Source organism: Sus scrofa, chromosome 12, assembly GCF_054392235.1.
Source record: "Sus scrofa isolate SSC_HxYL_T2T_F1_AM1 chromosome 12, Sscrofa_HxYL_maternal_Yorkshire_Landrace_v2.0, whole genome shotgun sequence".
NCBI classification, from domain to species: domain Eukaryota; kingdom Metazoa; phylum Chordata; class Mammalia; order Artiodactyla; family Suidae; genus Sus; species Sus scrofa.
Window position 1 is genome coordinate 11,956,863 of NC_139394.1, and position 116,831 is coordinate 12,073,693.

General features: G+C 45.6%; 1 protein-coding gene and 3 long non-coding RNA genes across 16 annotated transcripts; 3 read left to right on the plus strand and 1 right to left on the minus strand.

The window, feature by feature from the left end:
- Positions 1 to 11,424: 11,424 nt before the first annotated feature.
- Positions 11,425 to 68,700, minus strand: GNA13 (G protein subunit alpha 13). 7 transcript variants are annotated; one of them, XR_014820909.1, is made up of 5 exons: positions 68,389 to 68,700; positions 65,394 to 65,620; positions 36,529 to 36,579; positions 23,992 to 24,117; positions 11,425 to 12,806 (listed from the first exon to the last, which is right to left on the minus strand). XR_014820909.1 is itself a non-coding variant. In XM_084983891.1 (4 exons), exons 1-4 carry the CDS (start codon positions 68,669 to 68,671, stop codon positions 24,064 to 24,066), a joined length of 615 nt encoding a protein of 204 aa, XP_084840017.1. In that variant the 5' UTR covers positions 68,672 to 68,700; the 3' UTR covers positions 22,651 to 24,063. The 7 variants fall into 7 exon arrangements, 4 of the variants coding, with proteins under 4 accessions (XP_084840017.1, XP_003358046.1, XP_084840018.1 ...); XR_014820908.1 differs by lacking the exon at positions 11,425 to 12,806 and adding an exon at positions 19,932 to 20,827 and having other exon boundaries at positions 22,866 to 24,117; XR_014820907.1 differs by lacking the exon at positions 11,425 to 12,806 and adding an exon at positions 22,651 to 22,913.
- Positions 68,701 to 81,295: 12,595 nt separating this feature from the next.
- On the plus strand, positions 81,296 to 84,089 carry LOC146398044 (uncharacterized). Of its 2 annotated transcripts, none has more exons than XR_014820400.1 (2): positions 81,296 to 81,940; positions 83,807 to 84,089. It is a non-coding gene; the product is annotated as an uncharacterized LOC146398044 (long non-coding RNA). The 2 variants fall into 2 exon arrangements; XR_014820401.1 differs by having other exon boundaries at positions 81,717 to 81,940; positions 83,426 to 84,089.
- Positions 84,090 to 98,385: 14,296 nt separating this feature from the next.
- LOC102165781 (uncharacterized) lies at positions 98,386 to 107,430 on the plus strand. 3 transcript variants are annotated; one of them, XR_014820911.1, is made up of 4 exons: positions 98,386 to 98,641; positions 99,353 to 99,618; positions 105,146 to 105,211; positions 106,900 to 107,430. It is a non-coding gene; the product is annotated as an uncharacterized LOC102165781 (long non-coding RNA). The 3 variants fall into 3 exon arrangements; XR_002337056.2 differs by lacking the exon at positions 105,146 to 105,211 and having other exon boundaries at positions 99,353 to 99,602; XR_014820912.1 differs by lacking the exons at positions 98,386 to 98,641; positions 105,146 to 105,211.
- A 2,538-nt stretch (positions 107,431 to 109,968) lies between these two features.
- LOC146398045 (uncharacterized) lies at positions 109,969 to 114,833 on the plus strand. 4 transcript variants are annotated; one of them, XR_014820916.1, is made up of 3 exons: positions 109,969 to 110,127; positions 111,259 to 111,347; positions 114,699 to 114,833. It is a non-coding gene; the product is annotated as an uncharacterized LOC146398045 (long non-coding RNA). The 4 variants fall into 4 exon arrangements; XR_014820914.1 differs by lacking the exon at positions 114,699 to 114,833 and adding an exon at positions 112,538 to 112,668; XR_014820913.1 differs by lacking the exon at positions 114,699 to 114,833 and adding an exon at positions 112,532 to 112,661.
- The last annotated feature ends 1,998 nt before the right edge of the window (positions 114,834 to 116,831 follow it).

The window sequence follows — 116,831 nt, forward strand, 5'->3', positions numbered from 1 at the left end:
CATAGTCTCAAAGTAACAATTTTTTTTTAGAAAAGCTTGTACCTTGTGGTTTTTTAAGCTTTTTTTTTTTTAAGAATAAAAAGATATTTTCTATTACAAAGGTGGTTTGGAAAAAAAGGCTAGATGAGCAAGTAAGGGCTGACAATGTAAATTTAGGATAAAATTGACTTTTTTTCCTGTTAACTAGTATGTCGTTCCAGAATAAACCAAAGGATATCTACATTTCTAAGAGAACTACAATCTCTCATTTTTAGAAATGAGTGCATATGCCAATCATCCAAGTTGTCCAAAAAGAAAATCTGGTGACAAAGTCAGACGGCTACAGAACAGGGGAAAGAAATACAAAATATCTGGCAGGTGGTGGATTTTTAAATGACTCTTACAAATCAACAGGAGGGAGACCAACACCATGACAGAAGCATAAGCAAAGAACATAAGCAGATAATTCGAATGATGCCTTAACGTAGAAGGGTTCAATTTTCCCAATACCTACAATAAAACCACTCCTTTTATTTTTACCTATCAAATGACCAAAGAGTTTACTGTTGACTCTTGAACAGTAGGGGTTTGAACCGTGAGGGTCCAGGTATACAGATTTGTTTCACTAAATACATACTGCAGTCCTCCACAGTTCTTGTTGGTTGAATCCGTGGATGTGAAAACTGGGGATATTAAGGGTTGACGGTAAAGTTACGCACAGATTTTCAAATGTGCGAGGGGTTGGCCCTCCACACTGTTCAAGGGTGACCCTTGAGCGTGAACACTCCATGCCGTTCAAGGGTCAACTGTATTTTTTTTTCCATGGTCACGCCCGTATGGAAGTTCCCGGGCCAGGGATTGAATCCTAGCCACAGCTTTGATCCTTTAACCTACTGCACTGGGCAAGGGATTGAAACCACACCTGCACAGCAATCCGAGGCACTGTAGTCAACTTCTTAACCCACTATGCCACAGAGGGAACTCCAAGGGCCAACTGTATTTTGAAATAATTCCAAGCTTATGGAAAAGTGGCAAGAATAATATAAAGAAACCTATATAATCTTCACCCAGCTTCCTCGATTAACATTTTACCTCAATGACTTTCACTGTCTCTCTCTCCCTTGTGTCTCTCTTCTCCTGCCTCTGTCTGTCTCTCTCTCTACATTATGTATGTATGTATGTATGTATTTATATGTATATATGTTTTTTCTCCCCTCAACCATTTGAAAGTTGCAGACATGATGTCACCAAATACTTCAGTGTTTGGTGACATACTAAATCCAAATAAACCTTCATAAATAACCACAGGACAAGTAAAACATATCAGTATAGAAGTTCCCTGGTGGCATAGTGGTTGAGGATCCAGCATTGTCACTGTTATGGCTTGGGTTCAATTCCTGACCTAGGAACTTCTGTGTGCCTCAGGTGAAAAGACAAAACAAAACAAAACAAAATAAAGCAATCAGTATGGACTCATGTTTGTTTGTTTGGATTTTTTTGGCACCAGGAAGTTCCCAGGTCAGGGATCAAACGTGAGCCACAGCAGCAACAACCAGAACCTTAACCCTCTGAGCTACCAGGGAACTCCTGGACTCATGTTTGTTTCTTTCTCTCTCTCTCTCTCCCTTTTTTTTTTTTTTGCCTGAGGTTTATAATCATTTCCTTCTTTTCTTCTTTTTCTTTTTTGGCCACACTTGCAGCATATGGAAGCTCTCAGGTCAGGGGTCAAATCAGAACTACGGCTACAGATGCCAGATCCAAGCGGTGTCTGCAACCTACACCAGAGTTCAGGGCAATGCCGGATCCTTAACCCACTGAGCAAGCCCAGGGATCAAACCCGCGTCCTCATGGATACTAGTTGGGTTTGTTTCCACTGTGCCACAACAGGAACTCCTTGATTTATATTTTTACAGTATAAAAGATTATTTTGCCTAGTTTCATATGACCTCCTGATTCTTCATTAAAAAACTTTTTAAGATGTGCCCTGGCCAGAGCCCCTTTCCCCCAATTGTTTTGTTGCTCATTCATTGGGCCTTTCAATTTTGAGATGCTTATCCTTCTATTCTGAGAGATTTTCTTGAATCGTTTCTTTGTAATTTCCTTCCCTCCACTTTTGCTGTGTGTGGGGATTTCAAGATGGATCCTCTAATTTTCCTATCTTTTATTTCATATTTTTCTTTTTGTACTAGTTTCTGAAGTTTTCATCAGCTATCTTTCATTTTGAATATTTGTTTTCAGACATTCTGTTTTTCAGTAGCCCAAAGCCCTTCCTTGTTCTGATTGTTTATTTTGTACCTTTTCTCACTTCATGGGTGAAATGTCTTCTTTTATCGCTCTATAGATATTAACTACACTGCTTAGAAGTTTTGTTCTGTCGTTTCCTGTACTTGGGTCTTTTGCTTTCATGTTAGAACTTTCCACAAACATCTGGCGATCCTTGGCTATCTGTTAAGATTTTATCATAAGGCGCAAAAAGCTGGCTGACGGTTCTCTGTACATCAAAGTGGCTTATTCGCTGAGGTTTCACAGACGTGATATGGCAGAAAACCAGCTGATTCACTGAGGGGAGATCCCCCAATGTCTAAACCTATGACAGTCCTGGTTTTTCCAAAGAAGGATCATTTCCTAACTGACTGCCAGTGTTCTGGAAGCAGGATGCAGTAAGCGAGAGAGGCCCTCTGTGAGAGTCCTGATAATGAGAGAACCATTAATGTGCAGATTCTGAATCCTTAATCCCTTTGTTTTTGCTCCTACATTTCACTGCCCACAACAAGCAACCCATTTTAACACGAGACTACTTGGGTTCAGAAGGTTTCAGTCATTTACCTGTTAGTATGAATTCATACCTGGTCAGTTTGCTTTTCCTCTAACTTTTGTCTGATAGCAACCACTCTGAGGACATGGAAGTCTGATTACCCAGGAGGTAGGGGAAGGTGGATACTTTGAGGTCACAGGGTCCCTCAGGAGGAGAGCAGCCCAGAATAGAGAAGGCAGACTGGGGATGATGCTGTGATCCAGGGGATTAGGGCACTGGGACCTGGATGCCCAAGGGAGGTGGGAAGATGGGAAACAAAGGTAACGTAGGTTTAAACTGTGTTCAGAGCCAGGGCTCTATGGGGGGAGCAGGGGCTGGCTTGTTTTCTCCCTCCTGCACTGCACGCAAACTGCCCTCAAAGACCCGGAGCCCAGGTACAGCCAAGGTTGAACAATGCAAGTGAAAGACAATTTCTAGGAGAAGCCCATCCTGCATCCTCAACACCCACCTTACAAATGATCTTTTGGATGCTGTCCTACTTGCAAACTGAAGCGTGATTTGCCTCTAATGGCAAATGGCTATCGCAGGCAGGGCCAAGGGAGAGAGGCCATTAGCAGAAATGAAAAGCGTGAAATCTTTCGGTCCATGAGGTTAGAAGGGGATTTTTCTATCTTTTATTATTTATGATTTGTGACTTCAGCTACTCTTTCCCTGAACAAACAAAATGTTACAGTTCTAGTTCAACTTACAGGAGCGAAGTGATGCTTATCATCAATCATGATGCAAATTGCAAAGCAGTCGTCACCAAGGCCTTGAGTGCTGCTGTGGCCTCTTTTTCTAGTTCTTTGATGTCTTGCCAGGAGAGTTATCTTCTGTGCCTCCAACAGTTTCCAAAAGCTACCACAATCACATGAGTGTGTGTGTACACATGTGTATGTATATCTGTCTTGCAAATGAATGTAGTAAAATCAGTGAAATGAGCAAAAGCAGACTTGGTTTTTATTGAAGAAATGTCACTCCATGATCAACTCTACTTGAATAAAAAAATAATTTTTTTAAAAAAAAGAATGTCATGCCCTGAAAAGTAGGAATTGGGGTCCCTGCAATCTGCTTGAGTGAGAGCTAAGGAAGTGAGCAGGACGGGAGGAGGAAAGGCTGGGTGGAGTGACCTCTCTGACCTCTGAAGGGAGCCTTGATCCCTCGCCCCTCCCCCAACTGCCCCAGCCTCTGCTGACAGCGCCGTGGTACAGTCTGCGCACTGTAGCTGCGTCTGAAATTTACAGTTTTTCTTTCACGTTCCCCTTTTTCAGTCTCCAAGAAAGCATGGGTAGGGCGGGGGGTGGGGAGGGAGATGAATGAGACACAAATGAAAGAGGAAGTGTCTCAGCCCTAAGGAAACCTAAAGCAGCCCACTCCATCACTGACCTGGATGGAAATACTGAGGACATCCTCTGTGTCCTTTTAGACTTTCTGGGGGAGGGGACAGCTGCTGCCCAGAAGCAGCCAGCTTCCCTCTGGCCAGGTCATCGCAGTCGCCTGCCTGGAGGCGGAAGGAACCCCCACTCCCTGGCAGGGGTGGGGGCGGGGGCGGGAGGGCCATACCCAAGATGGGGGTGGCCTCTTTGCACTCCAGGCTTCCTACTCACAAACCCGAGTCCACCTTGCTCCTGACCTGGAGATACCCAGGCTGTGCTCAGAGCAGGTGTCATCTGAGGGGGCCACCCTGGGACCATGAGCCCAAGTCAGACAGCAGCACCCCCCAACCCCAACACACACACCTGTCCAGGTGGCAGGTGCTAACTTAGGGGAAGGGAGGGGCAGATAGCTTTCTGAGGGAGAGGACTGATGTGAGGACAGGTGACAGAGGGCAAGGGTGGTGTGGAGAAAACGGGAAAGGGGGCATCACCAGAGGGGACATTTGCCTGCTTAGAAAGCACACATTTCTTTCTTTTTTTTTTTTTTTTTTTTGTCTTTTTGCCACTTCTAGGGCCGCTTCTGCAGCATGTGGAGATTCCAAGGCTAGGGGTCGAATCGGAGCTGAAGCCACCAGCCTACGCCACAGCCACAGCAACGAGGGATCCGAGCCTCGTCTGCGACCCACACCACAGCTCACAGCAACGCCGGATCCTTAACGCACTGAGCAAGGTCAGGGATTGAACCCACAGCCTCATGGTTCCTAGTCGGATTTGTTAACCACTGAGCCACGACGGGAACTCCAGAAAACACACATTCCTTACGTGATGTAAGAATACGTTTCTACTGGAGTCCATGTAATGAAAGCCTGTAGTGAGACATGCTCATTAGTATTATTTTGGTCATGCCTGTGGCATGTGGAAATTTTCAGACCAAGAATCAAACATGAGCCACAGCAATGACAACACTGATCCTTAACCCAGTAGGCCATCAGGGAACTCTGTGAGACATGCTTATGATAGAAACTTTCAAGAGGACAAGAGAGTAGACAAAGAAACAAAACTGCTCCTGGTCCAGCCCAGAAATGACCTGTGTATGTAATATGTAGAGTTTTCGTGGTGTGCATTTTTTAACATAATTATAATCATACTGGACCTCCTAACTTGTAGATACTGACTTTTCAACCTTTCTTTGTTTCTTTCTTTCTTTCTTTCCTTCTTTCTTTCTGTCTGTCTTTCTCTCTCTCTCTTTCTTCCTTCCTTTCTTTCTGTTTTTCTTTCTTTCTGTCTTTCTGTCTTGTCTTTTTAGGGCTGCACCCGTAGCATATGGAAGTTCCCAGGCTAGGGGTCAAATGGGAGCTGTAGCTGCCGGCCTGCACCACAGCCACAGCAACGCAGGGATCCGGGCAGAGATCTACACTTACACCACAACTCATGGCAACACCTTAACCCACGGAGTGAGGCCAGGGACCAAATCTGCATCCTTGTGGTTCCTCATCAGATTTGTTTCTGCTGAGCTGCAATGGGAAGGCCTCACCATTTCTTTCTTTCTTTCTTTCTTTTTTTTTTTTTTGTCTTTTCTAGGGCTGCTTCCTGTGGCATACGGAGGTTCCCAGGCTAGCGGTCTCATCGGAGCTGTAGCTGCTGGCCTACACCACAGCCACAGCAACACAGGATCCGAGCTGCGTCTGCAGCCTACACCACAGCTCTCGGCAACACCGGATCCTTAACCCACCGAGCAAGGCCAGGGGTCGAACCATGGTTCCTAGTCGGATTTATTAACCACTGAGCCACGATGGGAACTCCCTCACCATTTCTTTTGTTTGTTTGTGTTTTTTTGTTTGTTTGTTTGTTCGTTTTTGCCATTTCTTGGGCCGCTTCTGTGGCATATGGAGGTTCCCAGGCTAGGGGTCCAATCGGAGCTGTAGACACCGGCCTACGCCAGAGCCACAGCAATGTGGGATCCGAGCTGTGTCTGCCACCTACACCACAACTCACAGCAATGCCGGATCCTTAACCCACTGAGCAAGGCCAGGGACCGAACCCGCAACCTCACGGTTCCTAGTCGGATTCATTAACCACTGAGCCACGATGGGAACTCCCTCTTTCTTAATCCAAAAAGTGTTCTCGACCTCTGAGAATGTTTGTCACCGAAATCATCTGGAAACCCTGAAAATGAAGTTCATCCTTAGCACTTCCATCGAGCAAATAAAGTAATAGCCTCTCAGTCAAATATCATGTGTGCATTTAAAAGACGGATCTCATGCTACTAATTTACATGGAAAGATGTTGCCAAGACATACCTGAATTTTTTTAAAGGTTGATATATGTATATCTCTCTCATATACATAAAACTTGAGACCATCCATATAACCACGTGGGTGTGGGTGTGTGTAAAGATGTTTGTCAAAATGTTAGTAATTGTTCCCTCCAGGAGGCGGACTGTTGGTGCTATTTACTTTATATATATCTTTTTGTACCATTTACATTTTTTTTGGCAAGGAATATTTACTAGTTTTTTTTTTTAACTATTCATTGTGAGAAAAATTTTTCTGTAAATCTATGCTTACTGATAGCAAATATATCCATTATAAAGTGACTGATAATGAGAGATATCAAACCTATACAAAAATATGATACTATTTTGATACCTCACATTTCTATATACAAATTGGCATATGTTATATCTATCTATCTATCTATATATATATATATAATTTGTAAACAGGAAAAATATACATTTTTCTGCAAATTTTACCCAATTTGTAACTAGAAAAATATGTACAATTAAATATAAAATTTACACATTCGTTTTACACATGTGTATAAAAACAAGTTTATTTATATATAATGATTTTTTTTTTCATTATAGCTGGTTTACTAAAAACAAGTTTAAAAACGTGTCATTGGAGTCCTGTCATGGCTCAGCAGCTTAAGAACCCAACAAGTATCCATGATGAGCATGCAGGTTCGATCCCTGGCCTTGCTCAGTGGGTTAAGGATCCGGCATTGCCCTGAGCTGTGGTGTAGGTTGCAGGCGGACTGCTCGGATCCAGCATTGCTGTGGCTGTGGTGTATGCCAGGAGCTGCAGCTCCGACTCAACCCCTAGCCTGGGAACCTCCATATTCCTCGGGTGCAGCCCTAAAAAGAAAAACAAAAACTTGCTATCATGCCCTTTTTTTAAAAAAATAACGACACTGTTATATTTTAAACAATAATGATATTTCCATTCTGGGGGGGGGAGGGAGGGAAGAAGCAATATTTGAGGCTGAGTCTTGGAGGAGCGGGACTGGCCAGTGCAGGACAGCCTGGATGGAAGGAACAGCGTGTCTCTAGGTCACAAAGTCCCAATAAAGCGGGGCATGTTTGTGAGCCTATCATCCCTGGCATCCGACACCACGGAGCCCGCCCTCCGTCTGAAATTTCCTCCTGGCTTTTCTGGGTCACTGTCCTCCCTGGGCTGGTGTGGCTCTGGTCAGCCAAGCGGGCACTGGGGGCGCTGGTGGAAGTAGGTACAGGGTGGCGGCCTTGGTGGTGTTGGGTGCAGACTCCGCAGGGATCATGAGGATTAAACCAACCTCATTCACGATATTCTGGAAGCTCGGGCCTGGGCACCTCGGGAGGAAGAATCTGGAATCCATGTCTGTGGACTTGGGTTCAGGTTGAGGTAAAGTGTCTCATCTGAGATGGGCTCCCCATCCCATGACCCATCTCAGACGAGAGACTTTACTCCCCTCTCTGAGCCTCAGTGTCATGGTCCAGAAAATGGGACAAGAAGAACCTCTAACCCTGCAGGGTGGCTGAGAAGATGAACTAAGACTCAGAAAAAGCCCCTTACAACACACTGTTTCGTATCCAAAGAATCTGACTCCAGTCAAAACAGCATGACCGAACCCCAAAGGCAAACAAGCAAAGCCTCGACTCTTTTTTTTTTTTTTTTTTTGCTAAACTCCCGTGCTCACGACAAGTACTTGTGATATAGCCTCGTGGTCGGATGGTCGGTCACAAGTTCTAATTATGGAAACACTCTCTGACAAAACAGCCTGTTGGTGTGAGTCATGGAGGGTAGATTAGGTCTCAGGGCTGAGAACTCTCCTGAGCCCGGTTTGCAGACAAGTACATTCTAGGGAAAAGAAAGCAGTGATTTATAATCATTTTCATTCAGGAAGATGCCTTGCAGGCCTGGCAGTCACAGGCTTCTGAAACAGCAGGTGGTAAACAGAGCTTTTCCAGGGCCTCCTTCCTATAACTTTCCAGCTCTCTTGCATTTGTTCTTATTGTGTCTCTCCTCCTACATACACACCTCTGTTGATTCAGGATCCTGGCCTGGTGACCTGGGGGTGAAATATTTTAAATGGCAACTCAAATAAGTCCAGGCCATCATAACACACATAATGGGAGAGGAGTCTATTTAATGGGGTGGCTTCAAGAGGGATTAGGCCCTTAGTGACGGGCCCGGGGGTGAGAGGACGTGATGACATTACTTTCTTTCAGGGGCAAATATTTCTCCCTCCCAAATATTTGAATTTCCTATCTGGAGTCTTCTTGAGCCTGTGTTCTGAACTGGCAAAAGCTGTTGGATAACACTGAAAGCTCTCCTCTGTATAATTCTGTGACACAGCTGTTAGGCACACAGATGTGGAAAGCCACCCCCAAAACCTAGCTGGATTTCTCTCTCTCTCTCTCTCTTTTTTTTTTTTTTTTGGTCTTTGTAGGGCCGCACCTGTGGCACATGGAAGGTTCCAGGCTAGGGGTCAAATTGGAGCTGCAGCTGCCAGCTTACACCACAGCCACAGCAATGCCAAATCCGAGCCATGTCTGCGACCCACACCACAGCTCACGGCAATGCCGGATCCTTAACCCACTGAGTGAGGCCAAGGATCGAACCTGCATCCTCATGGATACTAGTCGGATTCCTAACCCACTGAACCACAGTGGGAACACACGAATTATTTAATTTATTTATTTATTCATTTATTTATTTTTATTTATTTTTTTCCTTCATCTGCACCCATGGTAGGCAGAAGTTCCTGGGCCATGGATCGAACCTAAGCCACAGCAGTGACAGTGCCGGATCCTTAACCCTGCTGAGCCACCAGGAACTCCTGAATTTTTTAAAAGTTTCAAAAATTGAGCTTATTTATACAAAAACATGGGTGTACATGTGTTTGAAGAAGATGTTTCCCAAACAGAAGCGGACTTGCAGATACAGAGAACAAACGAGCGGTTATGGGGGCGGGGGGGAAGCCCTGTAGGGATAGGGGGGTAGGAGGTACAAACCTTTGGGTGTAAGAAAGGTTACAAGGATGCATTGTGCCACACGGGGAATATTGCCAATATTTGGTAATCACTGTGAAAGGAGCATAAGCTTTGAAAAGTGTATAAACATTTTAAAACATTTTTTTGTAAAGAAAATATTTGCCAAAAGGTTAATAATGATTAATCCTCATGGGAAGAAACCTCAGGGTTGAGTCCCCGCAGCTGTGCCACTTACTGGGGTGTGTGCCCTAGGACCCGGGGTGGCGAAACCTCCCTTTATCTTTGTCGGTGGAGCGGGGCTGGAGAGCGGGCTTGAGGGTTATTATGTAAGAGATCGGAAGCACTCCATAAAGGCTGCTGATTACGACTCTGCTGCCCTTGGGGCAGTGGGTTCTGCCACTTGCCATAGGACAGACCCAGAAAGGCAGAGCAGTGGTCGAAGGAAAACACCACTGACTGACATTGGGTGTCGTGTGGGGGTGACCCAGCACGTGGAGTATGGATCAGAGTGAAGGTCACAGAACGGTGTAGAAAAGAACAAAACAAAACCGTTCAGTGGCCACCCTCAGAGGGCAGCCTTCATTAGCTCCTAGATCAGCGTGTTCACGCCCTGGAGACACGTAGAGCCAAATCCTAACATTTCTTCTTGAACCCCGGGGAACTGGCTGGATGAGGACCCCAGGCGGCCCCTGCGCCTCAGTGACACGAGGGATCAGAGCTGCCCCAGACCTGGAAGGTGATGCTCCAGGACAAGGTTGGAGAGGGCGACTAAAGCTGGTTCCACTGGTGACCACCTCCCTCCCTGAGCGGCACATTCCTAGAATTGAAGTGATTTGTCAGTGTGCTTTTCATATATTTTTACCAGCTACAATTACGTCTTGCTGAAAGGACCTACTCTGACTTCTTCTTTTGTGTGTGTGTGTGTGTGTGTGTGTGTGTGTGTGTGTGTGTGTGTGTGTGTGTGTGTGTCTTTTTAGGACTGAAACCGTGGCACATGGAAGATCCCAGGCTAGGGGTCAAATCGGAGCTGTAGACACAGGCCTACACCAGAGCCACAGCAATGCGGGATCCAAGGGGCATCTGCGACCTACACCACAGCTCACGGCAGCCCCGGACTGCTAACCCACTGAGCAAGGCCAGGGATCAAACACTCATCCTCATGGATATTAGTCTGGTTCCTTACCACTGAGCCACGACGGGAACTCCTATTCTGACTTAAGGTGATTTGACTTTGTTCCAATCCACAGGGACTAGTTTTATACTTAAACTCTCCAGGTAGGGCTACCAGGGATGACACAGGGTTCCCAGTGACATTAGCATTTCAGATAAATAGTGAATCATTTTGTGTGTAGGAGTATGTCCCAAATATTATATGGGACATGCTTAGGCTAAAAGATTATTTTTTGTTTATCTGAAATTCTAATGAACTGGGCATCCTGTTTTTTTATTTGCTGAGCCTGGCAACACTATTGCCAAGGGAAATCTTATTTCTCTATTTCCAAATTCTTGGACAGGCTGGTGACCTTGTGGATGCTTATATGATGTACACACTGTTGTGAGAAGGTAAGGATGGTAATTATTTATTTACTTATTTTTTTAGGGCCACACCCATGGCATATAGAAGTCCCCAGGCTAGGGGTCAAATTGGAGCTACAGCTGACAGCCTATGCCATGGCCACAGCAACACGGGATCCAAGCCGTGTCTGTGACCTACACCACAGCTCATGGCACCACCAGATCCTTAACCCACTGAGCGAGGGGCCAGGAATCGAACCCAAATCCTCAGTGATACTAGTCGGGTTCTTAACCCGCTGAGCCGCAACGGGAATTCGCATCACTTATTTAAAAATTTTTTTGATCTAGATATATACACATATTCTTTTTCTCATATTACCTTCCATCACGTCCTATCACAAGTGATTGGATATTGTTCCCTGTGCTGTACAGCAGGACCCTGTTGCTTATCCATTCTAAGCACAGATGAACCTATCTATGAAACAGAAACAGACTCACAGACGTAGAGAACAGACGAATGGCTGTAGACTTGTAATTCTTTTTGCATAAGACATATTTCCACATAAACAGCAAATATCTCCCTGTATGGGACTCGGTGCTGGGTGGCTCTGGGAGAGTTAGTGGTTGGTTAAATCACAATCCCTGTCCTCAGGGAGCTTACAGTGTAGGCTATGGCACAACTAACCTCAAAAACAAACAAACAGGAGTTCCCGTCGTGGCTCAATGGTTAACCAATCCGACTAGGAACCATGAGGGTGCAGGTTTGATCCCTGTTCTCGCTCAGTGGGTTAAGGATCTGGCGTTGCCGTGAGCTGCGGTGTAGATCGAAGACGTGGCTTGGATCCTGCGTTGCTGTGGCTCTGGTGTAGGCCGGTGTCTACAGTTCTGATTCAACCCCTAGCCTGGGAACCTCCATATGCTGAGGGAGCAGCCCAAGAAAGTGGCAAAACAAACAAACAAACAAAAAACAGAGCAGGCAGCAGGAGCCCCTGGGAGCTCTCCAAGGATCCCAGGTTCAGGGGAGGGGATCAGATTTGCTTGGAGGAGCTGGATGAAGACAACTTCCCTGTAGGGGCGGCATTTGGACATGTGTTAAAAAATATCAGTAGGGGAGTTTCCGTTGTGGCTCAATGGAAACGAATCCTACTAGTAACCATGAGGTGGTGGGTTCAATCCCTGGCCTCGCTCAGTAGGTTAAGGATCTGGCATTGCCATGAGCTGTGGTGTAGGTCACAGACACGGCTTGGATCCCGCTTTGCTGTGGCCATGGCATAGGCTGGCAGCTGTAGCTCCGATTCAACCCCTAGCCTGGGAACCTCCATATGCCGCGGGTGTGGCCCTTAAAAGCCAAAAAAAAAAAAAAAAAAAACAAACCAAAATCAGCAGGTGGAAGGAGTGACTCAAGCGTATGTAAAGTAGAGGGGGGAGAAAATGAAGCACATGTGCCGCTTCCTTGGGGCAGAACATCAATGACATCAAGAAGCAAAAAAGGCGAAGTACGGCCGGAAAAAGGAGGTTAGTTTCAATAAATATGCAAACGAAAAAACAAACCAAGAAAAGAACCCAGAGTCACCGAAACGTTTTGTGCGTCTAACTTTTCAGCCACTGAAATGTTCCCAGATGTTCTTCGGGGGAGGAGGTGGGGGCTTCTTTCGTCCTCCACGGAGACGGTTTCATTTCATCGAGAGTCAGTTTCATTCAGCCACAGCTGCTGTCACCAGTTAACACATTCTTGGGGTCAAGCGAGAGCTACTCAGGTAGCTTCATGCGACATCTGGGCCAAGGTGGCCGTGGAGGACAAGGTGGGTATTGCTTGCTCGACAGGTTAGGTACCGTCCAGAGAAGTGGGCCAGGACACGAATTTCAGCAAAGTGTATTTATTTTCCTGTTTTCCAGTTTAAAAGAGAGAGAGAGAGAGAACCCTGGGCTCTCAAACTTAATTGGCTCACTTATTATGCAGCAAGTGAATGAGTTAAAAACTCAGAGGAGACTCAGTTTTCTCATCTGTAAAATAAGAGTGTGGCTCAAATCACTATATTCCCTCCAACTGACACAAAGGGGAAGCTCTTTTTTTTTTTCTTTTTAGGGCCTCACCTACCAGGGGTTGAATCGAGCATCAGCTGCTGCCTGCGCTCCATCCTGTGGGCAATGCTGGATCCTTAACCCACTGAGTGAGGCCAGGGATCAAACCCACATCCTCATGGACGCTATGTCAGGTTCTTAACCTGCTGAGCCACAAAAGGAACTCCCCAAAGGGAAGCTCTTGGTTTCACAGGGGTTGGAGGTATAAAGGGCCTGCTCAGAGGGCCCCAAGGCACTTGTGCTTCCTTTTGTCCTTTCTTGACAAGACCAGTGTAGATTAAGTAACTCCCTGGGCAGCCCGTTCGAAGGGTGCTGAGGGGTAGAACCAGTGCTCCATCAGCTGAAGAATTAGACTCCACTTTGGAAAGATAAGGCATACACAGTGCCTGTTGCAGTGAATATCTCAGGCCTGCAATGAACCATACCTCCTGGCGGTATTCAAGCTTTCCTGGTAGGCAAAGTATTCTGACAGCATGTGCAAGTTCCCTGGCCAGGGACTGAACCCACATCTCAGCAGTGACCTGAGCAGCCACAGGGACAATGCCAGATCCTTAACACCCTGTGCCACAAGCAAACTCCAAGGTATTCATCCTTGAATCTGGACCTCTTATACAATAGAAGGGGACAGAGGTGACCCTGCACCAGCTCTAGGCCTACGCCTGGAGGAAGCTTGATGGATCCTGCCTTGGCTCCTTTGGGAGAGCCGAGCTACCATGCAGTGTCTACTATGTGCCCTGTTAGAGGCCACGTGGAAGGGCCATGTGAAGAGGGAGAGGCCCTCATTTTTCATGAAGAAAAATGAGGAACTGGGCCAGACGCGTGCCCCTGTTCCAAGCCACCCTCAGACTTCTGAGTCATCTGAAAGGGGGACAGAGGCAGCATCTCGGATGTTCCACCCAGACAGAGACCAGCCAGCTCTGCGCCTTGTTTAAATTCCCGACCCACAGGCTTGTGAGCAAATAGCATTGTGGCTATTCTCAGCCATGAAGTTTTGGGTCCGGCGCTGGGTGATGAAACCCCACAGTCACAGGAAAGGTAAACATCACCCCCCCACACAGCTACGCCTGGTCAGGTTTCTCAGGGTCAAAGAAAAGGACACGCACAGTTTAGACCATTGGCGGGAACACTTCCTACTGGGGGCCAAACGGGAATTCCCCGAGGACCTCAGGTTTGCGCACTTGGGGTTGGAATGGGGGACAGGTGCCAGGGGCGTTTCTCAGCTCTCACTCAGAGCACCCCGGGCTGAGGGGTTCAGCCAGCCACACCCGTGCTTTCCCAGAGAGGTAATCACACTGCAATCTGCCTTCAGGAGAGGATTTGGGGCCACCAAGGAAGGGGTTCCCCCCACCCTCCAAGTAGTAGAAAAACCAAAAGCAACAGAAGGAGTGGAGGGGGATGGAGACGGGAACCCCCTCTTTCACAGGTAGCCCCCAGGGGCTCCTTCAGTCAACCCAGGACAGGAAGCAGGCTGGAGGGCAGACTGAAGGGTACCCATCAGGGAGGGGCCTACATTCAGGGTGTGGACTGGAGGCCAGGGCACGCTTCCGGATGGGGGCAGGCCCGGAGCTCTGAAGGCAGTGCTCCCTCATTAGGTCAGGAAGGAGAAGGGTGTTCTGCACACAAGGGACGGCCCCCCAATGGTGCAGAAGCAAGAGTGCAGGTGTCCCGCCATGGAGGTGCACTACCTGGGGCAGTGGAGGGGTTGGGGCAGGAGGGCAGATGAGAATCACAAATGCCAGTCAAAGGCAGCATAGGGACCAGAGTGTGATCAAAGGCTGGGCCTGGGTCTGGTCCATCCCTGACTCCCCCACCTCCCTCCTCCAGCAGCTATAGCACAAAATAGATGCTCAGTAAATGTTTGCTGGAATGGATATGTGTATGTGGAAGACGGAATCACTTTGTTGCACAGCAGAAAGGATCGCAACATTGTAAGTCAACTACACATCCATAAAACTTTTAAAAATGAAGGAAAAAAATGTTTGCTGAATGGAATGATTTCACTTCTAGGTCAAGGGAAGATGCTGAAGTTATTTCCGCAGATGTGACTGTGGGGGAAGCAGTGAGATGGATGCTGGGGGCACTGGGCCAAGGGGAGACTGGACAGAGCGGGCCTGTCAGGCTTCTGCAGGCTCCTCTCGAGGAGGGCTGGGCCAAGGAGAGGCAGCGGAGCTGGAGCTGAAGGATGGGGGTTGTCCTCAGGAAGCATTTTTCCAGGATGGGCAGCCGTGGTAGGAGTGGGTCTCTGGGGCCACAGGCTCGAGTCCGGCCTGGCCATCGTATTGCCATGCCGTGTGGGCTCCAGCTCCGTCTCTGCGAATCAGAGGCATTAAGGAAGACCTTTCCCTTCTGCTCGGGGCCTTCATGTTTCTGAGATCTGGTGACTAATATAGAGTGTGGACAGGGTGGTGTCAGGAAGGGAAGGAGCTGGGAGGATCAAAGATAGTTCTGAGGAGGGTTATGGAGAAAATGATGCAGCTGGTGGCAGAAATAGGAAGTCAGAGGGGAGAGCTGGGCGGGGTGGGAAAGGAGACGCGTTTGCTGTTAGGGAAGTTTGCAGGGGATGGGGGCACAGCTCTGGAGCAAACAGGCAGTGGCGGCAAAGAATCACAGCCAACTAGGACACCCCCAAAGATAGCCAGGTCCTAATTCCCCCCAGCTGTGACTGTTGCCTTATATGGTGAAAAGGTCTTTGCAGATGTGATTAAGAAAAGGTCTTGAGGAGTTCCCGTCGTGGCGCAGTGGTTAACGAATCCGACTAGGAACCATGAGGTTGCGGGTTCGGTCCCTGCCCTTGCTCAGTAGGTTAATGATCCGGCGTTGCCGTGAGCTGTGGTGTAGGTTGCAGACGTGGCTCGGATCCCGCGTTGCTGTGGTTCTGGCGTAGGCCAGCGGCTACAGCTCCGATTCGACCCCTAGCCTGGGAACCTCCATATGCCGCGGGAGTGGCCCAAGAAATAGCAAAAAGACAAAAAAAAAAAAGAAAAGGTCTTGAGATGGAGAGATTATCCTGGATTATGAGGGGTGGGGTGGGGGAGGCTAAATACCCCCCCATGTACCCTTTTTTTTTTTTTTTTTTTTTTTGGATATGCTCAGGCTGGAGCTCGAACCTGTGCCACAGCAGTGACATGGCCAGGTCCTTAACCTGCTGAGCCACAAGGGAACTCCCGCACATGTATCCTTGTAAGAGGCAGGTGGAAGGAGATTTGACACCCAGAGGAGAAGGCAATGTGAAGACAGGGCAGAGAGATTTGAAGTTGCCAGCTTTGAAGATTGATGTGGCCACAAGCCAAGGCATGCTGGCAGCGCCCCCAGAAGCTGGAAGAGGCAAAGGAGAGGTTCTTGCCTGCAGCTTCCGGAGGGAGTGTGGCCTAGAGATAGCGTTTTCAGACATCTGGCCTCCGGAAATCTGAAAGGGCAGATTTCTACTCTTTCAAGCCACTGAGACTTTGTGGTAATTTGCTACAGCAGCCACAGGAAACGAATACACTGGCCACCCCTCCATTACGGACTCCTGGAGTTCCCATTGTGGCTCAGTGGGTTAAGAACCCAACATAGTGCCCTTGAGGATTTGGGTTTGATCCCTGGCCTTGCTCAATGGGTTGAGAATCCAGCATTGCTGCAAGCTGCAGCGTAGGTCACAGATGTGGCTCAGAGCCCACGTTTCTTGGCTGTGGTGTAGGCTGGCAGCTGCAGGTCCGATTCAACCCCTGGCCTGGGTATGTTGCAGGTGCAGACGTTAAAAAGAAAAGAAAAAAAAAAAGGGACTCAACTCACTGCCAGGCCCCCCGCCTGGGCCCCAGGTTAAGTGCTTTGCATATGTGGTCTCTGAAGAGCACGTGAGGCAGGAGCTGTTAGTACCTCCACATCTCAAAAGAGGAGAAAGAGGCTTAGAGGTCAAACAGGTCCTGGTAACAGAATTAGAGCCTTGGTCTTTCACTGCCCTGTCATAAAGCCACTGCGTACAACTGCTGCAATTCGAGCATGCGGTTCCGTAATGGGCCCTTTTGAGCGTTTATCTCTGGCGACCCGCTATGTCACAGGGGAATAAACTGGAACCCAAAGAGGTGGCGGCTTCTTCACGGTCTTGAAGCTGGTCCCCTGAGGTTAGAGCCAGAATCAGAAGCCACTTCCGAGTGTTCCCACCCAGCACACCAGAGTATATTTTAGGAGAGAATTAAGCACCTTAAATTGAAAAGAAATATAGGCTTGGTTACATGACCCTTGGTGTTTAAGGCAGTCCCAATACACTCTGCAGAAACAAAATATGAAGGCAAAGGCACACACTTTCCCCATGAGTTCTGGGCCTGTGAGCTGGGACCCACCAGAAGGTGCAGGGGAAGGAGACTGGGCAGCTCTGAGATGACTGATTGGATGGGGGATCAGGTCAGCTGACAAAACAGGCCCATCCATTGGCTGACCAGTGCAGGTGTCCTCCAATCGGATGAGCTACCGGGTTAATCAGATTAGCTCCTTGGAGTGAAATGGAGAATGTGGAGAGGATGGGTAAGGGAGAGAAAGAGGCAGAGACACAGAGAGACAGATAGACAGACACAGACAGAGCAACCTGACCCCTAGAGCTACCTCGCATCCTAGAAGAGGCTTGCATACACTCCCCAACCCGAAGGAAGTCTCAGTGACTCTCCATTCTTCTGGATGGATCTGAGCCTCCTTGTAGCTCACAGGGCGCAAAACAGAGGCAAACTTACCCAATGAGCAGTATTGGCCCTAAGTTTTGTTTTTCATCTTTGCATTCAGATGTCTACATCTTTAATTCCTTTTTGAGGTGATATTCTTTTTTTTAAATGTATTTTGCTGAAGCATTTTATTTACAATGTGTTAATTTCTGCTGTACAGCAAAGTGATTCATATGTATTCATTTTCCTATTCTTTTCCATTATGGTTTATCATAGGCTATTAAATATAGGTCTGTGTGCTATACAGCAGGGCCGTGTTTATCTGTCCTATACAATCATTTGCCTCTGCTAATCCCAAACTTCCAGTTCAGCCTTCCACCACCCCCTCGGAGCTGATAGTCTTAGAAATGCCTTCCTGGGAATTCACTGTCCGTGGCTCAGCGGAAAGGAATCTGACTAGTATCCATCCATGAGGATGCCGCAGTTTGATCCCCAGCCTTGTTGAGTGGGTTGGGGATCCGGTGTTGTGGTGAGCTGTGGTGTAGGCTGGAGATGTGGTTCCAATCTGGTGTGGCGGTGGCTGTGGCTGTGATGTACAGTGGCTACAGCTCCGATTTGACTCCGAGTCTGGGAACCTCCATAGGCTGGGGGTGCAACACTAAAAAGACCAAAAAAAAAAAAAAAGAAATGCCTTCCTGAATTAATTTTGCTGCCCATCACCCTAACGAATCCACCTGGGCAGGTTGAATTTGCAAGGGAGTCCTCTTTATTGAGACAGGTCCCAGGAGGGCCCCTAATAGAATCAGCTTCAGGCAGAGACTATAACTTGTTCCTCTTTTTCACACTCTAAGGGCCAAAATGAGATGGGGCAACCTGGGACTCCATTTTTCTCCTCTATCAACCTTGCCTGAATTTAAAATGTTTGAGAAACGAATGGGAAACCCTTCACCCATTGAGGAATGTTTAATATCTGCCTGAACACAATGCTAACTTGAAAAAAATGCTTCTTTGGTGCTTTCCCAGAGTAAAAATAGGGTAGAACTGACCTGTTGGTCTTTGGTCATCGATTTAACATGGATTTCTAGCTGTGGACTCAGCCGATCACAAGAAGGGGTGAGTGTGCTGTGCTTACAGATCCCAATTCATATAAGGCTGAATGTCCTCAAGGGCACCCCACCTACCCAACAGCCAATGTCAACGCGACTCCTCCCTTGGGGACCTTTAGCTCAAGTATCACCTTTGGGTGACAAAAGTCAAGTGGTATTATAGACTGAGAATTTCACACCTGGGTTTCTGGTCTCCCTGGAGGGAAATTGTCAAGATGAAAAACCAAAGCAGTAGCAAGCAGGGGGAGAAGGAAGAAGGAAGGCAACGGGAGTGAAAAGAATCACATCAAATAGACAAAATCAAAACAATTAAAAAAATAGTAATAGCACCTCTCCGTTCCTACCACGGGCCTGGCACTGTAGCCATTTCTGCCTTGGAGATTTAGTAACAACCGTTCTGCATCGATGTGCTAGTTGAGGGAATCAGTGCCCAGAAAGGGCAAGACATCTGCGGAAAGTCACACAGCTTAGGAAGCAGAGGAGCCTGGATTGGAATCCTAGTTGATCTTCCTTCAAAGCCCACGTTCTTCCTTATCAATCATAGAAGCATCCTAGAGTCATTCCTTAAAGAAACTTACAAAACAGAAGGAAAAAGCAGTCCAAGAATTCCCTGGAAAAGTCATACTTTAGAGTTGAAAGCTTGGGTGAAAGAAAGAAAAAAGTAACAGGCGTAATATGCTGGAAGCCACAGTTTGAACCTCTTGTATTATTGAGAAAAGAGGCCATTAAAGTAATGGCTCGCACAAAGCTGGCCACAGAGTGTAGCCCCTGGGGCCGCCTGCTAATGAGGCCACGTGAGGACTGTGGCGGAGATGAAAGGACCTTGATGTCATGGGTTTGGTGTAACTCAGCCCCGCATGCTTCCTGGTACGGACCCCACTCAAGTCCAGGCTTTGAAGCGGTTTTTACACTCACAACACCACCCCCACAAGACTGTGATCTCTTGATTTTTTTCTAACTTCTGCTATGAAACATTTTCAAACATATGCAATCTTTTTTTCAAAAGAACAGCACGACGAACAATTCTCATCTTGCCATTTGCTTTGTTTCTCTCTGTCCCTATCTTTCTCAGAGAGGGTTCTTGCTGCTACTCCCCCTGTAAGTTCTTCCATCATGCCTCAGTGCCTTTGCACATACTGTGCCTTCCACCTCGAATGTCCTATGTCATGCTCATCTTTTACCTCAGCCTTTTTGTTTTTTGTTTTGGTTTGGGTTTTTTTTTTTTTTTTTTTTTTCAGCCTTCTATATTTTGTTGCCTCTAAGGGGCAGTGAGCTTCTGGGGTGGGAAGGAGATGGGGGCTGGTTCTCCTCTTTACTTTCAGTGACTTCAGAAGGCTGCCCCATTAAAGGTGTTTTGCTTTCTCTTTTCTATGCTGTTTCTCCATCTATCCTTTCTTCCTGCTCTTCTCTCTGCTACTTGCAGAAGTTCCTGGACCTGGGAACGAACCCTTGCCATAGCAGTAACAATGCCAGATTCTTAACCCACTGAGCCAACCAGGGAACTCCTAGACATATTTAAGGCATCTTTGAAGGCCCAGCCCCAATGCCTTCTCTTACACAAAAGTGTCCCCAATTTCATCCAGATGGAGGTAACTGCCTTTCTCTGAAGGCCCCATAACATTTTATCTAGTCCTCTTGAGTGGTAATTCTTACTGTACATTTTGGTTTAATTGTTTATGCACCTATATTTTCTCTCCCCTCTAGACTGTGAGCATCTCAAAATCTGTTCCATAAGTGGGTCATTTTCTTGTCACCAGAAGAGTTTATCACATAGGTGACATTGGTGACATTTAAGAAATTCAGTTCAATTCTACAGATTTTTTTTTTTTTTTGAGCACTTATACATATCAAGCAAACTACTAGACTCTGGGCATATAGAGGTGAATGAGACAGACATAGTAATCTCTGCCTTCCTGGAGTTTACCGTCTATTCTAGAAGTCAGACCAGAAAGCAAGCAATTACAACAGAATGATGGGGATGAAAGGAGAAATAGATGAACTGTTTGTTTTGTTTTCTTTTCTTTTCAGGGCCACAGCTACAGCATATGGAAGCTCCCAGGCTAGGGGTCGAATTGGAGCTGCAGCTGCCAGCCTATACCACAGCTCACCACAGCGTCGGATCCTTAACCCATTGAGTGAGGCCCTGGATCGAACCTGCCTCCTCATGGATACTAGTTCAGTTCTTAACCCACTGAGCCACAGGGAAGCTCCATAGGTGAACCATTTTAGAGCAAATACAGGGACTGCTTTTTGCTTTTGTTTATTGATGTGTTGTATCAACATAAAAGTAACAGATGCTCTTTGTAGAAGATTTAGAAAATGAAAAAGCATGAGGAAGACATAATATCTTGTGATTACCATCCCTCCAAAAAAAAAAAAAAAAGGTTAACATTTTGGTGTCTATTTTCAGTCTTTTTTTGCAAACTGAGTGGAGTGATTGAAGGTTTAAATTCTTTTGCCAAAAACAGCTTTACCGTGCACCTAATTCACATACTATAAAATTCACCACGGTAAAGGCACCACTCAGCATCTTTTAGTGGATGCACAGTTACGCCACCATCCCTACGATCCAATTTAAGATCAAGATCATCACCCCTCAAAGAAGCCCACATTCATTAGCAATCACTCCTCATCTCCCGCTACCAACCAGCCCAGGCCACTACTAACACGTTCTGTGTCCATAGCTTTGCCCATTCCGGTGTCTCATATAACATGATTGCAAAGATAAAGCCTTTTACACCGACGTCTTTAAGTAGACGTTGGGGTGGTTTTCACTTTTCCTCTATTATAAATAATGCTGCTATGACCATTCATGCGCAAATTTCTGTGTGGATGTGTTTTCACTTCCCTTGGGTAGATATGTAGGGGTGGAATTGCTGGGTCAAATAGTAACTCTATGTTTAACATTTGGAGGAACTGACTGTTTCCCAAAGGTCAAAAGTCTCACCAGCAATGCACGAGGCTTCTAGATTTTCCACCTTCTCACCAACACTTGTTACTGTCTTTTTGTAAAATTCTGGCTATCCTAGTAGGTGTGATGTGGTGGTTCTCATGGTGGTTTTGACTTGCAGCTCCCTGATGGCTAATGATGTTGAGCATCTTTTCATGTGCTTATTGAGGCTGACATTCTACTTTGGACATTGCTACAAAGATCGTGGTTCCTTGAGTTGTGGGCTAAAGACTGTATTAAGTCACCAGTGAATAAAATAAAAGCCAAGTGTGCTTTCTGGGCTCCACAAACAGAGCGTTTAGAGCTGGTTTTTGTAAACAGTCCTGAGGATCCTTGGACAAACCCTATGCGTCTGGACACACAAAACTAACAGCAACAAAAGAGCCTCCTCCACCCCCAAATCTAGAAGCTGAAGAGTAATTAAACTACAATGCAGGAATAAAATCATTTTGTGATTTTCTTGACTAACTGGGTAAAAAATTAGTACCAGACTTTGAGATATTGTCCCCAAAGTGAGAATGTTTCATGCAAAACCAGTGACCCATGGCATGTGGGTTCCATCTTAAAGTTTTCTGCTCTGTTCTACGGAGCCTCAGAGAAGGTGTAGTTCAACACTTAGGAAAATCGCAAAGATCTTTGAGATGTTGGATTTATGAGAACATTGGAGGATGTTTAAGCCAAACACCTTGGCTCAGAAGGAAACTGCTTTGCAGAAATCTGAAATCGTAGTGGGCATCAGCACTGCTGCTATTGTAAGAACAGTTCAACCACTAGTTTGCACAAGAAGTTGAAGTAGAAAGATATAGGCAGGCACTACATGAAATATGCAACTATTTAAAACAGTTATTACTGGGACTTAAGCCAATGACATATTTGTGAACCATACATACGGAAAACTGACTAGACAGAAATATTGAAATTATTTACAATGGTTGTGACAGAGTAGTAACATTGGGGTTTTTTTTTTTTTTTAATCAAAAGTTTTTGGTGTAGGAGTTTCCGCTGTGGCTCAGTGGTAAAGAGGCCCAACTAGCACCCCTGAGGACATGGGTTCGATCCCTGGTCTTGCTCGGTGGGTTAAGGATCCGCCTTGCCATAAGCTGTGGTGGAGGTGGCAGAATCAGTTAGGATCCCGAGTTGCTGTGGCTGTGGTGTAGGCTGGCAGCTGTAGCTCCATTAGACCCCTAGCCTAGGAACCTCCCTGTTCCTTGGGTGTGGCCCTAAAAAGCAAAGAAGAAAAAAAAAAAAGGTTTTGGTGTATATGGAGAACATTTATATCAAAAAAGGTGTCACACAGAAGATATCCAGGAGCTGTTGCATTCTTATCCCTGCACCGGTCACTGGGGACTTGAAGGAAAAGAGGCAGAAAATCAAGCTGGATTTAAACCAATCTTAACGATGACTGTTACAGACTGAATATTTACGTCCCTTCCAAGCTCACAGGTTGAAGCCCTAATCCAGACAGGATGGTACCTGGAGGTGGGACCTTTGGGAGGGAATTAGATGATGAGGGCAGAGCACTCCGGAATGGACACCGGCTCAGTGCCCTTGGAAGAGGTCCGTGACGTGAGGCCTCAGGGAGAAGCTGGCAGCTGCCAAACCAGAGGAGGGCTCCCCTTGGAACCCAACCAGGCTCCAACCCTGATCTCCAACATCTAGTCTTCCGAACTGCAGCAAATACACATCTCTGTTTGTAAGCCACTCAGTCTACGGTACTTTTTATCGCAGGCCAAACTAAGATAATGACCACAAAACCAATGAATCTGACCTTCCCACATCTGAAAGCTCCAAGTGGGTCTGTGAGGCTCTCAGATCCTAACTTTCCACACCTCAGGAAGACTAATGCCACGCTCTTGTGTATCTACACCTGTTACAAGGATACTCCTCTCGAGGAAGAGAGAACAGGAGAAAAACAACAAAACACAAGGGGGTCAATTTTCCAAAAACCGATTGAGTTACCCTTAGTGTCCTCAAAGACACGTACTTACAACACAATTTTCCCCATTAAAACTCCCCTTTCTTCACTTTTGGGGGGGGAGGGAATGGAGGGGAGGTGGGCTGTGCCAGCAGCACACAGAAGTACCTGAGACAGGGATCAAACCTGTGCCACAACAGTGACAAGGCCAGATCCTTAACCCCTTCCACTGAGCCTTCATGGAACTCCACTTTTGGGGAAAATTTGAAGACCTAACTGTAGGAATTTTGTATTATAGACTATTATACTATACTATCTTCCGCTACTGTAATCACGAAGTAAATAGCGGAGAGATCCCAACAGAGGGACAAGCTATAAAATACCTGACCAGCAGTCCTCCTCTTCCAAACTGCCAAGGTCATCCAAAACAAGGCAAGTCTGGGAAACGGTGATAGTCAAGAGAAGCCACGACAGGGTAAATCAACGTAAAAAGGTATCCCGGACGGCCTCTGCAACAGAAAGGTGTGATGGGGAGACACTGAGGAAATCTGAAGAAAGGCCAGGCTTTGGTTAAGCATAAAGTATCATTAATTATGACAAATGCACCACACTAATACAAAACGTGAACTGGGGCCACTGTTAACAAGGATGTGGAGCATAGGGAAACGAGGACCTCTTGCAATTTTTCTGTAAATCATAACGTTTACTGAAACAAACCATGAATGGCATCCCGTTAGTTTGTGTTTAAAATACCGTTTCAATGACAAAAGACAACAGCATTACTCCTGCAGGTGGACAAACCAGGGGCCTCAAAACACCTTAGTGCAATGTCAGAAATTTTAAGAGGAGCAGAGAGAAAAGTGGTCCCCTTGCCCACATCAAAACATACTAAGTGTCTGGGAACTTTCTCGGAGGAAGTTCACATCTCCATCTTCAGTAAGGAAACATTTATAGACTAGTATGAAGGCAAAGTATCACTGGAGACCTGCCAAGAGATTGCTTTGCTTTCCGCCACTGGGTGAAACTGTTGCTTCCAAACTTGCAAGTATCTGCTTTACACGTGACACTTATTAGAGTTAGTTGAAATAACATCATAGTTATATGGAATAGTTTATAAATGTTTATTAAACATCAGTAATTTTTACAGAGCAAATATTAATAGCAAGCGGCAAAATGTTTGCAAAATATGTACAAAAGTAAAAAAGCCGTAATGACTAGCCACTCATTTTATAAAATCAAAGCAACACTGTCAGACCTCCTTTAGAAATAATTTATTGCCAACCCTGAACTAAAGCACTGAGAGCAAAAAAAAAAAAATTTACAACAATATCAGATAATGCTCAGTTCCTGGAAAGTTATAAAAAGATATATGTATAAAAAAATCCTAAACCGCAAATACAGTCAGAGCTAATACAAATCATGTTTTGTTAGGTACAGTGTCTAGGAGGTTGTTACAAAATACACTTTTTGATAAGGCTTCTGTGGTGAAGGAGCTCTCACCAGGGGAGCAGTGTAGGAAAGCCACTCAAACATTTTGCGATCCTGCTTTCGAATTAGAGGTAAATAAAGAGCAAACGGTATAGTTGGTTGCACCGTTACATACACGTTCTAAGAATTACCCCCTACTCGCCCCCTTTTTTCTCCTAGAATCATCAAATAGGCATGACTGAGGACAAATGCAGCACTTACTATGGCAAGAAATATCATAAACAAGCTTTCCAAAGACAGACCCCTATCAGATACCATGTAAGCATCATGACATTCACTGACTGCAAGTGTGTGCAGTGGGCCTCGCCTATTTCATCACTATCAACAGCAGATTTGGACAGATGACAAAATCTCTTTATCGACCCAGAACCTACTGCCCTATCATTAACACTTTTTGTTCATATAAGCTCTGGCATTTGAAGTCAGATGGTTAGGCTTAGATGCCACAAGAGTGAACACAGTTATTTAAATGCTAACTATACATTCAAGTACAGACGTAAAAATGCTAGTGGTACAAACACTGTTCTTCAAATTCACCTAACAGCCTAAGGCTAAGAGCAACGTGATGGTACTTGAAAAAGCCATGAAGTTCAACTTGTTTCAAATGTTCAGGTTTAGACTTACACTTTCACCTTGGGTATAAATCTGTTAAGCCCTAACCTTGTACCGTAACACAATGGGCAGGTACTGCGTCTTTGGAACCTGGAGACACAGACACCTGCTCACATACAGTCCCTCTCCCCTTCTCATGTTCACTACACGGAAAAGCCAACCTGTATCCTCTTCTCTTAATTAAAGACCAAAAAAAAAAAAAAAAAAGCAAAAAGCACTACTTTTAGTCCAGCAGCACAAACACAAGGACAGATCACCTGTGACAAATATCACTTAATGTGTTGAAATGATGGGAAAGAGAGAAAAAGTCAGATTTCCACTTGAAAAAGACACGGAAAAGTTCTGTTCTTGATGCCTCAATTAAAACTCAAAAGAAATGAAAAGGTAACAGAGTGACTTTCTCTAGGTTTATTAGGGGACTTTATTACAAATGTTTCAGCTTTACAGGCATGATTTCATGGATTCAAACAAGAAATTAAGAGTTAACACTGATATTTAACCTTCTCATTACATATACAGAAATAACAGTGCTACAAATTGCAATGGAGAGACTCTTGTTTCAGATGGCCTGGTTTGGGGTTTTTGTCTAAATGTATCATTATATAATGAAAGCACCAATTTGAGGGTTTCTCAAATAAGGGATCTGAGTTTCAGAACATAACTTGGTAACTTCTTCTCTTCATATAAGTAAGGCATCACCGGATATGTGTACTAATGCTGAAGACACATTTTTACCAAAAGCACAAATACAAATATTGTATACACTGGAAGTCAGGATTTACTCATTCCCGCTTACAAAAAATTATGAGTCAATTCAAATCAACACTTCTAATCACTTCTGGTATTAAGGTGATCTTACTTCCTTCTGCTTTATACCAACCACTGCCAACAACTGAACAAGGATTCCTCTGACCAACCTAACCTCACTTGAGGGACTAACCAGAGGATCTTCACCAAGTAAACTACATGCCGATGCAGCTTCAGATAAAACCAAACCAAACCCAGTCTTTTTCACTCCACGATGCTTTCTTTGGTTGCTGTTGTGCTCTATCAAGTGCCCTTTCCAGACAATAAAACTGAAATGAAGATTTCCATTTAATACAATATTTGGCAGCAAGCAATGATGTGGGTTATTAAAAATAATATTTAAGTGCCAGAGGCATGCCTTAAATTATCTGGATCTTCAGAAAACATCTGACAAAACCTTTTCCCTATTAAAAAAAAATCAAGGCAAAAATCTGTGGTGTTCTTTGATTTTGTAAGGCAACTCTGTATAAATTTCCTCAAGGCCAATGAAGACACTTGTGTGACATCTCTTAAGAAGTAAACAAGACATTCAGACTTAGGAAGAGAATATAGTAAGAGAATTAGGCACATTTCGTTCCAAATCATAACCATGAAGACACAGAAAATAAACCCACCAAAGATCTTTAAATTCAAATTATATTTTTAGAGACTGGGGGGAAGTGGCATAGGGAAAATGGTGAGCACCCTTTCAATTTTGTTCACTAAATAACATCTCCCCCTTCATATAGCGCTATTTCGAAAAGATCTGATTTTCATGATATGGGCACAGGACTCCTGCCAACATTTAAAAATACAGAATATAAAAAAATGTGGACTAAAGCCTTCAGATTAAATCTTACAGTTCCACTGAGTGTCTAAACAAGCCTGCCATTAAATGCAAGTAATTTACTGCCTTAAAATACTGTCTAGATTTTCTTTTAAAAGAAAGCTGACTCTGAGGCGTCACATACGTCAGGAAAGGAAATCTCAAATGCCCCAGACAATATCATACCTCTTTGGTACTTCAACATTTCTTTGTGGTAGTCAAAACAGTGATTTCTGCTTCAAGGCAACATTTACGGTTTGAATCACAGATCTTAATGTAACTTAATTAAGGCTATCTTTCCTGCTATTCATACAGGGACGTGACTTTAGCCTTCACTGGAATTAAATGTTTGGGCCTTTTAATAAATTCATTTGCTAGATACAGACAGACGCTCCACCGAAAGTCTCAATGTCCCTGTGCCCTTATTCAGATACTCGTTAGCAGTGAAATGGCGACCTCTGAATTTGAACGACGGATTGTTTTTGGTCAGATGATGCAGGAGATGCAGAACTATTCAAATGCCCACGCGTTACAACTCCACTGCGAACGCTTGCGTTACGATGTGGGCCTCCACGCTGGTAGCCCAGGTGCTACCAAGACATGAAGACACTGGCAGTTACAGATGCAATGAGGGAAGAATTTCAAATGCGAGAAGTCAGGTATGTAAGGAACAATCCCTGGTTCGTTCACTGCAAAGCCCTTTTCTCACTGAGATAGTGAGACAGATCAAGAGCTACTGTCTTGCCAAGGCTGGGTGGATCCATAATGTTGACCAATCTTTCAAGACTCTCTAGCTACTAACAAAATACCTGAGAACACAGTCAGCTACACAGGGAAGTGACCGACATCAGTCTTAAACACAAGTTTCAAGCAAAGGAGAAAAGCCATCAGATTCTCCAGACCGTCACCAGCCTCGCACTCAAGTTTCTCCAACCCCGTCCTGACACCACACATCACCTGCAGGCAGCACTCTGAGCACCGCCAAGAGCCGTTCTGAGGAGCTCACTTGGAAAGCATCTGTCATCGCAAAGCTACTCTGTGGGTACATTCTGACTTGGTGAGTGATGGCGGAGGTCAAATGCAATTGGGATGAATGAAAAAAATTGCTATTTATTCTTAGAGGAATCCTTGAGACATTCAAAATGTACCTCAGCAAAGCTGGGATTTCATAAAAAGAATGTTGCAAACATGTACATACTCTTTTACAAACATACCAAGAATGAATGGGAGTCTCAAATAATGCCTTCCTGAATAGTTTGACAGGAAAATACTGCCGCTGGCAAGCTCCACACAAACAAAAAAATCTAATAAATGCCCCCATCTAGGAACAGACAGGAGAGCAAAAGATCAGTGTTTGTGACGGTGCAGCAGTGATTCCCACACGGCATTCTGGGGGAAGGGTGTACTGATTTAGAAAGTTCTGTCATCAAGTTGCCTGCACGTTTTAGTTGCTGCGATGGCCAGAAAGTCTCACATACGGCACATTTATTACATGATATTTAAATGGGAAATGGGAAAATTATATTCCACTCATGACTTTTAATCAAAACACTGATGGTCTGTGCCTGCCTTCTACTCCCCTGTGCCATCTGAGAACTTTCATGAGCATCAGACCAGAGATCCTTATGTAAACTTTAAAACACTTAAGAATACTACCTCAGAAACCAGAGAAACTGAAAAACAAAACAACTGCTGTGTAGAGAAGCAATCAGAAAAACATGAAGGGTAAACCTACAGAATGCCGTTCCTTAGATCAAACTGTTTTCCAATGGCCTTTCCGAAACAGGGCATCATAAAGCTGGGCTCAAGTGTGGCTGCTATGGGTAGGGCAGATAAAGAGATATCTCGCTTGTTTTAGGGCTGAATATGCTTAACCTCATACCTACGAATAGCTAAGGTCATCTACACTTGGCACTACAGGAGAATTCCGTTTGAAAAGTGGAAGAGTTTAAAGCCTGAAATATACCGAGTCTTAGGACTGGCAGGAAGTCACAACTCCACTCCAATGGGAGCCAGAGTCAAAGAGATCAAAGCTGAACTTCAGCAGATATTGGCAACGTGTCACTCAGCAGCTCTCAGCTACAAACCAAACTCTGCAGAAGGAGGACTAAGATTTCCAAGAAGTTAAACAGAGAATCAAGATTGTTCTAATTCCTGTTGTAAACCGCTATGTTGAAAAACAAAACAAACAGAAAACAATCAAAAGGACAAAGAGATATTAAAACAGCAAGTCTTTTGTACATCACTGGAGCATGAGCTGCTTGAGGTTGTCATGAAGAATGGTATCCTTCACGTCGCGGAAAACAAGGCGGATGTTCTCCGTGTTGATGGCGGTGGTGAAGTGGTGGTACAAGGGCTTCTGCTGCTGGTCCCGGCGTTTGTTCCGGAAACATTCCACCAGGAATTTTTGGACGTCTCTTAAGCAGTGGGGATCCCCTTCAAATTCTAAGAAGTAGTCTTTGATGCTCACAATTCGCACTTTCTCCTCAAGCAAATCTGTCTTGTTTAAGAAGAGAATTATGGAGACATTGCTGAAAACCCGGTTATTGACGATGGTTTCAAAAATGTTCAGAGACTCGGTAAGGCGATTGGTCAGTCGATCTTCCATAAGCACCTGGTCAAATTCACTTGAGGAAACAAGGAAAAGTATTGACGTCACACTGTCGAAGCATTCAAACCAACGTTTTCTTTCGGATCGCTGACCACCTACATCAACCATTTTGAAAGGAACATTTTTAATTTCAAAGTCATACTCATGAATGCCTTTGGTGGGTCTTCTGGCAAGCAGAATGTCTTGTTGTGATGGAATGTAATCCTGGAAGAGAATACAATGACTTTATACTCAGTAGTCCAGAAGTAATGAGAATTTTTAATGTACTGCATTAAATGAGACATTTCAATTCAATGAGAATTAGAATTAGAATTAGAATTTTTAATGTATCTGGTCTAGTGAATGGATATGCAAACAAAATGATCTCTTTAATGACAATCTCTTAGATAACATTAAAGCGTCGATACTATTATTATTCTCATTATAAAATGTCAAGATACCGTGAACATGCTGCTGGTTTTGCACAAACTGGTTCAAAATTCACTGCAAATGAGAAGTGCCTCCTAGTTTTCTCAGCAGCCCCCACAGCACACTTCCCTATGCCGTGTTAACGGGTTCTCTCCCCTAAGGTTAGCCTCTTTCCAGAGTGTAGACGAAGCTCTTTCACCAGGAGAGCTTGACATGCTCACCACCAAGACCATTTTTTTTTTAAATCAAGGCAAAATGTTAAATGATGCCAATTGTTATTCACAACGTTGTATTTTTATCTATTTCCAAATAGTATGATTTTGAAATTTCATTACAGTGTGAAGACTTATCTCCCTAAAACAGAACAACTGAATAAAAGAATAAAAAAGAGCAGGCAGTTCGCAGTTATCTATAATCCAGCGACTTCGAAAGTAACAGCAGGGCTCTAATGAGACTTGGTGTTTCCATGTTTCCTTCTGGCTTCTGTTCACATACTTATTATTTACTTTATTTATAATCAGCACAGCCACATAATCTTCAGCCTGTGCCAATTTTTTGCTTAACATTTTATCATGAATTGCTTCACGTGCTGATACAGCTGTATTATTTTTAAAAAGAGTAAGGCACATCAAATGGATTAATGTGCTATAATTTACACAGATGTCCCCTACTCATTGCCCTTTAGGTTTTTCCAATGTTTTGCTTTATTAAAAGTTTCATGCGGAGTTCCCATCGTGGCGCAGTGGTTAACGAATCCGACTAGGAACCATGAGGTTGCGGGTTCGGTCCGACTAGGAACCATGAGGTTGCGGGTTCGGTCCCTGCCCTTGCTCAGTGGGTGAACGATCCGGCGTTGCCGTGAGCTGTGGTGTAGGTTGCAGACGCGGCTCGGATCCCGCGTTGCTGTGGCTCTGGCGTAGGCTGGTGGCTACAGCTCTGATTAGACCCCTAGCCTGGGAACCTCCATATGCCGCGGGAGCAGCCCAAGAAATAGCAAAAAGACAAAAAAAAAAAAAAAAAAAAGTTTCATGCGCTCCTCCCCCATCCCCGCCCCCGGACTCTCCCGAAAGGAAAGAACCAGGAGGAAGATTACGAAGTCAAAGCTGAAGAACGTTTTGATGGCCCTGGACACTTAAAGCCCAACTGCCTGCCAGAAAGGGAGTAACCAGGGCACAGTGCACAAGTGCGCCGGCTGCCTCAGGGACGTGCCAGTTTCAGGTTTTCAAAATTGTTCTTATTTCATAAAAGTAAAAAGTTCTTTATTACTGCCCTAATTAGGAGCTAACAGTCTAGTTAGGAAGCTAAAGGCTCATTCATCTGAAGCACAAAACATAGGAAATGTAATCAAGCGCATTATAAAGGGTCTGGAAGAGTCATGGTGATTAGGACTGAATTGGGAGCCGGCTCTCCACGTCCCACCTATGTTACCCTGGACAAGTCATTCAGCCTCTTTGTCTCAATTTTCTCGCTTGTAAAATACAGACAAGGGCATCCCGCAGGGGTGCTATGAGAACTGAGTGAGGTGCTTGAAGTGCTTAAGAGGCGGGCTGGGTTTGGCACACAGTCCGTGTGTCAGCAGTCTAGCTGATCCTCTGATCCTGCTGCATCTGCTGCCACCACTGTTGCCACAGCTGCAAAGAGGGAAACCCAGGCAGCCACGGCCAGGTACCCTTCCATCCAAGTCTCCTGTCTCACGTGCTCACCATTTTTTCACACTGCACGATCCATTTACAGGCACAGCCTTTCCCATAAGAAAACTTCATCACCGGCTCCAAAGTCCAACCCGGGCGTTTGCCTGGCCCACCCCTCCCTGCTCGGCCATCAAGCCTCCTCACTCAGGTCCCACTTCCTGCCCCCTTGTTGAATCTCAGGCTTTCCCTCACTGCTTTATTTTCACTCTTTCATTTCTGATGATATCTCAGCGTGGATACCACCTGTCACTGCTTCTCTACCTTGAAATTCTTGCACCTTTTGGATCCACTTCTAGGCCACTCCCAGACCAAGCGTACAGCCTTGTGACCTCAGAACTTTCTGTGGGGTTCCTTGCTGCATCAGACCCACACTTCACTGACCCGGCTTTCACGACCCTCCTTATTCCTTGTTTTCTGGAATCGGCAGACTCTGTTTCACATGGCTCAGGCTTCCCACAGCACGGAGAGCTGCACAGAGCCTCCCATCCTGATACCATTACACGTCCAGTCACACACAACACACAACGGTGCAACAAGCAATGAACACATCCAGACCCAAGCGAATGCTGTTTTTATAAGTTAGAGCCAAGAACTTCATGGATTCTTTGTCAGACAGATGTGCCTCCTAAAATGAAACACAGCCAGCTGTGCACACCTTGCAGAGCCGCGCCTCCCTGCTCCTAAATGCCAGCTGTCCTCAGGCAGCAGCTTCAGGCTCACATCCTCTGCGGGCTACCTCCAACTGCCCGCCAAGACTCTCCATCCTATGACCGAGCACTGTCTGCACGATCGGGATCGTCTGACTGTCCTCTGTTTCAGGTACACTAGTTTTGTCTGTTTCAGGTACACTAGTTTTGTCTGTTTCAGGTACACTAGTTTTGTCTATGGCTGGAATGAGTTCCTTCCATTTGGAGATGAAAGAATAAAACACTGAACAGTGAGTGTCTACTACACACAAGGCACTGATGTGAACACCCTTTTGGGTGCTATGCACCCCAACTCTATGTTGAAGCTCTGCCTTCGATGTGACTGTATTTGGGGACAGGGCTTTGTGGAGGTAACCAAGGTTAAATGAAGTCCTATGGGTGGTGTCCTTATCAGATAGTTTTGGGGGCCTTCAAAGAAGAGTAGAACACCTCTCCCCCTCTTTTTCCATGTGTATGTGCAGAAGCCATGTGAAGACACAGCAAGAAAGCCACCGTCTACAAGACAGCAAGAGTCCTCACCAGAAACTGACTATGACGGCAACCTCATCTTGGACTAGAAGCCTCAAAAACTGCAAGTAAGTGACTGTCACTTAAGCCACCCAGTCTATGGTATTCTGTTATGGCAGCCCGAGCAGACTTAAGACATGGGGTTTAGTCATGTCCTCTCCCCCTACCCTACAAGGCCAGTTCTCTTACTATGCCCAAGATATGAATAAAGAAACTAAGGTTTTGTACAACCACTATGGAGAACAGCATGGAGATACCTTGGAAAACTATACACAGAACTACCACATGACCCAGCCATCCCACTCTTGGGCATATATCCGGACAAAACTTTTCTTGAAAAAGACACATGCACCCGCATGTTCACTGCAGTACTATTCACAATCGCCAAGAATGGAAACAACCCAAATGTCCATCGACAGATGACTGGATTAGGAAGATGTGGTATATATACACAATGGAATACGACTCAGCCATCAAAATGAACCAAATAATGCCATTTGCAGCAACATGGATAGAACTAGAGACTCTCATACTGAGTGAAGTAAGTCAGAGAGAGAAAGACAAATACCATATGATATCGCTTATATCTGAAATCTAATATATGGCACAAATGAACCTTTCCACAGAAAAGAAAATCATGGACATGGAGAACAGACTTGTGGGTAACAAGGGGGAGAGGGAAGGAGTGGGATGGACTGGGAGTCTGGGGTTAACAGATGCAAACTACTGCCTCTGGAATGGATACGCAATGAGACCCTGCTGTATACCACTGGGAACTGTATCTAGTCACTTACGATGGAGCCTGATGGAGGATAATGCGAGAAAAAGCATGTACATATGTATGTGCGTGTGACGGGGTCACCTTGCTGTACAGCAGAAAACTGTAAACGAGCTATAATGGAAAAAATAAAAATCATTACAAAATAAAACTTTTTAAAAAAGAAACTAAGGTTTAGAGAGGCCTAAGGTCACAGGGCCAGCTTCTAATGGAACTGGGATTGAACCCTCATGGTCTGGGTGCAGAGCCCATGTCCTTGACTCCTGTGGTTCCATCTCTCAAGGGTCACGGGACGTGGTACACAGCAGGGATTCAGTGGTCCTAGTACTTAGAGATGGAAAAGCAAATGCAATGCTGTGACCTGACATGCACAGAATGGGTGGCCAATGTGCTGCACACTCAGATTTATTTTCCTCTCCTTGACAACTACCCACTGATGACAGCACTTTTTTTCCCCCAGATGTGGCTGCAAAATTGTTCTTTTTTCTGGTCTTTTTAGGGCCGCACCTGTTGGCATACGGAAGTTCCCCCACTAGGAGTCGAATCAGAGCAGTAGCTGCCAGCCTACGCCACAGCCACAGCAACGCCAGATCTAAGCTGTGTCTGTGATCTACACCACAGCTCATGGCAATGCCGGATCCTTAACCCACTGGGCGAGGCCAGGGATCAAACTCACGTCCTCATGGATGCTAGTCAGGTTTGTCAGCACTGAGCCACACCGGGAACTCTGAAAAATTGTTCTTGACATAAGACTCTAAGCAGCTAGTATCAAACTGACTGGAGTTGTCTCAGTGTCATTCACTCAAAAGCTACTTTATGCGCCAGGCAACTATCACTAGGCATCAAGAACTCACCTCTTCATATATAAATGAATAAACCAACTGTAATAAGAGTGATCAAGTGTGAAGAAAGCAAGAGCTGATAGTGAAAACAAGAGGAGGGGACATACTTTGATGGTGTGCTCAAGGAAGGCCTGTCTGAAAAGGCAAATTGAGAACAGGTCAAGTCAGCACTATTTGCATCTGAAAACATGAAATATCTCTTAACAAATTAGTTTACCTACTAAAGCCTCTCTCCATTTGGCATATATGTACATATATATATATATATACACATATATGCCAAACATATATATGTGTATATGTGTTTGGCATATATGTATTTTACAATCTGACTAGATGGAAAAGTGACAATGAAATAGGTCTTAATACAAAGTTTCACTGATGTGGATCGAGGGAATAAAAACAGACATACACGGAGTTCCTAACTTCTGGAACACCTGTGTCTAGGAAACAGGCAGGAGAAACACATACGGGCTTAAGCGAAAACAGATGCAATTTAGCAAAATATAAAAAAAAAAAACCACAGGAAAATGCAAAACTTATCCATCTAGAGCAAAAAGAAGGTACTTTTTCACATGCCCCAGATATCAGTAGCTACTTTCCTACTTGCAATAGGCTTCGTTTTGTGTTTTCCTTCAGTTTTATTTTTAAAGTTAAAACTCTCAAGGAACGGAGTTCCCGTCGTGGTGCAGTGGTTAATGAATCATGGTTAGGAACCATGAGGTTGCGGGTTCGATCCCTGCCCTTGCTCAGTGGGTTAAGGATCCGGCGTTGCCGTGAGCTGTGGTGTAGGTTGCAGACGCGGCTCGGATCCCACGTTGCTGTGGCTCTGGCATAGGCTGGCAGCTACAGCTCCGATTAGACCCCTAGCCTGGGAAACTCCATATGCCACGGGAGCAGCCCAAGAAATAGCAAAAAGACAAAACAAACAAACAAACAAAAAAAACTCTCAAGGATCCCATAGGCCTAAATTTGGCTGAAGAAGAGGCATACGACAGACACACCTAAATTTAGCAGGTGACCAATGACTCTAAGACAACGGCTTTCAAACTTTTTCCAAGCAGCACAAAACTTTCTCCCAATGACGTCTCTGCATGAGTCCAGTACTGCCAACAGACAGTAGAGCTGTCCTCCTGCAGTGGCCCGGGCAGCGGGCACCAGCCACAGTGCCAGCTGAGAGCTGCTGCCTGAGGGATACACTGCAGGACAATCAAACTCCTTTCCAGGCTGACTCCTCCTACATCACGGAGCCCCCTCAGCAGCCGTGAGGACCTAGCCTCGCCCGCCTACACTGGAACTCAACACACAGGGGTCCAAAATAGGCAAATACCGTTTGCTGAAGAGTTTTGAAATCAATCAACCCACTGTGCTCTGTTTCCGCTTACAAAAAAAAGGCAAAAGAAGCCAAAGAAGGTGTGCCATCTACTAGTTAATGCGCCATCTCATTGTCAAACATAAACTTCTTTCTGTAAACAGTTTTACTTTCGTGAAACAGTGGACAGGGCAGGCCAGAGATGAGGACAGTAAAGAGATGAAAAATGAATCAGGCAGTCAGAATACTGCCACTAGGGAAAAGGAAACAATGCGTATTTTTTCTAAATTTCCCAGTCCTGACCACTGCTTTCAAATGCCAATAAACATAAACACTCAGTTTAAAAACTTACTGGTTCTCCAAGTTTATCCAAGTTATCCAGGAAATATTTTACGGATTCACCCTAAAAACAAGAAGAAAAAATAGTTATTAGGGCTCAGAAATGGAAGACTTTGTTACAACAGTTTATAGGAAACTGTCTGGCTGTACACTTAATCCAAACATACTTTGTTTAGTCACCAATTTCAGACTGAACAGCTAACCCCACTAAAAACGTGTAACATCTCTGCCTCTGCCAAAGTGCTACAGCCTGGTTAGTTTCAAAAAGTCTTTCCATAAGCAATGACTTTACACAAGTGACCATCCATTAGGACAGGATTACATGCATGCCTTTTAATAACTATTTATGTTAATGTATTTAAAGGAAGGAACATGTAATTAAAGGAAGATGTAACTAAAAGGTGAAAACTGCTTTTGAGATAAACGTACAATCAGGTGGGGCTTTTTTGGTCTACTTTTTCTATCTTAAGTTTATACCAATGGCAGTTATCTTCAGAGACAAGGAGAAAACCAGAGGAGAGGTGAGCACACTGAATAAAATCTCCCAGTAACAGGTAATCTGGTCAATCTGCATCTTCCGAGTCATTTCTGTTAGACCTCAGGCAATTCTGAGCATCCACACTGTATGAGAAGACACCCCTAAAAGGAAATACTTGAACAAAGGACAGACAGGTAAAGAGGGGAACCATCTGAGAAAGAGGGCTCTGAGTCTCGGCGTCTCCCGACGCTCTCTCCTGGTGGGCGTTTTCACTTTCCTGCTGGATTTCTACAACGCGGGCACTTCTTGCCCAAAGCTGAGTTCCTGCTGGCAGTGTTCTTTTACGTGTAAGAGAATCGTGTGAACATCTGGCTTGAATGGAGGTTCTGATGGGGGTTGGGGGTGGATGTAGTTTCTGAGATTCAGGTGATTTCTGGGACCACATTTTAAGTCATGAGGTCAGAAGGCAGTTCGCAAATTTTTAGTCTCTGGATCCCTTTAGACACCTTAAGGTTCTTCAGGATCCCAAAGAGACTTCAAGTGAGTTTTATCTATCCATATCTGCCTTAAGTAAAACTTAAGTAAAGCAGTTAAACTGAGACATCTTAACAAATATTATATTTATTAATTCATTAAAAAAAAATCAAGACAGCAAGACACTCTTTTCTTCTGCTTCTGCATCTGGACTGAGCTCCTACAGGTTGTTTTAGGTGCAGCATATGAAGAAAACCTGGCCTTACACAGAAAAGCTCACTGGAAAAAGAAGTACTTTAATAACCTTTTCAGGTAACTGTAGATATTTTCATTTCTATCCCGGAATTTTGACAAATGGTAATTTCTTAAGAGTGACTTCCCTGTGGGATGGAAAGCCTACCAACGAACTTTTTGCTCTGTTACAGACACTAAAATTCACTAGTCTATTCCGTAATTTGAATGGGTCTTTTACCAACCCACAATTCTGTAACATCAAGCACTGGTCATGTGGAACACAGCAGGCAACTAAGTTATACAGATCTTCCAAATGTTATTAGCATGTTTCACCACGTAATATTAAGAAAATCATATTCATTAATATTATACTGATCTCATCAGAAGCCTTAAGCTTGGGAAGTTGACAAGCTCACTGTGTGGGGAGCAGATACAAGTTTTCCTAAATTTTGATTTTTCACTTGAAAGCTCAAATTTTGGCAACAAATACTGTTATCTCCTTAAAGTGACAGGCTAACGTCATTCATTTTCTAAAAAACCACCTGTCAAATGCCCAAGTCTGAATAAGCTGGTTGGTTTTTTTCAAGTAAAAATGGTGTTCCATGAAAAATATAGTTAGTTCAGTTCACAACACAACCAGCTGCAAAAAATGCTTTCCCTTGAGACAATGGTCCCGCTTCAGTAGGCTACAGGAGTGTTTTCAGTGTGCCTCCCACTCCATCACAGAGAATATTAGAGAGATGTTTAAACTGAGATTTAAAACAACTCTTGCTCCTTAATTAAGGACAATCATAAGTGAAACTGGGGTTTGCGTGCGTGCGCATGTTAAACTGCAAAGGCAGAGCAGTGAAGAATAATACAACTAGTAGTTTGTTTGGGACCAATATCCCAATCTGTGCTGAAGCACTGGCAGGTCCAGCCACTGCTGCCCTGTGCTATCAGAGCAAGTGTCAACATGATGAAGGGAATTAACATTTGGTAGCACGATAAAGTGTTGAACATGAGACTTCTTTTACAGGGTTCCTGGGATCTCCAGTGGTCCAAGACCACATTTTGAGAAGTACTTCCTGAGAGTGTATCACAGCAAGTACATACACAGATGTGTGCGCTTGACGGGGGCAGTGGGGGCGTGTCTGGCTGTGATCTGCTTATGATTGTGAGCAGTGGTAGATGATTTTGCTTTTTTCTGGACCTGGAATATTGGTACAGTACTTAGAGAATCTAAAGATGATTTTTAAGAGAAGGGAAAAGAAAAAGCTTAAAAAACTTCATTCTGGGTTAATGAAGAGATTATACAGTCAAGCCTGTATGAATAGTTTAAATTACATCATCAATTTTAATGAAAAACATAATATTTTTGCTTTTTGATAGCACAAAGAGGCCAATGGGAATCTGGGCTTAAACTTTTCAGTAAAATCAGTATTTACCTACAGAATTGCTTGTACAACCCAAATGAAGTTACATATTTAAAGTATTTAAAAAGCAAAATTCAAATGAGTATTTCCAATTCTGTTACACTGAAGTATATACATTAGCATCTCTCGGACAAACATGATAAAAGGTAGAAAGACTAGCAAAACTGTCAGCCTTTTAGTAATGCTCATTACTGAATACTTACATAATGTTAAACACCTTAAGTAAAATTAAAAACATTTCAAAGTTATTTTTTGACTTGGTAATGTCATGCTGCATTTATTGACTTTTCTCGATTTTAGAAATACACTGCAGAAATCTTGAAAATTAGAAAAAGGAACAAAGGAGAGAGGCAATAATTATTAATTCCACCACTCAGAGATAACACATAACATTTCAGGCTATTTCCTTCAAATCACTTTTGCGTATTTTAGACAAGTCTGCATCCTGATTTTTCACATTTGTAACTTTAAGTAAATTTAATGGTCGAAATAATCCCTAGTATTTATATGCTAAAAAGTTAAATAAGGAGCTCCTTTGTGGCTCAGCTGTAACAAACCTGACTAGTATCCATAAGGATGTGGGCTCCACACCTGGCCCCGCTCAGTGGGTTAAGGATCCAGCATTGCCATGAACTATGGTGTAGGTCGCAGACATGGCCCGGATCTGGCGTTGTTCTGGCTGTGGTGTAGACCTGCAGCTGCAGCTCCAATTTGACCCCTAGCCTGGGAACATCCACATGCCATGGGTGTGGCCCTAAAAAGACCAAAAAAAAAAAAAAAAAAGTTAAATAAAACCACCAATCTAATGTTGGATATTTGAGTTACTTCTCCCCTTTAATTTTTAATATTTAAACAATAATGTTACGTAAATAGTTTTAGTATAGCTTTATGGCTCTTGAATTAGTGATCTCAGAAGAATTACTAAGGCAGAGTGATCATATATATATATATACATTTTTTTTTTTTTTTTGATCCACACCTGTGGAAGTTCTTGGGCCAGGACTGAACCCATGCCACAGCAGTGACAACACCAAATCCTTAGCCCACTGCTCCACCAGGGAACTTCGGATCCAATATTTCTGAGATGCTTACACTCTCTGCCACAAGGTTCTGATTCTCTCCTACCCAACAGTTAAACTACTGAGTACATTAACAGTAAAACTATGATGAAGATAAGCTAAGCCAAGATCATACAAGAGAGTTTTACAGATGCTTCTATAATAAGCTGAACTGCAAACTTTCTGAGGCCCCAGAATGTATGTGCTGGGGCCTCAGTGCTGACTGATGCTTACTGACTGATGCTTATCATCTTAGGGACCTCAGAGCAAAGGGGAAATGACATGTTCCATATCCATATCAACAATAAAGGTTCAACTACCCCAAAATTTATTTCAATTAATATTGCTGTTTATCTTAGCTAATGGTCAAATAAATGAAGGTTAAAGTAATCCTAAGATGAACATACTAGCTAAAGCAGCAAGCCCCCTCCCCCTTAAAAAAAAATAAATGTTCACATCCAGCCCATCATTTCTGAGGGTATCAGGAAATTGGTATACTCATTCTAGCGACCTTGCAAATTCACAGCAACTTTTTTAGAAAGTTATGTGCAGTATACTTTATAAAGCTTTTAATGAACTTTTGCACATTCTAAGGAATTTATTCACCATAAGCAAAATGATATTTTACTTAGTACTGCTATGACAGTAAAATTTGGAAATTCATTTTTCCACTTATTTCGGGAATGAGTTAATAAATTTTAGCACACTAACATAACATTGTGAGTCATCAGATAACTATTTTTATATAATTGCTACATATGAAATATTTGTATCATTAAGTGCTAAATTAAAGTAGCAGATCACAAAGCTAAGGACCACAACAACCCTTTTTTGGTAAACTTGGCCCCAACACTTTTGGCAGCAAAACCTGAATGGATGTGAGGCTCTTTCTATTTCTCCTACTTGTGAAACTAGTCAAATGTTTTGTTGCAAAAAACTATGGCTATTGCATAATAAACAGTACATGCATTATTTATCATAATCCAAAAAAATTTCCTAATTCCATTAACAAATGTGGACTTCAGGATTTATAATAAGAATAGGTTTGCATTACATATGCTTTGATTTTAGCTATTTAAAATTTGGACAAGGTAACTCTGCACTTCTATGAGTAACTATATTTCAAAAAAAAAAAAAAAAGGAAAAAAATCCTTCCTCTTTATTCTTATTTTGGTATTACAGATATAAAAAATTTTACAAGTTCTTTTCACTGAAGCTTCCTGATTTAACTTCATTCCCTAAGAGAGGATCTTAGATCTTTTGGGTTCAAATTACTACATTTCTTTGTTTATTAGGAATTCAGAATCACACCAAAATAAAAAAATAATATCATAGAAATATGCATGTGCTGCTATTATTAAGTTTCAATTTCTACTGAAGAAAGTTTCATGAGTATAATTTACAAGGTCCTCTGTGCACTTGAAACTGTATAAAATCTAAATAAAACTACTGATTCATTTTTACACAGCTGAGTGTGTGGATTATCTCTAAATTTTAAGTCCTAAATAAGGTGCCCTACCACCAACCAACCATACTTTCTCCCCTAACACTCGGCCAGTATCTATTCAAGGACTTAAACACTTGAAAAAGACATTTTGGTTTAAAATAACTCCCGAGTCAAAATAAACAAACAAACAAAAAGACCCATGGTGGAAGTCCCTTGGTGGCCTAGTGGTTAAGGATTCAGAATTGTCACTGCTGTGGCTTGTGTTCGATCCTTGGCCTGGGAACTTCCACATGCCAAGTACTCACCCCTGCCCCAAAACAAAACAAAACAAAACAAAAACGATGTTGTTAACTCATCATTTTTTATCATAGGTGATACCACTGATCTTTCTATTAGTGAGAAAACTGAATGTGGGAGATATAAGAATAATCTTAAAAATCTTCCAATGCATGTGGCTATAAACTGAAGCCTCTTATTGTTAAAAGATCAAGCTCCCCCAAATAAACCTATTCTGAAACAAAACAATTTTAAGCACACACACACAAACATACACGTGCATATGTGAACACACATCTGTTACAAAAGGATGAATACTTTTCTGAATTAGGTAAAATTTAGGAGAAATTTCTTACAGTAGCTTTAAAGACCTGGAAAACAAAGCAAAACAAGAGAAAAGGCTTTTTACAGTCTAACAACAACAACAAAATTCCAAATTGAAAAAAACAAAATGTGTCTTATTTGCAACTGAACCATGAAGGACACAGAAAATGAATACTGCTATCTCTGTTCTCAGTAACCAAGAGCTTCTGACACGGCCTTTTGTTTGAGCTTTAGTGCCTTTATGCAAATCCGATACCTAGCTCAGTAACTGGCACCTGGCAGCCTCCTCTCGGCCTCTCCAAGCGTGGGGTGAAGCGTGATTTACTAGGGGAAGACTCCCTCACACACTTTTCTCTAACCGTTTCAGAAGGGATCCAAAGCCTCCCAGTTGTCTGATCTTCACGTGAAGGTGAATTATAGTCCTTTTGCTGGAACTACGGGATCTGGCAAGTCTCTAAACTTCTCCAGGCCTCAATTTAACTGTCAGTAAAAGAGGAAGTTCCGTGGTTCAATGGATAATCACCAAAGTTCTGCCCTAAGCAACAATTTCAGTTTGTACAACTGATTTAAACTTAACTTCTCCTTTCCTTATATCTACATGCCTATTAATCTTAAATTCACTTTTGTTGTGACTCATTATTCAAGTTATGTTGCTTAGTCTCCTGCCTAATACAAAAGTAAATAATTTCATGTATCGGACAAGAAATATCATGGGTTTAAGACTCACTCTTTGTTGGTTATGACTTGAAGCTCCATTATAACTTTCCTCAGTATGTTTTATGCTACTGAAGGGAATAAAATTTCAAAGAAAAGCTATTTCACACTTAGGACTTTAAAAATTTAAGATGTCTTACGTTATCCCTTAGTTCTTTCTTCTTTGTTTGAAATACTGAGACCACCCTCTAGGTAATGTATTGTAGTAAGCCTGAATGGTACAAAGCAGCACGGCACTCTGAAAATCTTGCAGTATTTCTTTAGCCTTTGGCTATCTGGGTTTGCCAAAAAAATGGCAGAGCAGCCAGCGGATCTAGGTTCTAGTTCTAGTCACAAGATTTGCTCTGCTATCAACAAAGCCAGGGAACCTGGTGAATTTAACTCAAGAATAAAATAAAATGATAGATGAAATGAATTAGCTCCAGTGTTCCTTTGAATTCAAAAATGCTATTAGCTCTATGAACCATATTTTGTGTCAGCTTCACTAAGCTGTGTCTCAACTAGGAATGGCCTCAATGTTGTCCCCATTTACAAGAGTCTTGTGTTATAGAGATTCTTTGCTTGCAGAGACAAAATGGGTGGGGGCCCTGAGTTTGAAGTTAGTAGAAAAACTGAGAACACAAATTAGAAAGTAACTTCTATTAAGCAAATGTGTGGTTACAGGGAGACCTGGCAGTTTATTTGCCCAGTTACCAAACAACTGGCAGATTTATTCAACATTCTCTTCTGAATGGCTAAAGTATATACAGAACAGAATTTAGGATGTACTAGTTTAAAAGGATGTGGCATTTAAGCTAGATGGCCAAAAGACACACTAGAAGAAATCACCTGCTTTTTTAGAAGAACATACCCAAACACTGGCAGCTTTATAGCAACAGGAAGGGGACAACTCTACTTACTCAACAGAGGTACAATCGAGTAGAGGTGTTAGCCTCAAAGTCTTATCTAAATTTTTAAAGTCTGTAGTGATAAGGATCAAATACAGATGTTTAAAAAGCAGGGCATACACATTCTAGAAAGCAACTTGGCAATATGTAACAGGAGCTTTAAAAATGATCCACCTCACAGAACTACAGGAGAAGCACAGGCAAGTACCACAGCGGTAGTGCATCACATCGTGGCCGAAGGAAAGGTTAGGTGAGAGCCGCTGGATTCTTTCTTTTACGTATTTTACACACTTGAGACCAAGCGTCGGCCAAAGGTGACCAGCAGGCCAAACACAGCCCTCTGCCCATCTTGTGTGGCCCATGAAGCTGCACTGGAGCAGAGCTGTGCTCATCTGTTTATGTGCCTTCTGTCTATGGCTGCCTCCCGGCCACAGCAGCCAGGAGAGCAGGCATCACGGTGCATGTGGCGCTCTCTTCTCTTTGCAACCACAAACTGCCCAGACACAGTTAAAACTTGAAAATGTTTCAAGTGTCATCAGTACTGCAATACCATGCCTTTTTTTTTTTTTTAATTACTAGTGCCCATCCACCAAAACAAGAAGCAAAAAAGAGAACTTTTATGTGTTGCGCTTTCAAGGCACAGCAGAATGTGGATGATTCTGACATCAAACGAGGTGGCAAAGCACTGTGTTTATCATGCAATGACCCTACAGCTGTACTAAAAGTATATGTGTACATCAACACCACCAGACTAAGCACTCTGCAAAATAATCCCAGCTTACAGAAAAGCAAGTCAGAAAAGTTACACAATTTTAAATAGAATAGTTCATCACAGAATTTCTTCACAAAAGGAAAAAATGAAAACGAGACTGCAACTGCTAGCCAACAAGTTTCCAAGAGCTTCTTATTTGTTAGCCAAGCAAGGACTACCAGGGACTGCTCAGTAGTTGTTTACTTAAGGGATCAATGCCAAGTGTGCAGAGACTAAAGAATTAGCCTGTATGAACAGTTTGTGTGGAAGAACTACAGATGAGAACATTTTCAAAGAAGCTGAGAAAACACTCTATTAGTACAACTTGAATTGGAATATGCTAATGTGAATTACAACTGATGGTGGTAAAAATATGTGAGGAACAGAAAAGGGACACATTTACAAAGATTGTGAAAACGATCACACTATGTATTACTCACCAGTAGCAACTGCAGGAAATATATGAATCCACAGTGTGTTACTGAACCAGTACTGTTCAGGGTGAATTTAATTCACTCTCATGGGCTTGAGCATCATCGGTTCCATGAATTTTTGTCAGAAACAGAACTGAACAGGCTGTCTTGTCCTATTACACAGCTTGATGGCTTAACAGAGATATATTCTTACTGAGATTTTTTTAAACTAATGGATGAAACTGAATTTTTTCCAAACAAGAACCACCTTCAACTACTAACACAGAACACTGAAGGGCATTTCAAAATCAGTTGTAGGGAAGACTTCATTACATTTCTTAATAAATTCAACCCCAAACAAGGCAAAACAGTTTTTTTGCAAACCTTACACCATGGTAAAATCATTTTGACAACGAGAATTATCTGAATCATAAGCAATGTTCAGCTGCTTTATACACTTTCTTTGCTGTCCGAAGTTGAAACAGTGGGCCTCCATTTTCACTCAAAATTTGCGGCAGCTATCTACTTCTAAAATCAAACTAGTGCTCAGCAACATCTTTCAGACCATCATGCAAGTGCAAAAAAAAAAGGTCCATACTTAAATCCATTTAACTGTGCAATCAGGAGCTTCCACCTAACCTTCGATTGGAAATGGTATACCTGCAATGCAAATAAATGACATGCCAAGAGGCAAACGTCTACAAGAATCTAATGGAATTCTACAAATGTCTTCCAAGCAATGTCTACGTTCAATTAAAATCACATGCTCATTTGGCATATGCAAAGTGTGTGAAAAATCTCACCAAAAACTATCATTAACGGGTGAATATTTGCAACTGATTTTGCTAACAGGGAACATTAAAACTTTGAACCCCACTTAAGCAAAACGTTACCCCCTTCTAAATTCTTCCCCTTAATAAACCTAAATTCCCCTTAGTAAACCTAAATTCTTCCCCTTAGTAAACCTGTGTACTACAATACACTGTATACAATTTTATTATTACATTTTGAATTTCATCAATTAAAAAAAACTATGGAAATTTGAATATTCTTTTGTTGCATAAATACCTAGGAAACGCCCTTGACTTTTGTCTCTTGGCATAAGAAGTCTGAAATATCACACTACCGAGCCCTCTGCAGAAACAATTTTCTGACTCCTGTTCTAGATCAATGGTTCTTAACCTTGGCAGTGCACCTTACATGCGTGTTAAAAATAAGGATTCCCAGACCCAGCACGAATCTACTAAATCAAAATTTTAACAAGATCCAAGAGAAGTAATTCTAATGTAGCCAGCCCCAGCATCAGTTCAGCTCCTTCTAAATTAGATTTCCTATTAATTTTACCTTTGGATATTGACTACACCAAGTCAGCTAGAATTTCTTTTTTAAAGCCTTGTAAAAATGCCAGGAATATTAAGAAACTAGGTTAGAAACTTATTTAGTTTTATCTTATTACAAAAGTAGATTTCAAGTAACATTTACTTGAGTTCAACTAGATCCCACAGAAAAGCATCAGGCCTTCCTTTGACATACCTGAATTGGGACATAAACAGCAGGAATAAGTCTTCAAATGGAGCTTTTTCTTTTTCAAAACTGATTTGGTGATTTAGATATGCTTTATTTCCTACTTTTCTAGCCGCCCCCCCTCCTCATATTCCTAGGGCCTTTTTTCTTTTCTTTTTTTTTTTTTTTAGGGCCGAACCCGTGGCGTATGGAGGTTCCCAGGCTAGGGGTCTAGTTGGAGCTACAGCTGCCGCCCTACACCACAGCCCACCACAACAGAGGATATGAGCCACATCAGCAACCCACACCATAGCTCACAGCAACGCCGGATCCTTAACCCACTGAGCAAGGCTACGGATCAAACCCGAATCCTCATGGATACTAGTTGGATTCGTTTCTGCTGCGCCACAAAGGGAATGCCCTAAGGGTCTATTTTTAAATGTCTACCAGAGTCCATAGCATCTAAAACTAACGCCCAGAGACCTTCGTGGTTAAAATTTAATGAACGTGGTACTCTAGCTGTAACACTGGTTAAGCAGCTAAAAAAGCACAAATGAGAACAATGATTAGAACTGCTGGAAGTTCCAGCTGTGGCTCAGCGGATTATGAATCTGGCTAGGGAGTTCCCATTTGTGGCGCAGTGGAAACAGATCCAACTAACAACCATGAGGGTGTGGGTTTGATCCCTGGCCTTGCTCAGTGGGTTAAGGATCTGGCTTTGCCATGAGCTGGGGTGTAGGTAATTGGCAGCTGTAACTCTGATTCGACCCCTAGCCTGGGAACTTCCATATGCAGCAGGTGCAGCCCCAAAAGAACAAAAACAAAAAACAAAACAAACTTAAACAAAACAAAAAAGAATCTGAGTATCCATGAGGAGGTGAGTTCGATCCCTGGCTTTGCTCAATGGGTTAAGGATGTGGCATTGCCCTGAGCTCTGGTGTAGGTCGAAGATGTGGCTTGGATCTGACGTTGCTGTTGGCTGTGGCATAGGCCAGCAGCTGTATCTCTGATTTGACCCCTAGCCTCTGGGAACTTCCACATGCCATGTGTGTGACCCTAAAAAGCAAAAAAAAAAAAAAAAAAAAAAAGAACTGCTACTTACACTTTAGCAATAGGACTCTAAAGGACTTAAAACCACAATTAAACTTACAAAATGAATTTGCTTCAGCAACAGACACCTAAACTTTGCATGATAGGTAAATGAAACAATTCAAAGTGCTTAATAAGGAGCTACTTACCTTTTTATCTGGAATGAAAAGAGCTAATAAAATTAAATCAAATGCAAACTCTAAGCAATGCACTGGATTTTAGTTTGCTACTAAAATGAACTACCATTGCTTAATCTTGTAAAATGTCTGGAATTTAGCTGCAGGCTGATTAGGTATGTCTATAAATGGCAGAGAATTTACTACGAAAAAAATAAGTCAATTAGCAAAAAATAAGTGAAGTAAACTGTATGTGTGGAGGCCCTTTTAATTATGAGATTAGCATTACCTAAAATAGTTCTAAAGAGTAAACATCATAATACAAAAAATATTAAAATTCAAAGAAAATCAACATTACCAAGATAATTAAACAGTGATAAATTTTCTTTTGAAATTTAAGTATACATGTGATTCTGAAAATGATGGCATAACTCGGTTAATATCCAGTTTCCCTTTATATAGAGAACAAACCACTACTAGCCAAGTACTATAAACAGCAAGATGCTTCCTGAAATACTAATAAATTACAAAATAGAAGTCTGTATTCTAAAATAGCTAAGTCCAACCATTTAAAGTGGTTCACACACTTGCCACGCATATTAAGTCCTTCCATTTGCAAATGTGGAATGTTTCAAAGAGGAAAAAGAATCAGGAGATAAGAGAAAATTACAATTCTGTTTATTCCTTTGAGCACAACCGTGAGTTATACTGCCATATGGGATTGCCTCTATTTTCACAGTAAGGTTTTTGTGTACCTATAATACGCTTTTAATTTTCTTCAGTTTTATAATCCCCAGACTAAGCCAGGTAGAAATGTTTTCTGAATATTCATTAGGCAGGCTTCATTAAGCATACGTTTGAAGAAACTTACTCAAAAGGAAACTTACTAACTTGCCTTTAAAAGTGACCTAGAAGGATTTTTTTTTTTTAAATCACTAACTCGTACTTGTAATACACTGGTAATTTCATCCCTGCAAATATTCTGGTGAAGGAGTTCCCGTCGTGGCGCAGTGGTTAACGAATCCGACTAGGAACCATGAGGTTGCGGGTTCGGTCCCTGCCCTTGCTCAGTGGGTTAACGATCCGGCGTTGCTGTGAGCTGTGGTGTAGGTTGCAGACGCGGCTCGGATCCTGCATTGCTGTGCCTCTGGCGTAGGCCGGTGGCTACGGCTCCAATTCAGCCCCTAGCCTGGGAACCTCCATATGCCGCGGGAGCGGCCCAAGAAATAGCAACAACAACAACAACAAAAAAGACAAAAAAAAAAAAAAAATTCTGGTGAAGCCACGTATAAATAAGAAGCCTTTAAAAATTCTATGAATAGACTCTATAACCTGTCTTTCCGTCTTTACCTACATATAAGGTTTACAGCAAAAATCAAATGCCAAATATAAATAAGGTACCAAATGGAAATATTTGGGATTAAAGCTGGTTAATGAATCATACTCTTCATTTCAATCTAAAGATGTGGCTGAAATGATAAGAGGTTCGCTAGCTTCACACACAGGGTAGGCACAAAATTCTCCTCCTGGGTCTCAGGGCTTCTGCCATGGAACAGCTTCACTTCTGCTTTCATTTAAGTGCCCTTCCAACACCCACTTTGCCTGGTCTTCACAGTGGACCTAATTTTATTCTTATCTTTGAGATGACCTACTTTTTAAAAAAAATGACATTATTCATTTTTCTCTGGAAAAAACTTTTTTTTTTTTGGTCTTTTTTGTCCTTTTTAGGGCCGCACTCGAAGCATATGGAGGTTCCCAGCCTAGTGGTCCAATCGGAGCTGTAGCCACCGGCCACAGCCACAGCCACAGCCATGCCAGATCCAAGCCGGGTCTGTGACCTACACAACAGCTCACGGCAACGCTGGATCCTTAATCCACTGAGCAAGGCCAGGGATCAAACCCGCAACCTGGTGGTTCCTAGTCAGATTCGTTTCTGCTGCGCCATGACGAGAACTCCTGGAAAAAACATCTTAAGGTATTCATATGACCACAGGAGATACTTAATATAAGGGTAATATTGTCATTTTTATCATTAAGGTATACTTAAAAGTACTACCACTCATGACTATTTTTTGGTTCACAAAGAGAAACACAGTATTTACTTATATTCTAAGAAATATATAAGCTATTTTCCTTTGCTCCGTACACAGGTCAAAATTAAGAAGACGCCAACTGAATGCACTTTAGACAATTTCTCGCTCGCATTTTCTATGTGCATCACTCAAAACTCCCCAAAAAGGAGTTCCCGTCGTGGCGCAGTGGTTAATGAATCCGACTAGGAACCATGAGGTGGCGGGTTCGATCCCTGCCCTTGCTCAGTGGGTTGATGGTTCGGCGTTGCCGTGAGCTGTGGTGTAGGTTGCAGACACGGCTCAGATCCCGCGTTGCTGTGGCTCTGGCGTAGGCTGGCGGCTACCGCTCCGATTGGACCCCTAGCCTGGGAACCTCCATATGCCACGGGAGGGGCCCAAGAAACAGCAAAAAGACCAAAAAAAAAATAAACAAACAAAAAAACTCCCCAAAGAGCCAAAATTGGTCAGTTATAAACCACCCAGACTTTTGAAAATACTTTTTCAAATTAAATACCCTTCCAGACTAAGATAGTTTATAATAGCCTGAACAGAATTTCAAAAAAGACACTTCTAATTTCAACAGTTTTCAGATTTTCCTCGCATATAAGCTATAAAAACAAACTAGTACACAGCATTAGAAATAACAGATTTTTTGAAAGAAGTTAGTGCTTTATTTTGTAAACTGCCCTTTTCTTGTCACTGCTCACAAATTAATAAGTTCCTTTTTATATCAAGTTTTCTAATTAGACTTATCACCAAAATGATTTAAGGCTAATGACCTTAGTTTTCAAAGAGTATTCCCATAGTGTCACCCAATTCCAATTTACATATAACACAAAATATAAATGCAGTTTCATAGTTTACTACAGATGTCACAAAAAAGGACTTTATTTCATTTTCTTTTCTTTCTTTCTTTCTTTTTTTTTTTTTTTGTCTTTTTAGTGGTGCACCTGAGGCCTGTGGAGATTCTCAGGCTAGGGGTCAAATCAGAGCTGTAGCTGCTGGCCTACACCACAGCTCACGGCAATGCTGGATCCTTAACCCACTGAGCGAGGCCAGAGACTGAATCTGTATTTCATGGATAGTCAGGTTCGTTAACCACTGAGCCATGACGAGAACTCCAGAAGGACTTTATTTTCACTCTGGAGAGATGGCAAAAAAGCCTAGCCATATGTCTAATAAGGATTTACAGATGCTTGTTCTATTTTCTTAAGAAAGTGTCAATTATTTTCAAAACCTTGTAAGAACTACTGTCCCTTCTTTAAAATATAGGCTTCGGCATGACAATCAGCATTTCTTCGTAAAATCTTATTCCCTGAGGACTTCCCACTACGGCACTGTGGGTTAAGAATCCAACTGCAGCAGCTCACTGCAGAGGCATGAGTTCAATCCCTGGCACCAAGCACTCACTGGATTAAAGGGGACCCAGTGGTGCCACAGCTGAAGCACAGGTTGCAGCTGCAGCTTGGATTCAGTCTCTGTCCCAAGAACTTCCACACACCACGAGTGTGACCATCAAGAGGGGGAAAAAAAATCTTATTCCCTGAAAAACTAAATATAAATTTTAAATGTGAGGAAAGAGTTTAACAGTGTAACAGCATTATATGCTAACTCTGACATGGCATACAATGCTGGTCACTAGAGCAGCAACATGGTCTGATTCCTACATTGTTTATCCCATGTTACCACTTACCACCACCACTATTCATAAGTAGATATACATATACAGGAAAGCATTTTCTATAGAAGTCAAAAGTTCACATCCATTTCTAGAAGAATGCCTCACCAGTCCTCTGAGAAAATCACCTCCTCCAGGAAATGTTAATGGTACAACATTAAATGAACAGGATATAAAACTGTACAGAAAGTACCGAAAAGTTTAACTTACCAGCCAATACTGTATTCAAAGACGTGGAGGAAATACATCAAAATGTCAACAAAGATGACTTGGGGTGGAGGGTACAGTGACTAACTAGATGATATTCTACAACGGACATACACATCTTTTAAATTTTAAATTAAAAGAAAAAGCTCATTTAGATTTTGGAGCCTATTACAAGCAATTCCCTAAAAAACAAAAACAAAAACTTCCGTTTTTCAGTTTTCACATAATAACAACACTAAACGCGTAGAGTTGTGAACTCTGAAAAACTCCTCAAAGTTAAAATACTTCTTTGAAAAGGGTCAATCATACAATCCCAACAGGATATAAAGAAATCTCTCAAATTCAAAAAGAAATGACCTTGACAGTTAAAAAGAAAAAAAAAAAAAAAAGAATATGCAGTCTTCTAACCTAAGACTTAATAGTTTCATGTCCCCTGCTATCTGATGGAGAGCCCTATAAAAGCACTTCCTAACACCCAGAAGTCCTTGTGAATGCTACCAGATGGCATGTGCAGCTCTATGCTCATGCACAGCAATTGCACCTTAAAATCCCATCTTAAAATCCATTAATTAACAAAGTAATTCTCTACCTAAGATCACAAAGCAGGTGAGAGGAAAACTCAGATCACTTCACTCCCAGCTGCATATGTGATTCGTGCCAACCTCTCCCCAGCAGAGAAACTCCCAGAGCCCACATGAGCATGAACTGCCTCCCTCCCATCTCCCAGTCAGTCAGGTCAGACAGCAAAGACATGCAGCCTGCGAATGTTTGAAATACTGACAAACGTGGGTAACAGGTCAACACGGATCCTGGCATACCAGTTCCTAAGTCTCTACTGGGGTAACTGTGTTATTAGGGACACAGGGATGCAGAGCAGTAAGGGAGAGGAGTATTCACGTGTGAGCCTCACACTCAAACTAGCTACAACCTTAACCTTTATGGACCTATATTTTAGGTACAAAATGAAGTGAACTGGACCACCTGCCCTCCTAGAGCTTTTCTAAGTTAGTAAACACTGATCGTGCAGTACTCATCAGAGAAGCTACAAATGCAGTATTCTACACCATTTATCTATCGTGTGCAACCACTGCTGGATGACTTATCTGCTCATTAGACTGAGAGCCTCCACGAAGGTAGGCCAGACAGTTATTTGTTTGTTTTTTTTTTTGTTGTTGTTGTTGTTGTTGTTGTTGTTATTGTTGCTATCTCTTGGTTCTTGGGCCGCTCCCGCGGCATACGGAGGTTCCCAGGCTAGGGGTTGAATCGGAGCTGTAGCCACCGGCCTACGCCAGAGCCACAGCAACGCGGGATCCGAGCCGCGTCTGCAACCTACACCACAGCTCACGGCAACGCCAGATCGTTAACCCACTGAGCAAGGGCAGGGACCGAACCCGCAACCTCATGGTTCCTAGTCGGATTCGTTAACCACTGCGCCACGACGGGAACTCCTTTTTTTTTTGCTTCTAGGGCTGCACCTGTGGCATATGGAGGTTCCCAGGCTAGAGGTCGAATCAGAGCTACAGCTGCCGGCCTACACAACAGCCACAGCTCACAGCAACGCCAGATCCTTAACCCACTGAGCTAAGCCAGGGACCGAACCCACATCCTCATGGTTCATAATCAGGTTCGTTAACCACTGAGCCATGAAGGGAACTCCTTTTTTTTTTTTTTTTTTTAATGGCCACACCTGCAGCATATGGACGTTCTCCAGCCAGGGACTGAATCTAAGCAGCTGTGACCTATGCAGCAGCTGCACCGACACCAAATCCTTTAACCTACGGCACCAGGCTAGAAACCATACCAGTGCCTCCCCAGTGACCCAAGCCATGGCAGTTGGATTCTTAACCCACTGCACCATGACAGGAACTCCCAGACAGACGGCTCTTGAGTCCCCAGGACAGGCTCATCCCAGAACAGTGTGGGCAGGTATTCAATACATGCCTGCTAAAGGAACAAAGGAATGAAGAGTATCATCCTGTATCACTAAGTTATTGCCCTCACTAAATAAGAAATGGTATTAAGTACACATTATTTGTGTTTGCCTGGCCTAACAGATTAATAATACCATTAACTGATAGTAACTCTTCTTCTGAGAGTGAGATTCAAAGAAACTGGTTAAGATAAATACAGAGTACTCTTCAACTTTCAAAAGGCTTGGAAAAAACCCAACCTAGTAAGTCAGGTGGGTTGAGAGTATTGCAAAAAGGAAATGAGGACAGTCAGCTTGATTCCAAACGAACCTTCTCCACTTCCTCGGCTCCTCTCCCTCATATCACCTGCCACAGTCAGCACCAACTTTCTGCTGCCAAAATCAAAGGACACGTCCATCTTCACCTTACTGGACCTCTCAGTGGCACGCAGCACCCCTGACCACTTTTTTTCTTCTTTAAAGCACTTTCCTCGCTTCCTGGCATTACATGTTCTGGAACTTCTACCCTTCTGGTCATCTCCGCTAGCATCTCCTCTGAATAGTTTCAAATGGTCTGCAGGTTCCTCAAGACTCTTCTCTGAAACCCTCATTTCTTTTTCACCACACCCTAGGTAACTGCATGCATTCTAAAGACCTTACATAGCATCTGAATACAAACTCCTAAGTTTCTACCTCTAGCCAAAGCTCTGTTCTGGATCCCAGACATATGTGTTCAACTGTCTCCTTGATTCCTGCTGTATGTCTCCTGGAGATCTCAAAAACCTCATAAACCCAAACTAAAGTCTTATTCTCCCCCCTCAAATTTCCTTCTCAGTCTTTTCATTTCAGCAACAAGTACCACTGCCCGCACCTGGTTATTACACCAAAAATCTGAGTCACTCTTAACATGTCTCTCCCTCCTCACATGCAGTCCACCAGCAGCCCAGTGCTGTTCCGACAGCATGCCGTGAACCCAGTCCTCTCTGCATCCCCACGCCCACCACCCAGCGATGGCAGCGCAGTCTCCTAACTCTAGGATGGCTCAGCCCCCACAACAGGACAAAGGCTCTCCATTAATGTTGAGTGCCCTCTCTCCTCCCGCCCTCCAATCTCCACACTCCAGCGAGCTTTTCCTCACCTCAGGTCCTGCACACACGCTGCTCCTTCTGCCTGGCTTTCCTTCTCTTCGCCTGAGACTCCTGTCTCACCTTAAATGTCACTTCTTCAGCCACCCTCTCGTGCTCTCATTGCTTCCTTCTCTTTTCCTTCAGAGTACTTAGCACATGTGGGATTATTCACTTACTGGTCTACTACAGCTTCCTGCAGCCAGCATCTCGTTGGGCATAAAGATTACTTTCCCTCGGGGGGCCAGCAAGAACCCAGCCTGCGAAAAAGTGCCCGACTCATTCACGGCGATGTTCAGTAACATGCTACTGAGCGGCTGCTCAAAGCTGCCGGTTAACGTTTCCATTCATGTTTAACTCCTGTTGGAGTAACACACCTCTGGAAATGTGCCTTCTTGCCCTTTTACATGTGACCTTCATTTTTCACATTTGTGGAGAAAAGAATTCAGATTATCACAATGAACAGGTCTCGTAAAGTAATGCCCTAAACCTTCATGCTTTCATATTATATCAGACGGTTACATATAAACACATCAAGTAGAGGCACACACACCCTCCTGTGAAAGAGTGAAGTACTACAGAATTATTTTTTTTTTAACAGGAATCTTCTTTTTCAAAAGAAAGTTATCTTACATGAAGGCCAAATGTGCAAAATACAAAAAGGTAGGGACCCCGATTCCTGACCAGTCCTGACCAGACTGTATCGCCAACCTTAAATTTGGTTGTAACATTTGATTATAACAATTTCAAAAGTCAAGAAAAAAAATTAAGCAAGTATAAATCTCCTTACCCTAGCCTAAAGCTGAAATGTATATAATCTATACAGCAACAATGTAACGTTCCCATAATTTTTGAGGCTGTAGATAAACGAAGACAATTTTACTGCAAATGTGGCCAGTTAGTACCAATTAAAAACAGCAAATCACTTGTATTACAACACTTTAACTCAACAGGCTAAATCACATTACTCTTTTAAAAATATTTCAACAAGGACATATGGTACTTGCAGCTTTGTGAATATAAAGCACTCAACTATTCAGGTTTAAAAAAATCGATAAAAATGAATTTAGAGACCATCTTTCATTTGAATAGCAATTTATCTGTCTGAAGTACACATGTGTACATCTTCTCATCTGTCAGGCCTCGAGAAGTGAGATGGCCAGGAAATGACCTGAGAGCACCTCTGCAGCAACCTGGAGAAGCCAGTGTAGCTGCTCACGGCTAGAGGCCTCCATGAGGTTTTCTTTTACTTAATATCAATAAGCGGAAACAATCACATTTCACGTTACGAAATTTAAGTGCAAATCACATGATATAAGATAGCTTCTCTTGGGAGTTCCCATCGTGACTCAATGGTTAATGAATCCATGAGGTTGCGGGCCTGGCCTTGCTCAGTGGGTTAAGGTTCCAGTGTTGCCATGAGCTGTGGTGTAGGTCGCAGATGAGGCTCGGATCCCTAGCCTGGGAACCTCCATATGACCCGGGAGTGGCCCTAGAAAAGGCAAAAAGACAAAAAAAAGAAAGAAAGAAAAAAAAAAGATAGCTTCTCTCTACAATTATTATTGAGGAAGTTTGTCCTTTTAAAAGAAAAATAATTTTAAATAGATTACCCAGGGTTTGAAAAATTGTAACTAGGATATTGAAAAGGAAAGTGAAACTACAGTATTCATTATTCCAGCACTTTCTGTTTAACCTTTCTAGAAGAGTAAAAGAGAAATGTCCTATTAACAGGCCAAATGTAGCTGCACTGGCTCAAAGAACCCAAAGACCGCGATTTTTCTTGGTGAGGGGGGAAGAGATGGTGGGGGGGGGCGTGATAATACCAGAGTTTTGGTCGCTGGCTAGCATTGCCTTTAAATGGCGAAATTAATAAAATGGTCCTTTTGTTTAGAGGAGCAAATTTGAAATTTGTTTATTTTGCTCCTTTATTCTAGTAGATTGATTGTTTTCAGTTGGCTTTTTTACAAAATAGTAGTTCTAAATATCTCACAAAAAGTAACATGAAATCTAAAAAACCAAAAATCATTTCATAGTTTATGAATATAAGGAATTTTTCCAGGATGGAAAAGAAGCCCAAATGCCCTCTTTAACCCGAGTACTCACAAGACCACCACCAAGCCGCAGGCACAAGAAAAGGTAAAAAAAGGGAAAGAATAACAGGCATGTGTAGAAGTGGAGGGGGCGCCAGAGAGGCAGACGGACAGGTGGAGGGAGAGGGGGAAAAAAGCCAGCACATTCAGTGGGAGCGGTGGGACACCTGCACCCATGCCAAGGTTATCTCACCAGGCCTCCAGCAGGAAGAGAACGATTTGGCTGATTTGGACTACACATCTAAAGGGTTTCAGGAGCACAGTCTCCAAACAGTTAAATACTAATTCCAGCTTTAAATCTCATATTGAAAATGGGAAAGAACAATACTGGTTAGTTTCACCATACATCTATAAAACAGTTTACTATTTTCAAAGCATTGTGATTTTCATTACATTTGAGTCCTGAAAATTCTCAATGTGCTAAAAATCATTTATTTATTTTGCTTTTTAGGGTTCACACCTGCAGCATATGGAAGTTCCCAGGCTAGGGGTCCAATCAGAGCTATAGCTGCCAGCCTATACCACAGCCACAGCAATGCCAGATCCGAGCCATGTCTGCAACCTATGGCACAATTCATGACCCACTGAGCGAGGCCAGGGGTTGAACCAGCATCCTCATGGATACTACTCAGACTTGTTACCGATGAGCCACAATGGAAACTTCCCTAAAAATCATTTAAAAACGTAATTGAGGACTAGCCATAAAGACATAGACACATCATTTAAAAAATATTGTTTAAAATGAATATGTCAGCAAAGGGCTTTCAGAACTTACCTCACATCACAGAAAGACAGATTAAGCCTAATTTTTAAAGAGTTTATGTATTTGTCAAATAAATGGAAAATATACAGCCAATACAGTGCAAGATAAAGGTAAAACCAGCTAATCTGGGTCAGTACGGTAATTCACGTACAAGAAAAACAGTCAATCTAAAATAAGTAGAGGCATTCCCGTTGTGGTGCAGTGGTTAGCAAATCCGACTAGGAACCATGAGGTTGCGGGTTCGATCCCTGGCCTTGCTCAGTCGGTTAAGGATCCAGCGTAGCCGTGAGCTGTGGTGCAGGTCAAAGACGTGGCTCGGATCCTGTGTTGCTGTGGCTCTGGTGTAGGCTGGTGGCTACAGCTCCGATTAGACTCCTAGCCTGGGAACTCCATATGCCGCCGGAACGGCCCTAGAAAAGGGCAAAAGACAAAAACAAAATAAAAATAAAAATAAATAAAAAATTAATAAAAAATAAAATAAGTAGAGAGAGCTGACTTTCAGATGGACATTGTGCTGGAATACTTGGCGTTAATGTTTCTAACATTAAAAGTTGAGACGATATCATCCCCATCATCGCAAGATGTTAAAAGGGTACTATGAAGAACCACATCATGAATTTTCAATCTGAAAATCAAGCAAAGTGACATTAGAAAGGAAGCAAGAACCAATGCAGCAATGAAAACCTCAAACCTCTCTTTGATGGACTACCTTCATCAGAGATACCAAATGGCCTAAAAAGAATGCAAGCCATATTCTGCATTATTTACAATCTGGAATCTTTATACTGGAAATCAAGTTCAGAGAGCTAATCCAACCAAAGCTCACAATGCTTTACGTTTCAGAAAACTACTTATGGTTTGTGCATATGGCATATTGGAAAAATTAATGGATAATGACAGAACAGTTCATATGTGTCAGGCACTGTGACAAAGGCTTTGCATGAATTACCTCATGCAATCCCTACAACAATGAATAGCAATAGTTGAACTATCCCCGTTTTACAGACAGAGAGAGGCTGGGGGACTTGCTCAAGCTCACACAGCAAATGGCAGAACCAGGACAAGAGTTCTGTCTGGCCATCTAGTTTGACTTTATTTCACAGTTCAGCAGAAAACCCCATCACATTTTAAGGTCACCAGGTGAAAACCATTTGTAAAAGTGTTTTACAGTAAGTAAAATACATCAATTAATCTGAACATGGTTATTTTCTAATTTGTTTGGAAGATACACAGTAAAGATTCACGTAGCAAAACCAAATACACAAGTCCTATGACTTAGACCAAAAACCACAGTAAATCAGTGAAGACTAACTCTACTAAAGATTCTGCATCTACTGCAGAGTAGTAGTGGATGACAAAGTTCACCCACTGCACTGATTTAAAAATCCTTTCTGTTATGCTGAAATAAGAGAGACTGGATTTGAAAAGATAAGCAACTACTGTCTCTGAAAGAGACTGGTAAATTTAGCCAAGGCCACTAAAGTCCAGTTTTCAAAACAAAACTATTTCCTTGATCCATATCAGTCCATTTTAATAATGTGGATGTTAACAAAATCTCTTGGGGGGAAAAAAGTTCATGACATAAACTAAAGTGAATTATTATCATACAGCTAGAAAAAACTAAGTACTTTCAAACAAGGATATTTAAAAAAACCGTTAATTCTCAGAAATGGGTCCTTTCTAAACGGAACAAAAATCTGCAACAAACTACAATCTGAAAAGCTCATAAGCAGAATGAAATTTGTGACAACTAACTACACGAGAAACACTGCAAAGGAATTCATAAAAACAAAACAACAACAACAAAAAAAACAATAAAAGTGCTCTGATATGCCTTTCTCCAAACCAAAAGCAAGTCTGGGCAACTGTACACCAGATATGTGCCAATTTCCAAATGTCCTTTACCTAGAAAAATATATATGGCTGCTCTTCAGACAAGTGGTTGACATAAAACGTCCACTTTTCAGGGTACATTAAAAACTGTATTTGCTGATGAAACATCAGCTAAGGGTCACTAGTAGTTAGTTTTCAAGGAGGTGAACACTCAAACAGCTTTCACCACGATGCACGGTGGTTAGGATAAACCGTACGTTCCACTTCAAAACAGGAGACCCCCACCGCATCTACGAGGATCATTACCACCACAACCATAATCTAAGTGAATAAAAGTAAGAAAAGAATGACACAAGGATATCATGAAAAGTCCAGAACATAAAAGGAGCTGTGTGCATTCAGAGTGACACTATGTATTCTTCTGAAAACCTTACATATTTAACAGAATGTGCTAGAACTTACGAGGGGAGTGTTTCCTCTTTGAGTGTATGAGTACTGGTCAGAAGAGGCTGGGAATGAACAGAAAGAATGCTCCAGGGACAGAACTCTTTAAGTGCTTGCAAAATGGTTTAGCAGCCAGCCCTGCAAACCAGGAGTCAGCAGATGGAGGTTCTAGGGTCTGTCCCAGCATCAATTACTACCTCCGTAATCTGAAGGAAATGCTCTGCCTCTGAATTTTTTTAATCTATGAAATGAGCCCATATTGTCTTTTTTTTTCCCTTAAGGATTAAATGATAATGTATGTGATAGAAATAATTAATGTACTTTGAAAAGTACAAAGCAATTTTTATAAATCATAAGGTATTAAAAAGTGATACAATTAATTTTCAGCACTTGAATTAATTTACTGGAGGAAAATGAGCACATGTTTTGGGCTAACATGACAAGACATAGCAAATTGGTTGGGCTGCTACCTGTGAAAGATGAACAGGGACTATTCAACGCATAGAGGATACTTTGGCCATCACACTTTTTAAAAAAGCAAGTTCACAATGGAGTTCCCGTCATGGCTCAGTGGTTAAGGAATCCGACTAGGAACCGTGAGGTTGCAGGTTTGATCCCTGGTCTTGCTCAGTGGGTTAAGGATCCGGCGTTGCAGTGAGCTGTGGTATAGGGCACAGACATGGCTTGGATCCCAAGTTGCTGGGGCTCTGGTGCAGGCTGGTGGCTATGGCTCCAATTAGACCCCTTGCCTAGGAACCTCCACGTGTGGCGGGAGCAGCCCTAGAAAAGGCAGAAAGACAAAAAAAAAAAAAAAGCAAGTTCACAAAACTTTCTCCCAGTTTAGGTCCATGCTCTGGTAAAGAATAGCAATAAAAGGTAACATAAAAAGCAGCACAGTATTTTATAATTCCTCTTCAGCACCTAGAGCTCAGACATATCACAGCTAGTCAGGCTTCTACCAAAAATAAAAGGATGTAACATGCACATGCCAACTTGATACAACACATCAGGAGATATACTTATGTGTGCATGATATGTGCTACACGCACAGACACACAATCTCAAAAAGTTGTATTAAAACTGTAACACATGCCAAAATAGCCTCTTTGTTTTTAATGTCAACAGTAGCCCAGCTTTGGATTCCCAAAGCTGAGATAAAATATCATCATTTTGACAGCTGATCAAAGTTCACCGAAAACAAATTCTATAGAGACCTAAACTTTCAAATCTTTAAAAGTTATAATGTAATATATAATCCTTGTTATATAGGCTGAAAGGTTTTGCCCTAAGCCTAGAATGAGTAGGTTTTTAGCAACTTAAAGTCCTTTTTTTATTTTACTCATAAAGAAAATGGATCAAATTCCTCTACAACAGAAACATGAAAATAGTTTACAACTGATAATAATTCACCCTTTAAAGCAAATCCTAAGGAACAAACAAATGCCCCTAACTCTAAAGTATTTCAAATCCATGCTGCAGTGCAAATAAATATTTTAGCTCAAAGTTCCGGTTTTACTTAGCACTCAGCTCCTTTTCACAGCCAATGCATGAGTCTAAGTAGTTACTCTGTCAAACAGACTGAAGGGCAGCTCTATTTAATGAAAAAATTAGCTCATCTGCTTGAAGAAGTGTAACTATCACCGAGAACAAAATGTACTACTTGAGTTAAAAAAAAATTAAGTCCAACTGCAGGTACCAGGATGACAAAGACAACAGTTCTGACTAGAGGAACTGCAAAGAAGACTGGTCATTACAGGAAGCTGCATTAATGCTGACAACGTCAAAGTGTTACGGAACACAGGAGGGCTCACACGGGTGTCACACACTCCCTCGTCCTGTACAACCTGCTCTATACACTTTGCCTATATTCCTGAATAAGTAACTGTATATTACACATTCCAAAGAAACCGAATTGGCGGTGATGCCCAACCACTTTGTTAGTTTTGCTATCTCTCTCTAGGTGGATTGTTCTCCAGCCAACCTCTGACTCCCAGCTCTCCAGTCACTTAAGTTAGCAAATTCCCTGGTTATGGTCATGAAAGCTTCTCTAAGGAGAGGGTGCCCCTCAGCACCGTGGCAGGCTATCAGGAACGTACAGCTACAGCAGAGCATTACAGATATTGAATTGCGACTCACATGAGACCACTTTTTGGGATATATTATCCTCAGTGTGTTAGTTTGTAAGAAGAAGAAAGGCAGCACGTGCTATAACAAGAACATGAAGCTTCAGATTTTTCTTTTTCCACACAGTACGCTATTTAGCTCACCCACAATGAAACTAACCAGAAAAGGAAATGTTTGCCTTTGGCAACTGGGGAATGAGAACATTCATGTTTGCATCTAAAGTTATTACTAACAAACGGATGGCCTGCTAAAAACCTAAGCTGTGCTACCCTACCCTTGTCCCCAAAGCTGATTAAAGAGCAGTCATTCATCTTAAGCAAAAAAGGCCGTAGAGAAACTTAAAAGCTCTTTTCACGTTTCAATTTGCATTACTAAGTTTAATAATCAAGTGTTAATTGAAACCAAAAAGCTAAATTTGTTTTATCTGCTAACTCCTCCCATTTCCCCTGATGTTTCCTTTTTCTACTCAAGATTCAAGAATATATTACATTGTTAAATGTAACAAAAAAGAAAAATTGATTCTGGAATACAACAACTTCCCATCTCCTAGAAAATTAACAATTAGCATACAGAGGGCCCTATGCTAGTGAGAGAGAAAAAGACAAAAAAAAAAAAAAAAAAAAAAAAAAAAAAGGCAGATGGAAGGAGATTCTGCATTAGAGGAAGACCCACACACAAAGACCTGGAACACTAGGTGAAGCACTCGATGAGGGTCAGCCGCATGCAGGCTACGGAGACGCATCCCCGCAGGAAGCACTGGGGAGAGCTTCACAGGAGAGAGCTCAGGACCCAGAGCACTGTGGGCATGGAGCAGACCCACCCAATCCACCTGAGGCTGGATGTCTGCTACAAATCCAGACCCTGGGTCCCCTCCCAGATTCCTGAGGCTAGGCAAATGCATCTTGTTCTGTTTAAGCTGAGTATTCCAGCTGCACCCGATGCAAGGGGTCCATGGACCACATGCAGTCACATTAAAATCTGAGGAGCATTATCCTAAGTGAAGGGGAAGACCTCACAGGCAGATACAGGAATGACAAATCCGAGCAGAGGGACTTTGTGAAGACAGTTACGGAGGCAGAAAATTAGGGCATGGGGGATTCGAAAGGCTCCAGGAGGGTACGCGAAGTAGTCTAATGAAACTGGAATTGTAGGTAAGTCCTGACTCACATAAAGAGGCTGAACTCTGTTTTGGAAGCAATGGAGAATAAGCAACGCTTTCTGAGCAAACCCACCTATGTTCAAACAAGATTACCTGAGAGTCCAAGCAAGTGGTACTAGGATAATAATGGAAAGGTGGGAAGGAGCGAATGACACCAGAGACTTTCCAGGGGCAGAAGAGACAGGACTTGGGGACTTGGGTGTGTAGACAAGAGAAGGAAAGAGGAAGACTTTGGGGAAAATTTTCCAGGAGCAAAACCGCCTTCCCAGTGTTGAAGAGACTGCCAAGGCCAAGCAGAACATCCAGAAGGCCATTAACCAAACACAATAACTGAGCACCTACCACCCGTGCCAGGTACCACCACCAATGCAGAGGGTACACACAGGAAAAGCCCTCTGTCCTCCGGAAGCTTAAAACTGGATTTCTCCCTGTTCCTTTCTTGTGTCTCTACTTTTTATCAGGAAAAATGTATTTCTGGAACTGTCTCTCCTCGTCCTTGAAGCCTTCTTTGCTCTAAAAGCATCAGCTGCCTCAAGTTAAGAACCTGCAGGTCCTTGCCCTGAATGGTTTTACTGATTCATGCTCAATGGCGAATAAATCCTTGGGAATGCGTTCTCAGCAGGGATGACAATGAGATGGTAAGACGTGAACGTTCAAACTCAAGAAGTGTCAAGTGAAGCCCAACTTCAACTCAATGGACTTAACGGAACTTTCCCACAGAGCTCTTTACAGTACAGTCGTTTGTTTATTCACTGAATCAACACGTAACGTGTGCTACTGCAGATGGATGTTTCTTTCCTGACTTGGAATGATGAATAACATCCTGAGAAAACTGACAGTGCAAAGTGTGGTTTCCTAAGAAAATGAATTCTGAAGAAAAAATAAGCAGCCCAGCACTTAAAAACAGGACGGAGGGTAAAAAGGGAGATGAGAAGGGGTGTGTGGAGGACAAAAATTAACTCCAAGCCAGAGAAGTAGATGGAGGTCACTTCTCAAGTTAAATTCATAATTTTCAACATATAATGCTGCCGGCAACTCAATTTTAACAATTACGTGAGGCAGTCTCCGCCCTGCTTTAACTGTTCAATTACTCAACAAGATATGCCAAAGAGAACTATACAAGGCAGTACATAATCAAGTGCTGGGGGTTTGATACACATGAAATCCATAATTCAGAGAACATAAAGACACAAATCTTAGTCTTATCAAAAGCTCTCATGAGCACTTTTCTCAAACTTCTAATAGCGAAGACTGAGCACACACTGTAATAGCAAAGACTGCTGGCTGTATGTCATTCCGTAGCCACACCCATGAATGTGAATCGCTTTAATGCCAGTGACATCAAACAACTTTCTAAGCAGTTTTACTTTTAACTGTCACTTTATTTTGATCACATTACAGTAAAACACTTCAAATCTGAACGCCTTCCAAACTGCATGCGGTCTAGATTGCTATCATTCCTGGGATCTTTCCGGTCTTTGGCAAATAAAACCCTGAATACAATTGAAGCATTCACAATTAAATTACAAAACACTTGATTTAAAAAAAAAAATCTAATTCAATTATTATTTTTGTATCTTTAACCTAGATCAGATCTTTTAGGTTCCACTCTGTCTTTAATGCTGTGTAATAGGTACAAAGTTTTACAAGGAGTCTTACTGAGACAAAGTAGAAATAATAAATGCAAAATAAATTCTAGGTGCTTCCCATGTGAAACAGGTACCAAAAAAAAAATAATAATAATAATAATAATAATAACAGATTTTGTTTTTTAAGAAGGTGCATTTTGTAAAATGTGCTTAGAAGTCTTCTAAAAAACTCATGACATTCAAATATACAAAAACAATGACTTAAACATTATTACAGATTTTAATCCCTTTAAATATTAATGTGTATGATGAAATAAATACCTCCAAGGATGAACAAGCACATATGAACAATTAGATTCAGTTACTGAACTCTGAATCTAAGAGCAAAAGATCAAATTTTTGTAAAGATCAATACTGTTGCTACAATTGGGAAGAAATTACTTTTAAAAGTAGAACAAAACTAGATGAAAGCACCTAAGAAAATCATCATGACCTTACTTTCAAAAAGGAAAAATAACCAACTAGTTATAACAGCTTCACCAAAACTATGGGGTTTGCCTTATTTTCACCTTGCTTAGTTTAAAAAGCCCATCTATATAGCAATCCCAAATTTCTAAGGCTAAAATTCTGGATAGATACATGACATTGTGGAAGTCAGTGAAAAAGGTGTGTTAGAATCACGACATTTAAAAAAACAAATCTCTTACCAACTGAAATTCTCGACGCCGGTCATAGGCATTCTGTATGCCACTGTCTGCCCATAAAGCTCTTATAGCAGGAAGATACTGCAAAAAAACTTGAGTTTCCACGATTCCCTGGGCGGTCAAGGGGGTGCGAGTGTCAAAGGCCATCATCTTGTCGCCATGGAGCTGGTTTGAGTTATCTCCCCAAGGAATGTGAAGCTTCTCTCGAGCATCCACCAGCACCCTCATACCTTCATTTGGAGGAGAAAAAAAAAAAAAAAAAAAAGGTATGAGGAAAGTCATTAGATATTCTCAAGAGATTTGACTCCAGTATTATTTCCTTAAACTTCTTGAGAACTCCAGGCCCAGTGCCTCCAAAAATGAAGACTAACAGTCAAAAGTAGAGTAATTTCTCAGTGTAAAAAAACTGTTATTCACAGTCATAAAATCAGAGCTTTGAAAAGCACATGCAATTACCACAAGTACTTCCTGAAGGATTTTAACATGTTCTCATTTATAAAGTAAGTTCTGCGTAGAATGTTGTCACCAGAGAACCAAAACTAGTGAAGGAAAAAGAAACGATAAAGTTGTACGTACAGCCTGCACGTCCAGGCTCTGAAGAAGGATCTGCAAGGTTTTCTGAGTCCCTCAAAGAGATATTTATTTATGAAATGTCAACAACAAACAATGTCGCCCTGTGGCCTATTTGGTCCCCGAGCACCGGCTGAGCCCAACGCTGAGTCTTCCAGGAAACATTCAAAACTCAAAAACTCCCAATACCAAGCTTTAAATCAGTGTGAGGCACACGATGGCCTTAGTTAGACTTCCCTAAAAGGAGGAAGACCAATTGCAAAAACAGTATAAAAACAGAGATTTCAAACTCATGGTGATTAATTCAAACCCATTATTTCTATCATTAAGCTGTTACTTTTAGTCCCTCTCAATAATCACATGGCTCTTAGGTCACTTGTTTGGATAACTGAAAAACTGTTTGGCTGTCAATTTTCTGATCATGCCAACTCAAAAAAGTAGATGGCTAGTGACTTCATCTCATAATCAAGGCTCAAAGTAGGTCACACTTAGAAGTCAGAGCACATTGAGAACCAGGTGTTAAAAGAGGGCCAGGTACAGTTCCTGTCGTGGCTCATCAGAAACGAACCCGACTAGTATCCATGAGGACGCAGGTTGGATCCCTGGCCCTGCTCAGTGGGTTAAGGATCCAGTGTTACCGTGAGCTGTGGTGTAGGTCGCAGATGTGGCTCAGATCTGGCATAGCTGTAGCTGTGGCTGGGGCAGAGGCCAACTGCTATAGCTCAGATTGGACCCCTGGCCTGGGAACTTCCATATGCCATGGGTGCAGCCCTAAAATGACAAAACAAACAAACAAAAAAACCAAAACATGAAAAACAAAACAGGGCCAGATGTTTATTTAGCTGGCTTATAATCAGTTAACATGTTAACTATTCACTGACAGAACTCCTTAAGTTTGGGCATCGGTATACAAAGGTACCTTCAATTAGAGCCTGGTTAGGCAGAGTCTTCGGCTTTGAAAGACACCTCAATTAATGTTGCACTACTAAACGTTAAGAAGGGATAAATACAACCGGTTTTTTTTAATAACTTAACTGCAGAGGTACTAGGGCTGGCTGTGGTCTATGAGTTCCTGGCGCAGTGCTCTCCCCCGTTATTAGCTTCACAAAGCTTCCCCTTCCCCCCCCCCCCCAAGCAGTTTTCCTCTACTCAATCCTGGGAGAAAAAAAAGTGACACCAGAGAGTAACTTAAGCACTTCCTGAACAACAAAAAAATCCCACTCAAAAAAATGCTGCTTGGAAAAGCTTGAAATCTATAGCGAACTCCTAGATAATTGCTACCCAGATGCAACAGAGAGAATCCTGACACACCTGAAGTACCAGACTCCGTACCGCAACTTTGGCAAATGCCTTTTATAAAGTAGAAAATATGATACAAAGAAAATGAAGTGCTAATTAACACTCAAACGACAAAAATAAAATCCCTCTTCTCTTAGCTCTTTGAAAGACCAGAAATAAAGTTCTTGTGCGTTTTTCACTTATTAACAAGGCTTAATCTAACTTAAAAAATACTGACAAACAGAAGCAGAGCCGACACTGATTCACTGACTCAACTTGTACAGGCTCTGCATCACTTCTAGGCCAAAGATTCTTTATTATCAACACACAGTTTAATTTAAGTAGTAGAAGCAAGTGGTGGTACCCCTTCCCTCCGGCCCCCAGTTACTAAGCAAAAGGAGAGTGGAACGTGTTGCATAGTGATTACAGGCAAACATCCTGCCCCACCGTGACACCCGGGCGAAAAACCACCGCTGCGAACTTTTTTAGACTAACTAAATGGGGCTACTCTTTCCTGACGCCAGTACAATAAACAGGACACCCTCAAGTTTCATATCCTTGCCCCAAAGGGTCCAAGAGCAGTCACCGTTCGCCCTTGACCAGAGTCTCGGGCAAAAGTTTCCTCATTGCGATGGTTCCAGAACACTGGAAGGGCCAAGGAAGCAGGGAAGTGGGAGCAGCCCCGATCCCATGTGACTCGGGCACCCACCCACCCGGGAAGGCGAGGCTGGGCAGGCAGCGCTGGGGCGTGGGGTCAGGGTGTAGGGTCTGGGGCTGGCTCTCGGGTCTGCTGCCTCGTCCGGAGGAGGGAAGACAGGAGGGGGCACCCCGCACTCCCGGCACCCGGCTCCCTTCACTTCCCTTCTCGCAGGGGGCGAGGCCAGCGACGGAGTGGGGGGTGGGGGGCCAGCCGGGATCCCTGCCCCGCAGCAAGAGGGAAAAGGGGCACCCCCAGGCATCCCCTCCGCTGGGGGCAAGGGCACCCCGGGCAGGCAGGGTCGGTGCCCGGGGCGCGCCCCCTTCCCGCGCGCCCGCCCGCCGGGCCCGTTTCTACTCCGGGGACTGAGCGAACGAGGGCGGTGCCCGGTCCCGCGCCGGCCCGCGGCCGCCCCCGGCCCCCGGCCCCCCGGCTCCGACCCCGGCCCGGCACCTTTGATCACGTTGCTGTAGATGGTGGGACGGAACTCCTCGCGCGCGCGCTGGTCGAAGTCCTGTCCGTGGATGATCCGCATCTGCTTCAGGAAGGTGGACTTGCCGCTCTCGCCCGCACCCAGCAGCAGGATCTTCACGAGCCGCTTCACGTAGGTCTTCTCCCGCGACAGGCATTTGTCGATCTCTTTGGACTTGCGCTGCTGCTCGGCCTCGCCGCTCGTCAGCACGCAGCCGGGGAAGCACACGGACAGCACGGACCGCGACGGCAGGAAGTCCGCCATCTTGCCGCCGCCGCCGCCGCCGCCGCCTCGGCGGGCCCCTCCGGCTCCCTCCACCTCCTCCTCGGGCGGCGGGCGGCTCCGGCACCGCGGCTCGAGGGCGGGGAGCGCAGTGGCGACCCGAGCGCGCCGGGGGAGGGAGGGAACCAGCGAACTGACTCGCAGGGCGGGCCAGGCGAGCCGGGGAGGGAGGGAGGGAGGGAAGGAGGGCGGGCCTGGGAGGGGCGGTGGCCCGGGGGACGTGCGCGTGCCCGCTGCCTCCGGGGGCGCGCGCGCACGCCGCGGCGGCTCCTCCGACCCGTGCGCTGGGCCGGAGAATCACGTTCTACTGTGAATTCGCGGCCGCCGTCAGGCGCGCGCGGGGAGGGGTTGAAGGGGTGGGGCCTTGTGTTCATGTGATCTCGGGCTGGGCGCCTTGCAGAGCCAGCCTTTCTGTTTCCCTTTAATTAGCTGCACCCACTTACGCGCCCAAGGGCTGCTTCCGGGAGCCCTGGAGGCTGGGGCCCGGAGAGAAGAACTCAGATGCAGCACTTTGGGTTCCCCAACCGCTCCCGCCGCGGTTACGTGCGGGTCGCCGGCTGTCATCGTTCGCTCTCCTAGTTTCGAGGCCATTGGCTTGAATGTTATTCAAAGAGCGAGCGCGAGTTGGGCAAGTTTTTGGTGCGTTTTCCTAGAGTATCTTCCTTGACATCCTGCTCTCACAAGCTCAAAACGTTAACCAAACATCTTCACATCCTCCCCAACACCGGCCCGCAGCTCTCTTCGGTATTCTCTGAGCCCTACAAAGATCATCTCTTGGAGGAGAAAGACTTCGTGTTGATGTTAATCTGAGATGGGCGAGGAGGGGTTGTTGATGTCTCATTGATGCGGATTCCAACCCAAGCTGCTGAAATCAAGATGTAGCTGCAGTAGGGTGAGGTCATGGTGAAAATCCCCCTTAACCGGACACTGTGATGCAGACTCTTCCCTAACAAGGAAGCAGATAAGCAAACAGACCGAGGAGAAGAGCCGGCAAATTTTAGGTTTCCTGCCAGATTACAGAGGATATGACCAGCCAAGGGACTTTTTTCCTATCCTAATAGCAGATTCAGGCCAGGACACCTGAAGGGCTGCCAGGAGACAAGCGACCAGTGACAGCTGGGTTGGCCCCCAAAAGCCAACTTCTTCATTCTTGGTATTCTAGTTTTAAGTGCAAAAAGGCTTTTGGGGTGGTCTCCGTTTATGGCAGTACAACCCTAATGTTCCTTGATGAGAACTTCTGTGGCTCAGAAACGTCTATGCGTCAGAAACTGAAGAAAGAGGTCAGCACTCCCAAGAGGCTCAGGAACAGGTTTAAATTTTAAAAATCAGTGCTAATCAGTTCACTGTCTGGGTTGGGTTAATGTCCGAGGAGCCTCATGACTCAGTAAACTGGCTGCAGTAAACAGTGCCTGTAGTGGGATTATCTCCTCTTGTCCTGGCCAAGCCCACAGGGTGGACAAGCTACAATATACAAAGTAGTGTAGGTTCAACTCTTAATATCTAAGGATTGTTAGGGCCAGAATCACTAGGTGGTGCCTTCAGGTAAAATATAGGGTAAACGTCTCTCCTGGTTGCAAGATCTCTCTGTGGCCTCAGCTAGTGTTTGGGAGGCTCTGTTCTCCACCCATGAAAGGATGAACCAGGGCAGGGGTCTAGCACCGGCCTCCAAGCACCCTTTCTATATGGACTCCAGATGCTAATCTGAATTCTACGAAAACAGGAAGAGGGAAGCCTATCAGTTAAGTAGTTAACATATTTTTTTTTCTTTTTCCAAAAGTGTGTGCAACGTAATGGAGAACCAAGGATGCCTAGGAGGCAGGAAGGTATTCCTGCCCAGCCAGTTCATGTTGTGACATGCAAAACAGCAGAGAAAGCTATTCAAAGCCCTGCCTATAACCTTGTGTTGGAACAAGCTTAGCTCAGAACTGGCCCAGCTGCTCTAATCGATGTTTCTGAAAAATGAGATCTCTTCGGGCGTCGCCTGAGTTTTGGCTGCAGTAGTCCAACTGTTTCGAACTGTCTGGTAATCCAGCTCCCTTGAAAATGTGAGCATATAAATGAGCCAGAGGTCTGGCGGTTCCTCAGAAAGTTAAACATAGAATTGCCACATGACCCAGCAGTTTCACTCCTGGGTATATATCTAAAAGAACTAAAAACAGGCATTCAAGGGAGTTCCCTTTGTGGCTCAGCGGTTAAAGAACCCGACTAGGATCCATGAAGATGCGGGTTCCATCCCTAGCCTCGCTCACCCGGTTAAGGATCCGGCATTGCTGTGAGCTGTGGTGTAGGCCGGCGGCTACAGCTCCAATTCGACTTCCATGTGCCACAGGTGTGGCCCTAAAAAGAAAAAAAAAAAAAAAAACAAGCATTCAAAGAAAAAACTGTACACCTAGGTTTATGGCAGCACTATGCAGAATAGCCCAAAGGGGGCATCAACTCATATATCCATCAGTGGATGAATGGAAAAACAAAATGTACATCCAGGCAATGCAATTATTCAGCCATAAAGAGAAATGAAGTACTAATACAGGCTACAACATGAAAGAGCCCTGAAAACATTATGCTACATGAAAAAGCCTGTCACAAAAAAGCCACATATTGTAAAGTTCCATTTCTATGAAATACCTGCAATAGACAAATCCATGTAAACAGCAGGTTAGGAGTTGCCAGGAGCCAGGGGAGGGAGGAATGGGGAGTGACTGCTTAATACATGCATGGTTTCCTGGAAGCTCCCCTCGTGGCTCAGTGGAAACAAATCTGACTAGTATCCATCCCTGGCCTCTCTCAGTGTGTTAAGGATCTGGTGTGGCCGTGAGCTGTAGTGTAGGTCACAGACTCAGCTCAGATCAGGCATTGATGTGGCTGTGGTGGAGGCCAGCAGTTACAGCTCCAGTTGGACTCCTGGCCTGGGAACTTCCATATAGTGAGGCCCTAAAAAGAAGAAAATAAAAAAAAAGAGAAGTAGATACAGGGTCTTCTTTTGGGTGATGAAAATGTCTAGGAACCAGACAGTGGTAATGATTAATTCACAGAACATTGTGAATGTACTAAATGCCCCCAAATTGTACTTTTTTTTTTTTTTTTGGTATGCCTGAGACACGTGGAAGTCCTGGACCAGGGATCTAACCTGCACTACAGCAGTGACCATGCCAGATCCTTAACTTGCTAAGCCACCAGGTTACTCCCTGAATTGTACACTTTAAAATGGTCAGATGATGAATTTAATGTTATGTGAATTTCACCCCCACTTAAAAAAAAAATGAGGTAGGGAAAACAATATTTTCCATAAAAGAAATCATTGACATCATTTAACATTGAGGCACCCACAGTGGGCGATCTTCAGTGAATGAAAGTGTGGTTATGTTTAGTTTAAAACAGTGCTAACAATTTAAATTATTTGCACCAGAAGCAAATCTATCGTAGCTCTTGGTTCAGGTTACATTGGGATGACATTAGTTAATGATACTTTAATTTTCGGATAAACAGTTTCATAACTGAAGTAAAAAAAAAATCCAAACTTTTGAAGGGAATGACCTCTTGGTTGGAATTGGATCTGCTGGGTGCTCCTATTTCCAATAGGCCCAGAAGTGACTTCATTGGAAGCATCTGTACTGTTAGCCAGGTAATCCATATGCAAATGAGGGATTCAGATGCCCTGCAGCGGCCGTGATAAAATGATTAAACAGTCAGTTGCAATGCTCTTTTCCTTCCGGAATCGAGGTAGCCAACAATCTTGCTAGATAAATAATGAAGGTGTGACTAAAAATGTAGAAACACATTTCCAAACAGCTTTTCTCCTCGGATGTGGTCACCTGAGGATGGAACGGGCCCTTTCTAGCAATACTGCCAATTCCTGAAATCTATTCATAATTTTCTGTTGGAACAGAGCGAAAATTTTTCTGTTGGAAAGAAGATTTCCTATCTTATAGTCACTTTTTTTGTTTGTTTGTTTGTTTGTTTTTCCAAAAAAAGGTTTTGTTTTCAAGTGGCATTACTTAGCTCGTTTACCAAACTTCGTGCCAAAAAAACGTTGGGCTGCTTACCCAAATCAGTGTTATCCGCAAAGGACAAAAATTTGTCACCCTCAGATGTATTCAAAAGAATGTGCCAGAGGCTCTAGGAACAATTCCAAGAGAGGAGTATAAAACATTTTTTGGAATGATGGGAAGATATAATTTAAATAAGTGCTTCGCCTTCCAAAATGACTACTCCCTCCTAGGACAGGACGACACCCGTTTAGATATGTTTATTTAAAAATCAGTCACCATTACTTGATGGTTGAATGGTGTGTTAATTTTTCTAATAAGGAGGATGACACATCTGGGGTTGCGTGGCTCTGTTCTGTCTCCTCCTCATCATTACGTAGGTGGATTCTAATTCTTTCTTATAAATAAAATAGCCATCAACTTGCCATTACCTTCCTTTATTGTACTAGAAAAGGAAGGGAATTCCCTAGACCTGCCATAATACAAATCCCTTAGAGTTGTGTGTGTGTGTGTGTGTGTGTGTGTGTGTGTGTGTGTGTGTGATGTTTTAACTGCCCCAAAGCACTTTGACCTATTTTATCTCACTTTCCGCTTACAATAGCCTGACCAGGAACACCCAGTATTCACCTCGCTCCCATAGCAGGAGGAAGCCGAAGGAAAGAAAACCTTTTGTACTCAAAACCTCATCCAGCCCGGCCAGTTGCAGAGCCAAAAGAGAAATCCCCCTGCCCCCACTTTTGAGTCTGAATCCAGTGCTCCTTCTGATATGCCAAAATCCAGGCGGTGCTCCAACCACCACCCACCTCTCATCCCCCCCACCCCCCACCCCCTGCCACCGCTGCCAAGTGCCCAGGTGCCTGAAGATCAAATTTAAGAAACAGGGAGCTAACTGTACTTAACCATGGGGCTCCACAGAGCCCCGTAGTTAAGTTTGTTTGTTTATTGGTTGGTTGGTTGGTTGGTCCGTTTTCCCAGCCCCTTTTGCGCTAACTGCCACCTTAAGGCTTACCAGCTCTTAGGCTGATTCTGGTAAGATCTGCTGTGATGGAGCTCAGCCTCTGGTTTGTAAAATGTTCCAGGTGGTTGATGTAGAAATAAAAAAAGAGGAGCCACACTTCTGGCAATATTTACGGGCTGGCCTAAGCCCCAGATGTTCCCAACACGTGAGTTCAATAGGGAAAGGCAACTTTTTTGGTAAATGAACGGTGATGGTGCCCTTCCCAGAACAAGCCTCTCATGTGGAAAGCTTTGTCGGAAACTCGGCATGTGGAGCTGCGTTGTTGGTGGGTTTTGTTGCTGTCATTATTAATGGGAAACATGGCCTTAATTACTGATTGTATTTTTCTCAGCCTCCAAGAAGGATCGGAGAGCTGCGGTTGACCAGCTGTGACCTCACTCAGCTTCTCCGAAGCTTCTCCGCTTGGAGAAACTTACACCTTGCTTACTGCATCGGCCGGATTTATGGGCAGTCTATTTATATAACACTAAACACAAGGCTTTGCTTGTAAATCTGAGATGCTTTCTGGGAATCTCAAAACATCCCGCTCAGTCTCTTCCCTTGATTTCCCCTTAAAGCTTTTCGAGATGAGGGATACTTTTTATATTTTATTGCCTGTCGATGGGCTGCCCCTTGCTTGTAACAGGTCAAGGTCCTGTAACATTCATTCCGTTTCTCCAAAGAGGTTTCAGTGTGCGAAGTCTCAGTTGATTCCTGTGTCTTAAAATCCTCTGCTCCCAATCCAGCTGCAGCAGTTCACTTTTCCTTAGAACCTGGACTAGCAGGCCTGGGCCTGCTGCTTCCAGGAACCATGCTTGTGGCTAGCTGGCTAGCCAGGTAGTATCACGTGTCATGGCCTCTAGACCTAGCCTTTGCCCAAGGATAAATGCCAAGATGAGTTGACCAGTGAAGCAGTAAGAGCTCACACGGGGACACAGAGAAGTGGTCCACGTGGCCTTTGTTAGACTGTGGCAGCTTGGCTTCCCCAGAGCCAAGAAGGTCCTTGGTGCATCTGTCTCCAAACTCCTGTGTCCGCTGTTAAGGAAAAGAAGGGCTTGCGCATGGCAGGATTCAGGGACTGGTAGCAACGGCCGGGTCAGAATCACAGAGTCAGAGTTCTAGAAGATGAGTACTGTGGAGGTCTGGCTCCTGCCTTCATTGCTAACTAGCTCCCTTCCCACAGTGGGAGGGTTACACCAGGCCCACAAAGGAGAAGAAGAGGAAAGAAGAGCAAGGGGAAGCGGCTCCTTGCATGGTAAGCAGTTTTGCAGTGTGATCGTTTTCCCTTTTTTGAGCTAATACAGAGACTGGTAATAGGAAAAATTCCCTTAAGCAATGAGTTGAGGTAATCTGCTTTTCTGGTTAAACCATAAGAAGCACATCAAATTTGCCAGTTGTTTTCTTTCCCAGAGAGAGCATGAAGTTTGGGTGTGGGAACTTGGGGAGAACACAGTTAACAGATCAGAGCCTTACCCTTTTATATCTGTAAAGTGGGAGTATTTAGACATAAAGTTGTGGCCTGAGGATTAAATTATAGAACAAGTGGGGAGTTCCTGTAGTGGCTCAGCAGAAACAAATCTGACTAGTATCCATGAGGATGCAAGTCAGGTTCGATCTCTGGTCTTGCTCAGTGGGTTAAGGATCCAGCATTGCTGTGAGCTATGGTGTAGGTCCCAGACATGGCTCCGATCTGGCATGGCTGTGGCTGTGGTGCAGGCCAGCCACTACAACTCCAGTTTGACCCCTGGCCTGGAAACCTCCATATGCTGTGAGTGTGGCCCTAAAAAGACAAAAAAATTATGAAAAGAAAAAAAAAATAGAACAAATGTGCTCAGTCTGGCTCCATAAATGAGAGATCCAGTTTTAATTATCTGATGACAAAGCCACCAAACTTTTTTAAAAACCTTCTGAAGGTTTAGCAATATTGTCCTGGTCAGAATGTTCTCCCATATATTTCCTGAGCCCTTCCTTCTATGGTTTAAACGTCTCTCTTCTCTTTCCAGTGCTCAGGTTCACTCATAGCAGCTGGTGTGTTCCCCAGCAGGGTCGGTTGATACAACAATAAGAAAAATGTATATATGCTATAATTCAAAAAGATGCATGCACCCCAATGTTCACTGCAGCACTATGTACAGTAGCCAAGACATGGAAGCGACCTAAATGTCCATCAACAAAGGAATGAGTAAAGAAGATGTGGTATATATATAAAGGAATATTACCCAGCCATTTGCATTAACATGGATACAACTAGAGATGATTATATGAAGCCAAGTAAGTCAAGCAAAGAAAGGCAAATACCGCATGATATCACTCATATGTGGAATCTAAACTATGACACAAATGGGAGTTCCTGTTTTGGCGCAGTGTGTTACGAAGCTGACATGGGGCCCATGAGGACAAGGGTTGAATCCCTGGCCTTGCTCAGTGGGTTAAGGATCCATGGTTGCTGCAAGCTGTGGTGTAGGTCACAGATGTGGCTCGGATCCAGTGTTGCTGTGGCTGTGGTATAGGCCTGCAGTGGCAGCTCTGATTTGACCCCTAGTCTAGGAACTTCCGTATGCTGTGGGTATGGCCATAAACAGAAAAAGAAAATATGACACATATGAACTTATCTATCAAATAGAAACAGACTCAGACATAAGAGAACAGACTTGTGGTTGCCAAGGGGGAGCGGGAATGGGGGTGGAGGAATGGACTGGGAGTTTGGGATTAGCAGAGGCAAACTATTACATAGAGACTAGATAAACGACCAGGTCCTGCTGTATAGCACAGGCCTGCTTGAATAGGTACTGTGAGACCCACTGATCTGGGGGGAGCACAGGCTGTGGGTGGGGCCCTTGGCCTTGCACTCTGAGTAGGGGCAGCACCAGGAGAGGGCCCGAGCAGGACTCTCTAAAGCACACGTGGGGTGGGGGTGGGGGGCTTCTCTTGCTGGGAGCAAGGTCAGTAACTGGCTGGGAGAATATAATGAGATGACATCTAAATTGTCCCCTTTTTACAGATATGGGGGCTGAACTTGACCTCAAAAACATCCAACTCCCCAGGCTCTTGAACTGGATCCTGGTGGGGAACACTTATGAAGGTTCAGCTGAAGCATTGCGTTTAAGTCATTCATTAGCCAGCGCCTGGCTGGGGGCTTTTGTGCCCCTTGGATAGAAGCCTGCCGAAGGTCTGGGCCTCCCTGTCCTTGCCAAGGCCGCCCCAAGAAGGCAATGGGTGCTTTACAGAAGAGCAGACACACAGTGCGTTTTGGACCAGCCCTCAGTTGTTTCCTCACCCTGGACTTCGGCTCAGGGCCTCGAAGAAGGCAAGGGACATGGCCCCAAGCGTTACACCTGGCTCCTCAAGGAGCTGCGGTTCTGCGGCCCCACCTTAGGTGGGATCTGAGGCCCTTAAAGCCAAGCTCATCCTCTGTAATTTAGGAGCTCACGTGTGTGTTTTGGCAGAAAAGGTGAGGTGCTCCGATAGTCAAACACTGACCCCTCCTGCTTTTGGTGGTTTTCTCTCTAAGAATCCCATAGATCACAGACACACTTGGGATTTGGGGGCTATTTAACTCCCCCTGGGACAGACAGACTTGACTCAACAGACTCACTAGGAAAAGCACAGTGAGTTCTGATGTACCTCCACTTATATCTTGGGTTCCCCAAAGATTTGGCCCTCCGTGGCCCTATTCTCAATTATTTAATCTTCTCCATAAGTGAGGGCACAAATAATAGCAGCGGGCACTTTATCAATTGCCTTCCCTCCATCCCCCAAAATAATCCTCTTATGGAAAAATAGCATTTTCTTAGGGAAATGTTTCTTTGTTTTTGTTTGTTTGTTTGTTTGTTTGTTTAAGGGCCACATCTGTAGCATATGGAAGTTCCCAGGCTAGGGGTGAATTGGAACTGTAGCTGCCAGCCACAGCAATGTGGGATCTGAGCCGTGTCTGCGACCCAGTGACCTTGGCTGCAGCTTGGGACAATGCTGGATCCTTAACCCCATGAGCGAGGCCAGGTATTGAACCCGCATCCTCATGGATACTCATTGGGTTCTTAACCCTCTGAGCCACAATGGGAACTCAGGGAGATGTTTCTTTTCACAAAGTACCCTCTTGGTGAATTGCATGCCTATCCCAGCACTGCCAGCCATTTTTCTCTTTGTCCAGCAGTGGAAACATCCAAAGTTCTCCCCGTTTTGCTTCTCAGGCCATCTTCCTCTGTTTCAGCTCCTTTCCTTTTCCTGTCCCCTCTCCTTCCTGACACCACCCCTGTCCATCCCATCATTTTCTTCCTTCTCCTCTCTCTTTCCCCAGGATAGGCAAGGTACCTGGTCTCTGAGGTCCTACAGCATCCACCCCCTGCCCCCACCCCATCATAGCATTGCTCACACTGGACTGCAATTGTCCCCTCAACCACTGGGCCCTCTGAGACAAGGGACACGGCCAGCTGACCTTGTGCCTTCAGCATCTAGCATGTCATATCGTAAAGGCTCATTAAATGCATGTAATTTATTTTTAGTTTATTTTATTTGGCCATGCCAGGGCCATGTGGAAGTTCCCAAGCCAGAGATCAAACCTGTGCCACAGCAGTGACAATGCCAGGTCCTTAACCCACTGCACCACATGGGAACTCCTAAATGCATGTTATGCACATCTTTTTTTTGGGGGGGGGGAACCAGGCGCACAGCATTGCAGAAGTTCCCAGGCCAGGGATCAAACCTGTACCACAGCAGTGAAAACAAGGGATCCTCAACGACTAGACCACCAGGGAACTTCTAAATGTATGTGATGTAAAAGAGTATCCACTGTCTGCTTCTCCGAAATCACTTTCCTGCATTTCTGACAGCAGCCAGCTGGATTTGTGGCCCTCACATGTGCTTCAGGAATCTAGAGTTTTGAACGTGGCTAGTAAAAATATAATGCAAGCCATGTGCATAATTTTAAATTTCCTAGTAGCCGCGTTAGGGGAAAAAAAAAAGTGAAATTGGGGAGTTCCCATCATGGCGCAGCAGAAACAAATCCGACCAGGAACCATGAGGTTGTGGGTTTGATCCCTGGCCTCAATCAATGGCTTAAGGATCTGACATTGCTGTGAGCTGTGATGTAGGTCGCAGACGCAGCTCAGATCTGGCATTGCTGTGGCTGTAGCTGTGGCTGGCAGCTGCAACTCTGATTGGACCTCTAGCCTGGGAACCTCCGTGTGCCACGGGTGCGGCCCTAAAAAAAAAAGGAAATTGAATTAAACAATGTAGTTTATTGAGCTCGATATATCCAAAATATTTCAACATGTAATCAAATAAGGATTATTATAGAGAGATTCTTACTGTGCAGCCCTAAAAAGCAAAAACCAAAAAAAAAAAGAAAAAAAAATTGTTCCAAATACAATTACACGTTTCCCAGTACCTGAATCACGTGCCAGTCTTTACATTTAACTTAACTAAAATTTAAGTAAAATTTAAAATAAGCTCCTCAGGGTCACTAGCCACATTAAAATTTTTATTTTTATTAAAAAAAATTATTGGAGGAGTTCCTGTTGTGGCTCAGAGGGTTAAGAACCTGACTAGCATCCATGAGGATGAGGGTTTGATCCCTGGCCTCAATCAGTGGGTTAAAGGATCCAGCGCTGCCATGAGCTGTGGCGGCGTAGGTGGCAGACGGGGCTTGGATCTGATGTTGCTGTGGCTCTAGTGTAGGCCAGTGGCTCCAGCTCCAGTTTGACCCCTTGCCTGGAAACCTCCATATGCCACAGGTGCAGCCCTAAAAAAAAAAAAAAGACAAATTAATAAATAAAAATTTATTGGTGTATGGTTGATTTACAATGTTGTATTAGCTTCCGATGTACAGCAAAGTGAATCAGTTATACATATACATATATTTATTCTTTTTCAGCTTCCTTTCCCATATAGGTTATTAAAGAATATTGAATAGATTTCTTTGTTCTATACAGTAGGTCCTTGTTAGTTATCTCTTTTATAGTAGTGTGTATATGTTAGTCCCACATTTCCAATTTATCCCTCCCCTGCCATGTTTCCCCTTTGGTAACCATAAGTTTGATTTTGAAATCTGTGAGTCTGCTTCTGTTTTGTAAATAAGTTCATTGGGGATTTCCTGTCGTGGCGCAGCGGAAACGATTAAACCCCTAGCCAGGGAACCTCCATGTGCCGCGGGTGTGGCCCTAAAAAGCAAAATAAATAAAGAAATAAATATAAAATAAAATAAAAATAAGTTCATTGGTATCATTTTAAAATTCCACCTTTACGTGGAGTTCCTGTCATGGTGCAGTGGTTAACGAACCCGACTAGGAATCATGAGGTTGCAGGTTCGATCCCTGCCCTTGCTCAGTGGGTTGACGGTCTGGCGTGGCCGTGAGCTGTGGTGTAGGTTGCAGACACGGCTCGGATCCCGCGTTGCTGTGGCTCTGGCGTAGGCCAGTGATTCGACCCCTAGCCTGGGAACCTCCATATGCCACAGGAGCGGCCCAAGAAATGGCAAAAAGAAAAAAAATAAAATAAAGTAAAATAAAATTCCACCTATACGTGATATATTTGTCTTTGTCTGACTCACTTCACATAGCATGATAATCTCTAGGTCCATCCTTGTTGCTGCAAAGGGCATTATTTCATTCTTTTTTATGGCTGAGTAATATGCCATACATTACATATATGTACCACATCCTTTTCATCCATTCCTCTGTCCACAGACATTTAGGTGGCTTCCATGTCTTGGCTATTGTAAATAGTGCTGCTATAAAGCGGGGGCGGGGGGGGATCTTTTCGAATTGCGGTTTTCTCTGGATAGATGCCCAGGAGTGGGATTGCTGGATCATGGGGTAGTTCCACGTTTAGCTTTTTAAGGAACCTCCACACTGTTCTCCATAGTGGTTGTACCAGTTGACATTCCCACCAACGGCGTAGGAGGGTACTAGCCACATTTTAAGGGCTCAATAGCTACGTGGAGCTGATGGCTGTTTCCTGGGCCAATCCGTAGGAAGTGGACGGAAGCCTGGGATGATTGGTTACAAGGAAAGGAGTGAGGAAGGGCCTTCCAGGCAGGTGAGACCCCTGTGCTGGGACAACCCGGGAGCCACGGATTTGATGAGAATCGGTTAAGGCCGACAAGGCGTGATGGAGTCAGGTTGGGAAGGGATGGCCTCCGGGGTCATGATGCTGAGATTTTATGCTGTCACTAGACAGAGACCGCTATAATATTTTCGAGCGGGGGGTGGGTGCCACGTGCAGTTTTAGGATGATCCACCTGGCACAGGTGCCAATGAGGGGAAGGAGCGGGGAGAGGCCGCAGCCAGGAGGGACCACCTGGAGGCAGCTACAGTGACCCAGGTGGGCAGTGATAGCACCTGGCTCGAGGGAGAGCGGAGAGAACCATCCTCGGACTTCTCAAGGCCAGACTCCACAGCACTTGGAAAGCAAGGAGGCTCTTTAGAGCGAGGCCAAGGACAGAGGCAGAGATGATGGGAGGCTTGCAGGTCGCATGCTTGGGAGCTGGGTTGACCGAAAGGTTTAAAGAGCCAGACTGCTTCTGCCTGTCAGAGAGCTACTCCTCTAAGATAGATGACTGAACCCAGGCCCAAGAGACTTTTTTTTTTTTATGGGTTTTTATTTTTAAAGCACATGTATAATTTATAACATCCACTCCACCCTCTGAATCACACGGTGACCCTGGACTTTACCCAGAGTCTCTGAGGTTGTGAAAGACACTCCTTAATTCTAGGGAGCTCCTGGAGGTGCTGGATCCAAGCTGGAGCTGAATTAAAGACTTCAGAAGCTGGAGGAAACGTCTAAGCTGCGACAGCTCCCTGGCTAGTTTTTCATCCCCTAATAGCTTCCCAGGGGGAGAGCATTGCTTCTAACGTGAATTCAGGCTTTGCCGGGGTTGTGCGGGGGAGGCTCTGCTGGAAAGGAAGCTGCTTCTGGTCCCTCGCTACCCCACCCCTCTCCACGCCACCCCGGCTCCTGTGATTCTCCAGTGGCCTGAGTCACTGTGATCTTCACTCTCCTCCTGCCTATGGTCCGGGTCAAAAGCAAGCCTGCTGGGGCTGCAGGCACACAGACCTATGGACTGTGAAGCAAACCCAGCACTGCATTGTCTGGATGAGTGGGGAGTGCCGGCTCGGGCCAGGCACTGTGCCTCTATTGTGTGAGACAAAGGGGCGAGGTCAACTGGTCAACCAGCCAACACGGTACTAAGTTGGGAGCAGGGACAGCTGGCCGGGAGAGCGAGCACATCAACCAGCCTGGGAGCTCAGGGTGGGGCCTCTCGGAAAGCAGGTGAGTGGTGTCTGAGTTGGGTTTTGAAAGAAGAGGAAGGGAAGAAGGGAACAGGAAGGAGAGCACTGCGGGCTGGGGGATTGAATCCAGACGCAGACTAGGAGGCAGGGAATAACCATGGAATAACAAGAGCGTGGTGGTGGTTGGTGCCTGCCTTCTTGCTCTGTGCTAGGCACTGGCCAACGGCCTCTCATCTGTTAGACTTGTTCCCATTTCCCAGATGGGGAAACTGAAGCTCTGAGCCATGCGAAAGGGCACTCATCAAGGTCACACTCAAGGGATGATGCTGATTCCGATCCAGAAAGGTCTGATTCAGGCCGCTCCTCTCAGCAGCACAGAGCATTCCAGCACGTGCAAATCATTCAGCATCCTATGGGGAACACGTAGGGACACCCCACGCTGATTTGCAAATGCTAGGTTTTATTACAGTCTTGAAAGAGTTGACCAGGCAGTTCCCTGCAGGACACGAAGGGGATACGTACGTGACCGTCCCGGCCCTGCCCAGCACTGCAGCGTCCAGTGACAGGGCAGTGTGTGCGGGGCATGTTCAAGCAGCTTTGAACTCACTAGCTGGGTGGGTCTGGGCAGGCACTTCCTCCTGGCGCTGGCTGGGCACCAGATGTGGGTTTTTCTAGGTCAGGCGGGTCTATCTTCAGCTGCCCAAGGATGCAGTTTGTGTAAACTGCAGACATTGCCAGAGTGCTGTGTAAACACAGACTATCTCCTGCTCCAGTGCTTCCTCTGGGGAGACTCCTCCAACTGAGATGCTTGATTCCAACTTTCTTATCAACTTGAGCTTCCTACCCTGATATAAGGAAGCTATTAAAGTCTGTTTCCTGGTATTGCCTTGACCCCACCAGGGCACCGTGTTCAAGTGAATGTCCCTTAGGGGAGAATAGTTTTCACCTTCTAAAATTTTTTAGGCCCCCACATCAAACAAGCTTACAGGCATTTTAAAAATGTATTTTTGCCAAAGCCTTATGCTCTTAATGTTTACTTTCCACTCCAGCTAGTTTAGAAGTATTTACTTGGCTTTCATGCCTCTTCTTTGCAAAAGGCAGCCTGGGCTGCCTCTTTCACCCTATTTTTAGAATTTTTCCTTTCCCAGTGTCATTCCCTTTTTTAAACTATCCCTCAAATAAGTCCCGTTCACCTCTTGTAAACCTCCTTTTTTTTTTTTTTTGTTTTTTAGGGCTGCACCCGTGGCATATGGAGGTTCCCAGACTAGGGGTCTCATTGGAGTTGTAGCCACTGCCCTAGGCCACAGCCACAGCAATGCCAGATCTGAGCCGCCTCTGCGACCTACACCACAGCTCGTGGTAACGCCGGATCCTTAACCCACTGAGCGAGGCCAGGGATCGAACCCGCATCCTCACAGATACTATGTCGGTTCTTAACCCGCTGAGCTACAATGGAAACTCCAACTTCTTTTAAACTTTTCCTCCTACTTCTTCTGTCTCCCCTCTGCCCTTCTGATTATTAAAGTCCTAGCCTCCTCGCTCTCCAAGTGCTGCTACAGAAATAAGGAATTTGAGGAAAAAGAAACGGCGATGGACAACCCTCAAGATCTAGCTATTAAAAAAGCCAAACATTCCTTAAGCGTGCTTATCTTATGTTTCTCCCTCTCAGTTTTCCCATGGAACTTACAGTCTCGGCTACACAATTTAGGGCTTGTGGTGGTCAGCCCCTCCAGGGTAGCCTCCAATGGGTTTCTACTCCTGGTATTTACACCCTTGCGTAGCCTCTCCCAAAATGAACAGGGCCACCCTGCCCCGCCAGCCCCATAACCAATAGGTTATTGTGGCACAGAGTTTCATTCTAAAAGACACTTGGGCTTCCGCCTTGCTCTGTTGGATTATCTGGCAGGGAAGGAGCCAGCTGCCACATCGTTAGGACACTCAAGCAGCCCCAGGCAGGGGACCCCATGGAAAAGAACGGAGGCCTGCTGCCCGCAGCCAGTGTCAACTTGCCAGCCCTGTGAGCGAGCTATCCAGGAAGGAGATACGAGTCAAGCCCCCGGCAATTCCCTGTCTGCAACCTTTCAAGAGCTCCTGAACTAGAACCAGGCAGTTCTAAGTGCCTGCCAACTTCCTGACCCACAGAAACTCTGTGACATAATAAATGTTAATTGCTGTATTCAGCTGCTAAATTTCAAGGTGTTTTGTTGTGCAGCCATAGACAACGAATTCAGAACTTAAACACGGATATTACTAATAATAGCAGTTAATATGAGTAAGTGCTTGATCAGTGCCAGGCACGATTTAGCACTTTATATATAATATCTCACTTAATAGTATAGTCAATACTAATAATCCCTACAACAATAAACATTGATCGAGTGCCAGTGTTCTAAGTGTTTCTATATGCTAGTCAGTCCTTCAAGTGGCACTGTGAAGTCAGTACTGTGATTGGTATCATTCCCATTTTACTCTTAAGGAAATTGAGGCAGAGAGAAGTTGAGTAATGTGCCAAGACACACTGCTTGGATGTGGTAGAGCTGGGATTGGAACCCAGCCTGGCCTGTGTCCCCACACCCCCTTCCTTATGCTGTCTGTGCTGGTTCGTGTGAGTCTTGGCTCCCTGATACAAGCAGACTCTTTTTCTAGTGACTGTGTCTTTTGCTTCTGCTTACCCACCACAATGTACACATAATAAGGGCTCAATAAATTCTCACAGATCTGCGGGATCCCTTAGCTCAGCCCTCAATCATTCAACCAGACGGTTATGGCACTTATCACATGTAAATATGGTAATGCACTGACCGCATGCAAATACGGTAAAGATTTTTCTCTGTGCAAGCAGAACTGCTGCCTTGCCAGCCACCAAGACCCGTCCCCTTATGGCGAAAGGTATTGTTTCAGATACACTCGTGCCGAGATTTGACCTGTATGTACTCAGGTTCCTCGAGCCTCCGCACGTCTATCCTGCCCCTGCTGGGTGCTTAGCTCTCACCATGGCCCTGGGGACATGGAAAGTACCTTCTATTGACCAAGCAGATGCTGATTCCAAGAAAGCTCAGACGGCCGCTTCACTTGAAAGTGCAATCACTCAAGTTCCACATAAGCATCGGCCCCCTCCTGTCCTGCCTTGCCATCTGGGAGTCTGCCTGGGGAGAGCCTGGGAGAAGAGAGGCTGTGGACTTCCTGCAAACCTGTGGAATTCTTGTTATAACACGGTCACTGCCAGGGGCTCCTAGAAGGAGCCTGACAGAATGGGTGGCTGGAAAACCTCCCTTGAGTAAGTTCCTTTGTGTCATTTGGCTCCAACGTTGGCCTGAAGGATGAGGTAACAACTGCTCTACGAAGTCCTTTTACCAAATGTCTGTTGAACTCCTAAGCGGAGCGGAACTCCCGACCGTAAAGATTCGTATGACAGGGTCCCTGCTTGCAATGTGCTAACAACTGGTGAGGAAGACTGACAGAAATGGATATATTATTGAGCCACTTTCAAGGTCTCGGGGGCGGGGCGGATGGGGAGCTGGGCGGGGGTGGGGAGCGGGGCTGGGCGGAGGGCAGTTGCCAGGCTGCCCCTTTCGAATGGGAAAATAATGGGTCGGGGCTACTTAAATGTTGCCCTGGTGATCTGCTCGGCCTCTTGCATCTAGAAGCAGGATGGCAGGCTGGCTGTAAAGAGCTGTTTTTACATCTGTTCCAAGGGCTTCCCGGAAAGACAGAAGAAAGAAAAAGAAAGCACAGGCTCTTGAGTCCCAGCCTGCTTCTCTCCATGGAGCATTAGTCACCCTTGGGAAATAGTCCAAAGAGCCCATGAGACCATTCTGAAACTTGACTTGGTTGGCTTGACTGTGGCATAGCCGCCCAGCTTGTATGACCTTCCCAGGGATGCCACGACCAAGTCCCAACATGGGCTGACTTACAGCAACCGAAATGCATTGTCTCCATTCTGGAGGCCGCGAGTCCTGCTTCGAGATGTGGCCGCAGCTGGCCACGCGCTCTCTTCCAGCTCTAACGGAGGATCCTTCTTGGCTTCTTCTGGCTTCTGGTGTTTGCCAGCCCGCCTTAGCGCCCCTGCTTGTAGACCCATCGCTCCCCTCCCATGGCCATCTTCTTCCTGTGGGTCTTGGCATCATCTTCCTTCTGTCCGAATCCCCTCCTTTTTTAGGGCCACACCCGCGGCATATGGCAGTGCTCAGACTAGGGTTCGAATCCAAGCTGCAGCTGCTGGCCTGCAGCCACAGCAACGCGGGATCTGAGCCGCGTCTGCGAAACTATAGCACAGCTCACAGCAACGCCAGGTCCCTGACCCACCGAGCAAGGCCAGGGATCGAACCTGCATCCTTATGGATACTCGTCGGAGTTGGATTCGTTTCCACTGCGCCACAGTGGGCACTCCTAATTGCCCCCTTTTATAAAGACGCCAAGCGTATTGGAGTAGGGTCCACCTGGCCTCATTTGCATTTGATTTGCTCTGCACACACCCTGTTTCCTCTTACGGTCACATTCTCCAGAACTGGGTGTCTGGGCTTAGACATACCTCTGTGGGCGACACGATTCAACCCATACCCCTAGCCTCACCAGGCTGCTGATGGCAAGCCCCATCATCACTGGGGGAGACAGGGAGACAGAGACAGAGAGACAGACAGGCAGCCAGAATGGAGCCGGGTCAGGTAGGAGAGGGTAACAGCCCCAAGCACACACGCAGCTGGAGGTGGTGGCCTTGAACGGCAGAAGGGATACCTTCCCTGTTGACAGCAGAGCATGAGGTTGAGTTGGTGCAGGGATGGGGGAGATAAAGGTCAAGGTGCCAGCTGTGGGCCAAGTAAATGCCACGTTGCCTCCAGAGAATGAGAGGGTTGGAGTTCTGGATGGGGACTCGGGAAGCTTGCTGTGTAGAAGTGCTGCAGAGGGATCTGCCAAGTTCAAGGCAGGGATGTGTAGTTTGAGGACCCAAATTAGATGGTAACCTTGGGACTGTGCTTACCCGATTTCACAGTTGGCTTTTCCGTTTACTTGCTTGCATGTAGACTCACCCCTCGCCTGGGGGATTTAGGGGTGAGTCTGTGGGTGGGGGGCCCAAGAGGCTCTTGAAAAGTTTGCTTCACACAGCTGACCTGGAGTCCAGGTGAATGAGGTGGGCTGTATGGCCCGGGAGGGCCTGACGACCCCACAAGGGGTGGGAGGGGTGGGCCCTGGCAATGCCCGTCACTGAGTGAGGAGCAAGGGAGAAAAAGCTGGGAGGACTGGAAGCCGGCTCACAGGAGCTGGAGTCCAGGGTTTGAAGGCAGCATATTTCTGAGGTGAGGACAAGGTCCCGGGTGTGACTTTGGGAGGTGGGGGGGGGGGTCCTTGGGATTCTGTGAGATTGGGAAGTGTGATGGATCACCCAGGGGGACTCTGAACTCACTCAAGATGAGGACAAGAGATGGAACCCATGGGAGAAACCTGGAGGCCGATGCCTGGGTGGGAGGAAGGACGCAAAGCTGGCTGGTGTGAGCCCCAGGGGAGCTGGGCTTTCAGCATCTGAGCGGGGGAAGCTAGGAGAAGCCTCTGGTCTGGGCTGGTGGAGGCGACAGCTCGGGAGGTGGCTCCTACATTTCAGGAAGGAGTTCTGGGGGGTTGGGGGAGTTCTGGCTGGGTCCCTGGGGATGCTTGCCGTCCAGAGGGGACACGGCACCCCTGGGAGGTGTGTGTCACAAGCAGGCATGAACCAGCACCAGAGGAGAGGAAGGAAGCGTGGCTCTGACTGGGGCCCAGGGAGATGTCCCCAAAAGGGGGTTTTGGGACTGCAGCAAAGGTCAATGACGTGGAGCGGGGAGGCAGCCAGAGGGGGAGGCAGGAGCCAAAGGCAGAGTCAACATGTGTCCAGGAAAAAGACAGTTGCCTGAGCTGACTGAGGAAGAGAGTACACAGGAGCAGCAGTGGCTGGAAAATTAGCTCAGATCTGGGCTTGCCTTGGTGTGCCAGGAGGAGGGGCGCTGTCTTCTGCAGGGAGGCAACTGGGAGCCACAGAAGAGCTTTGCTGAAGATAATTTAATTTTTTTTCTTTTTAGGGCTGCACCCAGGGCATGTGGAAGTTCCCGGGCCAGGGGTCAAACTGGAGTTACAGCTGCCAGCCTACACCACAGCCACAGCCACGCTGCATCTGTGACCTGCATCATAGTTCACGGCAATGCCGGATCCTTAGCCCACTGAAAGAGGCCAGGGATCAAACCCACATCCTCATGAATACTAGTAGGGTTCTTAACCTGCTGAGCCACAACGGGAACTCCAAAAAAAAAAAAAAAAGATGTTGGTGTCTGCAGGGCAGCCTTGGCTTTGAACCCAGGAAAGCCGCCTACGCAAGAAAAGAGAGGAGGCGAAAGGGCAGGACGCGGTGGCTTCCAAGGCCAAGGCGACTGCTGATGTTCCAGGGGCAAGGGGGGAGGGGGAGAGGGGGAGGGGCGGACAGGCGGGGGAGGAAGAGCAAGAAGCAGTACTGAGACTCACGTGGAAGCAAAGAGAAGTAAGTCAGGGAGATGGAATTTCAAGCCTCCTGTCTAAATAAAGAAAGTGAAACTCGTGGACGTTAAACGCCGTCCTTGCAGGTGCTTCTGTTTTCATTTCCCTTGAGGTCCTGCACCCGTCATCTTCCTGAGCCCTTCCAGGCATCCCGGGTCCCGGGAAAATCAGAGGCAGAAGGCAGCAGGGCGGGACCTTTGGAAAGTCCCTTCACTCAGGAAAGTCACAGTTGGACGGACACACTTGCTTCTGCTTCCCCATCTGTTCCTCGGGTGCAAAGGTGTCTGCCGGGAGCAGAAGGCGGGGTGGAAGGGGGGTGTCCAGAAAGGTTGAGCCTGAGCATGTGGCATGCAGGAACACCGGGGCCGACAAAGCCCCCAGGCGGGGAGATCTTGGTGGCCAGGGTCCCTGCGTCATCAGCCAGTATCTAGCTGGCCCTAGGGAGCCCAGGACAGAGTTTGGAGTGTGGACTCTGGACCAGCCTGCCTGGAGTGAAACCTCAGGGCTGCCACTTACCATTCGAGGCCACATGACCTGGGCGGGGTATTGAAAGTCTCTTTGACTTTGTTTCCCCATCTGTCAGTCAGGGATCAGAACTGTAGCTTCCCCATAGGGATGCTTGAGGATTAAACAAGTTAGAACGTGTAAGGACTCAGCATCAATCCGTAAGGGTTGGGGGTTCTCCTTGACCTCACCTGAGGAGCCCCATGGAGACTTGACAAAGAAAACAGGCCCTGGGGCAGGGTGGAGGGGTTCCACCACGGGGAAGGCAGGCACGTTGAGCTCCCATCCAGAGCAGGACCCTTGGCCTTCTTCACTCCTGGGCGAGGAAGGTGGGACAGTGTGTCTGCAGGGGTGGAGGGTACTTGCCCTGAGCTCCTGCCCCTGGGAATCCAGCTTGGGGTGTCTCAGCTCAGAGGTGCCGAGCCATAAAATCACTCCTCAACCTGGACCACCCAGGGCACCCCTGAGATCCTACTCAGAGTGGGGTTTCTGATGGGGCAGCCAATAGAGCCCTCTTCCTCTGCCTGAATGAGATAGATTGAACATGGAAATAGCACTTGTCTTCCTTTTTTTTTTTTTTTTTTAGGGCCCCACCCATGGCATACGGAAGTTCCCAAGCCAGGGGTCAAGGTGGAACTGCAACTGCCGGCCTATGCCACAGCCACAGCAACGTCAGATCCAAGCCCTGCCTGCAGCCTACACTGCAACTCACGGCAATGCCTGATCCTTAACCCACTGAGCAGGGCCAGGGATCGAACCTGCGTCCTGATGGATAGAGTCTGGTTCCTTACCCCTGAGCCACAACAGGTACTCTACACTTGTCTTTCTGATAAAGGCTAAGTTGGAGACCTGAACTTAGTCTGAAGGTCAAATGGGTTTGCAGAAGCCGAAACGAGGCAGGTTCTCCCACCTGGCCCAGGACAGGGCTTCTTAGGGTGGGCGATGCTGAAGAGATGCTGCCTGTAGGAAGCTCAGTGCTTAGGAGCAAAGGGTCTGCCCACCCCACCTCCTCCAGGCCGGAGGGAGTAAAGGGGAGGAGCCAGGACAGGAAGGTACGGGTGGCGGAGCAGCGGGCTGGGAAGAAAGCATCTGGAGGGGAGAGAAGCCACCTCCATTCAGCCCTCCACGCCTCTGACGTCATTCTTCCTCAAAGCCCCACAAAGATGCCTCAAGTGGAAGTTGCAGTGCAGTACAGTGTTTCTACTCTATGGACGTTGGTGCAGGACTGCTAGGTACGAATCCTACTTCGGCTACTTCCTAGTTCTGTGCCAGGTGCTCTGGGGCCTCCAGATTCCCACTTGAACGGGGGGAGGGTCCCACAGGAAGACTGACAGGAAGCTGGAGTCCTTAAACTCATCAGGGCCTAGCTCAGGACCAGTTGGCAACTGGGAATTTTGTTATCATGATCTGCAGTGGCCTTCGGGGGGTTTCCAGCACTCCAGGAACAGACAGGCCTTTGCGCCACCTTATGTAAAAGGGTGTAATTGCAGGACTCTGCCTCCAAGGACGGGCAGCAAAGTCAGTGGAGGATGGGGCCTCCTAGAGGCTTGGAGCTGGACCGACAGAACCCGAAGCTCCTGGGGCCATGGGGTCACTCATTTCTGTTCTCTGGGAGTCTTCCCAAATCTCCTTCTTTTCCATATATTGAAGCTTCCCCTACCCCGAGCATGGCACCGAGAGCTAGAAATAGCATGTGAATAAGAGAATCAAGTTCCTGCCCTCATGGGGTGACAGTCCAGTTAGGAAGACAGACAGTACCATGGAGCATGGGCTGGATTCTTCTTCCTTTTGAAGGCTGAATAATATTCCACTGCACGTACAGACGTTGTATTTACCCTTTCATCCATCGACTGATACCTGGTTTGCTTCCACCTTTAGGCTCCTGTGACTAATGCTGCTAAGAATATGGGTGTGCAAGTCCCCCCTCTTCCTCTTACGAGTGAAACAAATTATAGTTAGGCAAGATGGACCGAAAAAAGGCAGGATGGAAGGACCCAACCCAGTCTAGGGAAGGCATTGGGGATGATTTTCACCTGAAATTGAACATATGAGGTAAAGCAACATTTTGGGTGGAATCCAAAAGAGGAGAAGTTAGCCAGGTTAAAAAGTAAGTGAAGGAGTTCCCTGGTGGCTCAGCAGGTTAAGGATCTGGTGCTGTCACTGTTGTGGCAGGGTTCCATCCCTCGCCTCAAGCTCTGGGGTGGGGGAGGGGTGGCCAGAAAAACAAAAAACAAAACAAAAAAGTAAGCGAAGAAGAGCTTTAGACACACGTGATAGCCATGGGACCGAAAGAGGCTCGGGTTGTTCTAGAAGTGGAAATGGGGCCAGTGTGACAGGGGCATAAAGGTGAAAGGGGGATGGGATGGGTCTTAGGGGTCTTGCGGGACTCATTACAAATGGGCTTTTTCTGACGAACGGGTGTGGACAATTGAAGACATTTAAGCAGAAGCGTGAAGTGTCCAAATATGGACGTCGAGCCCCCAAATCCCTGCAGTCACCGCAGGAGGAGCGAATTGGAAGTCAGAGCGGGTGGGGCAGGAGTGAATGTGGCCCCAGCATCACAGTTCCCCAGGCAGGAGGTCCTGGTGGCCCCAGCATGTCCCTTTGCCTCCTACATCCCATTCCAAGTCATTCAAACTTCTCCCAGATTAGCTATGGTCAAAATTTTAAAAACATGCTTCTCTCTAGTCCTACTTTTCAGTAGTGAGCATATATTTATAGTGGAAAAAAAGAGACTTGGAAAAGCAAAGAAAATATCAATTTATAAAATATTATAGTATGTACATAATATTATGTAAAATAGTATTAAGCAGAATCCACCTGACTCCTGTTTAAGGGAGGCCTATTGTGGTGCCTTATGGGGGACGGTTATATTTGCCTTTGATCATTTCTGGCAAGTGTTTCTGGGAAATTCCTGCTCTGGATTCATTGCAGGAACTCTACTCCTTAGGATGGAAAGGATGGAGAGGGAATATTCCTTGTAATCAGGTGACATACGGGGGTGACTAGGTCTCATGGCACATCATTCTAGAGGAAATCCCTGAAGTCCTGGTACCCAGCCGCATCCCTACTTTCCTCCCTCCCTCACTGATGCACCCATCTCACCTGGAAACAGCGGAGATGCAGGGAAGAGAGGAGATATAGGCTTGCAGGAACGAGACATCCTTTTCCATCCGAGCTGAGCTGATCGATTTAGATGGACAGATGTGAGCTAATCAATTGTAAGGAAAGCAAGATATTCATCAAGGTCAAAGATATATTCACATGTATCTTGGGCTAAAATAAAACAATGGAGGCTCAACAAATATTTGGATAAATACTTATCTTGAAGACTATTAAGAGTGCATATTTTTCCCTTTCTCTCCCAACTTGTCCCATTCAACAAACCATCTCCCACTCATGACTCGAATATAATGTATTTATTTATATCCCAAGTCAATCCAAAAAGGAGTTGCTCTGGCTTCCAAAAGACAAAAACCCTGATAATAAAACCAAGGTATATGAACTCAAATTGGAAAACAGATTGGAGAAGAAAAATTAAAAACCAAATATTCATTCCAGTTGCTCCCAGGGAGCCTAGTGCCAGGATTGAAGTGTTCTGCTGGTTAGGATGAAAAAGGAAACTTCATACACATCTCTCTTGATCAGGAAAAAGGATACATTGTGACTTTTTTTCAGGGAAGACCTAGTATTTCCTGGTCCCAAATTTGGAAAGAAATTTCTCCAATGGTACATGATAGAGAGACAGAATGAACCCTATCTTAATAACAGTTTGGTTAAAAAAAAAAAAAAAAAAAGGAGTTCTCGTCATGGCTCAGTGGTTAACGAATTCGACTAGGAACCATGTGGTTGCGGGTTCGTTCCCTCGCCTTGCTCAGTGGGTTAGGAATCTGGTGTTGCCGTGAGCTGTGGTGTAGGTTGCAGACTCGGCTTGGACCCCAAGTGGCTGTGGCTGTGGTGTAGGCCGGCAGCTACAGCTCCGATTGGACCCCTAGCCTGGGAACCTCCATATGCTGCAGGAGAGGCCCAAGAAATGGCCAATAAATAAATAAATAAATAAATGAATAACAGTTTGGTGTCAAATCAGAATTTTTTTCAAAAAGAAATTCACATAATTTGTTCCTATGACTTTTTGTAATAGAAATCTTTGGAGTTCCCGTTGCGTCTCAGCGGGTTAAGTACCCAATATAGTGTCCGGGAGGATGCAGGTTCGATCCCTGGATTCGCTCAGCAGGTTAAGGATTTGGCATTGCCCCAAGCTTCGGCCTAGGTCACTAAATTGAAGATGTGGCTTTGATCAAGTGTTGCCATGTCTGTAGCATAGGCCTGCAGCTGTAGCTCCCATTCAATCCCTATCCTGGGAATTTCCATATGCTGCAGGTAGGGCCATAAAAAAATAAAAAGAAGAAGAGGAAAAGGAGGAAGAGGAAGGAGAAGTCCTGACATTGCAGATTTGTCCAGAGATGCTGATACAGTGCAGGCATTTGAAAGCATAAAGGAGGAAGCTCAGACTGGCGAGGATTTTTTGGATGCAAATGCTGTTTTCTAATATATTAGTCATTCTTTTATTTTGCATCATTGTTTGCACATGTAAACACTACGTCATCAGTGTTGTCATCCAAATCATGATTTTTAGTAAGATGCAATTTTGGGTGAATCCTCGGATGTGCAACTAGAGACCTATCTCTATGACAAAGGAGGAACTGGGGATTTGGTCCATCAGACACCAGTCCTTCTAAGTTAGTTCTCATCCGAGCTGTTGATTTGTACCGTGTCTCTTTTCACAACTGGGTCAATGAGGCACACAGGAGATACAAAATATAAAATGGTAAACTCTAAACTAAAAATCAAGACAATGAAAACAAATTAAATATGGAGACAAATCTACAGCCATACCGCCCTGAACGCACCCAATCTCATCTAAATATGGAGACGAGACCAGGGTGGCATAGGGTGAGGGTGGACAGAGAGAAGACAGTATAGCAATAAAGTCCTACTGTTGCCACAAATTGGTTGAACACTTGCTTTGGGCTTCAGGCAAAGTTCACTTACCCCCTGTGGTCCACAAACATCTTGCTGAAACACAACTACACTGTACATCCATCCGTCCCCTGGTCCCTGGCCCATTATGTCCATGAAAAACAGACTAAAGATGATGCAATGTGCTCTCTGCCAACAAGGGCCCCCAGAGGCCCTCACTTCCATTTCTGAGAGCTCTTGGGGTGGCTCAGCCTTGCTCTGTGCTGCTGATTCATTCTCATCTCTACCCCAGGCTTCCGCTGACTGCTCTCCTAACTTCGGCTCCCCTTTGATGTTACCCCATCACGGGCCTGATTCACCTAGGGGCTTCGTTTCAGATCTGACCACCTAGCTCAAGTGGTTACCTCCCCGAGTGACCAACTGGTTGGCTCAAGTCATCACTTTTCATCTAGCCATGTTACAGGCTGTTGGCCAGTCTGTGGACTGCTGTGGCCTGGGTCAGGTGCTCCAGGGTCCCTGAACCAGTTAGCCACGGGTCAAGTCACAGGGTCCAAAATCTGAGCCAGGGAGTGGGGGTGGGAAAGACACATGGAAGGAGCAGTGGGTGAAACCATTTTCCTGGCAAGCAATCAAAGACTTCATCTGTTCATCTGGGAGAGGGATTGAGCGTGAGCGTGGGAAAACCAGCTGCCCTCTTGTCTCTGTGGCATCAGTTTTAAAAAATAAAGATCTTTGTCTTTCTGAACATCTTTTATTCCCAGTTGTTCACACCATTCTCTCCAGTATGTTAGGGACTTCAGGGAGCCATGCAGTAAACAATCCCTTTTAAATGTATGAAGGATTTCTGAATGTATTTTTTTTTTTCTTTTTACGGCCACACCCCCAGCATATGGAGGTTCCCAGGCTAGGGGTCGAATTGGAGCTGCAGCTGCCGGCCTACAAACACCACGTCCACAGCAACACCAGATCTGAGCCCCACCTGCGACCTATGCCATAGCTTGCGGCAACACTGGATTCTTCACCCAATGAGCGAGACCAGGGATGGAACCTGCATCCTCATGGGCACTATGTTGGGTTCTTCTTCTTCTTCTTCTTCTTCTTTTTTTTTTTTTTTTTTTTTGTCTTTTTGCCTTTTCTAGGGCTGAACCCATGGCATACGGAGGTTCCTAGGCTAGGGGTCTAATTGGAGCTACAGCTGCCGGCCTACACCACAGCCCACCGCAACAGAGGATATGAGCCGCATCAGCAAACTACGCCACAGCTCACGGCAACACCGGATCCTTAACCCACTGAGCAAGGACAGGGATCAAACCCGCAACCTCATGGTTCCTAGTTGGATTCGTTAACCATTGAGCCACGATGGGAACTCCCACTAGGTTGGGTTCTTAACCCACTGAGCCACAGTGGGAACTCTGGACTTCTGAATGTATTTCACTCTAACCACCTTCCCACTTTTTAATGTTTCCTGTCACCTTGATTTGTAGTCTGTGGAACAGGTCTTTTTAAACCTTCGTCACTCAGGTGGAGGTCATCACGGCATCACATGGCAGCCTGTTAGAAATGCAGAATCTCAGATCTGCGCATTAACAAGATGCTCAGAGGACGAGAATGTGCATTAAAGCTGGAGGAGTGCAGCTTGTAAAGCAGACTCAGGGAAATGCTGAGTAACTCTGGGGATTGAGGTTCTGCGAGATGATGAGCCTTGCTTAAGGTCCCCCAGTGAGTCGGCAATGGACTTGGGATCAGAAGCCAGGTGTCCTGAGTCCTACCTTATTCACTTTTCCTGACGCCCTGATGTCCCTTTCATCTAGGAGACGAGGAGGCTTGGTTAGATCACTGTGAGAGTAGAAGGTCATGTGATGAGAGTGACTGGGATTTCTCATCCACCCACAGTCACTTCTGAGGGTGCAAGAGGACACCATGAATGACGTCAGGACAGCGGGTGACACAAAGGGACACACTACAAAGTGGTCCCTCTATATACCTCAAGTTCTTTTCTAGTTTACAGAGCCCTCTCACATCTGTGAACCCATTTAAACAGCTTACATATCCAATGACTACATGATCTTAAAGGTCTAGCTTTTCAATAAAATCTGATGCTCAAGTAAATACACACACGCATGCGTGTATGCATGTGTACACGCACAATCTCACAATAGAGAAATCACCATCTAGCAAAATCGAGAAGAGAGAAAGCCCAGATCAATGAAATAAGAGAACGGGGAAACAATGACAGATACACACCCACATTTAAAATGATTCTGGGAGTTCCCTGGTGGCTCAGTAGGTTAAGGATCTGGGGTTGTCAATGCTGTGGCTTGGGTTGCTGCTGAGGCATGGGGTTTGATCCCTGGCCTAGGCATGGTCGAAATAACGAACTAACTAAATTGTGAAATGATTTTGCTTCCCCCATTCCAATGAATTTGGAAACCTGGATGAAATGAGGGGTTTCCTGCTGTCCATCATGCACCATTGCCATGGGCTCGCTGGGGCTGGAAGCTACATCTCATGGCTTTCTGCCAAGTCATTTTCCTATGAGTCAACCTGACCTCAGAGTTTGGTTTCTGAAACTGTTATTCCAGCACTTTAACTCACAGCGAAGCTGTCTGGGTAGCTTGGCAGGAACCCGGCTCTTCCGCCGGGTTGGGAACCAGATTCTCTGCAGGGCTGTTTGCTGATTGTACCTCTTAGAGCAAAAGCCCACCTGCCCTCTTCTGGCATCAGCGTTATCTGCCACGCTCAGCTGCCCTGCTCTAGAAGGAAACACAGGCACATCCCTGATCCTGGGAAGCCGACTGTTAGGTCTGGGAGGTCTCACCCTATCAGAGACCAGTTAGCACTACTCTTCCCTTTAGAGATGGAGAAACGGAGAAGCAGGGGACAGAAGTAACTGTCAAGGTGAGGCTATTTTCATTCATTGTGTGCATTTTCTTTCTTTCTTTTTTGGTGTTTTTTTTTTTTTTTTTTTTTTTTTTATCTTTTTGCCATTTCTTGGGCCGCTCCTGCGGCATGTGGAGGTTTCCAGGCTAGGGGTCCAATCAGAGCTGTAGCCACCGGCCTACACCAGAGCCACAGCAACGCGAGATCCGAGCCACGTCTGCAACCTACACCACAGCTCACGGCAACACCAGATCCTTAACCCACTGAGGAAGGCCAGGGATCGAACCTGCAACCTCATGGTTCCTAGTCGGATTCGCTAACCACTGCGCCACGACGGGAACTCCTCTTTCTTTCTTTTTTTTTCCGCCTTTTAATGGCCGAACCTGCGGCATATGAAAGTTACCAGGCCAGGGGTCGAATCTGAGCTGCAGCCCCTGGCCTACGTCCCAGCCACAGCAACTCAGGATCCAAGCATGTCTGCGAACTACAACACAGCTCATGGCAATGCAGGATCCTTAACTCACTGAGCGAAGCCAGGGATTGTACCCACATCCTCATGGATTCTAGTGGGGTTGGTTACCCCTGCGCCACGGTGGGAACTTCTGTGCATTTTCCGTTGCACTATCTCTAATGATACGAACATCAATACCTAGTAACAACTGATATCTTTTGATTCGTTTACTTCTTTACCTGTCCTTAACAACCCTATTGTGTAGGCAGTCACTGCGCCATTCCCATTGTACGGAACTGAAGCCCCGAGGGGTTAAGTAACTTGCCCAAATCACACAGGTGGTTAGCAAGTAGCAGGACTGAGATTTGATCTCAAGTAATTCTGATTCTAGAGCCTATATTCTTACTTCCATGTACTACTCCAAGCGTCCTCATATTATTCTGAGATGATATAGGTCTCAAACTATGGGATAACGAAGCCACTCGTTATGGCAATTTTTAAGAGTCCCAAGAGACATAAGAGAAACTGTGGTTTATACGACGCTTACCACGTCTCAGTCACTGTTCTAAGTGCTTGTATTAACTAAGTTATATGTATTAACTCAGTAATCCTAACGCCGAAACACAAACAACCTCCTTTCCCCAAAGGAGAAAACACAAGGAGGGAGCAGTATCCTCGCGGATAAGACGGGGAAAAAGAAGCCTGGAAAGGTTCCGAAAGTCGCTTCAGATCCCACAGGCGGAGCCAGCCTAAGTGGCAGGCAAGCACTGTTCGTCACTGCCAACCACACTGCACTGTCAGTTAACCTGGTTATTCGTTCTGTCCTCATGACATCTAACAGACAGACGTTATTTCCCATCCACTCACTTGCTTTTATCTGGTGAGACCAGGAAAGTGTAAGCAACTCCGTAAGGCCCATCCAGGGAGTTGGTGGTAGACTAACCAGGGATCCAAAGCCCATGCTGTACTGTTTCCAGTACCTCAGGCTTTAGTGCTGCCGTCCCAGGCTCGCTCTCGGGGACAGATCCTTCCACTTGCGGGTCCCCGACACGCAGGTCTTACCTGAAGCTCCCCGGGGGTCCCAGCCGAGACGGACGCTGCCCCCTGGCGACAGGTGGGCGCAAGCGCAGCGCACGCTCCGGAGCCGGCGGCGCGGCTCGCTGATTGGCTGGCGCGGATCCCGGCTGCTTCCCCGGGGGCGCGAGCCGCGCGAGTAAAGGGGCGCCGCAGGCAGCAGCCGCCCGCCCGCGCCCCCCGCGCCCCGCGCCCCGCTCCCCGCGCCGCCCGGGGACGCCCTCGCCGTCTCTCTGTCGCGGGGCCTCTCCCTTTTCTCTCTCGCTTGGGTCCTGGTTGTGAATTCACCCAGGGTCCAGGATGACAATCCGACACCAAGGCCAGCAGTACAGGCCGAGGATGGCATTTCTCCAGAAGGTGAGCGTGGTCTTGTCGCCTGAGCCGGGGAAGGTGCGCAGGGACCCAACTCGGAGAAGAGATGGTGGGAGGCTCCAAGCCTGTGGACAGGAGTGGAGGGCTTCCTTGTGGTCTTAAGAACCACAGGACCCGACTTCCCATTGTGGCTCCGTGGAAATGAGCCCGACTAGTATCCATGAGGGTGCAGGTTCCATCTCTGGCCTCGCTCAGTGGGTGAAGGTTCCAGAATTGCCGTGACCGGTGGAGTAGGTTGCAGTCGCGGCTGGGATCTGGCCTTGCTGTGGCTGTGGTGTAGGCTGGGGGCGGCTGAAGCTCCAATTCAAACCCCAGCCTGGGAATCTCCCTATGCCCGGGTGCAGCCCTAAAAAGCGGGGAGTGGGGCGGTGGGGTGGTGGTGGACAACAGGACCTGTTTAAGTGTCCAGGCTGCCTGTTGGTCCCAGAGAATCAGCCCTGCTTGAGTAGAATGCTGGAGGGTGAAGAGTCTGTTACCAGAAGCTTCCATCCGCTGAGGGTATTCTGCACTCTACACTCCTGCTCCCAAAGGTCCCCAATAACCTCAGTGACCCACAGGGGTAACTGGCACATGAATGCACCCCGTATTGCCTTCCTTTCTTTCCCAGGCTCACTTCCCGAACCCCTACTGCTACTTCCGGGCATCAGTCCTTGCGGATAATATACAAATAGGTTTGATATTATCCCCATTTTACAGGTATGGAAACTGAGGGAAGTAAGGCCCAACCCTGGAAGAAGTGTTGACGTGATGCCGTGAAGCTGGCCTCGCTCCAGTGATAGAAACAAAGTACACGTGTAGTGGGAAGGAGCTTTGGATGCTACTCCAGGAATAGGGGAGGCACCCCCCGGGGAGAAAGCCTTGAACCTGAGACTGAAGGATGCTGAGGCTTCTCTTGGGCCCAGAAGAAGCAGAAGAAGGACCAAGGCAGCAGGAGCAGCATGTGCAGGTCTGCTGGGTTTAAGGCAAGTCATTCCCTGTGGCTGAGCTTTTTATACAAGAGGGGGTGAGGCCAGACAGGCAGGCAAGGCCGGCTCATAAAGGTCTCCTATGCCTGTTGGAGGTGGTCGGATTTTTCCCAAAAGAAGCCACTGAGGAATTCAGAGCAAGTGAGTGATGTCAGCTTCAAGTTCGAAAGACCACCGTGTAAGCGAGAGGAATGAATGGGGTGTCCTCTGTTCCTTGAGCTGAGAGAGTTCACTTGGGGGGTCCTCCTGTGGCACAACTCCAGCTGCCTAGGCAGTGATACTTTTGTCACAGGGCTGGGAGAAAGGTGCTGGTCAGAAGGGCCCTTCTATCTCCTGTGGCTTCCGTGCTACTTCCTACTCTCTCAGCCCAGCGCAAACCCTGGGAAGACCTCCCTACTGGCCACAGTGCCACCCCACCTCTGCCATACCTACCTCTCTCTCTTTCTTCCTTTCCCTCTTTTCCCTTTTCTCCCTTCTCTCTTTCCTTTTTTCCTTTCTTTCTTTAAATTATAGTTGATTTACAATGTTATGTCAATTTCTGGTATACAGCAAAGTTACTCAGATACACACACACACACACACACACACATATATACACACACACACACACACACACACGCATCCCTTTTTCTCCTGTTATCTTCCGTCATGTTTTATCAGAAGTGATTGGGTATAGTTCCCTGTGCTACACAGCAGGACCTCATTGTTTATCATGTACTAACCCCAAACTCCCAGTCCATCCCACTCCCTCCCACTTCCCTTTGGCAACTATGAGTCTGTTCTCTATGACTGTAGTCTTTTTCTGCTTTGTGGATAGGTCCATTTGTGCCATATTTTAGATTCCACATATAAGGGATATCATATGGTATTTCTTTCTCTTTCTGAATTACCGAGACCCTCTGGTTGTATCCAAGTTGCTACAAATGGCATTATTTCATTCTTTTTTATGACTGAGTAGTATTCCATTGCTGCCTCTGATTTCTCTTGCACAGCCTGGTGACTGGCATCCACCACTGAGGGGTCGCGAGCTTAAGATGTGGCAGAAAGGGGAGTTCCCATTGTGGTTCAGTGGAAATGAATCTGATTAGCGTCCATGAGGATGCAGGTTCGATCCCTGGCCTCACTCAGTGGGTTAAGGATCTGGCATTACCGTGAGTTGTGGTGTAGGTTGCAGATGCGGCTTGGATCCTGTGTTGCGGTGGCTGTGGTGCGGGCCAGCGGCTACAGCTCTGATTTGACCCCTAGCCTGGGAGCCTCCATGTACCACGGAAGAAGACATAGAAAGACAAAAAAAAAAAAAAAAAAAAAAAAAAAAAAAGATGTAGCAGAAAGAGGTGGAGCATCCACAGGCCAGGAGCTTTGCCTGGGTGCAGCTAGCTGATGATGCATAGTGGTCTGAAGAGCGTGGCCAGGCACCCACAGGGCTCTGTCTCCAGCCTGTCATCCTATGTCCCTACATCCCTGACCACTGGGGGTGGGGTGGAAATGCCCTCTTGTCCTCTGATGTGCCCTCCTCTTGATTTAGGGAAACAGGTAGTCCTGGGCCAGGACTGCAAGGAACAGGGATCTTAATGAGGCTGGGACTGATTTAGAATCACTGCTGTTACTGATACGTTTCTCCCTGCAACAGACATTTATTGATCACCTACTTTGTGTCGGATATTGTTAGACACTGGAGAGGTGGTCCCTGTCCTCACGTGGCTTCTAATGCAGTAGTGGGAGAGAGTCATACGCCCCACCCCGCCAGGGCACATACCCCAGGGGGTAGAGGAAGGGTCTGTGCAGGCACTCCCTTCCTCCTGGGTAGATTAGCATGAAAGGGTTCTGGAAGAGTCAGTGGTGGTTTAGCTGAGCTTGGAGGATGTGAGGGTGTTTTTGAGGCAAATCAGGGACCGGCAGAGGGCCAGGACACAGGAGCCGGGACGTGCATGCAGCTGTGGACCCATTGCATGTCCATTGCTGATTGGATCCCCACGGTGAAGGCCAGTAGGCCGCACTGTTTCTAGATGGAGGCCCCGGAAGACTTGAGAGTGGTTCTCAGTGACATTGAGAATGTAACAGAAGTGGGGGCTTTTCGAGGCTGCATGCAGCCAAGAGGGCACGTGGGCCTTGGGCATTGGGACTGTGGGAGGCAGCACTGTAGTTGGGACACAAGCCCCTGCAAAGAAAGAGCGAGCTGGGATTTGGGATGACAGTTTACATCTTTGCACAGCAAGGGACATGACGGGTCTTGTCTGCAGTGCCTGCCCGTCAGCGGGCAGTATGCTGAGGCCACGGCTTCTGATACGTTTAGTGATTCTTTGAAATGTCTGGATACGTCTGGATTCTTTGAAATGCTTGATGTCCTACTTCAGTGAGCTGGTGTCTGAGAGCAGAGACATTCGGCCTGTTTGGGGGTCAAAGGCCAGCAATGATCTCTTGTTAGAGCCTAGAAGCTGTGGTCTGGTCAGCTGTGTGTGTGTTGGGGAAGGGCCAGGGGGTCTTCCCTGTGTCTGAGGGAAGGAGACCCTCCGAAGTGATGCACACAGAACCAGAGATGACAGGGTCCTGGAGAAAGGCCCCAGCAGCCTCCTTGTGGGAGATCGTTAAAGTCAAGGCAGGTTTTCTGCTGTTGGCGGAGAGAGTTTCTGCTTCAGACAAGGCGATGGCCAAGATCACCTCTCCGAGAACCAATAGGTATCAGTTGCTTTTTTTTTTTTTTTTTTTTTTTTTTTTTTGCTTTTTGCTCGATGGTAACTTTTTTTGTGGGAACCACTGCACTGAGTTTACAGAGGAAAATTACTCTACGCCCTAATGGGGAGACTCCTGACTGAGTCCATTTGGGCGACTGTAACAAAAAACCACCGTGGGGAGCTGCTAAACGACAGAAACTGATTTCTCACGGTTCTGGAGGCTGGAAGGCTGAGGTCAGCGCGCCGGCAAAGCACGGCCGGGCTCTGGTGAGGGCCTGCTTCCAGGCTCAGATCTCGGGCTGTGTCCTCAGAGCTAGAAGGGGCCAGGCTGCTCTCTGGGTCTTTTTTAAGGGCCCTAATGGCTCCGCCTTGGTGACCTCATCGCCTCCCACAGGCCCCCACCTTCTGTCCCATCACCTTGAGGCTGAGGGTTCAGCCTCTGAATCTGGGGGGACACAAACATTCAGACCACAGCAACTCCCTGAAAACGTACACGGCGCACCCACATTCTCCTCTTCCTGGCAAACCCTTGGTGCAAAGTGGGACCTGCCTGCTGGAGAGAAATTGGCCTCTATGGCGCTTTTGACAGTGGTTCCTGTGAATCCCCTCTGAAGAGTTTCAAATTCTTCATGGATTGATTTTTTTTTTTTTTTTTTTTTTAACACGAAGGGAAAGGAATGAAGCTGTTGGTCTTTTTTGATCGGCGGCATTTACATTTCTAACTGGCCACGCAGGTAAAACGCCTCTGTCCCCGGATGAGCCCTCCCCGACTCCCCGCCAAAAAGACGGTGGTTTTTCTCCGCGCAGCACAGCCTTGTCCGGAAAAGTTGGGTGTGAGCTGCAAAGTTACGAGTGAAAGGAGCGAACGTGATGCCCTGTCATCAGAAATGACAGTAACAGGGCGTGTGTGTGTTGGGGAAGGAGGGACAGCTGGCTACTGCAAGCAAGAGTGACTCCCGCCGCCTGAAGTCTGCAGTCTTTCTCTTCCAAAACAGGCTTTTGTGTTTCCTGCACTGTGTGCTTGGCAGGGAGCCTGGGGACCTTGACATCACGTCCTCTGCCCACCCGCCTCCCCCAAGGCATATACGGTGGCCAAGGACAAGTGTCCACATCTGCAGCGTCCCAAGCTCCAGCCTCTCTTGTCCTCCGGGCAGTGCCTGGACTGTCACGCCCACCTGCACGCTGGGCTCCCAGCCTGCGTGCACTCCTTTTGTTGAACTCCTTTTGTTGAAAGGAGGCAAACTGTGAGCTTCCTCCCTGCCGGTTGCTGTGGCTGCATTGTGTCCCCCAGATTCAGGTGTTGAAGCTCTAACCCTTCAGCGTCTCAGACTGCGACGGTATTCAGAGATTGTCGTGGTTGTTCTGGCTGCCAGCACACTATGCCTCCACACTGGGCTGCGTAACAGAACTTTATCTTCTCCTGGTTCTGGAAGCTGGGAAGTTTAAGACCAAGGTGCCGGCAAGGTAGGTTCCATCCTTAGACATCTCTCTTTGGCTTGTAGGCAGCTGCCACCTCCCTGTGTCCTCACATGACCTCTTTGAGAGTTCAGAGAGAGAAAGAGAGATATGGTCTCTCTTCTTTTTCCTTTTTTGGCCACACCCATGGCATATGCAAGTTCCAGGACCAGGGGTCGAATCTGAAACAGCAGCTGTGACCTGTGCCACAGCTACAGTGGGAACTCCTCATCTCTCTTCTTACAAGTGCTAATCCTATAAGATCAGGGCCTCACCCTCTTGACCTCATTAAACCTTAAGTACTTCCTGGAGGCTCCACCTCCAAATACAGTCACATTGGGGATTAGGGCTTCAGTGTATATGAATTTGGGAAAGATGCAAACATTCAGTCGGTAACAGAAATAAAGCCTTTAAGAAGGTGCTTAAGGTAAAATGATGCCATTAGGTTGGGCCTAATCTAATTTGACTGGTGTCCTTATGGGAGGAGATTAAGACACATGGGGAGGAGTTCCTGTTGTGGGTCAGAGGAAATGAATCTGACTAGCATCCATGAGGATTCAGGTTCGATCCCTGGCCCCACTCGGTAGGTTAAGGATCCAGCATTGCCGTGAGCTGTGGTGTAGGTCGCTGACATGGCTCAGATCTGGCGTTGCTGTGGCTGTGGTGTAGGCCAGCAGCTACAGCTCTGATTTGACCTCTAGCCTGGGAACCTCCATATGCCCAGGGAGTGGCCATAAAAACCAAAAAAAAAAAAAAAAAAAAAAAAAAGACACATGAGGAGACACCAGGAGCAGGTGTGCAGAGGAATGGCATGTGCAAGCCAAGCAGAGGCCTCAGAAGAAACCAGCTCTTCTGGTACCCTGATCTCGGACTTTCTAGGCTCCAGAACTGTGAGACAATACATTTCTGAAGTTTAATCATCCCAGCTTGTGGTGTTTTGTTACAGCAGCCCGAGCAAACTAATACATTTGTGAAGGGACGTTCATGGCTGCCTGGGTTCTAGGTCTCTTTGAATGCATTTTTTTTTTTTTTTTGGTCTTTTTTCCTTTTTCTAGAGCTGCTTCCTGTGGCATATGGAGGTTCCCAGGCTAGGGGTCTAATCAGAGCTGTAGCCACCAGCCTACACCACAGCCACAGCAACGCAAGATCCGAGTGGCATCTGCGACCTACACCACAGCTCACAGCAACGCCAGATCCTTAACCCACTGAGCAAGGCCAGGGATCGAACCCACAACCTCATGGTTCCTAGTCGGATTTGTTAACCACTGTGCCACGATGGGAACTCCCTCTTTGAATGCATTTTGATCCTGGTAAACCTTAGCACCTCAGTCTGGATGCTTCTTTTCTCTGTGGCAGAGGCAAAACATTCTCACCAAATATCCAATGTGCTCTCTTAGGACAAACAGGCTACAAGCAGACCGACACGTGTGTGTGACTTCCAGGCTGAAAGCATTGAAAGGCGGGTATGAAGGCTTCACATTTTGGCGTCTTCCCTGCATAGTGATGGTGAAGGCATGTGATGGACCGAGGGACCGTGGACGGTAGCAGCCCGCATCCCGGAGTCATGACTTTGAGGGTGTGCCCCGGACACTGCCCACTTGAATTAGCATTTACATAAGAGAAACAAATCTTTGTGCCATCTAACCTTTGTTAGAGAAGTTCAGTAACTTGCCTAAGGTCACTCGCACACCGGCGGATGCGGGGAGGTCTGAGTCAGGTCTAACCCGTGTGCTTTGTCCCAGGTCTAGCAGCCACTTCCACTTGTATCTCAGCAGCTGACACTGAATCAGCTGGCCCCAGACATTTTCCCCAGAAGTGCAGAAGCTGAAAGGGACCTTCGCGGTCACCCAGGCCAACCCTCTCATTTCACCGAGGAAGCGGCCTGACCGTGGTCACACTGCCCTGGACCACACTGTCCTCGTCCCTGGTCTCTGGATGCCCTTCTCGTCTGCCCTCAGTTGTGTGTCCCCTCCTGCTGCTGGCTGTGGTTGGGGACAGCCGTCCTCTTGGGGGGTGGGGACAGTCTGGGGTCTGATCACATTCCAAGGCAGAGACAGCTTGTCGGTCTCCAGCTCCCCTTCTCCCTTTCTTTCTGTCTTTTCTTTTTTTTTTAGGGCCGCACCCGTGGCATGTGGAGGTTCCCAGACTAGGGGTCCAATCAGAGCTGCAGTGCCGGCCTACGCCAGAGCCACAGCAACGCCAGATCCGAGCCCCGTCTGCGACCTACACCACAGCTCACGGCAATGCTGGATCCTTAACCCACTGAGCGAGGCCAGGGATTGAACCCGCGTCCTTGTGGATACTAGTTGGGTCTGTTACCTCTGAGTCACCATGGGAACTCCTCAGCTTCTCATCTGCAGCTCCTGCTCAGGTGGAGCGTAGGGATCTCAAGTTCTGGTCCATCATTATTCGCTTGTCTCAGACGGGTTCCACTGAGCTCACATCCCAGGAGTGCCTCACATCCCTGGTGATTCCTCTTTAGGGCCACTCTGTTAAGTAATTTCCGATGTAGGTTAACAACTCTTGTTGGGCACACATATAAAATATACACCAAGCCAGTCACTACTGGAATTTGTAATTAGAAATGAAGGAAATACCCCAAAGCTCCCATCAAAAACAAGAGCTATAATATCCCAAATGAAAGGTACTATGCGATTAGAAAATCATGTACAGTTAGTCTTCACATCAAGTTGAATGTCCCAGAGGAGAGGTGGTTATTAAATAGGTTAATACAGATCCTGGTTCTTGGACTTGGATGGATTAAATGGGTGTTGGAGGAGGTCACCAAGAGGATGTGACCAGTTGACCTGCCACCTGGACCTGGGCCATCAGAGGCTCCTTAACCCCTCCCTTCCTTGTCCTTGGAACCTGCCTTCTGCTTCTGGTTCCCACTGTGGGAGCCAGTTGCAAGGACGCAGACTTAAGAGAGCAATGTGTTGCTGAGACCATCTGGATGGTGTGCAGGACTGAACTGTGTTGAGGCCTTTGTTCAGACTTTTAAGGTTCTGGCGGGTGGGTGCTATTTACTCATCACAAGCCTCGTACAAAAGTTCCCTTGTTTATTACACCTACCACCTACCAAGCTGAAGTTGTCTTTTTTTTTTTTTTTTTCTTTGTCGTCTCTCCTTGCTGTGTACGGGGCCCGTTTCAGATTTCACCTGGGAAATTCCAGAGGTTTCAAGCCAACATTGGGGGCCAACGGATGCTTTAATTTTAGAAAGAGACCAAATGTGTAGAATGAAATCAGTCATCAACAGGAAGGACCCGAGAGACTGTCTGTGAAGACCTCAGATACAAACTGGGTGACCTGGTGCCACTTCAGGGAGGCCCAGCCGGAGAGAGGCTGTAAGCAGAAAAGCTTAAACCAAGTCAACTGCATTGTACTCTTGCCTGTGAAAGTCCATGTCAAGAGCATCTCTGAAAGGGACGTTCAAAGAGACAAAAGGACTTATCTTGCCTCTAGCACCCTGGGAGAAAATGCTTTTTATCCAGGAAAATGAATTTCTACCTCCCCCGACAGGTGCGTCTTAGATACCATCACACTTGGATAGCATTTTCCCTGTCCTGATTCCACGCCATGGGTCTCCAATACCATATGCCCATAGTGTACGAATCTGGACTTCCATGTCCATCTTCCTTCAAGAAGGAGCACATCGGTGGTGAATAAAGTTACCCAGCTGACTGAGAAGTGTATTTTTCACTGGAAGGGCACTAACGTACACTGTAGTTTATACATGGGTCCCTTTGGAGTTTGGTTAGTATTGGTGTGTCCTCCGGAGCCTGGTTCTCTCTGTCCTAACGGTGCGGGTTCCGGGCGCTAGAGAATGGAGGACCAGACGCTCTAATGGATTGGCACTGTCATCCTTAGGCAGGTCTTGCTTGAAACTGCAAGTTTAGTAACAGACTAGTAAGTCGCTTCAAAGCTCCCCTTGACCGAAGTTTCAAACACATGAGACTACCTCAGTACGAGCTTCTCTTGTGACCTCAGTAACTAAGTCATCGTGAATAAACTTGAAGACAATCCTTGTACTAAATTTTATTCTATGATGTGAGGGCAAGTTTCAGGTAAATGTTACCTCCTGCATACATACGTGCTGAAGTGACTCTTAACTACATTCTATTTCTATTTCAGTCATTTTACTCAAGTTGGTCTTTAACAAATTGCCTAGGTTTGTCATTAAGAAGCCCTGAATCGTAGAAGTTCCATTTGGAACAATTCATATTTTTCCCATTTAATTCTTTCTTCCTTCCTTCCTCCCGCCCTCCCTTTCTTTCTTCCACACCTGAAGCATGTGGAAGTGCCTGGCGAATCAAACCCGAGCCACAGCAGTGACAGTGCCAAATCCTTAAACGCTAGGCCACCAGGGAACTCCTCCATTTAGTTATTTCTATTGTTTAATAAATAATATATTGATAACATTTGCTCAATAATATTACGATCTTGTCCACTGTCCATGATGTGTGTGGGAGGAAGGGCAAGGAGGGGTCACTTCCTTTTCCAAATGTTAGTAGATGTAGTACTTCATTATTTATGGACCATTTTCTAGAACATCTGTAAAACTGAAACCATCCTTACTGAAATTCAGTCAGATGATTTTCAAAAAGCAGTTCTGAGATGTCTTTTGAGAAGTGAGAGTGCCTCTTGAACAGGACTGTGCTCAGGTGAAGGATTTCTTTATGTCAGCATCTCCCAAAAATATGTTCTGGGAAAAACCACATTGGGGAGATATTAATAGGGTGTTACTCAAGGCTCTGTGGTCAAATGCTTGAGAAACACCAGGCTAACCAAAGTGACGCGAGTTCCATTATTGCGGAGTTTCTCAGAACAATTTAATACTCTATTATTATTTGTGCTAAGAGACTATGGTTCAAATCCTAAATTTATTTGTCCATCTTTTATTTTCCCCTCAGGAACACATTATGGTAAAAGCTTATTTATTTTATTTATTGTCTGTTTTTTAGGGCCATGTTTATTTATTTATTTACCTATTTGTTGTCTTTTTTTTAGAGCTGCACTGGTGGCATATGGAGGTTCCCAGGCTAGGGGTCTAATCAGAGCTGTAGCTGCCGGCCTACACCGCAGCCACAGCAATGCAAAATCTTCTTTAAATACTCCCCAATCTTTGTGTGTGTGTGTGTGTGTGTGTGTGACACCCGCAGCATTTGGAGGTACCTGGGCAAGGGATGGAAGCTGAGCCACAGCCCTGACAATGCTGAGTCCTTAACCACTAGGCCACCAGGGAACTCCTGCCCCAACATGATCTTATAGAGAAGATAAATCTGGTTCATTAAACATACTAAGATCACACACAATAGGAAAGGATCACATACAGTAGGACAGGATGGCAGATACCATCCCCATTTTAAAACTGAGCGCACTCCAGGTCAAAAAGTTCAGGTAGTGAGTGCCTGTGCCAAGCTGCTGCCCTGGAAGAGAAAGAACCCCGGCCAGTATTCTGCAAGTAATCTAGTCGCCAGAGTCCCACTTCCCCTTCCTCTCCCACGGAGAGGGCATTCTGATACCCCATTCCGTCTTCCTTCCAAACTGCACTCTGCATGTTCCCCCGGAACCCTGTTCTTACAGGGCCACCGCGCTTTGTTTGCCCTGACTCCTCTCTCCCCAGTCTAGCCACAGTTAAATACTAAGACATGTTGTTTCAGTTACTTGACTGTTTTTTTTTTTTTTTTAATATTTTATTTTATTTTTGGCTGTGCCCAAAGCATACTGAATTTCTCGGCCAGCGATGGAACCTGCGCCATAGCAGTGACATGGCCGGATCTTTAACCCACTGTGCCACCAGCTAACTCCACTTGACTGTTTCTTAAACGGGCCGTTCTCGCCGATACACGAAAACAAGCCATAAATGACGTATTTTTAGGTTGGGGTTTCACCGTTATTTTCTCCGAGCCAATGGGCCTCAATCAGTTACAAAAAAGAAATAAGTCCACAGCTCTGAGTATTCGAGGAGCTGATCCCCAGTCAGCACTTGGAGGAAAGGGGCCCCGGCGCCGTGGCCTTAAGGCAGCCCCCTCTGTGAATCCTCGCTCCCGGCCCCCCAGTTCTGGTGCCCGCGCCCCGCACCTAGCGACCCCCACCTGAGCCCCTCGCAGGAGACACACCCTCCCACCAACGCCCGCAAACTCGCCGCCCTGGGGCGGGTGGGGGCGGAGCCGGAAGTGGGCCGCCGGCGGAAGTCCTCCTCCCGGGAGCCTGCTCTTCCTCTCTAGGAGTTTGGAGGCATCCGCACCTCTATGGCCTGGGCCTGGGGAGGCCACCCTGCGTGAGGGGCCTTTGGGGCTCTAGAGGTGGATAGCAGCTCGCTGCCTTTGGGACGCTTTCCTGCCCTTTTATTCGCGAGTGCACCTGGCAGCGCTACTGGTAGGGAGTCGGAAATTGCCCTCATCACTCTTATAAATAATGGAGCTACAGGAGCACAATAGAGTCCCCCAAACCAGTTTTCTAGCCGTTTTGTACTAGAGTAGGCGCACATTTTTTTATTGACACGAAATCCAGCTTGGATGCAGTAACACAATTGAAATGACCTTAAATAATAATACTTAAAAAAAAAAAAGATTTTATGTTTAGAGTACCTTCTCCTCCCCACCCCCACCCAGGCAGAGCCCTCTTGTCCCCCTTAATCCTGCAGGGACAGGCGGGTACACCTGTGCTTCCCCTCAACCCCAGGGGCCCCAACTGGCTGTTCAATCAGAGGTTCATGTGAACAGCTTTTTTATGGTACTCTCTTATTCCGGGTTGCTGCTCTAAAAAGAGGAAGGGGAAACTAGGCAAGTACAACTACAGAATCCAGTAAAATTAGAATTGTCTAGGTAGAAAAAGCATAATAAGGGTGTGGGGAAGTTAGTTCATTCCGGGCAAAGGGAACAGAAATATACAGTCCTATTGAAAAACCACCGAGCGATCTATAGCAGAGGCCATTGCACGTGTTTAGGCTCTGACTCGGGAGAAAATTCATCCCAGCGAAATAATCCAAGAGGGAGGAAGAGCTGCATTTCTGAAGCAGTTCTGTAATGGACCCCTGTTGACTTTTACTTGCCCAACATCCAGTTTTCTTTTTTCTGGTTTTTGCATCATGATTTTTCCGTGGGAACCATGGAGCTCTCAGCGCAGGTCTAGGGTGAGCCCAGGCCTGGCTGATGGGAAAATCCCAGCGTGGATTAAGGAGGTGAGATGTGTAGGCAGAGGCCAGGCGGCCTGGGTCTCATTCCTGGCTCCGCGGCTTAAGCTGGGCATGAACTTCAGCTTCTTATTTATCCTCTTTCCTCCTTTGTTGAATCCAGTATTGATAACAGACAACTACTAGGGTTGGCGTGAGCGCTCAGTGAATGGAGCAGGTATATTAACGCCTCTTATGTGAAACCTTTGTTATTTCCTCTGAGCAGACTCTGCTCACCTTTCTGTTCTGTCCTTTTCTCTTTTGCCTTCCACATACTCCTGTTCCATCCACTGCATTATCCTGGACTTATATTTCATCTCTTTCTTTCCTACTAGAAACACCCACAAGGCAGAACTGGATCTTTTCACCTTTTTACCGTGGGTGCTGGACACAGTTCTCTGCTGAGAAATGGTGCTCAATCAAGGTTTGTTGAACAAGACCAAATACTGTCTAACACAGAGCAGAGTTGGAACGGTTAATGTAAATGTAACGAAGTTAAAGGATAAACAAAAGGGAAATGGTGAAAACCACATGAAGCTGTATTATTTTTCGTACCAAAAATGATTTCTTACAGAAATCCCTGGGGATTGCTTTGAAGCCCGAGCCACGCCACACAGGCAGGGCGAGCATCTGAGTGTCAGTAGAGGATGCTCAGCTGGCATGATTTAGCTTCAAAAGTCCTTCATAGGATGGGCTTGTTTGACAAAAGAAGGGGATATCAGTAAGACTGACTCAGATGGGGTGCGCCAAGTAATGTATTTTCTTAAGGTCTCTTCTCCTAAAGGGGGTCCTCCTTGCCCCTCACCCCCACCCCTCCCTGATCACGTGTGGCAGGAATGGCTGGGCTCCGCCACGGTGGCGCTCTGTTCTTGTGATTGTCTGCCATATGGAAACCCATGTTGGGGTGTCTGGTCTAAGCCCAGAGGGGCCTCGATTTGTAGTGAGCATCGAATCCCACTCTGCCAGCCTTCCATCTGCTTGAGCTTTTAATTCTCGCTATATAGTATATTATGTAATATATAGATAGATAATAAAATTGGATGGGAATTTTGAAATCATCAAGTCTGACGCTTACTACTACTGAGAAAATAGAGAATTAGAGTGATGAGGTAACTTGTTGACATTTGCCCCTCCCCCTAATTCGGAGTGATGGAAGGTAGGTCAGTGGGTGCCTGGGGGCAGCAGGGGGAGGGGATGCCAGAGGGCACAAGGAAGCTTTGGGGGGGGCGGTAACAAATGTCTTGATCGTGGCTGTAGTTTCAAGGGGGTGTACACATGTTGAAACCTATCAAATTGTACCCTTTAAATGCATATGCCATTTAGTGTATGTCAGTTATAGCTCAATAAAGCTGTGAAAAAAAGCCATGTATCTGGTGAGAGGCAGAGCATGGACCAGAACCCAGCCTGGAGGCTTTCATACTTCCCCTTCACCCAGCGCTGTCTTAAAACCAAAGCCTAGTTCAAGTTGCAAAAATGCCTTTTCCTGTAATGTCATTTTTTTTAATTTAAAAAATTATATGGAAATATAACTGTACAATATTATGTAAGTTACACGTGTACAATAGAGTGATTCATATGTATGTATATTTTTTTATGGTTGCACCTGAGGCACAGGGGTTGAATCGGAGCTGCAGCGGACAGCCTACATCACAGCCACAGCAACACCAGATACGAGCTGCATCCACCACCTACACTGCAGCTTGCAGCAATGCCGGATCCTGAACCCATTGAGCCGGGCCAGGGATCAAACCCACATCTTCACAGAGACTGCGTTGGGTCCTTAGCCAGCTGAGCTACAATAGGAACTCCATAATTCATAATTTTTAAAGATTAGGTTCCAATTATAATTATTATAACATATTGGCTGTATTCCTCATGCTGTACAATTCCTTATAGATTATTTTACACCTAATCGGTTGTGTGTCTTACTCCCCTCCCCCATGTTGCCCCTCCCCCCTTCCTTCTCCCCACTTGTAACACTAGTTTGTTCCGTCTGTGAGTCTGCTTTTATTTTATTTAAAAAATTTTTTTATTTGTTATTTATTTATTTATTGCTTTTTAGGGCCCAACCCATGGCTCATGGAGGTTCCCAGGCTAGGGGTCCAGTAGGAGCCATAGCTGCTGGCCTACACCACAGCTACAGCAACGCAGGATCCGAGCTGTGTCCTTGACCTACACCACAGCTCACGGCAATGCCAGATCCTTAACCCACTGAGCGAGGCCAGGGATCGCACCCGCAGCCTCATGGTTCCTAGGTGGATTTGTTTCTACTGTGCTTTTTTTTTTTTTTTTTTTTTTTTTGTCTTTTGTCTTTTGTTGTTGTTGTTGTTGTTGTTGTTGTTGTTGTCGTTGCCATTTCTTGGGCCGCTCCCGTGGCATATGGAGGTTCCCAGGCTAGGGGTCGAATCGGAGCTGTAGCCACCTGCCTACGCCAGAGCCACAGCAACACGGGATCCGAGCCGCGTCTGCAACCTACACCACAGCTCATGGCAACGCCGGATCCTTAACCCACTGAGCAAGGGCAGGGACCGAACCTGCAATCCTAGTCGGATTCGTTAACCACTGCGCCACAACGGGAACTCCTCTACTGTGCTTTTATTTTTTGTTATACTCACTAATTTGTTGGATTTTTTAGATTCAAGATATAAGTGATAGCATGTATTTGTCTTTGTCTGACTTACTTCACTTCGTATGAGAGTCTCTGGGTCCATCCATGTTGCTGCAAATGGCATTATTTTCATTCTTTTTTTTTATTGTGTTTATATACCACATCTTCTTTTTTGTATTTTATTTATTATTTTTAATTTTTTTGGTTTTGTACATCTTCCTTATCCATTCATCTGTTGATGGACACGTGTTGCTTCCATGCCTCAGCTATTGTAAATAATACTGCTATGAACATGGGGATGCATGCGTCTTTTTGAATTAGGGTTTTTGGGGTATTTGGGGGATATGTACCCAGAATGGAATTGCTGGGCCATATGGTAGTTCTGTTTTCAGTTTTGAGAGAAACCTCCAAGCTATCTTCCACAGTGGCTGCACCAATTTACATGACGGTCGTTTTGAAAAACTCCATAGCTCCACATTTTCTGTAATGAAAAATAATAACGCCCTTAACAAAGAAGCTGCAGATGCCACTCAACAGTTCCCACGTGACCTGGTCCGCAGCTGGTCAGAAGTGTACCCCATGGAGCTGGGAAGAGGGTGGGGGCAGAGGGAGACGCGATTTTGTTCTCTCTTCCGGTGTTTATCTCTGACAGGGCTTGTGAAAAGCATTATTTAGGAGAAAAAAGAGATACGGATGGGTTTTTATTCTAGGACTGTACTTGGTGGTGGTAGGTGGCACCTGGTAGCCCCCTACGGGGCCAAAATAGTTTCTGAAAACTCCCCGGATGAGGAAGAGGCAGGAAACCTTCCAGAAACATCCCAACTCCTCTTTTTCTCCCTCTCTCCTGGGTCACGCAGTCAGGGTCCCAGCAAGGAGGGTCTGCTCCTGAGGGTCTAAAATATCTTCTTGGTGGAGAAGAGGAAAGTCAGGGGGAAGAGTAGGTGGGCTCCGTCCACACTCCCCTTTCTTGCTGAACTGGCGCTGACCGGTGGATGCTGTCCGGCTGGCCTGATGTGCTTCACTGTGTGGAAATTAAGACCCCGAGAGTTCCCTGTTCGAATATGTTTCCATGAGCTGCTGCCTCTCTCAGGGGAGCTAGGAAGAAACATTCATGCATCTAAGGTTTTTTTTTTCTCTTCTCTGTATGATTTTTTTTTACAATTGCAGATGTAATACACTCATCGCACAGACAAAAGCATGTGAATGCAAACACGGGATAGAGCACGGACAATGGCCCAGGGAGTCAGGGAATTCGGCATGAGTTCTGTCTGAGTCGGGGAGGCGTGTGTGGATGTGGAAGTGCTGTTACTGAGCTCTCCGGAGTGCTGGGGCCACAGGATTGACTCTGAGACCTGCCCTCTGGGCTCCCACGCCATCGAAGCTAGCTCCTGGTGCTGCTTCTTCAAGGTTCCCCCCCAACCCCCGTCCCCAGCACCCCCAACATGTCCCTCTCACACTCAGCCCTGTTCTCTGCCTGGCTCTGTACCCCGGGAGGCTGATCTTAATAGACTGCCCGGCCAGGGCTCCAGTGCCCTCCGGCTTCCCATCAGGACTGACCAGTGGGAAGCACCAAGAGGAGAGAGAGCTGGGATGTCTGTTCCCCGGGCATCGTTTCTGTGTCCTTCCAAGGTGATGATGGGATGTTCACGTACCTGACTGAGTCACGGGAGGATGTCACTGCAGCGTTAAGTCTCTCTGCCATCTCACAAGACAATTGCAAAGACTGATAATTGGTCAGTCTTTTTACTGAGATACAGTTTATAGACAATGTCATGCTCCAATTTTAAGAGTTTTGGATGAGTTTTGACAAACATAATTATCTGCATATAACTGTCACTTCCATCAAGACACAGAGCATCTTGGAGTTCCTGCTGCGGTGCAGCAGGTTAAGGAGTTGGTGTTGTCTCTGCAGCGGCTCAGGTTACTGCTGAGGCGCAGGTTCTATCCCCGGGCCCAGCACAATGAGTTAATGATCTGGCATTGCTGCAGCTATGGCTTGGATCCGATCCCTGGCCCAGGAACTTCCAAATGCCATGGATGCAGCCAAAAAACCCCAAAAGATAAACAGCATCTTAAACAACAAAGATTTACTGTACTGCACAGGGAACTATATTTAATATCTTATAATTACTATAGTGGAAGAGAATTTCAAAAAAATATATAACTGAATCACATTGCTGTACACTCGAAACTAATACAAGATGGTAAATCAACTAAACTTCAGCTTCAAAAAGGTAAAAAAGATGTAGAGCATCTCTATCAATCCAGAAAGTTCCCTCCAGCCCCTTTTCATTTAATCCCTGACTCTCCAAATAACCCACCCAACCAAAGTCAACCACTGTCTGATCCCTGCCACAGGGGATTTCCTGTCACCTTGTGTCCAACAAATTACTTTTTTTTCTTGCCTTGTTTGTGTGTGTGTGTGTGTGTGTGTCTTTTTGCCATTTCTTGGGCCGCTCCCGCGGCATATGGAGGTTCCCAGGCTCCATATGGGGTCCAATGGAGCTGTAGCCACCGGCCTAGGCCAGAGCCACAGCAACTCGGGATCCGAGCAGCATCTGCAATCTACACCACAGCTCATGGCAACGCCGGATCGTTAACCCACTGAGCAAGGGCAGGGACCGAACCTGCAACCTCATGGTTCCTAGTCGGATTTGTTAACCACTGCGCCACAACGGGAACTCCTTTTCTTGCTTTTTTAAGGCTGCACTCGGGGCTATGGAGGTTCCCAGGCTAGGGGGCAGATCGGAGCTGCAGCTGCCGGCCTATGCCACAGCCACAGCAACGCCAGATCTGAGCTGAGTCTTCGACCTATGCCCCAGCTCACGGCAATGCCGGATCCCCAACCCACAAGCGAGGCCAGGGATCGAAGCTGCGCCCTCATGGATACTAGTCGGATTCGCTTCCTATGGGCCATAATGGGAACTCCCCAATAAATTCCTTGATGCCACTCTCAAGCCACGTGGACCCGCGCCTCTGTGCCTATCCCAGCGCTGTTCTCGGTGATGTACTTGCATTTATCTGTTTCTACCCGGTTAACTTCCCATCTTCCTTCCTGCAGGACGTCTCCCTGATCTTCCCTTCCACTCAGGCTAGATAAGCCTTCTGAAAGTCCTGTATTGCATCGACTAGATCTCTGTCATATACAGATTTTTGTTTTATAACATTTTGTTGAAGGATTCTTCTTCCCCCATTAACCTGTGAGCTCCTTGAGGTAGGACTGGGTCATAATCCACTTTGGAGTTCTGGCTCCAGCACAGAGCCTGGCCTGCGATACTCAGGAGCATTGTCCTTTTATAT

Bases quoted from the DNA above. Each gene is read 5' to 3' on its own strand.
- GNA13 (XM_003357998.5), bottom strand. From the start codon at position 68,671: ATGGCGGACTTCCTGCCGTCGCGGTCCGTGCTGTCCGTGTGCTTCCCC. The intron at 65,621-68,388 runs GTGCCGGGCCGG...CTCCAAATGAAG, and splicing joins CTACAGCAACGTGATCAAAG to GTATGAGGGTGCTGGTGGAT. The intron at 36,580-65,393 runs GTAAGAGATTTG...TCTTGTTTTTAG, and splicing joins GGCGTCGAGAATTTCAGTTG to GGTGAATCCGTAAAATATTT.